At 43.2% G+C, this 144,179-nt stretch overlaps 2 protein-coding genes across 7 annotated transcripts; both read left to right on the top strand.

Annotated features, from left to right (window-relative positions):
* Positions 1 to 15,027: 15,027 nt before the first annotated feature.
* DIO3 (iodothyronine deiodinase 3) lies at positions 15,028 to 16,964 on the top strand. Its single transcript, XM_081907316.1, has one exon. The coding sequence runs from the start codon at positions 15,297 to 15,299 to the stop codon at positions 16,161 to 16,163; it is 867 nt and encodes a 288-aa protein (XP_081763442.1). The 5' UTR covers positions 15,028 to 15,296; the 3' UTR covers positions 16,164 to 16,964.
* Positions 16,965 to 67,332: 50,368 nt separating this feature from the next.
* PPP2R5C (protein phosphatase 2 regulatory subunit B'gamma) lies at positions 67,333 to 143,080 on the top strand. Of its 6 annotated transcripts, XM_081911948.1 has the most exons (16): positions 67,336 to 67,610; positions 69,746 to 69,811; positions 75,805 to 75,967; positions 116,972 to 117,171; positions 120,663 to 120,773; positions 121,568 to 121,660; positions 121,748 to 121,878; positions 124,634 to 124,693; positions 125,113 to 125,221; positions 128,816 to 128,869; positions 129,873 to 130,043; positions 130,685 to 130,812; positions 133,000 to 133,101; positions 134,318 to 134,390; positions 137,227 to 137,343; positions 140,082 to 143,080. In XM_081911948.1, the coding sequence occupies exons 1-16, from the start codon at positions 67,575 to 67,577 to the stop codon at positions 140,211 to 140,213; spliced, it is 1,746 nt and encodes a 581-aa protein (XP_081768074.1). In that variant the 5' UTR covers positions 67,336 to 67,574; the 3' UTR covers positions 140,214 to 143,080. The 6 variants fall into 6 exon arrangements, with proteins under 6 accessions (XP_081768076.1, XP_081768074.1, XP_081768075.1 ...); XM_081911950.1 differs by lacking the exon at positions 137,227 to 137,343 and having other exon boundaries at positions 67,333 to 67,610; XM_081911949.1 differs by lacking the exon at positions 121,568 to 121,660 and having other exon boundaries at positions 67,337 to 67,610.
* The last annotated feature ends 1,099 nt before the right edge of the window (positions 143,081 to 144,179 follow it).

Here is a 144,179-nt window from a genome sequence, read left to right as displayed (position 1 = left end):
CAAGTCCTCTGGGACATCAGGACATTAACCCAGGAATGGGGAACCTCAGGCCCAGATGTGGGCCACCTGGTCTCTCCCCAGCCCATGCCATCCCCCCTCCAGATGACACACCTCACCAGTCCTGTTCCTCACCCTCCTCAAACTCTGTCCTTGAACTGTGATAATCCCTTTTGCTCGCCTAGAGGAAAGGCCAGTTAAAGCCTCTGTCTTTTGTGTGGTGGGTGTTAAGTTGTGGGTGAACACATCAGACGGCACAGCGATTCTTCAGACAGCTCTTGTTTATTCACAGGCCAGAAAAGAACTGAACTGAAGGGTTCAGTCAGCCTGCTTATATAGTACAACGTAACTGTAACAATTTTCTAAAACTATCCAATCACTGAACGTCACTTTCGATCCCTTATTTGCATAACTATCTACAGTATCCCCCTGCTGGCCCAGGGTGAGAACTTCATTACATAACAGTGGGAATGCAGTTTACTGTACTGTACAAAAGCATGGCATGCAGCCCACAGGGTTCTATCCACCAGGGAATGTGGATCTCGGGCTTTAAAAGGTTCCCCAGCCCTGGTTTAACTTAAATGAAAGGAATAATCTTTTCAACAAGTAAAGGAGCGCTGCAAACTGTTGTTCAGCAGAACAGATCTTCTCTGTAAGAGCTCATTTATTATCTGGTGCTAGCAGTCTATTTTTAATTCGGGTCAAACATACCCAGAAACTCTCTCGATTATTGATAAACAAAAAGCTTTCTCTTGCATTGAGTTAAGATTAAGAAACACACCCTTTCATGTTTTTGGTGTTTCTTTAGGCCTCAGCAGAGTGTGACATGCCAGTCTCCGACAGCAGAGGAAGCAGAAATAACTTACCAAGGGTCTGGGAAGAGCAAAGGAGGGAAAGTTCAAGGGAGCGCTTGAAAAAAGAACAATGTACCAATCACCTCCATCTTAAAAGAAACACATTTTAGAATGTTGCATAACATTGTCTAATACAGCTAAAAATAATGCAGTGGCAGAACAAATGCCAAGAATCAGAAGTTACCAGAAAGGAATCTTCTCCAAGTCGATGTTTAAAGCACAGTCATGGAGTGGAAAAGGAAAGATGGAGGTAATATAGGCAATAATGCTAGATAGATATAGATATAGATATAGATGATATAGATATAGATATAATCTACTATATATTTAGGAAAGTTGTTTACATTTGCACACCTCTTAAAGATTTGTTGTTGTTGTTTAGTCGTTTAGTCGTGTCTGACTCTTCGTGACCCCATGGACCAGAGCACGCAAGGCACTCCTGTCTTCCTCTTAAAGATACCATAACCAAATTTTGCATGATGGTTTCAGAGTTCAAGAAGCAGGTTTTTGCCTAACTTTGGATACAATTTGACACAGAAGCACAGCAGCCAAGCACTCTTCTATTAGAATCATAAGTGCTGGAAGAGACCCTGAGAATCATCTAGTCCATAGACTTTCCAAACTTTTCATCTTGGTGACACATTTTTTAGACATGCATCATTTCATGACACAGTGATTCAGTTTTACTAGCAAACCGGAGGTTAAACTAACCCCTTTCCAGCCCCGGGAGGATCGCAGGGAGCACTCGTGTGATACACACACACTGCAGCCGGGACACTGATGTGTCACAACACAGAGTTTGGAAAGCTCTGATCTAGTCCAACCCCCTGCAATGCAGGAAGATGCAACAGGGATCGAACCTGCAACCTTACCATTATCTGCACCATGCTCTAACCAACTGAGCTATCCAGGTGTCTGTGCCTACTACCTACTACAACAGCCTTTACCAAAGGTGTCATGGGCTTTGAAGACACTCGAACTCAGGATGCAAGGGAGAAACATGCTAAGAGGAAGGCACGCTTGGCAAATCCGCACCGTGATCAACGGAAACCTATGTCCCCACTGTGGAAGGACGTGTGGATCCAGAATTGGCCTCCACAGCCACTTACAGACTCATTGTTAAAACCGTGTTTATGGAAGACAATCTTACTCGGCTACGAGTGAAGGAAGAAGAAGAAGAAGAAGAAGAAGAAGAAGAAGAAGAAGAAGAAGAAGAAGACGACGACAAGTGGAGAATATATGGTCTCATCACCCCTGGCCCTGGGCCATGCTGGCAGGGGCTGGTGGGAGCTGGAATTTGACATCAGCTGAGCCACCACTGGTTCACCAACACTGACCCAAAACAAAGAAGCATTCTGCCTCTGAAGATGGCTCACAGATAGTGGCCATGATAAGAGTTATCTCCTCCATGAATTTATAAGATCTTTTTCCAAAGCTATGTAACCCTGTGACCTAGAGAATCCCAAGTGTTTACCAGCATTGTTCAGCTTTTCTTATTGCTTCTGACTTTTGATGGAACCAAAGTGCAATGTTTTGTTACTGGGGAAATAAATGTGCTCTCCCTCCCAGCTGAAACTTCAGTAGCAATGGCTTTTACGTGGTCACCCAAGGGATAGCTGGCAAATCAGGGTCTGGAGTTGGACCTTAGGTCTGTGTTTTAGGCACTGCCAGCTCAACTGCAATGTAATTACTAGTGTTTATTAATGATTCTGAGTCACGAAATATGATTGCCCACCATGGATATAAACACTAACAAGGTTACCACCTCTGTATTCAAAGAGCAGGTGAGGTTTTCAGTGTATATAAAAAAACTGCCCTGTGTGACCTGAAAATATAAAATCAGGCCCCTCACTGAGAGCAGCTTCGTTTGTGCCATTTCCCCTTGCACAGAAATAACCCCTTCTAATCTGCAAAGTGACCCTGAACCACCATCATCCTGAAATTCTTTGTCTATGTATACAGGAGTTGCCAGTTCAGAGTAACAATTCCGAGTCAACATCATCAGGTAGAATTATCTCCCCAGGTGATTGGTGCAGATTAGGCATTGCTTCTGCAAACAGAAGGAGAGGGAGCAAAGCCGTTTCTGGACTGCACCACTTCAGACATACAGCTGGGAGAATTAGAGCAGCTGAGAGGTTTCTCCAGTGGGTCAGTCTGGGCTCCCTGCACATACATCGGGCGGAAGCTAAGCTAAAGAATTTGTCCTACCATCTCTAGTCACCTATGTGCAAATATTTATTTGGAGCAGAATTTGGACATAAGATTGCATTCATTGTAGCGTTCAGGTGAACGTTCCAGGGGGACAAATGTTTTCATCTTCCCCTCCCCACCATGCACCCCCTGAATCTGTTCTGGGGGCTTCTCCCAACCTGCAGAGCAGATCTAGGGACCGTGCAGAAGTTCAGCTACTGCAATTAATTAGTTGAATATTGCCCTTAATTAGCTAGCTGTTACATTCATGTTCCATCTTTCCTCCAAGTAGCATAAGGTTGTGGAATAGAGCCAGTGAAATAAGAGCCAGTGCGGTGTAGTGGTTAGAGCGTTGGACTAGGACCTGGGAGACCATGGTTCAAGTCCCCACTGAGCCATAAAGCTCACTGGCAAAGCTTGGGCCAGTCACAGCCTAACCCACCTCACAGGGTTGTTATGGGGCTAAAATGAGGGGCAGAACCATGTGTGCCACCTTGAGCTGCTTGTTGGACTCCAACTCCCATCAGTCCCAACCAACATAGTCAGTGCTTAGGGAGGATGGGAGTTGGGAGACCAGCGGAATCTGGAGCCCCAGGTGCACCAAGGAGCAGTTCTCCATTCTTAGGCAATGCTTTTGCTTCATAATCACCTATCTGATCTTTTAAGCAGGAAATGCCAAGGGTTGCTCTAGAGATCTTCTGGACTCCACAGCTCCCTGGAAAAGGTTTGGACCAAATCCAAGAATTGGCTTGTGTCATAAATGATTTCTGGAGCTAAACAGATTAAGGCACACTAGTTGGGAAGTGCCTCATTTGCCTAAATGAATCAGCTTCTCCTGCCACTATGTCCCCCACTGTCTTGTCAGCAACCTGAACTGATCGCTTGCAAAACAAAAAAAATTCCTTCCAGTAGCACCTTAAAGACCAACTAAGTTAGTTCTTGGTATGAGCTTTCGTGTGCATGCACACTTCTTCAGATACACTGAAACAGAAGTTTCCAGACCCTTCTATATAGTGAGAAGGTGGGGAGGGGTATTACTCAGAAGGATGGTGGGAATGGGTGATTGGCAGATAGCTGTGATGAGCCTGTTGACGAGTCTGGAAGAAGGGTCTGGAAACTTCTGTTTCAGTGTATCTGAAGAAGTGTGCATGCACACGAAAGCTCATACCAAGAACTAACTTAGTTGGTCTTTAAGGTGCTACTGGAAGGAATTTTTTTTGTTTTGACTATGGCAGACCAGCACGGCTACCTATCTGTAACTGATCGCTTGCAGAGAGCTTTCTATGTTCCAATTGCTCTATCATTTTTTATTTTACTTTTTTATACCTGCCCACGTTCTGCAGAAAATAAAGTCAAGGGTCACAGACTCTGCACACCTGAGGAAAGGCCTTCGTAGTAGAGACATCCAGAAGACCATTGGCCGCAGAAGTGGCTAAGGAACCTATTTGCTTCCTGAAATATCCACTCAAAGGGGATTTTGGTATGCCCAATTCGTTGCTTAAATAGGACAGTCAATGAATAGGGTGAGGGGAATTACAGATCCTACTGACTCCTTCTGCTCTTAAGCTCCACAGTTTGACCTGGCTCCTTACACAGAGTACATGTTGTGATCTTTGGATGAAGGGCAGTATACAAGTTTTAATAATAATAATAATAATAATAATAATAATAATAATAATAATACTTCAACTGTCAGACAGCATGTTCCTCAAAACTAGTTGCTGGAAACCACAGGAGGCGAGAGGGCTCTTGTGCTCAGGTCTGCTTGCAGACTTCCCACGGGCATATCATTGGCCACTGTGAATATATCTGAAGGAGCGTCTCCACCCCCATCGTTCCGCCCGGACACTGAGGTCCAGCACCGAGGGCCTTCTGGCAGTTCCCTCACTGCGAGAAGCCAAGTTACAGGGAACCAGGCAGAGGGCCTTCTTGGTAGTGGCACCCGCCCTGTGGAACGCCTTCCCACCAGATGTCAAAGAGAACAACAGCTAACATACTTTTAGAAGACATCTAAAGGCAGCCCTGTTTAGAGAAGCTTTAATGTTTGATGTATTAGGGTATTTTAATATTTTGTTGGAAGCCGCCCAGAGTGGCTGGGGAAGCCCAGCCAAATGGGAGAGGTATAAATATTATATATTATATATTATATATTATATATTATATATTATATATTATATATTATATATTATATATTATATATTATATATTATATATTATATATTATTATTACAGGTTGCTGGACTATATGGGCCCTTGGCCTGATCCAGAAGGTATCTCACATGTTCTTATGAATGCTGCACAACCTCTGGTCCTTATGAGTTGTGCAGCTGAGCCACCACAGAGGGCCACCGACAAAGACTCTCCAAAGATCTCAGTCACCCAGTAGGGATATACAGGATCTGACCGTCCTTAAGATGTCCTGGACCCCTCTTGTTAAGGGCCTTGTACATTGATGCAAGAACCTTGAACCTGTCTCAGTAGCAGATGGGCAGCCAGTGCAAGCTCTCAAGCGCTAGAATTTCGTGCCAGAGGTAGTAGTGTGCTCATCAACAGTTCAGCACCAGCGGGAGCTTCCAAACCAGCCAGAAGGGTAGCGCCACATAGGGCGCTTGATCACACATCCTCACAAATTACAATGGAAGTGGTAATGTTGTTGCACTTTCTTGCAGGGCGATAGAGCACAGGCTTCCATTGGAACGATGGACCACTGGCCTGATCCAGCGGGTTCTTCTCATTAAGAGAATGGCAGAACGAATTGCTGGCGGGAAGTTAAGGTTCAATTTAGGCCACCCATAGGAATGCGATTGTTCCTTGCAACCGTAAGAGTTGGTAACGTAACTTTAGGCTTTATCGGGACATCAGGATTCATTCCTCCTGGGCAGATCCAGTTCCCAGTTCTGTACTGATTTAGCAGGCGCACACAGACGTAACTGCGAACAATGACTCATTTGATCTAAGAGTCCGTGGCTACAAATGACACAATGGAACAATGGTTGACATGTGCGGTGAGAACCTGCAGAATTATCGGGGGCGCATTGTTAAACATGGTACTTGAAATTAGATCGGAAGAACCTGTAAACTTAACAAGCACCCTGTTTGTACTCAAGAGAGGACTCTTGTACTCTCAAGAGGTAAGTGGCTAAAGAAGGCAAAGACATCTTGAAGTTTCGTATCAGTTTGCAAAGATTCTTCTCAGGTATTACTTTGGACCGCATGGCAGGACATACCCACAGAAATAACTGTGCAGCTCAACCACTGAACTGAAGGGCCACCTTCCCTTGTGTGCAACCTCATGGGGGCCACATTCCAGTGGTGGGTGGGGCAACAGGAAAAATCAAATGGAGCAATGGATGTAACTCAAGCTGTACCACGCAGTGTCAGAAACTCAGATATATAAGCTAATTGCCAAACGGTTACGGTCACCACAACGGAATGTCTAGGCGCCTTTTTTCCAATTAGATTTATTATTATTATTATTATTATTATTATTATTATTATTATTATTATTATATACCACTTTATATTTTACAGAAAAATCTCAAGTGGTTTGCAACACATTAAAACATCCAACAAAACAATCCAGAATAAAACAAATTCAAACCCAAAATATTTCAGATCCTTCTCTAAGTGACATTTTGCTTTCCCCGTATTTATTTACCTCCCTAATATAGACCTGCCTATGGCGTTTGCCCTCCTAGGTGGGTCATAAGGAAAGGGTTAAATGAGTGTGAAGTGATTGGCCAGTGGGAACCCAAGGGGAGGAGTTAAGAGTTAGAGTTGGAGTTGTTGGGAAGTCAGTTGGGAGTTGGAGAAGGAAGTGCGAGGATAAGTCTGTGGGTTGGTCGAGTTGTGTTGTGAGAGAGAAACTAGGAGGAGTCAGATAGACAGTTGGGATAATGTTAGCAGTTATTAGGAAGGTATAGGCCGGTAAAGAAACTAAGATTAAGAAACTGACATGGAAAAATTAACTGAAACCATAAACTTGTTAATGCTTATAAAATAAACTTGCTTATTTGATTTAATGTTAATAACTGTCTGGACTCTGTGTGTACCCGAGAGAAACGGGTTGGTGGCAGCGGGGAAGCAATCACAGTGGTGGCACAGGGATCAATAGACCGTCAAACTTCCAGGGACCCTGTGTGATCGCCACACTGCCCCATAGCAGAAGGACTCTAGGAAGCCAGTGTGGTGTAGTGGTTTGCGTGTCAGACTAGGACCTGGGAGATCAAGGTTCAAATTCCCACTCAGTGACGAAGCTCACTGGGTGATCTTGGACCAGTCATAGCCTCTTAATGTACCTCACAGGGTTGTTGGGGGAGAGGGTGAACCATGTACTCCTCAAAGAAAAAAAATAAGCTCTCCTGTTTACCTGCCCAAGAAAGCTGGAGGAGCCAGCCAGATGGAGATCCCTAGTGCCAGAGATCTCTAGGTGACTGAAATTGGACCCATGCCAGTAGGAAAATGCACCTGGTACCTGGCTAATTTCAAACACTGGTACCAGGATGTAACTGTAATAGATGTCTCCGGACAGTGATTGTTTTCCGGTTTGTACACTTAAAATGGATTAAAACACTGTTGCTCTGCTGCAACAAATCCACTTTTTTAAAAAAAACCAAATCATAAAACTGGCCAAACTTTTTGTGGTTTGTAAAACAAAGAACGCACTAAAGAAGTGTGGGATGAACAGACAATTAACAGGAAGATGTGTAAACACCCTGCAAGCAAATCAGAATGCAGGATGAACGCTCATTGCCATAAACAAGTCAGAGGAAACACTCAATGAAGTCTAACCACCATGTCAAGTTTGGGGCAGGGACATCATCTGAATAAACAAATCATCTGGGGGGAAAACGCCTAGGCTTTTTGCACAGTGACACACAACCCTTTCCATCAAAGCATGGAAGAGGCATTATTGCAGTTCACTGACATATTCCAGCAGGGCAAAAGCAGCCAAGGAAGGTGTGGTAAGGAATGTGACCTGGGGACAGTTGAGGATCAGATAAGGTGACCTGGAAGACAACATCCAGCAATGGCTCTACCCACAATTGGTTGAAAAAACACAATCGGGAGACAGGGGGAGATGTGATTAGAATGGTGAGGTGTGGAAGGAGGCCAAGATACTTGCTTCGAATGCTCCACACATATGGGATTAGTTAGCTGGCAGAATTCTGATTTACTCAGATTTCTTTGGGGCGCCCACATTTACGTCCATGCAGGAGGTTTAACTGAAGCTGGTCTCATAAAAAGGTATCACAGCACTCTTGAAAAGTATTCTCCTCTTTCTCCAATTGCAAGACTCCGTTTCAGCAAAAGACGGCTAATTTATTCTCTACGGGGCATTACAGGATGAACGAGGGCTTATGTAATATTATCGGTGTGTGAGACTATATGTAATATAAATTGTTCAGCGTGCCTTTATTTCAAATTTCTATGACTTTATGAAGTGCCAAGAGCAAAAACAGATGTTCCCCTACTCCACTTGGATATCAAAAACCCTAAACTGGTATGCTAACATGTCCCACAAGGCCTGTGGACTGTCTGGTAAATCTGGGGATAGATTAAGAGGCCCAAAAATGCTTGGCTCCAGAGTTTTCATGCCAAGATTGTCAAAATGGTTGAAATAAATATGAATCAAATCTGGACTCCAATGGGGCAGTCAAGCATTACTCAGAGGTGGGGGGGGGGTCTCAGTGCTTAAATATAAGTCTAAGATGGAAACGTTCATCTGAAATGTCAGTAACTGGTACAGTGTGTTTGAATGGGAGCTTTGCCAGCAAAACCCAAAAGGAAGTTAAAAAGATAAAGGGACCCCTGACCATCAGGTCCAGTTGTGACTGACAACTGGGGTTGTGGCACTCATCTCTCTTTATTGGCTGAGGGAGCCGGCGTACAGCTTCTGGGTCATGTGGCCATCAGGACTAAGCTGCTTCTGGCAAACCAGAGCAGTGCACAGAAACACTGTTTACCTTCCTGCTGGAGCAGTACCTATTTATCTACTTGCACTTCATGCTTTCAAACTGCTAGGTTGGCAAGAGCTGGGACCAAGCAATGCTAAATCCCACTGAAATCAATTTGGTTGAAAAATCTGTATGTTTGTGCCTTAACGACAACTGAATTTCCTACAGAAGTTGAACTGTTATAGGAATGTCCTGTTTTCCCTGCTGCTAAAATTATTATTATTATTATTGATAATAATTTTATTTGTACCCCAATCATCTGACTGGGTTGCCCATGCTACTCTGGGCAGCTTCCAACATATATAAAAACATAAAAAAACATTAAACTGCAAACTACAATATTCTGCATGTCAACTTTCTCCGCATAGATAGGTTATTCAAACTGCTATTATTAGCAGGTAATGACAAAGCTGTTTCAGAACATTTCCTTGTCTTTCTTATGTAAGGCAGAAGAAGCAAGACCAAGACTCCAAGCAATTACCTGACGAAGTGTGTATTACACACGAAAGCTCATACCTTGAAAGCTTATATTTAGTTGATCTTAAAGGTGCCACTGGAATTATTTAAAAAGATTTTTTCATCTTTCATCTTGTTATTTATTATAACTTCAGAAGCTGTTCGCTGAGCTAAACCTCGAACAGGAACACAGGACGAAACAGAAGAAGCTACTACATTATACCAAGTCAGACCATTGCATCATCTAGCTCACCACTCATCTTCAACTGGTGGATCGGGACCTTAAGGATGTGAGTGGTGCTGTGGTCAAAACCACTGAGCATCTTGGGCTTCCCAATTAGAAGGTCGGCGGTTGCTCTGTCCCAGCTTCTGCCAACCTAGCAGTTTGAAAGCACACCAGTGCAAGTAGATAAATAGCTACCGCTGCGGCAGGAAGGTAAACGGCGTTTCCATGTGCTCTGGTTTTCGTCACGGTGTTCTGTGGCGCCAGAAGCGGTTTAGTCATGCTGGCCACATGGCCCGGAAAGCTGTCTGTGGACAAACACCAGCTCCCTTGGCCTGAAAGTAAAATGAGCACCGCCACCCCATAGTCGCCTTTGACTGGACTTAACTGTCCAGGGGTCCTTTACCTTTTTACCTTTATGGTTAGTGGGTTGCAACAGGAGCACTGCCACCATGCAAAGAGTAAGAAATGGGTCCCCAAGTGCATGTATGGGTTAAAATATGGGACTGGGTCTGACAATGTTGAAGAGCTGGACTGGCTTGCAGGGTTTCTGACAAGGGACTGAACCTCAGACCTTCTGCATCCAAAGCATGTGCTCTTCCTGAGTTTTCTTCCTACCTTATTGCGGAATAAGGTGCCATTCTGCACACCCACTGGCAGCACATGTCATTGACCTGCATATGTCAATCCATAAGTCCCCCGGAGTACAACAGAACTTCCTGCCAAGCAAGTGAGTATCACGTTGCAGTCTAATTGCTTTCCAGGTGCTTTCCTAGAAGCCATGGGCAAATCATGTAAATGCATTGCAGCATCTGCCAGCCTAATATATAGTTGTGTGGCTTTAGATTTCAGCAATTCACTTACCTGAACCTTAAAGAATCTCAGGTATCTGCCTCTCCCAATTATCCCTGATACACAACCACCCTCTGCAGCTGTTTTATAATGTGTAGCATTGGGAACATACCATATTTTTCCGTGTATAACAAAACCCCTATTTTTCGGGACTCAAAAATCATGAAAATGGGAGTTGACCCCTGTTTTTTAACATTAGAGTAAAAAAACCCTAGTCTTATACACAGAAAAGTACAGTATAGTGGACGCTCAGGTTGCGAACGTGATCCGTACGGGAGGCACGTTCACAATCTGCAGAGTTCACAACCCGCAGGTTGTGATTCGGCGCTTCTGCACATGCGCAAAGCATGATTTAGTGCTTCTGCGCATGCTCGAGCGCCGAAACCCAGAAGTAACCCATCCTGGTACTTCCGGGTTTCAGCGCGTCCGTAACCCAAAAACGCGCAACCTGAACTGTCTGTAACCCGAGGTATGACTATAGTCTGATTTAGGATAAGGCAGAGTATTTGCCCATCTAGGCCAGATTTTTCTACCCGGGATGACAGTGGTTCTCCAGGCAAAGGTCTTTTTTGCACTGATGCCACCTTCTCCTTTTAACTGAAGATGTCAGAGGCTGGACCTGGGAACTTCTGCATGCGAGCATGTGCTCTACCACTAAGCTATCATCCCTCCACAGTTATTCATGCTCCAGATCAAACTTCCATTCCCCTTTGCAAATAATGGTCACATCTACAATATAGAGAAGGTGTGGGGAATCTTTGGGCCCAAAATAGCTGGAGTAAAACTCACATCAGCCACAGAAAGCACAGCCAGATCAGGAGAGCCGAAGATTGTCCATACCTGCCAGACAGCTTTCTGCAACCTGGTGCCCTCCAAATGTTTTTGGAGGGCAACTCCAGCAAGTCCCACCCAGCATGGCTGGGGAAGGCTACATCTCAGTTTCTGGCCAAGAGTATGCAAGCTCCCAGGGAGAAGAGTTGGTGGAAGAAGATTGGAAAAAAATTAAAGTTTATCTACAGAAACATTGTAAAATTAAGGAATGTTAGAAGGATGTTGGAATGAAGTTATGTGGTTTTAGCAGAAATGTTGTAAAGGATTAAGTAAAAATATACTGTTAATTGGTGAAAGGAGAGAATGTAAAGTTACATTATATTAAGATAAATTATAGGACAAAATCTGGGAAAGATGGAAAGGATTTGCTGAAATAGCTAACCGAACTAGAATACAAAAAAGGGAGGTGTGAGGAGGTCAAGGAAACAAGCAAATGAAAGTTAAGTTATGGGAAGGTTTGATGTGTTTTTTAATTGGTTTTTTCCTTTTTCTTTTTTTCTTATTGTGATGTGTTGTTTTGTTTTTGCTGAATTTGGTGTTTTCTCTTTTCTAATTTTGTAACCTTTAAAACTTTAATAAATATTACTTTAAAAAAAAGAGTATGCAAGCTCCCAGGCCACTGAGTCATAGACCATATTTGCATTATACATTCAAAGCACCATAATACCACTTTGAACAGTCGTGGCTTCCCTCCGAGAATTCTGGGAGCAGCAATTTCTTAGGGGTACTGAGAGTTGTTAGTTCCCCTCAAAGAGCTACAAATTCTCAAGAATGGTTTAATGAACCCTCTGCAATTAAAGAGAACCCCCTGTCTGAAACCCTGGGGAGAGCTGATGCCAACTAGGCAATACTGAACTAACAATAACTCTGTCCATCTGACTGGGTTGCCGCAGCCACTCTGGGCAGCTTCCAGCATATCCAAAAACATAATAAAACATTAAAAGCTTCCCTATACAGGACTGCTCTCGGTTACTTTAGAAAGTAGTCACTTATCTCCTTGATAGCAGATGGGAGGGTGTTCTACAGGGTGGGCACCACTACCGAGAAGGCCCTCTGCCTGGCTCCCTGTAACTAGATGGGCCAATGGTCTGAGGTAGTACAAGCCTATGAAGGGGCGTCTAACCCATAGAGGCTAGTGGCGCAGGGCGCCAAGTTCTGGAGGGCTCCAGGGAAGAGGCGGAGGCTGGATGCGGCGCCTCCCAGCATCAGGCCTCCGCCATGCCGCGCTGAAACAGCGCCATGCCCAGACTCCACCGGCCATGGCCACCACGGCACAAAGCAGCCAGCTGAGCTAGGAGCCGCCACATCCAGACTCCGCCTCTTCCCCTCCAGAGGAGCTGCCCTCCAGCACTGGCAGAGGAATGGGGGGGAGGTACCAGGGTGCAATCACGGATGCCCCCCCTGGGCACCCCGCCCCCGCAGGTGGTGCGCCACACCCCCAGGACACACACCACACCCCTGCAGGTGGCACACCCTGCCCCAGGAACGTGCACCAGCCCCGCCCCGCCTGCTCTCCGCCCCCCCCCCCGTGCCGGAGCATGAAACTCCGCCAATGCCCTCCAGCTGCTGCCCACCTCCTCCAGCCCCACAAAGCTGGGCACATTGCCGGCAGCGCCGTCCTCCCTAAAAAAGGTCGGCAACTCTGGGAAAGGGGGGGCACTGGAGGGATCTTTGCAGCACGGCGCCAGATATGCTTAAAACGGCCCTCAGCCCATGTCCTATGTTCCTGTGACCAGGCAGCAGATGATGGGAAAGGTGTCTGCTTTGAGAACAGGAGTTGCCAGTTGAAGTATTGCAGGTACTGGACCAGTGGTCTTGTGACTATGCGGAAGGTGGCTCTGTGTATTTGTGCAACGTGCCCATCGTGGGTGGCACTGCGGTCTAATCCACTGAGCCTCTTGGGCTTGCCGATCAGAAGGTCGGCGGTTTGAATCCGCGTGACGGGGATGAGCTCCTGTGGCTCTGTCCCAGCTCCTGCCAACCTAGCAGTTCGAAAGCACACCAGGGCAAGTAGATAAATAGGTACAGCTGCGGCAGGAAGGTAAACAGCATTTCCATGCACTCTGACACTCATCACGGTCCTCCGTGTGTCAGTAGCAGTTTAGTCAATCTGGCCACATGACCCGGAAAGCTGTCTGTGGACAGTGGCGGAGAACATGTGGGGGTGGGGCTGGCAGGTGTCCGGGGGCGTGGCATGCTGCCCGCAGGGGCATGGCGTGCATCCTGGGGGTGTGGTACACCGCCTGCAGGGCCTGATGCCCAGCGCAGGCAGGGGGGACAGCCGTGATGGCACCCCAACAGGACCACGCTGCCAGGGGCGGTGCGTTCCCCCACACACACACTCCTCCTCTTCCTCTGCCAGTGTCTGTGGACAAATGCCGGCTCCCTCGACCCAAGAAGCAAGATGAGTGCCACACCCCATAGCCAAATTCGACCGGACTGAACCACCCAGGGGTTCTTTACCTTTTACCCTAACAGATCAACCTGGAGCTAGCCTGAGTTGACTGAACTTTTATATAGTTTTGGGCACAGCGAGCAAATGTCCTAGGCTTCTTGGGTTAAGGGAAAGCTGCCAACCAGGAATACGATTATTTAGACCTGGAGGAAGTGAGGGGGGCCGTAAATACCCACACGCAGCAGCAGCAGCAGCAGCAGGCAGCCTCCTATCTAGTAGCTTCGCCTCCAGCCTTCAGCCAACAGCTACCCCTAGTGGTTGCTCCCCCAAAAAGCCACCCTGCGGTTTTAACTCTTAACTCTTGTGAATTTCGCTCCGGTCAACAGGTTTAATGCTGGAGCGGCACCGAGAGGTCACTAACCAAGCATTAACCCCTTTCCTGCCGGGATCAGGGCTGTCGGCCGCCACCCTGAAGGCTGAGAGCAAGCGGCGCCTGAAGGTGGAGAGAGCACGGGAGAGATCGCTTGCAATAAAAAATTAAAAATGAAGAGAAAAATCGGGAACGACACGGTAAACCCCCACCACCACCACCACCCGCTTTTCTTAAGTAATTGATCTTTTTAGCGTTCTTCGGGCTTGCAATGTTTTCCGGCAAAATAGGGGGGCGAGAGGCAGTTTGCGGCGCTCGAAGGGGCGGGGAACGGGGCTGCGGAAAGTTTGCCGGTTGCTGCTGAGCGGCTGTCGCTTTGGGTCCCGCGCCGAACCGAAAGCGGTCGGCGGGGGGGGGGGGGGGAGCGGTTAAAAGGATGGAGAAAACTCTCGGCGTCGGAACTTGGCTTCCCCGCCTCGCGTGGACGGCACGCCGAGGAGACACAGAGGGAGGCGACAGAGGGGGGCAAACTTGGCCGAGTTTGCTCGCTTCCAGGCGGGGAGCCGCTTCCCGTAACCCAGCCAGCGCCTCTCTCGGGGGGGGGGGGTTGCCCTCGCGCCCTGCCTGGGGCTGATCCGCCTCCCCGGACGCGAGGCGGGGGTCCCTCTCGGGCGCTTCCCTCCCGGCGCGCCCGGCCTGCCCTCTTCCCCCGAGAAGCCCCCGAGCGTCCCTTCCGGCAGGGCGGGCGGGCGGGCGGGCGTCTGGCGGCGTCTGCTCCCTGCGCGCTGGCACGTCCCGCCGGCTTCCTGGCCCAGTCGGATCCGGCTCTTCCTCCTCCTCCTCTTCCTCCTCCCTCCCTCCCTCCCATCCCAGCCCCCTCCCGCGCGCCTTTCCTTTTTCTTTCTCTTCTTCCTCTCTTGGCCACCATATTTTTAGGTCACTGGACTGGAGGGGTAGGTAATCCCCAGGCTCAAGTTCCAAAGGGGGCGGGTTCTGGCCGGAGGTGGAGTCACTTTTTCATTTAAATCCCCGACTATAAAATGGGCTCAAGGAGAAGCGGGATCTCAGCGGCAAAGCCACCCGGAGGAGTGGCGGCACGAGGGAGAGGCGGCGTGGCGGCGAGGGGCTCCGGGCACTTTGCGCGCCCCTGGCCGTAGCCGCGGCTCCGGCGATGCTGCACTCCATGGGCGCCCACACCTTGCAAGCGCTCAGCCAGGTGGCCGCCTGCGTGCTGCTCCTGCCGCGCTTCCTCCTGACCGCCGTGATGCTCTGGCTCCTCGATTTCCTCTGCATTCGCAAGAAGCTCTTGCTGACGACGCCGCCGGCGGTGGCAGGAGAGGCGTCGGCGGCGTCGGAAGAAGAGGAGGAGGAGGAGAGCTCCTCCTCGGGGCCCCCTCCGGACGACCCTCCGCTGTGCGTCTCCGACTCGAACCGCATGTTCACGCTGGAGTCGCTCAAGGCGGTGTGGCACGGCCAGAAGCTGGACTTCTTCAAGGCGGCGCACGTGGGCGCGGCGGCGCCTAACCCGGAGGTGATCCAGCTGGACGGGCGCACGCGGCTGCGCATCCTCGACTACGCGCGGGGCAAGCGGCCGCTGATCCTCAACTTCGGCAGCTGCACCTGACCGCCCTTCATGGCGCGCCTGCGCGCTTTCGAGAGCCTCGCCGCGCGCTTCGTGGACGTCGCCGACTTCCTGCTGGTGTACATCGAGGAGGCGCACCCTTCCGACGGCTGGGTCAGCTCGGACGCCGCCTACGACATCCCCAAGCACCAGTGCCTCCAGGACAGGCTGCGCGCGGCGCAGCTCATGCAGGAAGGCGCGCCGGGCTGCCCGCTCGCCGTCGACACCATGGACAATGCCTCGAGCGCCGCCTACGGGGCGTACTTCGAGCGCCTCTACATCATCCAGGAGCAAAAGGTGATGTACCAAGGGGGCCGAGGGCCCGAGGGCTACAAGATCTCCGAACTCAGGCGCTGGCTCGACCAGTACAAGCGCCGCCTCCAGGGGGGACCCAGCACGGTGGTCGTCCAGGTGTAGGAAGGGGCCGCAGGCGGCGGGATGGGGAGAGGGCGTGGTGGGAGACCCTCCGACCACGAGGAGAGAGGTGTCTCCCATTTTCCTCGAACCCGCGACTCCCCAAAGGCTCCTGCGTGAGTTTTCATGCAAGACGTGCCCCGTGACTCTTTCCACTATTCGAATCATGTTGATTTGCCGAGCATTTGTTATTAACATTCATTTCTACGTGCGGTTTTAATTTTTGTTTTCTTTTTTAAAAAAAACAACACAACAACAAATAAATTGCGTGGGTGGATGAATGGATCTCTCTTTTGTGTGGGGGGAGAAAAGCAGCGTTTACTACTTGTGTGGAATTTTCTGGGTGTCTGTGCAACCTGATGTGTGCATATTTGGTTAAGTGTGCCGATAGGATTGCAACCTGAGTGCGCGCAACACGCGCTGTTTGTTTGTTTGTTTGTTTGTGTGTCTGGGTGTATGTTCCGGCGGGATCCGAGTTCTGCCTCGCACGTGTGTCATGTTGTCTAGGGCAAAGTTTTCTCTGCGCCCGAGTGATCTTCCGCCGTCCTAGCAAAACTCTTCGCTGGGATTTCTAATGTTTCTGTGTGATGACCGGTTTCGAAATGGTGATCCCGATGCCAGGAAATCGCGTCTGATGATCTGAAATATTAGAATGACCAGTTTAAAACAAAAGCAAAAAAAGAAAAGAAAAGAATGTTTATTTATGTGACCTCTCCGTTTGTTGTACTTTTCCTTTTTTTTGTAAAACGTCCATTTTTTATGAACTTTTTATAACATTATTAATAAAGATTATTGAGTAAAAGACATGCCTGATTTGGATCTTTCTAACTGAAATGTAAGAGTGTGCAAAACGCCTCCCCTCTGTTGTTGTTCTTCTGTCTCCTGGGTCACATGGCTTCCTCCCCAAATCCTGGGAACTGTAGTTTGTTACAGAGTGCTGGGAATTGTAGCTCGGTGGGGGAGCAAACTACAATTCCCAAGATTCTTTGGGGGAAGCCATGACTGTGTGGAGGTGACCCTGAACAAAGCAGAGAGCCCTGCTCTAAAGTGCAGTCAGCTCCTTGCGTTTAGCTGGGCGGGGTATGTTTTTTAATGGGTGCTCTGAGAGTTACTCTTTGGATGTCTCAGTGCTGAAAATGTTTGTGCATGGATGGAACAGCCTTTCACTCCAGCCAGCGTGGCTGATGGTGCTATGGGATGAGGGCAGTGGTAGCCCTCCAGCCACATCTAGATGTCCAATGCTTCCTCATTCCTGGTCCCAGAAAATGAGACTATTATTAGTTTTTATCTGACCAAGTCATACTCAAAAGGTGACCCAAAGAAAGTGACCTGAGGACATTCAATTCAGTGGCAGTGCTCTGAGCATGACTTGGCCAGGTACAATGCTTACTGATTTCTCAGGAACCTGATTCCAGATCATGTGTGTGTGATCAACACCAATGCTTAAATTACAGAGGGGGTGTAGACCCCTAAACACTTGCAAGGACTCCCTTATATACTGTTTTTAGAAAGCTATGGGAGATGAGAGAAGATCAGGAGCTTGGGCTGGTGGTTTTCATTAAACCTCCTCCCATCTTCCCATTCAAACACGGGCAAATGTCCACACATCTACAAGGCTATAACCCCCCTACTACACACTTCAGGACCCCTCAACACAGCAGCTTGAGACTGAGCAGTAATTGTATCTGAGGGACATCCCATTGGTGGACAACATAATGTCCTCTCCTCCCCATGCACCCCTAAAATCTGATCTGGGCATTACTCTCCCCTCCCATAAATCTCTCCTTGCCGCCTCCACCCAGCAGATTTGCAAGCAGAGCAAGGGGAGGAGAAGAAATTTGGATGCATCCAGGGTGGTTTATTCCCAAGTAAGTATGCATAACAGTGAAGAATATGGCAGACTAAGTCTGCCTAGACAGCTCAGCATGATGCTGATAATGCCAAGGTTGCAGGTTCGATCAGTGGCGTAGCGTGGGTTGCCAGCACCTGGGGCAAGGCAAGTAATTTGCGCCCCCTAACCCGTGGATTTGCGCCCCCTAACCCTAACCCCCAGATGTTGCGCCCGGTGCGGCCGGCCCCCCTGCACCCCCCATGCTACGCCACTGGGTTTGATCCCTGTATGGGACAACTGCATATTCCTGCATTGCAGGGGGTTGGATGATCTGGATTCTATGCATCAGGGAGTTGCTACACAGAGCTTTTCAGGTCACCCACAAAGACACACATTGCATGGGATGCATCTCATGAGGGGTCATCAGCCTTGAACTGTTCCAATCTCAAGCCTTGTTGGACTCCAAAGCAAAGGGAGCAGTCCTTTTCCAAACCAATGGGCTACAGTGTCTGTATATCAAAAACACAGAAGCGCCCTGTAATAACAACATAAAGACAGCTCTGCTGGATTGGAACAATAGTTCATCTAGTCCAGCATCTGGTTCCTGCTGCAGCCAATCAGATGCCTATGGAAAGCTGTATCCGTGCAATAGCCCTCTCCCTGGCAACTGGTATTCAGAGGCATACCAGCTCTTGAGGTAGCACACAAGTATCACAGCTAATATTTTGAATCAACTGAAATGTCGACGTTCATCAGAAGAGCCCTGCTGAATCTAGTTTAGCTGCATCTGGAGGACCAAAGTTTCCCCTGTTTCAAGTAATGAATGGGATGTACTCAAAAAAGTCGACTAGATGATCCTCAGGGTCCCTTCCATCTCTATAATTCTTTGATTAAATTAATTGTATCCCACAACTCTGTACATGACCTCCACTGAGGTCAATGAGTTGTTGTTTAGTCGTTTAGTCGTGTCCGACTCTCCGTGACCCCATGGACCAGAGCACGCCAGGCACTCCTGTCTTCCACTGTCTCCCGCAGCTTGGTCAAACTCATGGTTGGTAGCTTTGAGAACACTGTGCAGCCATCTCGTCCTTTGTCGTCCCCTTCTCCTTGTGCCCTTCATCTTTCCCAACATCAGGGTCTTTTCCAGGGAGTCTTCTCTTCTCAGGGCTCCTTCCAGTGAGCACTCAGGGCTGATTTCCTTAAGAACTGATAGGTTTGATAATAATTCAAAAGCATCAATTCTTCAGTGATCAGCCTTCTTTATGGTCCAGTTCTCACTTCTATTCATCACTACTGGGAAAACCATAGAGCAGCAACCAGCAAGCTACTCCAGTATCCCTGCCAAGAAAACTCCATGGACAAAGACAGAGGTCAATGAGAGTCACCCTCAAATACATGTACAATTGCAGGAAAAGAGATGGGAGAACTGGAGCCCTCCAGATGTGGCTGGACTCCAACTCCCATAATCTCCAGCCACCATGGTCAATGCCCAGGGTCGATGGGAGTTGGAGTCCTGCAATAACTGGAGGGGGCCACAGGTTAACCCCCCTCCCTGCTCCAATGCTTTTCGGACAGAAGTGCTTACAAACACCTGCCTTCCTTGTTGTAACTTTCCACATCCTCACACGCAAGTCTGCCTTGCGCTAAACATTGTGACCTGCAATAACCCAGAGGGTCAATCACTTGCAGCTGAGCAGAAAACTCTTATCTGTAGCTGTTTCTTCATTATTTGCATGGCTCCTTGATAATTTTATTTGAACAAGGAGGGATTACTCGAGACCAAACAGTTACTCATTTTGTTTACTAATTTATTTCACAAACACACAGTGTACCCCCCCTTTTTGCCATCACTGCAAGTAAATACCTTGCATTTAGTTGTAAGGGGCATGCATTCCCAACAGTGATGGTAGATTACATGGCTGCCCAGGGCCGTAAATCTGGTGGGCCAATCAACATCTGTGTATAGTACCGGGCCAAAAATTGGCCAGGCCACCAACATTCATCAGATTCCAGTTTGGGTTCGATTTTGCTTAGTAGCAACCAAGTGGGTTTAACCACAGAGCCTAGGACTTGCCGATCAGAAGGTCGGCGGTTCGAATCCCCGCAATGGGGTGAGCTCCCATTGCTCGGTCCCTGCTCCTACCAACCTAGCAGTTCGAAAGCACGTCAAAAGTGCAAGTAGATAAATAGGTACCGCTCTGGTGGGAAGGTAAATGGTGTTTCCGTGCACTGCTCTGGTTCACCAGAAGTGGCTTAGTCATGCTGGCCACATGACCCGGAAGCTGTATGTCGGCTCCCTTGGCCAGTAAAGCAAGATGAGCGCCGCAACCCCAGAGTCGGTCACAACTGGACCTAATGGTCAGGGGTCCCTTTACCTTTTAACCAAGTGGAATAGGGAGTAAGGATCACACACACACAAAAACCACAGACTTCTGATTGTAACTGAAACAAGTCATTGGTTTATTGATATACAAAGCTCAACAGAATGAAACTGCATGAAAATGATATGAAATAGAACGATATTGAACTTAGATAGAAACGTGAATTATAAGAACCAAAAAAAAGATAAAACATGATAAGATTTAAAGCAAGTTAAAGCAACTGAATATATTGCTTGTGATCTGATAAGTAGCTTTGACAAAGCAATCTAATCAAAGTAAATAAGATAACTCTTAACTCCCCGCCCCCCATTTAGTTGTGAAACAAAGACTCCCTAGATATCAGATCGACAAAACTGCACAGTTGCCACTATTAGGGCAATAGGCTGGACCTCGGATACAGCAAAGCACACAAAGCAAGGCAGATCACAGGGAGCAAGAAAGAAAATGCCCCCAGCCCCAAAAAAGAAGACCCCCCCCTACAAAATCTGTGTACAGCTTTTATATCATTTTATATCATTCAGCAACAATGAATGGGTTTGGGGTTAATTTTACAGTTCATGTAATTGGCACTTCTTCTGCCGTGCCTTGAATCAAAGTTAGAATCAAGTGCAAAAAAACTGTCATGTGCAGTTACTGACTTGATGATTCTTATTAGGAATGTAAGTCATACCTCAGTGTTGTCAGCACTGACTGGCAGCAGCTCTCCGGCATTTCAGCCCAGGGGTGTTCTTAGCTCTACCTGGAGGTGCCAGGGATTGTTTGATGTTTCATTGTGTTTTCCTATTTTGTTGGGAGCTGCCCAGAGTGGCTGGTCCACTGTCCCTCAGACATTGTGGGGGGCCAGACTATATTTTTGGGGGGGAGAATGAATGAATTCCTATGCCCCACAAATAATCCAGAGATGGTTTTTAAATAAAATGACACATTCTACTCATGTAAAAACACGCTGATTCCCAGACTGTCCGCGGACTGGATTTAGAAGGCAATTGGGCCGGATTCAACCCCTGGGCCTTAGTTTGCCTACCCATGATCTGGAGTACAGTGGTACCTCGGGTTAAGAACTTAATTCGTTCCGGAGGTCCGTTCTTAACCTGAAACTGTTCTTAACCTGAAGCACCACTTTAGCTAATGGGGCCTCCCGCTGCTGCCGTGCTGCTGCTGCACAATTTCTGTTCTCATCCTGAAGCAAAGTTCTTAAGCCGAGGTATTATTTCTGACTTAGTGGAGTCTGTAACCTGAAGCGTCTGTAACCCGAGGTACCACTGTATTCTGCATGCAAAGCATTGGTTAGCTCAGTTGGTTAGAGCATGGTGCTGATAATACTAAGGTTGCAGGTTTGATCCCTGTATGGGACAGCTGTGTATTCCTGCATTGCAGGAGGTTGGACCAGATGATTCTCAAGATCTCTTCCAACTCTACAATTTTATGGTTCTAGCACAAAACTACAGCTCTTCACCTTTCCTTTTAGGTGACTTGTCAGAAGTGGGTGGTGGTTGTTTTTTTTTAATTAAATGCTTCCCATCAGAAAAAAGGAATTTGCCACAAAGGCTGGGGAAATCCCTACAAGTTGTTGCTCTTCCCCTTTGCGTCAATCAAGGCTATCTGCTCCCATCATCTTAGCCTCTTCTCAAAGTGAATCATGGCTCGCCTTCCCACCAGGTATTTATGGACGTTTTTTTCCATCAGATTAGACCACAGGGCTCCTGCTCTGACAAAACCTATGCGTATCGCAAGAACCTTCAGCTGATAAGAGTGCGTTGAGAAATAGCTAATATATATACTTTATTCCATTTTCTTTCTCTTAAAAAAAACACAAACCCTCGGTGTAAAATTAATGGTGATCCAAAGGATTACAAATTTCTGACAGAATATGCACAGCTTGCAGACTTAACATATACGAGAACCATAGCTGTCAATGTTTCCCCTTTTTTAAGGGAAATTCCCTTATTCCGAATAGGATTCCTCGCAAGAAAAGGGAAAGTTGACAGCTATGACGAGAACAAGAACATCATACGTTTAGAGAAGATTGGAACATGTTTTTGAATATATGGGAAATAATTGTGTTCAGCTGAAAACAGTGTAAATAAGCTTTGATGGATGCAATAATGGAATACTGAATGGTAAAATATTTTTGTAAAATATGCAGGGATTTGTGATATGTAAAATGAACCCTGGAAAGAGAAGAAAGTCATTGATATATTAAGGATGTAGAAATGAGTATTTTAAATTGAAAAAGAAAATTTATTTAAAATTATATATGAAAAAAGGATTACAAATTTCCGCACTATATATATACACATGATGATTGTATTGTTTTCATATTTAAACACAGAGACTTATTTTTGACCTTAAACATGTGTAAAATTAGGGTGTCCCCCATGCACACAAAATCTCAGGCAATTTAGGCATTTTTGTGAGTATAGAAAAAGACCAAAAATATTATTTTAATCCCCCAGGTTGGAATAATATGGCTCTCCCCACCCTGATTCTACTTTCACAGCAGCCCTGTGAGGTAGGTTGGGCTGAGAGAGATGGAGGTTGGTCACTGAGTGAGCTTTTATTTATTGTTTGCTTGCTTGCTTGGCTTCTATACGGTACAATGCAATACCCTGCTACTGCATTTTTGGGTTGTTAGGTAACGGCCATTATGTTACAACAACAACAACAACAATTTTCATTAAAAGCCCAGTGGTTAAAATTCTGTTAGTTCCAGTGTGCATTTTCTTTGGAAGGAGCACTGCAGATCTTCCTGCATTGTATTGTATTGTACAGTGGTACCTTGGTTCTCAAACTTAATCCGTTCCGGAAGTCCCTTCCAAAACCAAAGCGTTCCCAAACCAAGGCAAACTTTCCCATAGAAAGTAATGCAAAATGGATTAATCTGTTCCAGACTTTTAAAAACAACTCCTAAAACAGCAATTTAACATGAATTTTACTAACGAGACCATTGATCCATAAAAGCAATAATCAATGTACTGTACTATAAAATAAATAAGACAGTATTGTAGATGACGAAAATTAAAATTAATTTTTTTTCTTACTTGCTCTGATGATAGTCATTGTTTGGAGGGGGGACTTTTATCCATTTCCACAGTCACACAATCACTCAATCAGCTGAACTGGGTTCCACACAATCACAAAAACAAATTAACTGAAAAAGCCTCAAAAATAAAAACGCAAAATAGATAGCAAAACCAAAAGCACCAAATACAGTGGTACCTTGGTTCTCAAACTTAATCCTTTCCAGAAGTCCGTTTGATTTCCGAAATATTCAAAAACCAAGGCACGGCTTCTGATTATAATAATAATATTATAATAATTTATTATTTATACCCCGCCCATCTGGCTGAGTTTCCCCAGCCACTCTGGGCGGCTTCCAATCGAGTGTTAAAAACAATACAGCATTAAATATTTAAAACTTCCCTAAACAGGGCTGCCTTCAGATGTCTTTTAAAGATAAGATAGCTGCTTATTTCCTTCACATCTGAAAGGAGGGCATTCCACAGGGCGGGTGCCACTACCGAGAAGGCCCTCTGCCTGGTTCCCTGTAACCTCACTTCTCGCAATGAGGGAACCGCCAGAAGGCCCTCGGTGCTGGATCTCAGGGTCCGGACTGAACAATGGGGGTGGAGACGCTCCTTCAGATATACTGGGCAGAGGCTGTTTAGGGCTTTAAAGGTCAGCACCAACACTTTGAATTGGTGCAGGCACCCCGGAAACAATAGTCGACAGCCGCATTGGACATTTGGCTTCCGAAAAACGTTTGAAAACCGGAACACTTACTTCCGGATTTTTGGTGTTTGGGAACCAATGTGTTTGAGAACCAAGGTACCACTGGACGACCTTCAGGCTGCAAAGGATTCCTCATTCCTGTTGTAATGTGTCAGGCAAGAAGGAATCAGGCGTTCTGGAGAGTCTAAGAACTGTCTTAGGCTTGTCTCTTCAGCCTGAGCTTAACCCTCTGTGACTGATCACTGGCCTGTTTGGGCCGTACTGTTACCCTCTGACCTCACTGGGCCCTGGTGAAGAAACAATCCTAGAAATGACACCATAAAGAAACGGGTGAGAGAAATACCCAAAAGTTAAAAGCTATTTGATAGCATCCCTTAACATATGCAGTAAGGACCATCAGGAAGCACGGGGCTGCTGTCAACCAGATTAGCAGCACATGGACCTGCGAGAACAAGCTGTACTCAGACACATGCATGCAATTCCAAACCGCAATCAAAATTAGTCCCAAAAGTAAGGAAAGCAGCGGAAGTTCTGCACATTAAAGCTGGTGACAGAGCAATTGGGGAAAACAACAACTGCTCTACATGTCCAGAAAACTGGCTGGATTTATACAGTATCTATATTCCTGTCTCCTTCCTTGTTTCCTCTTTCTCTTCATGCACCCAACCCTATCTTCACTAGCAGCCTTTGACTGAAATAATATGCTCGGTGGGAGGTGAACTTTGTAAAAAGTTGACATTGCAAAGTTGCTAAATTTGTGGAGACTAGAATTCCGCACAGCGATCCGTAATTCTGTTGCAAAGAACAATTTTGCAGTTGTCTTTTTTGGAAAGATATCATTAAATATTTGCAGTATCAGGACCATAAATTTTGTTAATGTTACAGAAGGCTTGACAAAAACCTGCAGCAAACTCAGATTGGCCAGGTAACTAACTAACTATCTATCATCTATCTATCTATCATCTATCTATCTATCATCTATCTATCTATCTATCATCTATCTATCATCTATCTATCTATCATCTATCTATTTATCTATCTATCTATATCTATCATCTATCATCTATCTATCTACAGTCGTACCTCGGGTTAAGTACTTAATTCGTTCCGGAGGTCTGTACTTAACCTGAAACTGTTCTTAACCTGAAGCACCACTTTAGCTAATGGGGCCTCCTGCTGCTGCCGCACCACTGGAGCACAATTTCGGTTCTCATCCTGAAGCAAAGTTCTTAACCTGAAGCACTATTTCTGGGTTAGCAGAGTCTGTAACTTGAACTGTATGTAACCTGAAGCGTATGTAACCCAAGGTACCACTCTATCTATATCTATCATCTATCTATCTATCTATCTATCATCTATCTATCTATCATCTATCTATCTATCATCTATCTATATCTATCTATCTATCATCTATCTATCTATCATCTATCATCTATCATCTATCTATATCTATCTATCTATCTATCTATCTATCTATCTATCTATCTATCATCTATCTATCTATCATCTATCTATCATCTATCTATCTATCTATCTATCTATCTATCTATCTATCATCTATCTATCTATCTATCATCTATCTATCTATCTATCTATCTATCTATCTATCTATCTATCTATCATCTATCTATCTATATCATCTATCTAGCTATATCTATATCTAGCTATCATCTATGTATATCTTTTTAAGTGCCCATGCTCTTCATGTTCTCCTTTGTAAAGTTTTCCAGCACAAGAGGAGGTGAGCACTCCTCCTGCGAGAACTTAGTTCCCTCCGCCTCTCTGCCCTGAGCCTCTGCAGCTCAGGAGAGGTTACTGGACCCAGAAGCAACCTCCTCTTCCCCTGACAGGGCTGGGAGAGGAGCACCTGCAGGCAATGGATCCTCAATCACCTCCGGAGCTGGTGTCTGCTCCTGAGGATCCGGCACAGGTAAGGGCCCTTCAGGTTCAAACCCCTGCCCCGCCTCAGCCGGCCCTGGAGGTGGGGACTCCTGTGCAGGCTGGGATTCCTCAGGTTCAGCCTCTGAATCAGATTCCCAGGCCATCATAGGCTCCTTGACTCCTCGCTTCTTGATCCTCGGACCCCTGACTTCATGACTCCTTGCTTCCTGACCCTCAGACCCTTGGCTTCTTGACTCCCAGCTCTCTGACCCTCGGACTCTTGGCTTCCTGGCTTCTGGACTCCTGTTCTTGCTCCCACCCTGCCGTCTTGCCCCCCTCCCGGTCCCGACATCCCCAGCCAGGGACGCCCGTGAACCGGACCATGACAAAGCCTCTCATCCTGACCTGTTCCTTCATCGTGACAGCTGGCTTTATTTGTGGTTCCCGACATGCCTTCTTCCAATCAGGAAGGTTGAAAAGGAGCCGTGCTTCCAGGTAAACAATGGTGAGGAACAGACTTCTACTTCCACTTCTTTGGGATCATGTCAAGGCCCAGTAGGGTCTGTGGTAGTAGGCCAGTGGGACAGGCTCTGGAGAAAACAGATGGACAAGGATGGATTAGGAGGAGGAGGAGGCCAGGCAGAGTAGGAGTAAGTCAGTGAGAATAGGTCATCTCATCCCTTATATACCCAACCAGTTGCTGAGCTGTGCAGGACAAGGATTACTATTGAAGACTTTCCATTTGCAAAAAGCCTTTGAAGAGGAGGGTTTGCGCGCGTGTGCTTAATCCCAGTCTGTATCTGTGTTACACTTGACTTTTTAAATACAGTGATACCTCGGTTTTCAAACGTCTCCATTGATGAACATTTCTGTTTTCAAACTCCGTAAACCCGGAAGTAAATGCTTCGGTTTTCGAACTCTCCTTGGAAGTAGATCATGCCACGCAGCTACCGTATTGAGTTTTCCGTAATGAGGCTTCCATGCTGAGTTTTCGGTTTTCAAACGTTTCGGAACTGTCTTTCGGATCATATTACATTCGAAAACTGAGGTACCACTGTATATGTATTTTATTGTTTACGTTTTTCATTCATAAATAAAGTTGAACAGATTCGGGAACCAAGCCTGGGGCAAGAGCTATATAGAGCAAGCCAGGCCTCTGTTAGTCCCTTGAGTCACCTAGTCTGGCTGGGTTGATGAGCATCAGTATCCACACCATTGTAGGGACCAGGTTGCAGCTCACCAGAGCTCAGACCAATCTCCCTCTGGTGGAGAGCAGTCTGATGTGCAAAAGGTAAGGCACTTAAGACCTGCTTCCAGAGGCTGTGTATGAACCATACATTTAAAGCACATCCTTCCCTTTCCCCAAATGAATCATGGGAACTGTAGTTCACCCTATCCCAATTCCCAGCACTACAACTCCCAGGATTCTTTGGGTTGGACAGAAATGTTCTTTAAATGTATGGTCCTTAGCTCAGTTTGCCAGCTTTCCCTAACCTGATGCTCCCCACCCCGGACCTTATTGGACTACACCTCCCATCATCTTCAGCCACCATGATCGGTGATCAAGAATAATGGGAGTTGTAGTCCAACATCATCTGAGGACCCTAGGTTGGGGAAGCTTGCCCTGGAGCCTTACACTTGGAGCATCTGGGATTAATCAGCATTGAGCAAATTCAGCCTTTATCATTATCATCATCGTCATTGGCTTCTTGCTTTACTCTTGCAATACAACAATATTTGACTACCTTTCTGCAATACAAAATAAAATGTTCTAGCACACAAATCGATTTTGAATGATCTTGTGATTTGTAATGTTAGAATTTAAGTTTCCATTTCAGGCACATCCAGAATCTCACTTTGCAAATTTTGTCACCAGTTCCTTCAGGGGTCAAGTGCTGGTGCTTGGGCTTATTCAACTGATATAGCTGCCAAACCAGCTAGTCTCTTTTGCAACATTGTCGAGCGTATGTAAGTCCGAGCTTTGAGAAACTGTGTTCAAAATATAAAAGTAAAACAGTCACAAATTTGTAAGAAACGGCGAAAACCAATCTGTATAAAACCGTGTCCCTCAAAGGTCGGAAACTGTGCCCCTCTGAGGTCTGCGCCCTGGGTGGTTGTGTAGTTGTCCTGGTTAAGAGTGAAGCAGAGCTCTTTGATTTCATTTCCTTAAAAAGGTCACTTCAGAACCTTTGCTGAGATGGCATTACCCAGAGAGAGTTCCCATGACTTCATGGGAGATGGAACGCTGGTTCTAAGAACCAAGAAGGGAAAGTATTTCCAAGCCTCAGATAGCCCAGAGTCAGGCTTCTTAATCCATATTTAATTTCCTCAATAATGCCATAATTGGACTGCTTTTCAATGAGAAAATACCCACAAATCCCCTTGAAGTCCATTGGAGCAGGAAGCGCTCAGCTCCACTGAAGAACATGTCAGCGTTACTCAACAAGCTAACTATGGGTTGATGAACTTTAATTTCTTAACACAACTTAGCAGTGCTTAATTTTTTTTGGCCGGTGAGTAAAGTAACAGACGGGAAAGATTTTGAGCTTTGGTGGCCAGGGTGTGTGTTCATTGGCTCCAAAAATAATAATTTGCTATTAACATTGCTTTTCCTCCCTCTTAACAGCTTACTTTAAAAGGTTGCTTAAGCCAAGCGTTAGCTGTCCTTAAATAGGGAATTGTTAAGCAAGGCTTAACTATCTTACATAGCTATGAAAATTATGCCAGTTCGTGCAGCTACAAGACTTTTGATTAGCTTTTTCAAGAGGATACAGAAGTAAAATGGATATAGAAGAAAGCCATGGATCAACGTAATGAATTAAGAGACTACATTCATTGGGGGGAGGGAATATGCACTATCCAGAGAGTCTTCTCTTCTCATGAGGTGGCCAAAGTATTGGAGCCTCAGCTTCAGGACCTGTCCTTCCTGGAAATTCAGTCTGTCCTTAAGGAAATTCAGGGCTGATTTCCTTAAGAATGGATTGTTGTTGTTGTTTAGTTGTTTAGTCGTGTCTGACTCTTTGTGACCCCATGGACCAGAGCACGCCAGGCACTCCTGTCTTCCACTGCCTCCCGCAGTTTGGTCAAACTCATGCTGGTAGCTTCGAGAACACTGTCCAACCATCTCGTCCTCTGTCGTCCCCTTCTCCTTGTGCCCTCCATCTTTCCCAACATCAGGGTCTTTCCCAGAGAGTCTTCTCTTCTCATGAGGTGGCCAAAGTATTGGAGCCTCAGCTTCAGGATCTGTTCTTCCAGTGAGCACTCAGGGCTGATTTCCTTCAGAATGGAGAGGTTTGATCTTCTTGCAGTCCATGGGACTCTCAAGAGTCTCCTCCAGCACCATAATTCAAAAGCATCAATTCTTCAGCAATCAGCTCTCACTTCCATACATCACTGGGAAAGCTGGGATCACTTTAACTATACAGACCTTTGTTGGCAAGGTGATTTCTCTGCTTTTTAAGATGCTGTCTAGGTTTGTCATCACTTTTCTCCCAAGAAGCAGGCGTCTTTTAATTTCGTGACTGCAGTCACCATCTGCAGTGTTTATGGAGCCCAAGAAAGTAAAAACCGCCTCCATTTCTTCCCCTTCTATTTGCCAGGAGGTGATGGGATCAATGGCCATGATCTTAGTTTTTTTGATGTTGAGCTTCAGACCATATTTTTCTCTCTCCTCTCAAAGCTACTAACATGAGTCTGACCAAACTGCGGGAGGCAGTGGAAGACAGGAGTGCCTGGCGTGCTCTGGTCCATGGGGTCACGAAGAGTCGGACATGACTAAAAGAATAAACAAAAAGCTTTGAGGATAAAACTGAGGCAAGGAATGTCCTTGAGGACCTGTGACTCACCAGATATTGTTGGACCATAAGTCTCATCAGTTCTAGCCACCATGACAGTGATTACAATTCATGGACATTGTTTGTTGTCGGCATCCGTCTGTCTCAAGAGACAATGGAGTGTACCTCCAGGAGTGAAGTCAAATTGCTTGAGAATCACAGCGCCTGCTGTGGCTGCAGAGATTGGTAGCTGGTAACTGCTGACTCCTATGTTGTTTTTGCTGCTTCAGCAGCACCAAAGTGACTTCTCCATGGTGCCAGCCTGGGCAGTGAATATGGAGGTCCTGGGCTGCTCAGACGACAAGACCTCCCCTCTTAGCCTCACTGATGTGGTCCAAAGGAAAGCAGAGCAATACATTAGGCACCAGCTTGGTTGCAGGAGTGGCTGGAAGGAGGTGTATAGGGATTTGTGTTGGGTTTGCTCCTTAGTCTTTTCTTCTCCCAAAAAGCTTTGGGGTGGACACCGTAGTCCAACAATATCTGGGGGGCCGCAGGGTCTCCACCCCTGACCGGAACCAATACATAGAGATAAGTAATGGCTTAGTAATAGGACACGTCATTTAAATGCTGAGGATCCCAGGCAGTGGTGGCTGCTGACTTCTGGTACTGGTGGGGCAGAAGACCACAAAGAAGGAAGACCAACAGTAGGTGGAGCCAAAGCCAAGGACCGGTGGAGCCGACTAACTAGTTTTGTCTACCTCCTCCTCTCTGATGAGTTCTGCAAGGGCAACACTGGGAAATTGTTGTACCATCCCCTGGACTGGTAGGAAGTAAGAGGGCAGGCTGATGGTGTGGCAGAGCTCCCTATGCCCTTATGGACCTGTCTCCACTGAACCCACATTTATTCCACAGCATCTTAGTTAAAAGAGGTGTTTCCAGCTACCCCACTTCTTACCTTTAGAAGCCTTATAAGAAGCTGCTGTAGGAGAGGAACTGTGAACAACATCATGGAAGAGGTGTTTTTAGAAGCAATGTAAAACTACCCAAGTCCTTTTTTTATTCTTGGTGCTGCCAGGAGGTGTAATATTGCAATCTTGTTGTAGTAGTGAAATGTTGTGTTTTTGTAAAGGTAAAGGTAAAGGGACCCCTGACCATTAGATCCAGTTGTGGCCGACTCTGGAGTTGCGGCGCTCATCTCGCTTTACTGGCTGAGGGAGCCGGCGTGCAGCTTCCGGGTCATGTGGCCAGCATGACTAAGCCGCTTCTGGCGAACCAGAGCAGCGCACGGAAACGCCGTTTACCTTCCCGCCAGAGCAGTACCTATTTATGTACTTGCACTTTGACGTGCTTTCGAACTGCTAGGTTGGCAGGAGCTGGGACCGAACAATGGGAGCTCACCCCGTCGCGGGGATTTGAACAGCCGACCTTCTGATCAGCAGGCCCTAGGCTCTGTGGTTTAACCCACAGTGCCATCCGCGTCCCTTGTGTTTTTGTACATTGTTGTATATGCTAATATGTTGTCACTCCATTATTTTATTATGAAACAGTTCTCACGATGCTTGATTTCCAGGCGTATCCCTCTTTTCTTTGTTGTAAGCCACTTTGATCATGGTTCCTTTTTTGTGGAAAGGTGGCATACAAATAAAATTACAGCGCTGATGAAAAGGATCGGGTAGCAAGTGATGGAAAAGATGTCTGGAAAAGATGCACCAGTCAAGGAAGTGAAATGAGAACCTTATTGTCTCGCACAAGCAAGGAAGAAGAGCAACAGGAAACACTTGGCTCCGCTCAGACACAACTAAGTCCACTGCCACCTAGTGGTCAAGCTATGTAACAAAACTATCCATACAAGGAGAACCAGCTAAGATCCTCAAAATTAGGGCAGGATAAAAATGTAAAGATTAAAAATTTAGTTTGCTTAATGCAGATTAAAAGGGCCTGTTCAGGCCTGGCACTGCTATCCAATTGAAAACAAGTCGCTTTTCCTGAAGTGGCAGCCTAAAAGCCAGCTGGCAATGCATTGATAAATTCTGGGCCCAAAAGCAATTTTCACTGGCTCTGGTGATCCTCCCACCTTTGAATTAAGGTGTGATAAAGGGTCGGCCTGCCATTTTGTTCATGTGAGAAAATGCCGAACTCGGCCATCTCCCCTTCTCTGTGGCTTAGCAGTCCCCGAAGACCCCAAAGAATGCTTTTCTGGAATGGAATTCCTCATCCTATTGGCTATCCTCCTTAACACTTAAAACCACGTTTCAGTGGCTTCACTTCAGGCTGTTTAAAGGAAGCAGGAATTGCTGTAATTATCAGCAGGACGTTACAAAACAGAAAGCACTTCTCTCCTGATTTAAGGCAGATTGTTTTTCTTGCTTCATGTAAGCAACAGAAATGAAGAGTTGGCTCATAGAGGGCAATGCTCACAGAAGCAGAATGAGAAAAACACAGGGAGGGGAGGGCGTAAAAGAACGTGGAACTGCACTGATGCCAGCTTTCTCAGCCACAAAGAACAAAGCAGGGGTCTGGGAACCTCAGGCCCAGGAGCCAAATGTGGTCCTACTACAGGGTTTCCCAAACTAGGGTCTCCAGTTTTTTTTTTTTAGACTACAGTGCCTATCATTCCTGGCCATTGGTCCTGCTAGCAAGGGGTTATGGAAGTCACAGTCCAAAAACCAGCTGTTTTGAGACCCAAGTTTGGGAAACCCTGTCCTACAGGCCTCTCTTTCTGGTCTTTGGAACTCTCACTAAGCCACACCCCCTCTCACTAAGCCACACCCCCTCTCACTAAGCCACACCCCCTCTCACTAAGCCACACCCCCTCACTGGCCTGGATTTGCACCAGAGTAGTTTTCTGCCTGACTGGAATGTGTTCTTGAACTTTGATAACAACTTTTGCTTGCCTGGATGGAGAACAGAGATTGTGTGTGTGTGTAGAAACTAACCTACTGTTCACTGCTCTGCCAATTTTTGCCTCTGGCCCTGCCCACCACTGGCATGTGACCTTTGAAAGCTTTCCAGAAAGGAATGCAGACCCTAGGGGTGAAAATGGTTCCCCATGCCTGGAATAAAGGCTCCAACTTCCACAAAGTTTTAATAGTGAGTGTCATTTTTTAAAAAAATTATCATGATGAACCTGCAAAGTGGAGTAAGTTAGACATCAGAGTAGGTTCCCCCCCCAAAAAAAATGCCCACATGCCTGCTAATAGCAATTTGTTACATTTTAAATGCCATTAAAGGTAAAGGAATCCCTGACCATTAGGTCCAGTCGTGACCGACTCTGGGGTTGCGGCGCTCATCTCGCTTTATTGGCCGAGGGAGCCGGTGTATAGCTTCCGGGTCATGTGGCCAGCATGACTAAGCCGCTTCTGGTGAAACCAGAGCAGCGCACGGAAACGCTGTTTACCTTCCCACCGGAGCGGTACCTATTTATCTACTTGCACTTTGACGTGCTTTCGAACTGCTAGGTTGGCAGATTTCCACTCCTCCGTAGTTCATTACTTGCAGCCAGAGATCTTGCAACTTCTTACTATGAGCCATGGAATAATTCTCAACTGGGGGAGCAACAGGAGCTCACCCCGTCATGGGGATTTGAACTGCCGACCTTCTGATCAGCAAACCCTAAGCTCTGTGATTTAACCCACAGTACCACCAATGTCCCTTAAATGCCATTACATTGTACTATTTTTTTATTATTAAAAAAAAACAGAAATGTAATAGCAGCATAACTGTTAGTAAAAAAAAATTAATGGCCAGTAAAACCCATTCTTAAAACTGCAGACATAAATGTTCTAGACTGTCATTTTAAAAAATTAGTTGCCTTCAGGGAACACTTTTCTGTTGAGCATGTAACCTATCATCCAAGCAATCCAGGACATATCTATGCTACAGGGAATCCTGGGGAAGTTATGGAAGACACACTCAGTTCACATGAACAAAACCATTGCTCTCCTTACATTTGTACTAGGGTTGCCAGCTTTTATCCCTGCCATGTACAGTGGTACCTCGGGTTACATATGCTTCAGGTTACACACTCCGCTAACCCAGAAATAGTGCTTCAGGTTAAGAAATTTGCTTCAGGATGAGAACAGAAATCATGCTTTGGCGGCGCAGCAGCAGCAGGAGGCCCCATTAGCTAAAGTGTTGCTTCAGGTTAAGAACAGTTTCAGGTTAAGTACGGACCTCCGGAACGAATTAAGTACTTAACCCGAGGTACCACTGTACTCTGAATCACTAAGATAAGCCATATCAGTAAACAGGCTTCTACAAATATATCACTCACACAATAAAAAACTGAAGGTATAAATCAGGTGCACATCCAAACGATATAGTTGGCTACAAATCCAAATGTGGATTCTGTTTATCCACGCTGTATTGCTTTCATTGGGATGTGCATTCTAATGTGCACATTCTGGCAAGATTAATTGTAGAGACTCTGTGGTCCAGACAGGAAACCCTCCTGCTTGGCTGAAGCCAATGGCCCAAAAAATGAGTATGGCCCCTTTAAGATAGAAATTATGACCTGCCTGCCGCCTACCTAAACCTTTGGTTCCAGACCTTCAGTAGAGTAACATCCCTGTTTGCTTGCTTTTCAGTGACTGTATCCAGCCTGATTTTTTGCTCAGTGCCACCTGGAGCTGTCCATGGTCCTGTGCCTGAACTCCCACCCCATTTTCCCAATTCTCCCTGCAGACTCTGCTTAGAGCAGGTCAAATACATTTGGGGGAATGGAACAAAGTAATAATTTAATAGTTTTGTCAAGTAAGGAAACAGCTGTAGGACTGGGGCATCATTATAAATGCATATAACCATGAAGGATCCATGTGCAAATAATCCAATTTAAGATTTGTCTAGCATACCCAGCTACTGAGACACAAAAAGTATAGAAATCTGAGTACCATTATGGATATGACCAGAGCTATAAAAAATAAAAAACAATGCCAACTGACCTCTGGATTTCATCTTTTTAGAAAGTTTATTGGAATCTTTGCAATACCACTGACAAATCCAACTATGGACATTAATTTTATAGTCTGTGATTTGAGAGGTTATATGTCAAGGAAAGAGAAAGCACAATCCTATCACCCAATTTCACAACTGTATTATGACTCTACAAGGCAACTACTATTTTTTTAGAAGCTCAAACAATATTGGTAATTATGTAAATATTAATCAAACTAGTTTTAACTCTAAATGAACTATTGTAAAATACATAATTCAGACTACAACCCTATTAATATTTATCTAATCCTATGCATGTCTACTCAGAGGTATGTCCTGTTGAATCTAATGATACTTAGCTCTGACAAGGTATATATGTGCTAACAGCACATATGTCAAAAAAACAGCTGCTTAAAGCTTCAGGAAGGTGCTGAAAAAGCCTTTGATAAGCTAGAATGGAGGTGTTTGGCAACTTTCTTTTGCTAAAATGTCTTAAATTCTGTAATTTTAGCAGTAGCTTATATTGGTGCTTATGAAAAGAAGACAAGCTGGAAATAGATGATGTAGTCACTGATACACATAATTCAGAGAACCTAAACACATAATGGGCCTGTAATATATAAAAAGATGGGTGGTTATATGGCCTTGGATTCTGAGAATCACACAGAAAAGAAAGCTAAAGGAAGGGGAATTTAATATTTCCTTTTCCTCTCTACAACTCACTGATCCTCCAAACGCCCCCCCCCCCCGGAGGGTCAGGAATCCTCTTGAACAGAATCAAATGGGCCATGCTGGTGGGCTGCTGGCAAAGGGGAGAGAGACCCAAAGTTAGACAGACGTAGCTTATGTATGTGAAAGTCAACTCACACAAGGTGCCTCTACCTGATTTTGAGTGATTGTCTCCTTCCCCAGCAGCTCCACCCATGCCCACAATCCACACTGTTCCAGAGGATTCCTGACTCATGGGAGAGGCTGTTCAGGAGTCAGGGTTGCAGGACTGAAGCGGGTAGTGGAAAACCAGAGATCACACCAATCAACTTACTTGCTTGTCCAGAGGAAGTTGACCACAGGAAATTCAACAACAACAACAACAACAACATTTATACCCTACCCATCTGTCTGGGTTGCCCCAGGCACTCTGGGTAGCTTCCAATACACATAAAAAGATAATAAAACATCAAACACCTTCAGATGTCTTATAAAAGTTGTATAGTTTTTTTTATCTCCTTGATAGAAACCATTTGGACAAGCAGAAGTATGGACGAGCCCTGAGTAACCATGAGCAGCCATGAAGGAGTTGAAGAAAAAGAGTCACTTTTATTTAGTGGGGCAGGAAAATGTTCATTTATTAGAAACTGAAATATTTTCAAGGCAATTCCCCCTCTCGGGGAAGGGGGATCCTTTTAAAGATTGAGTTTCGCTGGCATCTCTTATTTTTAAAAATGTGTTTAATAATACTGCACTACTGATCTGCAAATGGTTGCTCACACGAATCTCACTATGTTTTAATAGAATAGAAAAAGAAAGGAAAGGGCAACAGCCTGGTTTATTTTCCTTTTTGTTTAATTGACTTAAGCCAGAGTTCTCTTGTTTCAACATAACAGGAATCTTGGCTTAATGCAAACCCGGATCTCTGCACCAAAACTGGCATGCAAAAAGAAGAGGGGAGGCATGAGATAAGAGTGCTGGGCCTTCGCACTTATCCCCATCTTCATAAACCATGTGCAGCTGGTTTACGAAGCCTGGAATGACAATGAGAATTGGGATGACTGTATTGGGCAGATTTTTTGATGCAGTGGCTGTGTACGCACCATGCATTTAAAGCATGCCGAAAGCACATTTCTCCCGTAAAGAATCCTGGGAACTGTAGCTTTGGAAGGGTGCTGGCAATTGTCGCTTTGTCAATAATTAAGCTTGCTGGATCAGGCCAATGGGCCGTCTAGCCCAGCATCCTGTTCTCACAGTGGCCAACCAGATGCCTGTGGAAACCACTCTTCCATTCTGTGGCTTCCAGACCCAGACAGAGGGGGGGGCCATATGGGCCACTTGGCCCGGGCCTCCGATTCCAAAGGGGGCCTCGGTCAGCACATTCACAATCGCGATAAGGCGAAGTTGCTTGATTTTTCCTGCGTAATTCAAGAATTCGCAGAAAAGAAAGCTAGGAAAGCATTTTCAAATGTAAATACTTACCGTATTTCTTGCTCTATAAGGCACACTTTTTTCCTCCTAAAAAGTAAGGGGAAATGTATGCGTGTCTTATGGAGCGAATGCAGGCTGCGCAGCTACTGCTGAAGCCAGCAGAGCAAGAGGGAGAGCTGTGCAGCACCTCTTGTTGTGATGCCTTCACAGTGATGCACGATGAGGGAGGGAAGGGAGCCCTTACGGAGCCCCTTCCGTCCCTCATCCTGCTTCGCTGGGAAGCCAGCAGACCAAGAGGCGCTGCACAGCTCTCCCTCTTGTTCTGCTGGCTTCAGCAGAGCAGCGCAGCACCTCTTCAGCTCCATAAGGGCTCCCTTCCTTTCCTCCTCTCACTTCGCTGATGAGTGTCACTTCGTCTCGCCTGCCTCCTCCGATCCCCCCAGCAGATCCAGCTTCCCCAAAGGGGCGGGTGGACCAGAGGCTCCTTAGCCTGATCCTCGCTCCTCCTTCCTCTTCAACAACATTAGATTCAGAATATTTTTTCCCTTGTTTTCCTCCTCTAAAAACTAGGTGCGTCTTATGGTCGGGTGCGTCTTATAGAGCGAAAAATACGGTGAGATAATCCTTTTCCCTATGTATTTTTAAAAAGCACTATTGTATATCTATATTTTCCATTTTGTCTTTATATGCAGATACAGTTCAAGCCTTGAAATAAAATTATTTGTCAGCATAACTTTTGTGAAAATTATTTACCGTATTTTTCACCCTATAGGACGCACTTTTTCCCCTCCAAAAATGAAGGGGAAATGTGTGTGCGTCCTATGGGGCGAATGCAGGCTTTCGCTGAAGCCTGGGGAGTGAGAGGGGTCAGTGCGCACTGACCCCTCTCACTCTCCAGGCTTCAGGAAGCTATCCGCAAGCCTGGGGAGCCCGTAGGAGTTTCCGCAGGGCTCCCTAGGCTTGCAAATAGCAGCCTGCTGCCCAAAGCCCGGGGCGCGCTGAAGCAGAGTGCCCCGGGCTTCAGGCAGATATCCGCAAGCCTGGGGAGACCGGCAGGACTTCCTGCCGGGCTCCCAAGGCTTGCAGATAGCAGCCTGTTTTGGGGGCTGGGGTTGGGGGAAGCTTAGGCTTCCCCCGCCACAGCCCCGCTCCTGGGAGGGAAATTTTAAAAAATTCTTTATTTCCCCCCCCAAAAAAAAAACCCCTAGGTGCACCCTATGGGGCGAAAAATACAGCAGCTCACCCCATCGCGGGGATTCGAATCGCCAACCTTCTGATCGGCAAGTCCTAGGTTCTGTGGTTTAACCCACAGCACCACCCGTATCCCTAATGGATGTCTTAGCTCACCAAATTAGCTCATCCTGCTCCCTGGCTTTTAAACTGCAATAGTGAAAACCCACCAGCAGTAGCAGCAGCAGCACAACAGTCTAAAAGGTCCAATGGGAATCTGGGCTTGGAATATGAGTGCCCCTCATTGGCCAGTGCCCTCTCCACCCCTTAGCGATTATTGTATTTATGCCTCCCTCCCATTACCTTACCCTACCTCTCCTCCTGCATTTCCAGAAGCCTAGAATAGCTTTAGAAATCTAATTGGTCCCCAGTGTGTCCTCTAGCAAATTCAGAGAATCTATAAGAAAACTCCATGCCATTTCCACACTTGGTGCCCAGATTTTCGATTCTGCCTATTTTTAGCTTTAAAAACAAGAATCTTTATTTTTACTGGACTCTTCAAAGTCCAGCTAACTCTTCATGGAAAATGTTGGAAAACATTTTATTTCGAAACAAGCCTGTTTATCCTTCATTCATTCGCTGGAACGCCACACACTCCTCTGCTTTTGCTGATTAGTAATCCCCCTAACTGAGAGCATCGTTCTTTTTTGGAACCCAATCCTGCACCATACTGGGCATCCAATTTATTTATTTTTAACAGTACAATTCTTTTACTATATGCTAGCCAACTAGGATGTCAAAAGCAATGTGGCTTGAACCGGAGACTGACTACCTTCAGGCTCAGTGAAGTTGTAGCTAGTAACAGAATGTCCACTTGCCCTGTTTAATCAACACTGTAATTACAAGGAGCTACAATGAAATATTGGTGTGTGGAGTGCTGCTGCTCAGGATTCCAGAAAGCCCATTTCATCCTCTCCAGTGACCCATTTTAAGCCCCACCCACTCCATCCCCAAAAAACAGCCAGCGCTCCAAGGCCACTAAACACACACTGTCTTCAATGAGCTGTTTGGTAAGATTTTCTCGCCATAGGTTTTTTTAAAAAAAATCCTAAATATTCCCTAATCCCTGTCTCCTGCAGATAACATCTTACCAGGAGGTCATTCTGCCCAGTATAAGAATCAGGCCTTTAGTGTAGTGGCACCTACTTTTTGGAATTCCCTTCCCTTAAATATTAGGTGCTGTTTCTGCTGTCTTTTTTTTGGCACCTACTAAACACCCTCTGTGGACATGGGTGGCGCTGTGGTCTAAACCACTGAGCCTCCTGGGCTTGCCGATCAGAAGGTCGGCAGTTCGAATCTCCGCAACTGGGTGAGCTCCCGTTGCTTGGTCCCAGCTTCTGCTCAGCTAGCAGTTCGAAAGCATGCCAAAAAGTGCAAGTAGATAAATAGGTACTGCTCCGGTGGGAAGGTAAATGGCGTTTCCATGCACTGCTCTGATTTCAGTGTTCCGTTGCACCAGAAGCAGCATAGTCATGCTGGCCACATGACCCAGAAAAACTATCTGTGGACAAACGCCAGCTCCCTCAGCCTGTAAAGCGAGATGAGCGCGGCAACCCCAGAGTCGTTTGTAACTGGACTTAACTGTCAGGGGTCCTTTACCTTTTTTCTTTTAAACACCCTCTGAGTGTCCCGATTTTTTAGGGACAGTCTCGGTATTACGAAAGCCATCCTGGCTTCTGATTTGATCCCGGATATGTCCCAGTTTCCCCTGCCAGCGCCGCCACTCAGGGAGGAGAATGAGCTGGCGATTGTCCCCAGCTGTTAGGTACTGAGTTGAATAGGATCCAAAATGCAGCAGTCTGCTGCATTTTCCCCCACTGGCTACCTAGAACAATAGGATTCGGAATACAGCAGTCTGATTGGTCCTAGAACAATAGGATCCAGAATGCAGCAGTCTGACTGGTCCACAGGAGCCACCCAATTCGGCTCCAGGTGGAAGTGAATCTGCAACCTGATTGGCCTACAGGTGAATCCCAGAATTAGCCAATCACGAGGGGCCCATTGTGTAAATAATGTATATAAAACAGACATTCTGGGGGAACTTCCATTCCTCTTCACCGCTATGGGCTGAATAAAGAGCATGAAATCCACTCTCGACTCTGAGTATATTTCACAAGCGATGACAATGGTGGCAGTGGCACTGAGGGAGCATTGCAATGCCTCTCCATGGCCGTTGCTGCTGGCCTCCTCCCTTGGCAGCTCATAGCAGCTGCTGGAGAGCAGATGAGGAGAAGGGGCTGCCGCTACTGAGGCCCAGCCTCATATGACACATTGGCTCTGAGGGGCAGGCAGAGGGCAGGTCTGCCATGGGCAGGAAGAAAGTGGGAGCAGAGTGCAAGAAATCTTGTTATGATAAAATGCTTTGGGCATCTGCATCTCATCTTGCCTCTTTCTGAAATTTATTTATTGCAATGTTTCTTTTTGTAAATCTACCAAAGAATAAAATTAAATTAAATTTTGGGATCAAGGGGTTTTCTCGAGACGGCGGAGGGCATGTGTGCTGTGTCCCATTGTTGAAGTTGTGGTGGCACTTGCCCTTCTTCTGAAAGGAAATGCTCCGGGGGGGGGGGATGGGAGGGTCAAGAAGGGTCTGTTGTGGGGGAGTGAGAAATGTCCCTATTTTCATCTGAGGTATGTTGGAGGGTATGAGGCCTTCCGCTTCCAACAAGCCTTTTGGGTAGACATATTCCCCAGTTTGCATCTGTACTGGAATTGTTTTTTAGATGTTTTCATTGTTTTCTCGCTTGTGCATTTGCCACCCTGGGCTCTTTTGGGAGGAAGGGTGGGCTATAAATTAAATAAATAGTGCATAATAATGCATAAACAATGACACGGCCTGAAATTAGACACAGGGGGGAACTGTTGCTGTTTTATCGGCACTGTGTATATGCTATTTTGTAGAATAAAAAGGAACAAACAAGTTACTGAATCTTTGCCTGAAGGATCTTACAATTAAAGTTTTGACAATGGGACAACAGTCAAAGCAGATGGCAACTCCATCTGAACCTTACTAACTTTACCCCTGACCTGGACATAAACCCCATTGAATTTAATGCAACTTACTTCTGAGTAGATATGTAATAGGTTTGCCATTGGCAATCTGGAGCTCCCAGCTTTCCTGTAGCTAGTTTCTCATCCTCCTGCAGATGACTGCCTACAGATGAATTCTGGAAGCCACAAACTGTGTTGTTGGTGTCAGCAACAAAATTAAGTGGCAAAACTTTTCATGCATCATGCCACTTCAGGGTGCCAGTGGTGTACGGCATTATCAGTGTAGGCTCCCTGCAAGCAGAAGGTGTGTTCCACATGTTTCTACCTGACAGGCTATTTCCCTATGTGCATGGAGTTCAGGGAAGACTTTCAACAAGCATCTCCTATCCTACAGCACGAAGTGGTAGAGTATAGAAGGCAGGGGTGCCAACTTGAATAAAATATTGGGGGGCCCAGGTAAGCCCCACCCCACATAACTGATCACAAGACATGGTGCACACACACCATTTGAATGGCAATGCCCATCAACTTGTGGGGGGTTGCCCCCCTCAAATATTTTGGGGGGGAGCCAAGAAGACCTGGGTCCCTAGGAGTTGGCTCCCATGATAGAGGGGGGTGTTACATGAACCCTATCACAGACTGACAGCATATGAAGGTGTCGCTCTAGGTCATAGCTGTCAACTTACAGATTTGAAAATAAGGGACCAGCAGCCAAAATAAGGGACCAGCAGCCTCACCTGTTCCAGGCACTCCAGTCTTCCTGTCCTCCTGCAGTCTGATCAAACTCATGCTGGTAGCTTCGAGAACACTGTCCAACCAACTTTGTAACCAGAGGTGCAACTGAATAGAATCTGAATCACATGCACCACAAGGCCTATGCAGCCCCAACTTAAGATGGCTCCCCGGCCTGGCTTTGCACTGCAAAGTTTGTAGCAGCACGTGCAACAAAATGGCTGGCAGGGAGGGAGGGAGAGGAGCTGCTTCCTTTGAAATTTAAGGGACATCATTTAAGGGACATCCATCAATAAGGGACAGCAGTGGGACATGGCGCTGGAATAAGGGACTGTCCCTTCAAATAAGGGACACTTGACAGCTATGCTCTAGGTATCTCTGAGGGCAGGGACTGCCTTGTTTTTACTGATAGGCAAGATGCTCTGAGTTGTTGGTTTTTTAACTGGAGAAGGGTGAAAATTACTTAAATAAATAAGGTAACCCAGAGAGCTTTGTGGCTGAGTGGAGGTTTGAACTCTGGTCTCCCCAGTCCTAGTCCTCCTTCAGCATTCTAATATGTGATGTGACATGACTTCATTTCTAAATGAAATAAATGCCCTCTCATTCAGAACATATGCCTCACATCCAGGGATGTGTCGAGAATAGTACATTTCTTAACAGGGAAACTGTGGCATTCTATAGACCATACATTAAAAGAAGGTTCCCCCGCCCCTGAAAATTTTGGGAACTGTGGTTTGTTAAAGGCTCTGGGAATTGTAGCCCTGTCAGGGTTAAGCCACGGTTCCCAGTATTCTTGTGGGGTGGTGGGGTGTACAGAGCAAAATAAACGTTCTCCCTTAAAAGTGCTGTAGAAGTCATGGGGTTGTTAAAAAAAATCAGCCCAGCCAAGTCAAAAATTCACCAGCTACCACTACTCCAAGTTATCCACTCAGGAGATATTAAGATGGATGAGAAGTTTTTGCTAGGGTGTGTGTTTCTCAGCTGTTTCCATAGAAGTGTCTTTATAAGTGGGCTGGGTGGTAGAAAAAATGGTTCCACATACATCTGGTGCCAAAGGTAGATTTTGGGTTTTTAATGAATGGTTGTGAAAATCAAGTGTCTTTCCCCAAAAAAGCTTTGTTTCAATTAGCTAAGATGTCCACGATTTCTTTTTCAGATAGCCAAAGGATTAGAGACCACCAAACTGCTGGTATTTTAAGAATCTGGCCGTTCACTGCTCTTGACTTTCTCTATCATCTGCGGTTGAAAGGACGTCTTAAGCACTTTAAATTCTTTTGGTTAAGGATCCCTCCCCTCTTTCAGAAGAGACAAATAGAAAAATATGCCAAGTGGACATTTATTACATGCTCTGTGTGTTTTCAAGAAGGGAGGGAAACTCTCCTATCTTCATCTGGAATTTAAGTTCCTGTATTTCAGTGGAAAGGAAGAAAAAACTGTAAACTGGAGTAGAATCCTAGAATTGTAGGGTTGCAACCCCTGCAATGCAGGAATCCTTTTGCCCAATGTGGGGTTCAAATCCACACCCCTGAGATTAAGAGTCTCATAGAGGCACAAATACAAGATGGGTGACACCTGGCTTGAGAGCAGAACATGTGAAAAGGATCTAGGAGTCTTGGTTGACCACAAACTTCACATGAGCCAACAGTGTGACGTGGCAGCTAAAAAAGCCAATGCAATTCTGCGCTGCATCAATAGGAGTATAGCATCTAGATCAAGGGAAGTAATAGTGCCACTGTATTCTGCTCTGGTCAGACCTCACCTGGAGTACTGTGTCCAGTTCTGGGCATCACAGTTCAAGAAGGACACTAACAAACTGGAACGTGTCCAGAGGAGGGCAACCAAAATGGTCAAAGGCCTGGAAACGATGCCTTATGAGGAACGGCTAAGGGAGCTGGGCATGTTTAGCCTGGAGAAGAGGAGGTTAAGGGGTGATATGATAGCCATGTTCAAATATATATAAGGATGTCACATAGAGGAGGGAGAAAGGTTGTTTTCTGCTGCTCCAGAGAAGCGGACACGGAGCAATGGATCCAAACTACAAGAAAGAAGATTCCACCTAAATATTAGGAAGAACTTCCTGACCGTAAGAGCTGTTCAACAGTGGAATTTGCTGCCAAGGAGTGTGGTGGAGTCTCCTTCTTTGGAGGTCTTTAAGCAGAGGCTTGACAACCATATGTCAGGAGTGTTCTGATGGTGTTTCCTGCTTGGCAGGGGGTTGGACTCGATGGCCCTTGTAGTCTCTTCCAAATCTATGATTCTATGATTCTATATTCTACCAACAGAAGTAGCTAACCTTTTCAGCTCGAGGGCCTCAATTCCTCTCAGCAGACCTTTCAAGGGTCACATGTCATTGTGGGTGTGGGCATAGGTGTGCTGCACCTGCAGTAGGGTTGCCAGGCCACCAGTCTGACCTGAAGTCTCTAGGTGGCAGGTAGAGAAGCTGAATCTCCAGGTGGGCAAGAGTGTTTTTATTTCATTTTTTTTCCCATTAAGAAGACTTTTCATGCTTCAGCCCAACAGGAGCTGGCTGCAAATTATAGCCTGGACACTCTGGGGGAACAGCCCTCCACCACTCCCCTCTCCCAATTAACCTCCGTCTCCAGGGCCTCCCCCCATGACATCACCAGGGGCTGGCCCTAGGTCTCAGGTCTGGGCCCTGAAATCTCAGAACCTGGGATGCACCTGACCTGGCAAATTGAGCTCTCACACAGCACACTCTCTCACACAAAGGGTCCTGAGCTCAATTAAGCCCTGTTGATTTGAATAAGGAAAGATTAAGGCACACGCTAAACTCTGCCACTGGGTCTTCCAAGAGCTCACCTTTGGCTCAGCTGTGGCTTACATGTCTTAGTTTGGAAAGTCATAACTTGGACAGGAAGATGGTCTTACATGATCAAGCTGAAGACTCTTTTCATAAAAAGGAGGGTGATTTCCACCAGTTCCTCCTCCTTTCTGCAGCACACCATGCAACATCCTACAATTTTGGAAGGTACTCCAACTCTGAGGAGCAACAGGAAGGGAGTTTGCTCACGGTAGTCAGGCTGCAAACCATCACTGAAGGATTTCCATGCAGCCATGGGACTTGTTAGGGGACGTGGGTGGCACTGTGGGTTAAACCACAGAGCCTAGGGCTTGCCGATCAGAAGGTTGGCGGTTCGAATCCCCGTGACGGGGTGAGCTGCCGTTGCTCGGTCCCTGCTGCTGCCAACCTAGCAGTTCGAAAGCATGTCAAAGTGCAAGTAGATAAATAGGTACCGCTCCGGCGGGAAGGTAAACGGCGTTTCTGTGCACTGCTCTGGTTCACCAGAAGCGGCTTAGTCATGCTGGCCACATGACCCGGAAGCTGTATGCCAGCTCCCTAGGCCAATAAATCAAGATGAGTGCCGCAACCCCAGAGTCGGTCACAACTGGACCTAATGGTCAGGGGTCCCTTTACCCTTTACTATGGGACTTGTTAACAGAAGTCCAGATGATCAAGAATCACAGTAAGCCATTGAAGCAGCATGGTTAGAATGGAGCTAGAACTGGAGAGATCCAAGTTTGAATCCCAACACTCTTGGTGACTTTGGGCCAGTTAATATCACTCAGCATGATCTACCTCGCAGGGGTGTTGTGAGGATGAAAAAGGTGGAGTGGAACTATCCATATCAGATACAGGAAACATTTTCATGCCAAGATTCATGTTACCTTGGTCAGAACTTCCCAGAGCTGAGAAAAGTGGGTGGGGCCAGAGTCCAAAGTTTGTGTGGCTAGAGCAGGGCACACGGGGGGACACACACATTCTACACCAGTGTTTCCCAACTTGGGTCTCCAGTTGTTTTTGAACTACAACTCCTTATCACTAGCTAGCAGGACCAGTGGTCAGGCATGATAGAAATTGTAGTTCAAAAACAGCTGGGCAGTGGCGTAGCATGGGTTGTCAGCACCTGGGGCAAGGCAAGTAATTTGCGCCCCCTAACCCGTGGATTTGCGCCCCCTAACCCTAACCCCCAGATGTTGCGGCCGGTGCGGCCGGCCCCCCCTGTACCCCCCACGCTACGCCACTGCAGGTGGGAACCAAAGTTTGGAAAAACACTGTTCTACACTGTCCTGAGCTCACTGGGCAAAAGGTGGGATAAAAGCTGCAATAACAATAATGTGATTTTTCAGTGTTCCAAGTTCTCAGTATCAGAATTGGCAGTCTTAATGGGACGAAGTGCAATCCTGAAGTTCGATCCCCCAGCTCCCTAAATCAGAGCTCTGCAGGCATTCCTTTTGAATTGATGTTTCAGCAGCCCCTAGAAAGAGTGCTGTGTTTTCCAACCGAACAAAGAAAAGCATCTACCACTTAGAGAGCCTTTGGATCTATTCACAAGCCAATAATAGAAGCAGGACTTTTTCCTTGGAAGGCTGCTCTTGGAAAACATGTCAGATTCTCATAGAAACAAGTCAGGAATTCAAAAGAATGTGTCTGTGGCAGAGACATTAAATCTTTCATCACTGGTCAGGATATTTCTGGTTTGGACCGCCTGCGATTGTGTGCTAAATCATGTGGTATTATTCGGCTGTGTGTTTGCGTTTCATGTTTTATGATTTGCACTAGATTTCATTTCCATGTGCCGTTTGGCTTGTTATGAAATTGGGAGCATTTTCTGACAGGGCGGCTGGAGAGGCGTTTCTGCCATCATTCCGATAACTGGTGTTTTTGAAACTCTTCCCTAAATCCTTCCTATTTCCTCAAGGGAGTGAACTATGCTTGTGGTGCTGTTTGGGGTTTTTTCTCGCCAGCAGATTCTTAACATGCAGATCCTGTGTCAAAAATAGTTTAGTCTCCCATTCAAAAATCGGATAGGGAAAAAGGAGCAAACTGGAATTTGAGCTAAATTTGGGCTGTCATATAATTTACTACTGTGGACACTGGCAATGGGTGGCAAGAGATCGAGTGGGTGGCAGTGTCTGATGTTTCAGACCTCCCTAACTTGGTGCCTTCCAAATATTTTGGTCTATAAATCCTATGTTTTAGCTGTGCTGGCTGGAGCCAATGGGAGTTATAGCCAGACACTCTGAAAACTTTTGTATTTCCTACTTAAACTTTTCCCCTGTACCAAGCTGAGCATATGGGAGCCAATCCACCAATATAGCTCCAGTCTCAGTGTACTGTACAGTGGTACCTCGGGTTAAGTACTTAATTTGTTCTGGAGGACCATTCTTAACCTGAAACTGTTCTTAGCCTGAAGCACCACTTTGGCTAATGGGGCCTCCTGCTGCTGCCGCGCCGCTGGAGCACGATTTCTGTTCTCATCCTGAAACAAAGTTCTTAACCTGAAGCACTATTTCTGGGTTAGCAGAGTCTGTAACCTGAAGCGTATGTAACCTGAGGTACCACTGTATTATGACATATCCTCCAACAGTCCTCAGGTGAAAAGAGGGACATATTCTACATCAGTGTTCACCTGCCATTCCTCCTTGAAGGCTGAGGCAGGGATGCAGACGCAGTGAAGCAAGCCAGAGCCAGGCAACCATAACAGCCCAGCCACGGCCCTGTGGCGCCCCTCGCAGCCATGGCAATGGCCTCATGGAAGGCCCTGTCCCTATCGCTCCCCCACCCACCCCATTCTTTATGGGAGACTGGTTGTCTGAGGAGCAGTGAAAAACTTTTTTTAGGGGCATTTAAGTGACCTGGATCTTGTTTCCACAAAAACAGGAAGTGCCGCCATATTGAATGGGGGGGAGCAAGAGGCGTAAATCTAAGAAATGTGGTAGAGGAACACACAGCTCTGCACTTCCAATAACATGTTGAAATGCTGTACTGAAGGGAAGGTCCCTTGGGAATTCGGGAATTGGGTGAAAAAGGGAGAAGCTGTGATGGCTTAAGGGTTTTTGTGATGATCCTGGTATTTGGGGGGCAGTTGGAGGGTATGTTATGAAGGATTGTGCAGTATATCCATTACATCTATCGTGGGACTCAATTAATTTACTTAACCAAGTGAGAGTCCTGCTAGGTTCCTGGTATTTATACTGCTACCTCTATGGCAAACCAAGACCATTTTTAAAATCAGAATTTGCGTGCACATTGCCTTTGAAAGAGTATCAGAAAATCTACCTTCAAATAAAGTATTGCTGGCTCCACTTAAAAGAAAACATTTTCTGGGCCTGGTTTAACAACTTATACATTGGTAGAATTGTGGAGACAAGCCGAAGTTTTTTGGGGTTTTTTTAATCTCACTCTGTTTAGCCTCAGATGAACTTTCAGTGTCTTTACATTGCCTACAGACTAACATGGCCTGTAATTCATGAAAACGTTGGGATTTTCTTCTTTGAATTGTGTAGACTCTGGCGCGAAGGAAGATATTTGGTAAAAAATTTAGAGTGCTGAGTGACTAATGTGGTTAATGCTTCTTTGCACAAGATTAGAGAGTCACATTCTCAAATCCTATGGGGAATTTGGCTTCGACGCTCACCCTGTTTGATATTTTTGGGAGAAAGAGCTAGAACGTGCTATAAACACACACACACACACACCCATCACACCATTTTGACATGGAGCTGATCAAAGACATGTCCGAAGGAAAACAACATTCCACAACACTTGGGGGATCAGAAAGCGAAGAAATATGCTAGGTGGTAGCAGAAAAAATTGAGAGTTGTTGTTACTGATGGTCTTAAAGGGATTACGTGAGTCACATTGACCAAAAGAAAATGTGGCTGGCAAAAAGGAGGGAAAAAAACCCTACCAAAATAGACATAAACACATTTAATCTTCACTGAAATCTTTGGAAGAGTCGTTAGTCCTTTTCAGATGACAATCCAAGGCAGGAATTTAGGAGAGTTGGCTGGAGATATTTTGCTGCTGGGAGATAGAACAGCAAATAATGCTCCCTTTAACTTACAGTCACAATACCCAAGGTTTGCAAAGTTATTTTGGCCCCGGAGACAGAAAATCCCACGAAGACCTTCCCCTGGGAGCAAGAATGCAATCAACATGAATGAAATTTTGCTCAGAAATTATTGTTCAGATCAACTGCATTTTGGAGAAATCCTTGATATTTGCAGATGGCTGCAAATCAGCTGGAATAATACACAATCCAAGATCCCAACTTCACTAGGCATTTAAAGCACATGGCTTTTCTGAAAGAATCCTGGGAACTGCAGTTTATCCCTCAAAGAGCTACAATTCCCAGTGCCTTGAACAAATTACAGTTCCCAGATTCCCATTTGCTTTAAAGGTATGGTGTAAATGTGACCCAGAACACATTTTAAAACAAAACAAATCTGGGCATAGCAGCTACTTTTGGCAAGTTGAATATAATTGGACACACAATATTTACTCTGTTGCCAAAAAAGTTAAAGTTAATAAAATGTTAATAAAATGGCAATTTGATAGCCCTGTCCCCTGTTGAAATTCTTCCAAGTTCTCTTAATAGAAATTGAATTTCACTGCTTTTCCTGCTTCAAGAAGAATGTACGAAGATTCCCTTAACATAGAAGACTAATCAGTTCAGTAACATCTAACTTAGTGAACTGTGCCCTCTATAGTCTTAAACTGTAACTGATGTGTTTTGTGACCTATGTCAGTTTTTTACTCTTTTCTGCATAAATTGTATGCTGTGGTCCTGTGGATATTGGGAAGTAAACCCTGCTACATACAATGGGACTTACTTCTGAGAAGACATGTAAAAGATTGTACTCTGTGCCTTCCTTTAACTATAGGCTGCACTGCCACAACACAACCCTGTGTTTCTTTTTTAGGAAGTAATGTTCCCTTGAGTTCAGTCAGGTTTAAAAAGGTAAAGGTACCCCTGCCCGTACGGGCCAGTCTTGACAGACTCTGGGGTTGTGCGCCCATCTCACTTAAGAGGCCGGGGGCCAGCGCTGTCCGCAGACACTTCCGGGTCAGGTTTACTCTCAGATAAATGGATGTTAGATGACAGCTTTAACATCAAGCCTTGCTGTTTTTTCCACCATAGAGAAAAGCTTTCAACCTTCGCAGAGAGCAGGTTCTTTTCTCATATAGCAGGCCCTGACAACTTGTATATATATATTTTGAAAATCCCTGAAGGTTAGCCATGTCAGCCTGTCGGAGCAAAAATAGTGAAGACTTTTTATTGTGATCACGGCTGGACTGAACTAGGTCAAAGTTGTTGTTTTTTTGTTTCGTTTTATCACACTACATGTATTCTTTGGGTTACCTACGCTAAGGTGTCTGAGTGGTCAACAGCAACTGTTTCGTAGCAATGGGCCTTAAATTAAATTAAGACTTGCACAACAGAAAATATAAACTATAACAGAGCTTATATTTTCTAAGAATCCTCCGGAAAAACAATCTCTCAAAGGACCTGTTGATGGCATTTTACTATTGTACTGTGGAGAGTGTATTAACTTATGGTCTGTGTGTGTGGTTTGGGAGCTGCACGGCCAGGGAAAAAACAATGCTGTCCAGGGTTGTAAAGACTGCAGAGAGAATAATTGGGTGCACTCTTCCCAGCTTGGATCAAATCTATGCTGCCAGGTGCCATAAGAAAGCTGCAGAGATAGTGCAGGATATTGCGCACCCCGGAAATTATCTCTTTAAACTTCTGGAAGAAGGTACAGGATTATAAAGACTAGGACTAGCCGCCTGAGAAACAGTTTCTACCCAAATGCAATTCTGGTTTTAAATGCAGTATATGGAGTCTCTTTAGGAGTATATTGTATTTTAAAATAGGGTTTCAGAGTTTTTAGGGGGGTTTGAATGTCTTATGTAGATTTTTCCATTTCATTGTTCTGTATGGAACAATGACAATAAATATATTGTATCTTATTGTATCGTATTGTATAATAATTTTTAGAATCTATTGGACTTCTTTGCAGTTGCTCTGTTTTGGAGATGTGGCAAGGACAATGCCTCCCTGAAAAAACATGTTTGTACAGTGCTCTATATGTTCAAAGTTTTGGGAGAAAGTGCTGAACTTCATAACTATGACAGTGCAGAAAAAGTTAATCCCTTCAGCGAAGGGCTTTCTTCCAGCCAGACTTCCTCACTGGAACTCAGTTCCGGCACCTCTCAGGTGGGCGCCATTGCCATTATGAGAGAGCAAGGGAGGCTTTTGTGGTGAGTTCTGGCACCTCTTTTTCTAGAAAAACAGCACTGCTTCACTGCAGAATATTCTTTTGAACTATATACCTATTGTAGGGAAATTAACAACAGGACAACCAAAATGGATTCTACGTGCCCTAATGGTGGCTAAAAGACTGATACTGATGAATTGAAAGAATAAAGATATGATACCCCTTAATCAATGGATCAAAAGTATGGCAATACTCACAACTTAGGAACAGACTGCTTACAGGAGTAGACTTTGTTTGGATAAATATGACAACATTTGGAATGAGTTTATACAGAATGTAAGTAAAGGTAAAGGACCCCTGACCGTTTGGTCCAGTTGTGGACGACTCTGGGATGGCGGTGCTCATCTCGCTCTACTGGCCAAGGGAGCCAGCGTACAGCTTCTGGGTCATGTGGCCAGCATGACGAAGCCACTTCTGGCGAGCCAGAGCAATGCACGGAAACGCCATTTACCTTCCCACCGGAGCAGTACCTATTTATCTACTTGCACTTTGACATGCTTTCGAACTGCTAGGTGGGCAAGAGCTGGGACTGAGCAACGGGAGCTCACCCCGTTGTGGGTGTTCGAACTGCTGACCTTCTGATCAGCAAGCCCTAGGCTCTGTGCTTTAGACCACAGTGCCACCCACATCCCTTATACAGATGGCAGTAAGCTATTAATATCTACATATGTATTAGGATAATAACACTATATCAATTTATATAAGAATATTACATTGCATTTTTTTTTTGTGTATATATATATATATATATATATATTCATATTCTTATATATGTCTTTGTTTTCCCCCCCCCTCACTTCCCCCCTTTCCCCCCTCTGTATCACTTTATTTCTTTATAACTGAAATTCTTCCAATAAAATATTAATAAGAAAAATGACCAGGGTTACATGTTAAATTACCACCATCTCTCTGCACCATCTGAATTTCATTTCCCTCTGACCTCTCTGTTGACAATTCACATTCATGCAGCCAAACCAGGTGTATAAATGAATACCTGTTAACTCTGTGCCTTGATAAATTCATTAGCTCTTAAGATGCCACAAGACTCATTCAGAATCATTTTTGTGTCATAGGTAATGGAGTGATTTATTCTTTTTAATAAGGAAAAGTGAACACCCAGTTATGTTTTGCGGAAATCGTTGACCCAACGGTGGAAAAGAAGGGACGAGGGTGCATCAAGCCCACACACAGCCCATCCAGCTTTGAGTCCTGTGACTTCCTGGTTTTTGCAGGCTTTGGCAAAAGCAGCATAGGCCGCCATGAAAGTCAGAGTTGCATACAAGATTTGGGAAGGGGCAATAGCTCAGTGGTAGGGCATTTGATTTGGATGCAAAAGGTCCGAGATCCCTGGCATGTCTAGGTAAGACTGGGAATGTCCTCAGGCTAAAGCCTTTCTTGGAGTAGCTCTGTCAACCAGTGGTGACATTAACTGAGCTAGATAGACAAATGGTACATAGCTGTCAACGTTTTCCCTTTTTTAAGGGAAATTCGCTTATTCTGAATAGGATTCCTCACAAGAAAAGGGAAAGGTTGACAGCTATGCAATGGTATGACATGATATAAGGCCAATGGACAAATCCTGGCTAATGAACTTCTGTGGAGCTGCCTCAGACTGATTTGAGGTTTGTTTCAATGAAAACAGAATCTCTTTGAATTGCCTCAAATCAAAATGTTGTTGTTGTTTGTTGTTGTTTACTCGTTTAGTCGTGTCCGACTCTTCGTGACCCCATGGACCAGAGCATGCCAGGCACTCCTGTCTTCCGCTGCCTCCCGCAGCTTGGTTAAACTCATGCTGGTAGCTTCGAGAACACTGTCCAACCATCTAGTCCTCTGTTGTTCCCTTCTCCTTGTGCCCTCCATCTTTCCCAACATCAGGGTCTTTTCCAGGGAGTCTTCTCTTCTCATGAGATGGCCAAAGTATTGGAGCCTTAGTTTCAGGATCTCTCCTTCCAGTGAGTACTCAGGGCTGATTTCCTTAAGAATGGATGTTTCATCTTCTTGCAGTCCATGGGACTCTCAAGAGTCTCCTCCAACACCATAATTCAAATCAAAATGGGAGCCTCCAAAATCACCTCACTTTGCCCCATGCAAGGGCCAGCCCTGAAGGCAGCAGATTTGGGTTGTCAGGAAAGGGCCCCAAATCATTAATTCTTCCATTTATTATTATTGTATTTTCACTCCCATGGAGAAGTACAGGAGACCAAGTTTTTCTACTATGTCTTGGGGGCTGAGAGCCTTACAGTCACTGTTGGTTTCAATTCCTTTAGTCTTGGCTAGAGGTGATTTAGTGGGAGTTATCCAAAGGTACAAAATAATATCGAAAACAATCAACAGTCTTGTCCCAATAGCATCACTTGCTCCATCTCAGTGATCCACGCAATCACAGTTCTTTATGCCAACTTTATGCATACATATATATTCATGACAAATGTAGCCTCATTTGTGCTGGAACAAGCATTTCCCGCAAGAGGGCACTGTTTACATGCCTTAGAAGACCTATGCATGCATAGGTTTGAGGAAGAAAGGGGGGGGGAAGACTGGGGAGTTAAAAATGCACCACCTAACACAATAAAGATGTTAACACTCAGTCCTTTCCAAGAGCAGAGTTTGCAGGCACAGCAAACACTGACGCCTTCTTCTCATCTAAATATAGAAATGTCACATTCTGCATAATTGTCCGTGACTAATTTGTTGTTTTATAAGGGTTTTCTGTCATACACAAATGAAATGGGTACAGTTTTTCCAGCAGAGACTGAAATAGTGGCTTGCAGTGAGTAACCAGGGTTGGGCAGGTCACAGGACTAGAGGTTCCCCTTATCTCTTTAAATCTGCTTTTCAGTCAGGAGATAAGGGCAGCAGCATTCTCTCCTTCTCCTTTCTGCATGGCGCCCCAGCCTTTTCATCCATCACTCTGTTTCTTTGGCATGCTGGATATGCATCCAGAGCATAACAGGTGGTGTCATAGATTGGGGGTACCAGAGAGAAAAGGTACCAGAAATTGCATCAGTTCTGGACTAGATTGGGCACTGACCTGACCCAGTGGGCTCTTCTTTTGTTCTCCTGAATCGCATTTGCCATTTTAATGTCCGTTCTCCTTTTTTATTATTAAAATGTCCTCTGGGTGGTTTACAAATTAAAATCAATGAAGAAGAAGAAGAGTTTGGATTTGATATCCCGCTTTATCACTACCCTAAGGCGTCTCAAAGCAGCTAACATTCTCCTTTCCCTTCCTCCCCCACAACAAACATTCTGTGAGGTGAGTGGGGCTGAGAGACTTCAGAGAAGTGTGACTGGCCCAAGGTCACCCAGCAGCTGCATGTGGAGGAGCGGGGAATCGAACCCAGTTCACCAGATTACAAGTCCACCGCTCTTAACCACTACACCACACTGGCTCTCAAATGTACCAGCACAAAAATTAAGTGTAAAAGCAACATAAAGTCATAAAAAGCAGCATAAGATCACAACAACAAAAGAGAAAGAGAAATCAAAGAGAGAAAGCAAGACGTAAACCATAATTATTACAAATCTTGGGAGAACAAGAAGATGCCAAAAAGATCTTCCGCGGGGATTTTTCCATAACCAAGGGGAGAGTGTACCACAGAACAGGATTATATAGTGCAAACATAGCCAACAGTGATACCCTCCGGAAATTGCTGGTTTGGAGAGATCTTTTTGGAGTTCCTCAAAATCCCTTTTTGTTGCTACCACACTGAAGAATTGGGTGTCATCAGCAAACCTGACCACCCTAATTCCAGATCATTGATGCACATGTTAGAAAGTGCAGGTTCTAATACCTGCCCCTTGGGGAAACGCCATTTCCTCCATCTCTCCTTCAAGAGAACTAGCCATTTATTGCTGCTCTCTGCTTCCTGTTCCTTAACAGCTGAACCAGTTACTTACTGATCCACAGGAACACTTCTCCTCTTATCCTGTGACTGCTAGGTTTACTCAGGAGCCTCTTAGTGATGGGAAAAGGTCAGAAGATTCCCCCCCCTCCCCTGAAGTTCAAGTACATCTAATTGCTCCTTTTTGACACTCTCAAAGACTGTTAAAAGTTTGGTGAGACAGGAAAATTACCTTTCCAGAAGCTATGTTGATACTTCGGCAAGACTTGCTCTGTATATGGTGATATTATCTTTAGCCCCAAATCAGGTTATTTGAGTATGCTGTGGCGCTGTGGGTTAAAGCCTCAGCGCCTAGGACTTGCTGATCGAAAGGTCGGCGGTTCGAATCCCTGCTGCGGGGTGCGCTCCCGCTGCTCGGTCCCAGCGCCTGCCAACCTAGCAGTTCGAAAGCACCTCCGGGTGCAAGTAGATAAATAGGGACCGCTTACCAGCGGGAAGGTAAACGGCGTTTCCGTGTGCAGCTCTGGCTCGCCAGAGCAGCGATGTCACACTGGCCATGTGACCCGGAAGTGTCTCCGGACAGCGCTGGCCCCTGGCCTCTTAAGTGAGATGGGCGCACAACCCCAGAGTCTGTCAAGACTGGCCCGTACGGGCAGGGGTACCTTTACCTTTACCTTTTATCTATTTCATCTCCATGCAGATCCCATAATTAATTTAAATGTGACCATATCGTCCCCTGCCCACTGGAGTTTGAGAGCATCTGCTAGCTATGCCTCTTTATACCATGAACGGAAGGAGTTTCTATTGGGACATTATTCCCTCCCAATAAAAACAAAAAACAAAGCCTGCTGTGGTTATCTCTGCAGATAAATTATCACCTTGCAGAAAAACCACTGCTGTGTTTTGCTGCTTTCATTAAATTGCCTTTATTGGGGGGGGGGGAGTCTTTAGTCCAGAACCATTTTATGCCTACTGAAATCAATACTTTTAATACTTTTTTATCTGAAGAAGTGTGCATGCACACGAAAGCTCATACCAAGAACTAACTTAGTTGGTCTTTAAGGTGCTACTGGAAGGAATTTTTTTTTGCAATACTTTTAAGAACATGTTCAATCGTTTTCACCCTCCCAATTATACGCTGAAGCTGAGAATAAAAAATGTTTGCACTGGAGCAAATGGTCAGTTCCTTGACCTTGTGTGTATTTAAAATGTCTAGACTGGATACCGATTTCACCATCTATGGACAGAATGTCTCTTTCCATGCACAGAATGTTTTGGATCCACTGGAGAAATCTTGCTGGGGTGGCTTTTGCTGATTCTCACTACACTTGCATTGTCTCCACTACTTTCCATAGTGTTTTGCTCACCACCCAACCCTTGTGGGTGGTGGCGCTGGGGGTTGTAAGAGTCAACCAATATTGTCCCAGCCACGCCCATCCCCTACCAGGAGAAGTCTAGCTCCAGCTAGTCGTCATTATTATTATTCCTAAAATTGCTATTCTTATGCCATTTGCATACCACCTCATTACATTCCTCTCACAATAAATGAGTAAAAATCAATTGAAATACCAGGTGGAACATAAAACCATTAAAATGTTTGAAACCTACATAAATGCAACTAAAGAACCTGATGCATCTGAAAAAATTAAAAATAGAATTAGAAACCAGAGGGCTGTCACATAGAGGATGGAGGAAGCTTGTTTTCTGCTGATCCAGCTGGTATGTCTTGAACCAATAGAGTCAAACTGCAAGAAAGGCTATCTTGATGTATTAAAAAAATTAAGGTCTTATATATATATAATAAATGTTCATAAATGTACCAAGCAAACACGTACATAAATATACAAACCACATGTCTGAAGCAGCACAAGAAGACAGTCCTGAAACCATTTTGACTCCCAAACTGACCAAATGTTTCTCTGCAAGGAGGGAGGGGGTGAGGGAACCTTCCCATTGTCTCAGGAATTAAGTGATTACTATCTCAAAGGAATGGCCAGACTACCAGAAAAGGCAATCAGATAAGGCAATCAGGTAACTTGCCAGACAGGAGATAGACAACGCACTCAGATTTCTGTTGTAGACCTCCTTTTCTGTGATGTATGTATAATGTATGGAGGGGTGGTCTTGAGCTCTAGGGCAGGGCAATTCAAAATGACTATATAAGGGCAGGCACACCTTTGTTCTGGGTCCTCCGCTCCTCCACTGTGTGTGAGAAGAGCACCCTGTTGCAACAGCTTTAATAACGATCAGGCTTACTAGCTGCTTTGCTTCTCAATTTTCTTAGGTTGGCCTCTGTTATTTTCTCTTACCGATGGAGAACCCACAAAAGACTCTATAAGGGCAGATTTTGTTTACAACACAGACTAAACATTAGGAAGAACGTTCTGGTGCTAAGAGCTGTCCAACAGTGGAGCAGTCTACCTTGGAAGGTGGTGAAATCTCCTTCTTTGGAAGGTTGTAAGCAAAGGTTGCAAGACGGCCGCTTCTTAAAAAGCAGAGACATCACCTTGCCAACAAAGGTCCGTATAGTTAAAGCCATGGTTTTCCCAGTAGTGACGTATGGAAGTGAGAGCTGGACCATAAAGAAGGCTGATCACTGAAGAATTGATGCTTTTGAATTATGATGCTGGAGGAGACTCTTGAGTGTCCCATGGACTGCAAGAAGATCAAACCTATCCATTCTTAAGGAAATCAGCCCATAGTGCTCACTGGAAGGACAGATCCTGAAGCTGAGGCTCCAATACTTTGGCCACCTCATGAGAAGAGAAGACTCCCTGGAAAAGACCCTGATGTTGGGAAAGATGGAGGGCACAAGGAGAAGGGGACGACAGAAGACGAGATGGTTGGACAGTGTTCTCGAAGCTACCAGCATGAGTTTGACACTGGAAGACAGGAGTGCCTGGTGTGCTCTGGTCCATGGGGTCACGAAGAGTCGGACACGACTAAACGACTAAACAACAACAACGAAAGCAAAGGTTGGATGGCCATCTTTCAGGGAGTCTTTAGCTGTGATTCCTTCATGACAGGGGGTTGGATTAGATCACCCTTGGGCTTCGTTCCAGCTATACAGTTCTATGATCCTGTGCTTTTTACAAGGTCAAGTCCTTGTTCCATTGAGCCCAGTACCTGGCAATGGCTCCTTATGGCCCTCAACCTGATACCTTACTTATCTGCCACCTCTCCTATGACGGTATTTTATGCATTGTGTTTTGCTGTTATTTTTATTGATTATAGATTGGTAATTCTTTATTGTGTGAGTGTAAACTGTTTAAGTGTTATTTGCTGACGTTTAATTTTACTGTTCGCTGTTAGATTCTGATGGATTCTTGAATATTGCTTTGTTTGATATAAGTTGTTTATTTTAAAGTTATTGTGACTTTTATATTGGATCAGATTGTTACTATCAGTGTTTGATGTTTTATTGTGTTTTTATATGTGTTGGAAGCCGTGCAGAGTGGCTGGGGCACACTGGGCTGGGGTATAAATAAAAAATATTATTATATATTATACATGACTCCTTTAAAAAAAGAAAAACCTAGCAGCACTAGAGTTTGAATATGGGATTTTATTGTTGCAATGGGTGCCTGCTGCCACTGAGTGTTGGTCCCTGTGACGTTAACATATGAGAGTGCTGGAGGTGAAATAGTTAAACAGGGTGCCCAGTCAGGACCCAGGGGGTGGAGTCAGAGGGACTATAAAACCAGCTCTGGGAGGGGTGAAGGAGGAGTTCGTTGGGAGTTGAGTGGTTGGTTGGAGTGGGAGTGAATCGGGATAGAGTCGGTGGGTAGGTTGAGTTAGTGTAGCGAAGTAAGCTGAGTCAGGAACAGTTAGGGGCTAGGAAGACAAGTAAATATCTGAGAGGTGGTTTAGTGAGTGAGAGCAGGTAGCGGAAGTTATAGGTCTGGATAGGCACCCCATGATTGTAATTGACCGTTGCCTTTTATGAAAACAACACGCTTGTTAATCTGAAATAAATAGACAGAAGTTCATGTTCCAATTTAACCCTGACTGGACTCAGTATTGTACTAGGTAGGGCCTGGGTGGTGGCAGTGAGGAATAAAGTGGTGGTACAGGGATCAATAGACTGTGAAACGTCCAGGGACCCTGTGTGATCACCACAGTCCCTCCCAAAGCTTTATACCAGGTCAGACTATTTGCCCATCTGGCCCAGTTTTGTCTACTCTGGCTTTGCAGCAGCTCTCCTAGTTCACAGCCTAAAAGTTGCAACTCATAATTCTATTTCATATGGAGCATTTATCACACCAGCTTGAGTTGCCCTCACATTAAAATCCTGACTTATTCCTATTAATTGCTTCGGCTGCCTTACGTTCATCATCAGATGTCACGCAGTGAGTATTTTATGTGGGATGATTCAGTAGGAAATTTCCAGCGATCCGAGATTGTGCTTCCCATCAGATAGATTTTCCCTGGTATTTGAAGGCACACATGTGTGGTGTGACTAACAAGTTCCATTCCCTTTATTCTACCGAAGAAGAATTTAAAATGTGGTGCTTATTTTCATAGGAGATCAGTGACTGGAATAAATTTACAACAAGCAGTTCTGCATTTCAGTAAACTCGGCATTTGCTTGTGTGAATATTGAAAATAAGTAAGTATACTGCAAGATTTCAGAATATTTTCCTGGGTTCCCCCCCACACACACTCATAATTTTGGGGTTAAAATTTTGTGGTTGGGGACGCATTAAAAATCTCCCTATAGGAATCAATTGTGTGAGCACTGTTGTGACGTGGGGTTTGTGATTTCAGCTCTCTTGACATAATATGCTGGAGACAGTTCTCTAGTAACACTTCTTTATTAAAGCAAACAAGACTGAGACTGAGGAGGGGAAAGCTACATTTATAGGGACAGGGAACTAACTAGAAAGGATACATTTTGGAGGGAACAATATCAGGCAATCACAGTCCTGCCCTTTGGAGGAAACCAATAAGACAGAGGATCCAAATACAGCAGCTTAAATGAACCAATAGTAGCTGTACCCTCTGGAACCAAAAGGCAGTTACTTTACCCTAATGCAAATACAGACAATAATAATACAGATATAAAATCCTTTGACTCAATACACAACAAGCACTCACCTAACAAATGATTTTCTCAGAATGCATTGTGTTCTGATAGCAAGACCCGCTTGTATCTGTAATCTGAGTGCTCCCATGGCTCAACTTGCCTTGCCTTCTAGCAATATTGACCTTAGACCACTTAGTGTGTGCCCTGTTACCTCAGCAGCTCTGAACATTTTTTAGGATCAGTGTGAAATCTTACAACATCAGAGGAACCGGATTGTGAATGAAACTGTCAGGTAATTAATTTTACATGGGCTACTGTCATAAAGTCATTTTCATAAACTAGTTACTTAGAGACAGAAACCTCTGTATCCATTATCCCGAGTACCCTTGAGATCTAGTTTGCTGATCCGAGGATAAAATGCCATCAATAATTTACTCACAGTTTGTAGTCTCATTTCAGTTTTGACATAAATCCTTTCTCTCTCTCTCTCTCTCTCTCTCTCTCTCTGTGTGTGTGTGTGTGTGTGTGTGTGTGTGTTGGTGTGTGTGTGTGTGTGTGTGTGTGTGTGAAGCAGCTGCTCACACATCTTTCCCCCTCCCGGTCTGAGGCAAATGTCTCCATCATGTTTTGATTGTGGTTAATACAGTGGTACCTCTGGTTACGAACTTAATTCATTCTGAAGCGTATGTAACCTGAAGCGTCTGTAACCCGAGGTAGCACTGTATTTTAAAAGCCTTTTAAAACAGATCCACGGTTAAGGGATATTTTAAGCTGCATTCTGATTGGCCTGAAATATATGCTTTTCTTTTCTTTATTTTTTTAAGGGATGCTTTGCATGGTATCCTAGAAACATGATGCATGGCAATTCATACTGCATTTGATGCCATGAATAGCATGAGCAGTAAGCAAGAATTAAAAAAAGAGATGCGTGTTTTGTGGAAATGAAGACAGTCCTTCAAGTAACACTCAGAGATGGGCCTAGAGGGATTATTTGCCCTATTTCTGCCATCTGCCCACCCAACAACTCAATTCAATCTGAAGACTTTTGTATCTGGAAAAAGACTCCTGTGGCCGCCTCACGATACTCTGTGGCTGCATACATGCCATACATTTAAAATACAGTGGTACCTCAGTTTAAGTACTTAATTCGTTCCGGAGGTCCGTTCTTAACCTGAAACTGTTCTTAACCTGAAGCACCACTTTAGCTAACGGGGCCTCCTGCTGCTGCCGCGCCGCCGGAGCCCGATTTCTGTTCTCATCCTGAAGCAAAGTTCTTAACCTGAAGCACTGTTTCTGGGTTAGCAGAGTCTGTAACCTGAAGCGTATGTAACCTGAAGCATATGTAACCCGAGGTACCTCTGTACATGAGATCTGTAGTTTTCTGCTCATGGGGCTTCAGCTTCCAGCACCCTTAATGAATTACAGCTCCCAGGATTCTTGGGGTGGGTGGGTTCTTTAAATGTATAATGTTTGTGCAGTCTAATCTCCTCAATGACTTGCCCTCTGTGCTGGTTCCAGGTTTAGGGAAGCCCTTGGCTAGCTGTCTGAAGTGTAGGTGGGTTCCCACCAGGCAAGACACGGCGATAACAGCAAGAACCTATATTGAACTACATAACTGGGAAGCAGGGGCAAAGCAACTGCTTATATACATTCCTGAAAGCCTGAGCCACTCCCACTCCCAACATGATTGGCTGTCTAAACCTCCAAGCTGCGAATCACAAACTCAGGGTTCAAGGGTCAATGGCAGAGGCTCAAATGCTGAAATGTTCCGTGATTGGACATCATGTATCGAATCAGAACATAGGAGCTCAGAATCCTTAGTCCAGACTGAAGCTCAGGCAAACACAGACCACTGAATACAGAACATTGTCCGCAATGGGTCCTCTTCTCCTGTTGGCTCCTGAGAGGGGCAGGGGTGGCATCGCTGAGCGTCCCAAGCTCCCTGGGCAAAGGGATTGATTGTTATACCACCCTGAAAATTTTAGCTCTGTGAGGGGGATAAGCATCTCCAAATAACTCTCAGCACCCTTAACAAACCACAGTGTCCCCTAGTATTATTTAGGGGAAACCACAGGGCAGCAACCTCAGGGGACAAAACCCAATTCCACCAGATAAGCAAGCAAAAGGGGGGGTCCCTTTCCCAGAACCTGGAAGCCAGTGCTGCAGCCCTAAAACTCCAGTAAACAGTTGTGCCGCCTTGCCCCCACAATTGAGGGGCCCCGGGGCCGTGTGACATCAGCATGCCCTGTGGCATGTGCGCACGGCTGCCACAGAACTTGGGGGGGATGGGGACCTGGACCCCTTCGTTGATAATTTTCGGGGAGCCTTGGCACCCCCTACTTGGTGCCGGTGCCAGTAAACAAGGATTTGGCAGGCAGGCAGGGGAGAGGGACAGAAGCAGCAGCCATGAAATCATTGCCATCTGTGTGGCTTCCAAGAGTGGCCCCTGAGAAGCCATGACTGTTAAAGTGGTATAAAAGGTAAAGGGACCCCTGACCATTAGGTCCAGTCGTGACCGATTCTGGGGTTGCGGCGCTCATCTTGCTTTATTGGTCGAGGGAGCCGGCGTACAGCTTCCGGGTCATGTGACCAGCATGACTAAGCCACTTCTGGCGAACCAGAGCAGCGCACAGAAACGCCGTTTACCTTCCCACTGGAGTGGTACCTATTTATCTACTTGCACTTTGATGTGCTTTCGAACTGGTATAATAGTGCTTTAAATGTATAGTGTAGATGTGGCCTTGGGAACAGAACCCAGAATGGGATTATGCAGATGAAATGTGTGGGACTATGCAGATAAGAGCAGGCTTAATTTTCAAAGGCTGGAGTGGCCATAGGCAGGAAGCAGGCTTCACCTCCATCCCTAATAGTGTTCTTGTTGGCACTCCTGAATATTCTCCCATCTTAGGGAACAGCTGCTGTTTGCTTTTATGGAAATAAGGGAAGTGGTGCCCTTGGGAAAGTTTTTATGGAGTGTCCCTGACACTGGATGGCTGCCCTTTAGCAACAGGGATCAGGTCTGGAGGCAAAGACTGAGAAAGGTAAAATGTTTATCGGTGTGCTTCCCCCAAGGTGCCCTTGAAAATGTAATCCTCCTCTCCATAAACACATCCCATTATAATGATGGATATTTCGCTAGTAGTTAAATAAATACATAAATGGGTCCTTGTTTATCCCTACCGTAGAGCTGAGACATAAGGAGGTCAAATGATTTACAGCTGTGAAGTTACATGCCTTTGTATTCGGATAAGTTGACATTTTGTCTTTGTGGCACAGATTCAATGGAAATTCAGCCTGTGGGCTAGGCACATCACAATTACATGGTACACGCTCCTGCTTGTGTGGGCCAAATATTTAAAACCCAATGCAAAAATAAAAATAAACAACATTTTTGATTGGTTTAAATTATAATACGATTCTCTGTTGTTAAATTTTTGTTCAGTCTTCACAGATGAGACACAGCTATTGCACAGCATTTGTGGTGAAGAAGTTGTGGTGCTGTGGTGGTTTGTAAAATTCATTTATTCATCAGCTTCATAATTTTTCTTTTCATTTCTATACCAACTCTCCAATTCTATGAAATTTAAAATATACATTCAAAGCAGCATAATTAACAGGAAACTAAAATATTATCTTAAAGATTTCAAAATAAAACATTACCAAAGTCATTCAAATATAAAATGTGCATAACTGGCAAAAGAATGAAATAGTATCATAAGCATGAAACATATCAGCTGCTGTTGCTGCCAGTCCTGCCAATGGTGGTTCGCGTACCCTCCAACATTTCTCCGATGAAAATAGGGACAGCCCATTCCATAATGATAATTTTACTATTTATACCTCAAACATCTTACTATGTTGATCCAGCCACTCTGGGCAGCTTGCAACATATATGAAAACATAATAAAACATTAAACATTTTTAAAAACTTCCCTATGCAGGATTGCCTTCAGATGGCTCGGGGGTCATATAACTCCATACCCTCCAACATTTCTCCAGTGAAAATAGGGACATCCTAAGGAAAAGTGGGACATTCCGAGATCAAATCAGAAACAAGGGTAGCTTCTCTAAATCACGGATGTTCCTGGAAAATAGGCACACTTGAAGGGTCTGGGTCAGGGGTCAGCAAACGTTTTCAGCAGGGGGCCGGTCCACTGTCCCTCAGACCTTGTGGGGGGCTGGACTATTTTTTTGCGGGGGGGGGCGCGAATGAACAAATTCCTATGCTCCACAAATAACCCAGAGATGCATTTGAAATAAAAGTACACATTCCACTCATGTAAAAACACGCTGATTCCCGGATCATCTGCGGGCTGGATATAGAAGGCGATTGGGCCGGATTCGGGCCCGGACCTTAGTTTGCATGACTTGCATGCTCCCTCTTGGGCTTGCTGATTGGAAGGTCAGCAATTCGAATCCATTCAAAGGGGTGAGCTCCCGTTGCCCTGTCCCAGCTCCTGCCAACCTAGCAGTTCGAAAGTATGCCAGTGCAAGTAGATAAATAGGTACCACTGCGGCGGGAAGGTAACCAGCGTTTTGTCCTCCGTGCGCCAGTAGCAGTTTAGTCATGCTGGCCACATGACACATAAAGCTGTCTGTGGACAAACACCGGCTTCCTTGGCCTGAAAGCGAGATAAGCACCATAGTCCCATAGTCACCTTTGACTGGACTTAACCGTCCAGGGGTCCTTTTGTTACAGGAAAAATCCGAGGGCTCCCTTGGACAAAACAAAGACACCAACCAGGATAACTTGGAGCAAAACAGCAGCCTGTAGGCTTGGCCTTTATTGAACTGTTGCAACAGGGTGTTCCCCTCACTTACAGGAGAGAGGAAAGACCCAGAAGAATAGTGTGCAAGGTCTTATAAAAACTTTTGAAATTCCCCTCCTCTAGATCAAGCCCACCCCCAGAAACATCATGCATACATTACAGAAAGGAGGGGTTGAGGGAGGAGTTGTGGTGGTAACATCATGCATACATTACAGAAAGGAGGGGTTGAGGGAGGAGTTGGTGGTAACCTGAGTGTCTTGTCACCTGGCTGGTTCCTCCCTTCCCCCCTCCCCCTGAGTCACTTAAGGAGACAAAGGAGAGTTTGCAGTTTCCTGCCCCCAGAGGGAAGATCTGATCATTGTCCTTTGTTTCAGTCCATGCTGAATCCACTCCCATATGCAAGTTCTTTGTGATCTTGATTGTCTTCTGTCTGGGATCATCAGGGTTGGCATGGGCAGGGCTCCTGTGGATGTGCTGAGACAGTGTAGGGATTATGGCTGACCAGGACTAAGTAACCCCCCTTTGTTAGTTCTTGTCATATGGAGTAAAATAAAAATGGAACAGTGCAAATCCGATGTATGGTTGATTTTCTATGAATTTATAACAGAATTGTGGCGTATGTAGTGTGTGAGTGTGTGTGTGTGTGAAGTTTATACAAACAGAATGATTGGGGTGGGGGGGTTCCTGCTACACTTTATGTTTACCACATGCAGGTGGTGCATTCTGTTAATGGAAGCTTGTTTTATACAGTATTTTGCACTAGAATACTGTTTGAGAAAAGTGAAACTCAGGGCCTAATTACACATTATGCTAATGGCATGATTAGCAATCATATTGAGGGTGTGTGTGTATATATATACTGTAAACACACACACATACACACACACACACACATACACCAGGTGCAGGTGTGTATGTGGCGAATTGTCATTGGTGCTTCAGTGTGACAGGAGGGGAGGTTTAAACCTTCTCTTCCCAGCTGCAGTCTCAGTAAATTAGCATTTGGCACCAATGGGAAGTTTTGCCTAATGCTACTTGCCATGCGGGGGGGGGGGGGACAGCTTTTCCAAGATCGCTCCTCCCTGTGTGCTGTGGTGCCAGTGTCAAGCATGCTCCCCCCCCCCCGCTAGTAATTAATTTTTAAAAACCTGTGATGAGAATTTACTAATCATGTTGTTAACATAATGGGTAGTCAGGTCATAAATCCAAATATATTATTCTACTTGCACAAGAGCAACTTGCAACTGTTGTTTGTGCAATTGGACGCGTGAGATCAGCTATGGAATCTACCTTGAATAATGTTGTGAGTGGATTCTTGCTCAAGCTTTTATGGAGCTGCTGTTTCTCTTTTCCTCATGCCTCTTTGGATCCAACCCATTGCTTGTGCTGCTGTAGCTAAACTGGATCAATAAGATTAGGCTGTAAATTATATGTGCAATATTGTTCGAAAGGGAAGTTGATATTCCAGAGCCAAAGATAAGAAGATCAGAAATCCCAGTATATGCAGAGTTATTTTGTTGCTGCTCCTAGCATGATAATATTCTGTTACTGGACTCGTAATACAGTTCATTTGTTTACATGTTTAACAAACGCTACTGGCAAAGTAAAGAAAGATTGTACAGGTGGTGCTCTTTTCTTTGCGTAGCTTACATCTGCATAAGTTGTCCCACAAGACTACTACAAAGCATTTTTAAAAAAAACACCGGCCAAGTTATGTGACTAAAGCTACTGATCTCCACCTGCTCCTTTATGGACTGCCAGCTCAGTGTGTTTAATTACATGGTTGTCTCATTTTGTTCCTAAAATGTACAGTACAACGGTAACCAGGGAACTTATTCCCAAAAAAAACTCTACCAAAGGTACTCAAACACTGGACTGGATGTTTTCAAAAGAGATTGAATATTTTCGCCAAGTGTAACAAATGAAAAACAATTTCCCAGGGAAGATGTCCTATGTCAAAATAAACAGAGGGGGTAGGACAGATTTTCATTGCCCTACAACATGTTTTAAAGTCGTAAAGCGGCCACATTCCTCTAAGACAGCAGTTCTCAAAGGTTGGTGTGACAAGAGAGGATGGCATGTGTGGAGGAGATTCAAGGACGATCAAATAAACATTTTAACATTTCAGTGTAGTATAGTAGCTATCTTTCTTTTTAATTTGCAGAATATGGATTATTATTTTCCAAAAAGAGCAAGAGCATTAAGATTGATAATGAGGACCATCCTAGTTGTGTTTTCCAGTGGATGTCTTATGAATAATAATAAAAAATTCAGCGTGACACGAGCAAAGTTTTATTCTGAAAGCATGGCCAAGAGGGAAAAAAGTTTTGAGGACCACTGCTTTCGGTCGTCTTTTAGCTGATCCAAGGCTGCCTGAGACAAATGACAAGATGGCACTCCTTAATTTCATGTACACCTGACCAGACCAGCAGCTTCGACGCTGGCAATGGGACACAAAACACACCTGAGGGCTTCACACAGCACGCTGCCTGTCTCTCTCCCACCCACCCCATATCCCGCCCCAGTTTGGGGGCGATAGGGCTGAGGTTTCTCTGTTTCTCCTCCTTCCCTCAGGCAGGCGGGGAAAAGGGCGGGAAACCGACCCTCCCCCCCCGCCGCGGCTTCGTGAGGAGAAGTTTGCCTCTTCCGCCAAAGCGGCGTCGGCGTCAGGGAGGGGGAGGGGACGTGGAAGGTACCGGGGAGGAGGGGGAGGAGGAAGAGCAACGTTGGCGCCACGTGACGCGGCGCAGCCAATGGAGGAGGGGCCCCGCCCCGCCGTGGAGCGAGAGTTGCCGACTGAGGCCGCCGCCTCCTCCCTCCCTCTCCTTTGCCGCCGCCGCCGCTCCTGGGAGTCCGAGAAGGCGGGGTGGTTGGCTGGTTGGGGGGGGGAGGGAAGAGGGGAGAAGCTTCCGCCGGGAGGGAGGCGAGGCAGGCCGGCTGGCCGGCCGGTGAAGTAGCAGCGGCAGCCCCGGGGAAGAAGAGGAGGAAGGGGGAGCCACCGTCCCCGCCGTGGGAGGCTGAGAGTCTCCGGCCTGGCGGGCCCCCAGCCGCCCACCCAGCCGGCCATGCCGAATAAAAACAAGAAGGAGAAAGTGAGCCAGGTCAGGCCTGAGGAGGAGGCGCGGGCTGGAGGAGGTCCTGGGAGAGGAGCAGGCCCCGGGGAGGGTGTCGCTGGCGGGGTGCAGGCAGGCCTGCGGGGGAAGCTGGAGTTTGGGAGGTGGAGGAGGTGGGAAAAGGGGGTCCGGGGGGTCGCTAGTACTGGCTGGGCTTCGGGGAGGGTGATCTGAAAAGACACACAGGGCTTGAAAGATGTACCTCCTGAGAGCAGCTGCTGCTGCTTCTTCCCTGGAGATTTGTTAAAACACACGCGTCCCTGTGTACACACGTATACATAAGACACGCGCCTTCCATTATCCGCGCACGCGCGCCGCGCTTCATTATTTTACGCGCAGGCTCCCACACGGATCTCGAAAAGGGTAAGAAAAGGGCAAGAGGCACGAGTTTGTACTTTGGGAGGATAAAGCGACAAAGAGTCTTGTGGCTTTTTTTAAAAAGGACTAACAGGTTTACTGTGGCGCGGGAGTTAAGTCTTTTAGTCTTCCTCGTTGTTGCAGCAGGCTTAGGGCGGCTCAGCACCCCTTGCTTTGAGGTTGGTTTCTGGAGGTGTCCGGTATTCCTTGCTAAACAGTGGGTGGGTTTCTTTTGGAGGGGAGAGGGGAGTCTATCATGCCAAAGGCTGGCATGGCTAAGGCCAGTGGGAAATACACAACAGAGTTGGTATGGTGGAATCGGTGTTGTTTGTTTATTTATATTTTGATTGGGGCATGTCCTAACAAACTTCCAGATATGCTTGTCAGCTTTCTGGATTTGGCTCTGTCATGTATTTGCAAAAAGAGGCAATTAAAACAAATGTTAAGGTTTAACATGTCATCCTCCTGCTTGGGTAGGGAAACTATTGGCATCTTGACACAGACATGATTGCCTTGAAGTGAGTGATGTTTAGGCATAAATCTTAAGTAATGCTGCAGTCCTATCCACAGGTACTTGGGGGTAAGTGCTGCTGCTTGATGAGATGTATTTTGAATAAGCATACATAGGATCAAGCTGTGTGATTGCCAGATGGAATGGTCCTCCCTATGTGTGTGGTTCTGGAGGTGGGGAAACTATTGCACAAGCAAAAAATCCTTGCACAGGGCTTCCATTGACTGGGCACATTAAGTAAAACCTGTCCTTTGTCTCCTAATTGACAGGGCAACTGAGGCAGAAACCTGGCCTCTTTCAGACATTCCAAGAAGTCTTGTTTTAGTGCTAAAACTGTGATAAAAGGCTCCTCTTCCACTTAACAGGACCCTTTAGTGCTGAATTCCATGCAACATCTGCACATCTGTTCAGAATTTGTGTGCTTATTGCACTCTGTCTGCTATCTTTTGTATCTCACTGTTACCCTAACAGACAAAAAAGGCTGTAGCACAGGCCAAATACATCCCAATAAATTTAGGGGAAGAACAAATAATTTAGGGGAAGAACAAATCCAGGTGCTCTGTGATGGCTGTTAACCTGGGTTCTAATTGTCAGGTGTGTTCTGAAGTGCTGGGGAGGGGAAAGTCTCAGGTCTGGTTTACACTTTAGTCCTGCTGTTATAAACATACAAAGTTATGGGAGTGAGCCTTGAACTTGCATGTCTTCTCTTCTCTGTTGTACATAGTTTTCAGTTTGAACACATGGGGTCAAAGTTTAAAGTAGACCTCAGGATCATAGTATTGAAGGTGATGTCATGGATCACCTGTTGCATCTTTGCAACTGTAGGATATATTCCCTGAGCTTCTTCTGTACTAGCTGTGGCCATCCAGCCTCCTTATAATTCTCCAGGGTTTGAAATTGCTCAGACCCCAGTGTCTCTGTCCAGATTTCTAAGCTGTTCTTAAAAATTAGAAAGCAGTGGTTGATTGCCATAATACTTTCTGCAGCTTTATTGCCCATCCCTGTTCCATCTCCTTTCTGACAGCTTTCCTTGAAATTTCAAAACTATTGCATGTTTCCTTTTACTTGCATTGGGGTAGTTGAGCTTGATTTGAAAACTATGCTGCTTGCTAAGAGAGAGTAAATGGAAACCTAACATCTTCTCTTTTATAGTAAGCATGTGTTGCCATTTATTTTATTTCATGGATTTTGTAACCGAAATTGTACTGTTTCTTTTTCTAAGTAGGGGAAACTTACATGTCTCTGTAAATTTCAGGAACCTCCGAAAGCAGGGAAAAGTGGGAAAAGTAGCAAAGATGTACAAGATAATCTGGACATGGAGGTAAATGTTACAAATTTAAACGTTTTGCTTTCTTTCAAAAATGTTTACACTGATGTTTTATAACTTCCTTTGCTGATATTTGGCAGTGCTTTTCAGTCCCTCTTGTGATCACTAGCAACTTTTCAGTTAAAAACTAAAAAGTGAAGTGCCTTAGTAACCTTGTTTTGTGAGAAGCAGTAATGTGAAGTTCTCAAAGTGTGATTAAAAATTGTTCTCTTTACCATGAACTTCTGGGTAACTAGGCAAACTGCTGTTTGTTAGCTCTCCCTGCCCCCCAATCTGAAATACGGGAATAAGAGAGCTGGTTTACCTTACAGGAATGTTGTAAGAAATCTTGAGATAATACACTTCAGGTGCTTTGAACATTTAGGAAAACTGTGCTACAATGTTTGGGGATCTATATTTTTGCCTTTTAAAAGTATGGTGGTGTACCAGTTTTTAATAGAGTAGACCCATTGAAATTAAGTGGCATGACTAACTTAGGTCCATTAATTCCAGTGGGTCTACCCTGAGTGGAAGTTAGTTGGATGCAATGCATAAAGGTAAAGGTACCCCTGCCCATACGGGTCAGCCGTGTCCGACTCTAGGGTTGTGCGCCCATCTCACTTAAGAGGCCGGGGGCCAGCGCTGTCCGGAGACACTTCCGGGTCACGTGGCCAGTGTGATGAAGCTGCTCTGGCAAGCTAGCACCAGCGCAGCACACGGAAACGCAGTTTACCTTCCCGCTAGAAAGCGGTACCTATTTATCTACTTGCATTTTGGGGGTGCTTTCGAACTGCTAGGTGGGCAGGAGCTGGGACCGCCGCAGGGATTCGAACCGCCGACCATGCGATCGGCAAGTTCTAGGCACTGAGGTTTTACCCACAGCGCCACCCGCGTCCCGGATGCAATGCATAGACTCTTGGAAATGAATGTCTCATGTGACTCATGACAGACTGTACTGTACCTTCTACAGATTTGTTCTTAAGGCTGCAATCATGTACGCATTTGCCTATACAAAAGTTCCATTGGGTCTTATTTTTCATGAAAGTACAGCTTTCTCATTTTATGTTTTAAAACGATTCGGTTTGGCATTTCTGTGTGCTGACAAATGCTGATTTCAGCTCTTGGAATGTGTTACTATTGTGGCATTTTTAGGGTGGGCATCTGTCATGGATGCTTTAGTTGAGATTCCTGCATTGCTAGGGGTTGGACTAGATGATCCTTGGGGTCCCTTCCAACTCTACAATTCTTTGATTCTATAAAAAGGCATAGGGAAGTAATATGTCTGTTACTGTTAACACATTCTTTAATGCTTTTGTCAAATCTTTAGCTGAACTACTTAAGCAATGTTTTTAAGCATGATAGAAATAGAAATAATTTATTGTCACTGTTCCACTTGTTTACAGTGAAATTAAACGAGCCCCCCCCCCATCTCTCTGTCCTTTTAAAAGTTTCCAAAGTGTGTCAAAAGTGTTTACCCTGTTACTGCAGCCGGATAGTACTCAAAGGGTTTTGATGTAATAGTATGCACCTAGCCTCGTTATATTTCCTGTATGCTGGTGGTGCAGCATGGGTGGGGCCCTGTTGCACCTAATTTTCAACATGACTTGCTAGTTCTGCATGCAAGCAGACTTGCTGTTTCCTAGATGAGAATCAAATCAGTGGGACAGGATAGATACTGTGCCTGTGACTTGGGGCTGGAATACTTGGCTGTTTCTGCCCACTTCCTCCAATGCATGGGGAGACTAGCTTCTGCTGTGCATGTTGGAGGAAGAGAGTGATTTCTGTGTCAGCTAGACATGTGTCCCTTGTAGCTCCCAGAGGAAAATATGAGAGGAAAATGTGCTTCCCTCTTTATTTCACCAAAAATTATATGCCAGTTGATAATAAGGAAACCTCTTGGTACAAATATAAAATAAAACATTAAAAACATTAGAAAGATTATTAAAACCATAATGGAAAAAGAGATAAAACACCTGCCATTTCCAGAGATTGAAGCGGTGGAGTGATTCTGCAAGTAAACTGGTGCTAAGCAGCTAATGCTTTATATACTAACACCTTGTGTTTGGCCCAGTAGCAAATGGGCAACCAGTGCAGATCTCTTTAAGCAGAGGTGTTTCTCATCCAGTCAGCTTCTCATTCCTGTCAGCAGCTAGGCTGAAGCACTCTGCACAGTTTCTGGCTCAGGCACAAGGGAAGCCCCACATAGAGTGCATTGCAGTAATCCAATCTTGAGAAGTTACCAATGCCTAAATTACTGCGGCCAAGCTCTTCTGGTATAAGATTTGCGAAGGGAAGGAGCTGTAGAGACAACCTATGCTGCTGGGGAAAGGAGGGTGGAGAGAGAATGGAGAATTGACAGCGATGTGGCTGAACATATGGGCCACATTTGCACAATCAGCCAAGATACGCATGAGCGGTGTGCACCCACACATCCCGCTTTGCTGCTGCTTTAGTCTTCACTTTGTGTGGGTAGTGAAGCAAACCAGGAAATGAAGTTAGCCATGGTTTAAACATGACTTCCGAATCCTGTCTCATTTTTTATTTATTTTATTTTTACCGTTCACACAAAGGGAGAATCAATGTGGTAGAAAAAGAGCTGTCTGCATGTACATACAGCTTGTACATATCCTGACTTAACAAGCCAGGATTTGATCATGCAAACAAAGCCATGGGATGGCTAGCACCCACAGCAGATAATCTTTCGTTGCTAAAACCACAAGGACTGTAACATGCAAGTGTTTCTGCACTTAAATTGTTACTGGCAGAATAATTGTGCATTTTGGAATGTAAGACGATAGTGCAGGTACAATTAAATATTCCATTAAAAATTGTCTGAATACATATTAATCTGTTTTGTGTACATGTATGTAAAATTATTTATCAACATACTGGGAACCATTTTAGTCTCCAGTATGAAATTGTGTCTCGTTATATGAAAATATATAGTGAGTGCATATTCTGAAGCGCCATTAATGGCTAAAGGTGTGATGCAGAAAAAGTGCAAAAATTCCTTGCTAAATGAATGTTCTGTGTGTTATACAATGCAGAGCTCTACCAGACTCTCCTGGCGCCATTTCTGATGGCTAGGGAACAAAGGGATACACAGAAACCATACACTTGGATGCTTCCCAGAAAATAGAATCAGCACTACAATCACATATGCTTACACGACGAAGCACAAGTAAATGGGCCAATGGCTCAGTATGGAAGTTGGCTTCACTTAGCCTTCTTAACAGCAGCTATCCATTAGCTAGGTGGTAAATCTTATATCTGTTCAACTGGTTGTAATGTCTGCAGCGTGCAAAAATCAAAGCTTATTTCAAAAGCAGAAATTGGGTGGTTTGATGCTTTCCCATGGCCCAATATTCCCTGGCTTAACGTCTCCACCTTTCCCTTCCCCTGTATCTGTCTTGAGTACTTTGGGCTAATTTTACGTATAATCTTAAGCCTCTCTTTCTGGAAATGTACTAGCATATGTTGTTTTGTTTCAAGTGCTTGTGAAAAATGCCAGATTGTGAAGACTAGAGAATGTCCTCTATTCAAAGAACAAGGAGAACACAAGTGGCTGCATCCCACAAATATTTTATTTATAGACACCTATATAAATCTTATAATTTTATTTGAATTCATGGTGGTGCTTACTTTTATGTTATCTTCTCTGTAGATCTGAAAGCACTAGTAAAATGGGTAACATATTTCAAACGTCTCATGTAACTTGTCTGAAGTCCAATTAAAAATGAATTCATGGCCAGGGTTGCAGCTGAACTTTTATATTCTGTTAGGCTGGAACTACATAAAGCGGGAGCTGCTTAGCTGATTCCAAAAGTAGAATATATAAAAAAAAGTGTGGTGTCGTTACACTGTTGAGTTTTTCTGACACCACAAGCAGCAACTAAGTAGAGCAGGGTGGGAAACTCAGCAGTCTACTGTTGTTTTGGGGTACTGGACTTTACCATCTAGGAGGAGATGAGGCGATGGAAAGCCGTAGTTTGTTGGTGCAGCAGCTATATCTATTTCTGACCTCATCTTTTTTTAAGTCATCTGCATCTGTCTTGCTTACTTTAGTCCAAATACTGATGGTCACAATTGCATCATATCAGATGTACTGTAATTAGTTTAGAGTTGTCATTAAGTAGCCTTCTGTGCATCCGCAGACCCTGCTCACAACTGCCCAAAGAGCCTTTGTGGTGTGACTAATACGGTACACCTATTTACAATTCATTGAATATCCTTATTAAAAAGACACCAAGTTCCATGGATTCCCCCCCTTCCTTGCCTGAGGGCAAAATATTAACCTGCATATTCCATTGGGTCTACAGTACTGACAATATTAATTATGAGGGGGTGTGACAACAGACCACTGTAGAAGGTAAAGTACACTAGTCATGAGAAAGAAAGTGTTTATTGGAAGAAAATACAAACATAGTTCAGAGAGTGCATCCATAGTCCACTCTCCTGAGGTTAAAGCAACTTTTTCTTCTTTAGGAAATACAGAAGTTCCATACTGTTCCCTTTGGGGTGGGCAGGAGCAGCAGTGGGGGAAGAGTCTACTGATGCAACTCTACTTGCTGTTAAGCCCCAACCCGTAAGCTTTTAGTCAAAGAAAAATGCTAGTAGGCATTGATTTTCAGTTATACACAGGGTACTTTGATGAGCAGTTTTCCCTCTTTAAAATGAAGGTGACAGCAAAGAGTGTTAAAAATAGATGCAAGCTTGTTGTAAACAAAGTACTGCTTTTTGGAATCTGAAATGCTATGTGTACTTTACCTAATATCATAATGCAGGTACAAAGTAAGTTCTCAATTCTAATTTAAAGGTTCAGGAAAGTCAGCGTAGTTCTTTCTTCAAAGTCCATGGATCGTAGACTTGCTGAACCTCATGGGTATTAAAGAGACATATTTAGCCACTTTGCCTCCCTATCCTTTTGGAATGTGTATAGCAGCATACAACATTAAACAAAGTCATTAATCATAGAATTATAGAGTTGGAAGGGACCCCGAGGGTCATTTAGTCCAACGCCCTGCAATGCAGGAATCTCAACTAGATCATACATGACAGATGGCATCCCACCTCTGCTTAAAAACTTCCGAGGAATGAGAGCCACCACCTCTCATGGGAGTCTGTTCTACTGTCAAACAGCTCTTACAGTCAGAAAGTTCTTCCTGATGTTTAATTGGAATCTTTTTACTTGTAACTTGAATCCATTGGTTTGGGTCCTATCCTCGAGAGCAGGAGAAACTCCATGTGAGAGGCATTTAGATATTTGAAGATGACTATCATTTCTCCTCTCAGTTTCCTATTTTCCAGGCTAAACATACCCAATTCCCTCATAAGGCTTGGTTTCCAGACCCTTGATCATCTTGGTTGCCCTACTCTGCACACGTTCCAGCTTGCCAATAGCCGCCTTAAATTGAGGTGCCCTGAACTGGACACAGTACTCCAGATGTTTTCTGACCAAGGCAGAATAGCATGGTACTATTACTTCTCTTGACCTGGACACTATACTTCTGTTGATGCAGCCTAGAATAGTGTTAGCTTTTTTTTGCTGCTGCATCACACTCATGTTAAGCTTGTGGTCCACCAAGACCCCCTAGATCCTTTTCACATGTACTGCTGGCAATCCAGGTGTCCAATCAGATGTGCACTGTGGTTTATTTTTATGCTTTTGTGAAATAGACACACCAAGGGTGAGGCCAAAAATAGAGGCTTCATAAAGCTTGCCCAAAGTAAAGAACATTGGTATTTTCTCAAGGATGCTTCCTTTCTGGATCATGGATTGGGTGTAGCAAATCTTACAGCACTTGTTACCTTTTTGAGACTGTCTCTTGGCATTATGGACTTGTCCCCTTTAAGGTTTTCTAAAATAGGTTTAAATATGTGGTGACAGCCAAAAAAGAAAACCCCTTTGGAGTTAGTGCTAATGGTATTAGAAGTGAAAACTATTGTTGACTGCTTTATATTGTTTGACTGCTTCTGTTTAAGAAGTCTTAATTATTCTTTATATACAGGTTGCAAGCAAAAAATCCAGCAGCACCGTTGTACCTGCAACACAGATAGCTAAAATCAAAACACCTCCTGTACAACCTGTAGTGAAGAAAGAAAAACGGCAGAGTTCCTCAAGATTTAATCTTGCCAATAACAGAGAACTCCAGAAGCTGCTAGCTTTAAAAGGTATTTACTATCTTTCTTTCAGTAATCCTTGCCGTAGAAGCAAGTTGGTAATGTAAGAGTGAGCAAATTTCTGCAACTGCAGACTTCAATTTGGAGGGCTCATTTAGGCATGCACAGCAGAGGTTCTGACCTTTTCCCCTCAAAGATTGAGTCTTCAGTGCACTTCTCGAACTCGCCTGGTTTCCAAAGTGACTTGTCAAGCTGTGCATAAACTGCTGTTGAGAGAAGGTGGGGAGAAAAAGCTAGTGACCTTGTTGCGCATCCAGCTCACCAGATGGCCTATAGGATTGTAGCCGTGGGGTGCGAGCAGCAGATTACATTCCAAAATGCATGCGATAACATTGTGCATTGGTGATGTTGGGGCAAAAATTAGCTAAGAACTTATTGGGCTCTTACTCAGTATGCATCTACTGTAGAGCCAAGACTACACAAGCTTTGGTTTATTGTGGGGCCCTGGGCCATTTCAGAAAGCAAAGCAAATGAGCTTCTACTGCAGATGCTGGCAGTGAACTGGAGAACAGATGAAATTCACACTGTTGGCTATGAGTGCATGCCATTCCATAGGTGATGGCAGCAAATTTCCATCTTTTAAAGAGCCTTGGTATTCATATTTCCCAGTTCATGAGCAGCGTCCAATATGGCTTTTAGCGCTTCAACCTCTGACATACCACTTTTGGCCGACACTATTTACAAAGCTTACAATTATTCTGCCTGGGCATATTGGCACAATAAAAGGTTATCAAATTCACACCAGTTGAACTGCCAAGGTTTTCCCCTATAGGTCTTGATGACACTCGAGGTTCCTTCCAACTCTGCAATTCTATGATTCTGTGATTGTGGTTTTGTGAGATGCTGTATTATAAAAACTTGCCCTGCCAGCACAGAACTGCAGTTTTCAGTTTTCCTTGGGAAGAGGGATTAATCCTTAAGTGAGTTTTGTAGATGATGCAGATTCCAGTTGTGGGTATTTCTAAAGTGTGGGTCACATATGTATTCTTTCTTTGGCATGAATCCATCACCTGTCTTGGTAGCTATTGCTGACCTGGATTTGAAACCACAGTTTGAAGCTGACTTTAAATCCTAATTGAGAGAGAGCACTAGTCATTAGTGAGGGTGGTAAATGCAAATACTGGTGTAACATTAACTACAGTTAGGTTTAGTTAGACTGTTCCTCCGAGAGGAGAGCATGTGATCCTGTGGCCTTGTGTAAAAAGCTTTGCTTCCATTTAGAAACACTGGTCTTTAAATATGGCACTTCATTTGATTTCGTGTTTTTAATATTCTGTTGGGAGCCATCCAGAGTGGCTGGGGCCTAAGTAAATTATTATTATTATTATTATTATTATTATTATTGGACTTGAATTCAAGTATTGGCAAATGTCTGTGTACTGAATATCAAAAAGTATCTCACAAGCGTATAAATAACTAAAGCAAAGTGGCTGGATGTATCTATGCGGTTCTATGCAATTGTGTGCCTTCTCTTTCATCTATGGTAAATGGAGGTACATTTGAAACATGCAAGTAGTATTTGAAGTGTTAGAAAGTTTAAATGTTAGGTGCAAGTTCTTCTTTATCCTGTATGATGACCAGTCAGTAACCTCACATTCCAATAATATTCCTCCTCCTGATGCAATCTCTTGCTATTTGCTTACTGCAACATCCTCTGGCTGTTAATGTGATGTTCCTTATAACTTAAAAAATAGGAAGTTCTGCATAACATCAAGTATTGTATATAACTTTATTCTAAATACATTAAAATTGGAAACTAGTTGTGTAATCTTATGTTTTGTCATTTTGCTAATAGAATTTGGTTCTCTTTAAACGGAGTATAGACAATGGTTTTGAGGAAGTTCTTCAAAACATAATCCAAATACATTTCTGTTGTTAACTAGCGCTGATGCAGAGTAATGGGGTAGGATTCTGTGAATCACAGGTGAAAGGTTGGTTGTGGGAGGGGACTTACCAATTCCCTGCTCCCTACGAAAAAACCTCTGGAGTGTCAGGGGTCCACCCTGAACAACATGGTATGTGACATGGAGGAGAACTTGCCAAAATGATTCAGAGGCATCTTAAGGTTTATTCAGGGCTGGGGAGTCTAGGACCCCCCTCTTTCAGACTCTGCCTAGGTTTCACCCTGACGAGAGAAGCTCTGCACCCTCAAGTGCTTTTGCCTGGCTGGAACTGTCTTTGAACTATGGTAATGCTGCTTGTTCAGCTGAATGGCCAGTGAAGGTGTGTGCGAGAGAGAAAACCTTTAGACTTTTACATGACTGGAATGTAGTGTATTATGCAAAGGTAAGAGTCACTTCCATTGTTTTGCCCATTCTGACCCTGCCCATTTTTGCTTCTGGTTTTATCAAATCGCTGGCATGTGGCTATTAGAAAGTTGCCCATGAGAGAAAACAGACTGAAAACAGTTCCCCACCCCTGGGTTAATCAGCCTTAAACACCTCAGGTGTCTTGAAACAGGCATTTTAATGTTATTACCTAGCTCTGAAATAGCTGGGATTAAATGCAAATTTGGTGAAAATTATCTAAAACATGTGAGTTTTGCTTTGTTTTTGTTTTGTTTTTTATTCTAAGCACTTGTGCTCATTGGATTTCGTCTTGGACATAATCCAGTGAGCTGAAACATGTCTTGTACCACATCAGTACTTAACTACAAATTGCATTATCCCTCCTGCAGATACTACATTGCGTTCCTCTTTATGGTATGACTGGGAAGTCTGAGGGTGAAGTCTGAGCCACACATAAGCTGTTGCTGGTTCCTTACTTGTGTATGACTAGCAGAAAGTATGTGGCGCTGCCCAGGAATTTGCAGAAACCGAAAACTGCTGAGATTTTTAAATGAATAATGCAACTTGCTAGTTTCTAGGGCTGTGTCCACGAGCACTTAGCCCCACCCAGGGAGCACCTGCCCCTGCGCGGAATCAGTGCAGGGGGTTGGGCTAATGTTTAACTGGTTTGTTTAACCCTATACTGTCAGGAAGGTGGGTGGGAAGGAGACATTATGTCTCCTTTCTCGCCCTCCCAGCTGCACTGCAGAGAAACAAGTGTTCTGCTGGAAACATTCTGGCAAAGCAGACCCCATCAGCCAGCAGGACTGCACCCTTGGCAGTCAGCTCCTGCACTGCTGATGTGCTGGGCCTGCTTATCATCTCCCTCCATAAACAAGAGTGAGAGACTGACTCCAGACACTGGCCCAATATGTGAGCATTTCTTCTTTGCTCGTCTAGCAGATTTTACCAAGTGATTTTTAGTTCATTTTAATTAAGCACTTCAGGGTAACCAATTGGTGCCTTGGGTGGCTGCCCTTCCAGTCATTAAAACAATTAAAAGGAGAATCTTTAGTGTCTTGGTGTTGCTTGATTTTAAACTACTACTTGATAGCTGTAAATATTAGAAAATGAGAGTATGTAACATCTCATGGATATAGCATTTGGTCCCAATGTTTAACCTGGCGTCATAGGAAGAGTGGAGCCACTTGCAGTCTCCATCAATGTCAAGGATACTACAAATATCTTCAAAACTTGTATACAGTCCTTCAAAATTGAGAAATAGGCTTGTTCTCTTTCCTGCATAAAAACTAATAATTTCCCAGACCAAGCAAGAATATTTGTGGAGTATTCAAAACTGAATTACTCAGATTATTAGTAATATTTGCATACAAAGAAAGAAAGAAAGAAAGAAAGAAAGAAAGAAAGAAAGAAAGAAAGAAAGAAAGAAAGAAAGAAAGAAAAACTTTGCAGTATTCCTTGTTCTGCTTTTGCAAAAATCCTGGAGTTGGGTCTCTAGTACTTCTATTTTACTTATGAGGGGTCAAGGAAAAGAATTAAATTTACCAAGGCTGCACAATTTCTGGTAGCACTGGGATTTGAATGCTGGTATCTGAAAATTAGGGAGGTTTTTAATGTTGGGGGTATTCGTGTTTTAACATTTTGTTGGAAGCTGCCCCGAGTGGCTGGGGCAATCCAGTTAGATGGGAGGCATAAATAAATAGGATTATAAAAAAAACTTTTTAGAGTCAGGCATTGTTTTATGTACACAGATTGGCAACATTCATCCAGAATTTCAGGCAAATATTTAGTTGTGCTTTATTTATTTTGTAAAAAAAAATGACACTGCTTGATTGTAAAAAAAAACTTCAAAGCAGATTACAAAACATTAAAATAAGGAAATCATGAAAAATTCACAACCATACTTTAAAACATGCATAAGTTAAAATACTAAAATAGATTAAAATTACCGTATTTTTTGCACCATAACACTCACTTTTTTCCTCCTAAAAAGTAAGGGGAAATGTCTGTGCGTGTTATGGAGGGAATGCCTACAGGTGGCATGCCTACGGATTTTCCTCCTCTAAAAACTATGTGCGTGTTATGGTCGGGCACGTGTTATAGATCGAAAAATACGGTACTTCTACTTTCGGATAGGCTTGACTAAACAAAAATGTGGGTTGAACCCAAAACCTTCTGTATACAAAACACTGAGCTATGCCAAACTGTACCAGTCACCCAGTAGCACCATAGAATTTATTGACAACCATAGACCACACCTTTGCACATTAGCACAATTTTGAAATAAGTACTGTATAAAGCTTTATTTCTGTCCACTGTACTCCAGCTGTAGAAAATGGTAGTAATAGAAGTAAATAATATATTAATGACTTAAACTGGGTCTAAGGCCTCTTAACCTATGCCTGCTTGTACGGGAATCAGCCCTATTGAACTCAGTCAGTGTTAACTCAGGCAGTAGACACACATAGGATTGCACTGAAATAGCTTTTCCTAAGTTCTTACCCTGGGAAGCAACCCCACAAAGTACTACACCAAGCCAGGTTGTGAAATAACATACCAGAACTACCATTACTTGTCTGCAATTTTCCAACTTGAATAAAGGTCTTGTGAGTAACTCTTACATTGTCAGAGCTGCTTCTTTAATTTAATTTTAAGGAAATCTGATATTTAGAGGAGCGCTCAACTTTTAGTAGCTATAATCTTATATGTAGTCAAAAGGCTTTACAATGTCTGTCCTGCACTTTTTAAAGTTCAGCTCACTATTATTTTCATAGTTTGTATTGATTGCCCTTTTTGAATTCAGGACTTGGAAAATGGATACATCTTTCATAGAGATCTGTGTCAAGGTAGGCATCCACTAACAAGCTGCCAGTTGTGTCTCATGGGCATAAGAGCTTCTGTTGATAATGGCCTTTATTTTAGCCTTTGCAAGCGTATGCTCAGCATAGAGCAGACTTCTGTGGTGTTTTTTTGAATAGAATAGATGCATGTGACATGCGACTGACTGACTGCTTAACTCCTTTTTGCTAGAGAGTCTGCAGTGCATGCTTATCTGCTGTCTCTTGAGTTCAGTCAAAAGAATTTTTGGAGAGAGGTGACAACAAAATGGATTTGTATTTCCAGAGTGGAGTATATTTATAAAGCTATCAGTGTGCATGAGGTTTTGAGGTTTCTAAAATAACAAATAGAATGCTAATATCTGGGACAAAATCTAAAACTGGAACTATGTTCCATGAAACTTACAATTTGAAACTAAAATTCTTCAGCATTTGGAGTGGGTTTTGTCAGTCCCCCCCCCCTTTAAAATCCAGCTAGCTGTATAATTGCATGACTTTGAAGACTGCTGATATTCTGGCAGTTTCTGCTTAGTTTTTCTTTAATACCTGCAGGCAATGTGCATCTTCCTTAAATGTCAGAAATGGTTTATACACTTCGGAATTCTGGAAGATGTACTGAAATTTAGTTTGAAAGATGGCTTCCTGGAAAGAATCTTCACCTTGCCTTCTCTTTCAAATAAGAACACAGAACAAAGTTTGAGTGAAATTATTGTGCCTTGCTGTCATTCCAGCAAACCTATTTCCTGGTTCTTATGTTACGTTAAACCATAGTTTAAACTATGGTTTAACATGAATGTTCAGTGTGTTGGTGCACACTTGTGAAAAGCTTATGAAAACAAGCCAGAGTCTGACTTGTGCTGACTCCAAGCTCAGCCTCATGGCTTCTTTCTCTCCACTATCCAATGTTTATTAAACAGAGGGAATAAATTAAACTGTATCGGTATTCCAAGACAATTTTTTCAAGGTTTTGTATGTGAGTTCTGATTAAAAGGTTTGTATGCAACACTCTTTGAGTGTACCAGCATGAGCCTTTTTGCATGCATTTGAATATTGTGACCCAGTTTTGTAAGTCGCATCCAGTCCTATGCAACTTTTCAAGCTCGTGCTTGAACTTTTAATGGACTGCAGTTGAGGGAGACAGGACCAATATGGACTATGTCATTCTTCTGGGATGGGCCAGATAAATCCCCAGTGCTTCCCCAGTCAAAATATTTCTAACTCACCTTTCTGCCCCATAGGGACTCCCAAGGCAGCTAACATAACAAAACTTGGAAATAGACTTTTAAAAACGTTTTAATAAGATTTGTATATAAGAAGACCAGGTAAAACACTTCAAGCAAAGGGGGATAGCCATTCTGCTACCTGACAGACCAAAGGCACGCTGAAATAATGCAGTATTTGCTTGACATTTTAAACACTTAGATTAAGAGGGCCAATGAAACCATAACTGATAACACACACTCTGCCAGCTGTACCCATGCTTGAAGCAAAGCCTCCTCATGACTACTTAAGCAGGAAGAATTGTGTATGTGGACACTATCCTTTAAGCGTGTATGCGTTTCTAGTGAGAACGAAGTGTCTGGGCACAGAACCTTTCCACATCTCTCTTTAGAAAGTTCCCTGCATTCCAAGACCTAGTTTTCATGCTTTGCATTCAGTGCAGCTAGCTGTTTGGCTCCAGCGCCCTTAATTTTCAACCGTACTAATCTGACGAATTTTCATGCTTCAAAAAGTGATGCTGCTCATGCATGTTTACTTAGCAGTAAGCCCACTGTGTTCAGTGGGGCTTACTCCCAGGAAAATTTGTGCAGGTCATTAAGAGAACAAAGGAGAGGGGGCTCTGTGCCAGATGCCAAAACGTGGTGCCAGTCCTTCAACTGAGATAGACAAAGGCAGAATTTAGAGCAAAGTTTGCTGTGATGTGAGCTAGAAGCAAAAGCAGCAAGCGGAGGGTCAGCGAGCAATGTTTGATTTCTGTTTGAATCCAAGGCTGTGGCTAGGGGAGAAGCAAGACTCTTTTGAGGTGTTGATGCTGTGAACCCCTCCTCCATTGTACGCTTAAGTTGCATATGTGTGTAAATAAACCATATATCATTAAGATACCACAGTCTGCTGTGCCTCATTCTGAAAGGAAACAAAAACCCTGGATAAGTGCATGGAACCCCTGGAATATTGCATCACTCAGATTGGGCTGGATTGCAACAACATGAATGTGCTGATGTAATAATCATAATAATTTATTTATTTCTGCCCCGCCCATCTGGCTGGGTTTCCCCAGCCACTCCGGGCAGCTCCCAACGGAATACTAAAAACACGCTAAAAGGTCAAACGAGGATGCTTTTAGATGTCTTCTAAAAGTCAGATAGTTATTTATTTCCTTGACATCTGATAGGAGGGTGTTCCACAGGGTGTGCGCCACTACCAAGAAGGCTCTCTGCCTCATTCCCTCTGATGTGGGAATCACTGGTGCAGTCCACTCCTGGCATGGCAGGAAGGAAATAAGCCATAGACTGGCTTGCTATGTGCAAGGCATGTAACAACAAACTAGTCTGGGTAGAAACAAAGTGCCTGCAAATCCAGTACCATACATTCCCCAATGAGCACACTGTGACCACCACCTTCTTGAGCCCTAAGGAGACAGGAAAAAAGTTTGTTTTCCCACAAACACACTAGGCTAGTACACCCAAAGCTAATGCTTTCCCTGAGCGGTCTAGACAGGCTACAGACTGGGATATAATGTGTCAGTGCACTGTCATCTGTTGAAAGAAGAAAGCCATTCCTAAAGTGTATCACAGTTTATTGATTTCTCGGTAAGCTGTGTATAGGATTGCAGCTGCAGTGCAAATGCAATCTCTCTTGAACAGCCATCAAAAGTCATGTAGATGTACGTATATATAACTGAAAAAGCTTACGTACCATAAGTACAAAAAATCTAAGCAGTTGGGATATTTCCTTACCCCTGTCTCTGGTGGCAAAATGGGGGTTTATACTTGGAATTTCTCATTTTTATAAACTGGCAAGATTGTCCTAACAAACCAGGAGAAGCACTTTCCCTCTTTCTAAAGCCTGCAAAGTTCATTTAAAGAAAAAGTCATGGATTTCAACCTGTGTGCTCCCCTGAAGTATTTATTATAACTTGGGTTTCTGTGACCTCTTCCTGAACTTCATCTCTATTCAGTCTTTAACTTGTAAGCAATAATTTGATAATTAGTTGCTTCCTTTCGTTGACCTAATTGAACATCTTTACCAGCACACTTAATTTCTGTTTACATAAGCTGCTCATTATGCAAGGGCTTGCCCCATTGCTAGGCCAAATTTCTGCACATTGACCCAACACTTGAACATTGTCTTAATAGGTCTTCAGGCCAATTGTTAACCATGCTTGTGTCCTTAGGGGGTGTGGAGCTATTTTAATAATCATTCCCTGTCCTAAGAAAACAGTTTTTTAAGAAGATTTTTGTTCAACTCCTATTCTTCTGAGTTTTCTAAGTTTCCTGCGGGAATCAAGAATGTATGTGCTCCACACAAATCAAAGCATGTGGCCCAGGCAGTTAAATTCTGAATCAAGAACCTGTGCAAATTATGCAAATTGAGGAAATGTTCATTGCATTATTGTGACTTTGGTCACAGAGAGAGGCAAGAAGGTCTGCAGAGTAGCACAACCAGCCCATTAGAAATCCTGTTCACCTGTTCATTGCCTTCTGAAATCTTAGCAGGTGGCATGCCCACAATTTCAAGTATACCTTCATTCCCATACGGTCTAGAATCTGTGGCCTTTTAAACATGGTGGGGTTGTTTTTGTTGGTTACTATGTGATGTATTTTTGTGCTTTATATTGTAAATCACCCTGTGATCCTTGGGTGAAGGACAGTATAGAAATCAAATAAATAAAAATAACTTTTTTTTAACAAGAGCTACGATTCTAAATGAGCTAAATTCTGTGCTCTTCTAGAATTGTGCTCCATACGTTGCACTTGCAAAGTTTGTGTGAAGCTTGTACCCTAACATTCAGGTATATATATTGGTTTCATTGAAATTACCAAAATTGCCAAGCAGTTGTAATAACTTCAATAATCCTTCCAAGACAATAATGCCCACTCACAAAGAACTCATAACCCACCTACTCTCAGCAGCCAGAAACATCATAACCAGACACTGGAGAGACCTGTCCAGGAGTAAGCATGGACCAGTGGTAACATGTAGTATGGGAAACAGCCTTACTGTTTAAATTAACCAAAAAGCTGAAACTAACACGGGGACAGATAGAAGAAGATGCCTTCACCCCGGTATGGCTCCCCTTTATCACATACACAGCCCAACAAAACAATGACAAGAATCCACCAGTGGCATACGAATCAATATGGCTAACCTGATCCAAAACATCCACCCACACATGAAAACAAAGTTCACCAGAACCAATCACAAACAAGTAACCACACCCTAGACCAGTGGTGTCCAAACTTTTTTCGAAGAGGGACAGATTTGATGAAGTGAAGGGCCCTAAGGGCCAACCAACCTTTTTTAGGACTGAAGTTGTTGATCTTTTTTTAGGGTTGAAATTGTTGAGGTTTTTTAGGATTTTACCCCAGGAAATAAACTGCCACAGTGGCCAGATTAAACCGACCAGCAGGCCGGATTAGGCCCCCAAAAAGGACTTTGGATATGCCTGCCCTAGACCAACCCCAACCTCTCTCACCAGCTAAGGAACACAAGCAAATAGCAAAGGGAAACTGCACAAACAACGCTGACACAAAACCCCACACATTAAGTAAAATTTAAAACATCACCACCCCACCCCACCCCCATCCACCATGGTCCCCTCCACCTCTCCCCCCTTTTTTTCCTAATGTAACACTAATGTCTGAACAAATGAAACTGACCTGTAGAAAATGTAACTTGAAAAAAGAGACATTGCACATACTTTTGTAAACCAAGAAACCTTTAATAAAAAAATACCAAAGAAAAACTTAAGTAATTTTAAATCAGGAGTGCCAATAAAAATGTTTTGTGTGGATTTGCTGTATTTTATTTTTATCTGCTGCCAAGTTTGTGTGTGTGTGTGTGTGTGTGTGTGTGTGTGTGAGAGAGAGAGAGAGAGAGAGAGAGAGAGAGAGAGAGAGAGAGAGAGAGAGAGAGAGAGAGAAATTGTGAATTTCTTCGGGTGGTTGGCAAATAAGTGTTACATAAATCCAATAAATTAAATAAATAACAACAAATATAAGCAGTATATTTCCACTCTGCTCTTGCAGTCTTTAAAACAGGGTTTCCCAAATTTGGGTCTCCAGCTGTTTTTGGACCACAACTCCCATCCTCCCTAGCTAGCAGGGCTAGTGGTCAGGGGTGATGGGAACCGTAGTCCAAAAGTTTGGGAAACCCTGCTTTAGAGCAAGGATGGTAAAAGGCTAGGCACAAATCTGGTGTGGCCCTTGAAATGTTGATTCAGGAGCTTAGAAATAAGAAATACATTTTCTACCTTATTTCTACCATAGGCCTCTCAGTCTGAAAACAAGCAGCCGTCATCCTTTTCTGTGGGTTCATGTCCTTTCGGATATACATCTAGACTGAAACTCCATATGGTTCAAATGTGGCTTTATTATTGTAACCTGTGGCATTTTATCAGTTTTATTGGACCTTTGTATGTTTCTGGTGTGGTGCAGTACTTGGTTTTTAAAAGGTTTTTATAGAGTGCTACTGATTTCGATTGTTTTGATTAGGTTGCATATATTTATTTGTATTGGGAATAACTATGGATGGCTACCCCTGTGGATTTTTGTAACTGAAATTGCTTGATATTAATATTTAGTCATGTCCTATGAGCTCAAGTGTTGGACCTCAATATTGCAATAAATGGCTCTGCTTTGTGGATTTTTTTAAGATGCTAAATAACTGTCAAATACTCATTCTTACAGATAACCAGATACGGTGTTTTTTATATAAATAAAGTTACATCTGCCACATTCCCCACCCCCAGGCATTTCTGGATTTTTTCAGGCCCTCTCTACTTCTATTTATTTTTTGCAGCCATAACTTTTGCAGTTAATCTCATTATTCTAAAATGCTGCTTTTCTTACTCAGATTGTTTATAACAACCATCCAAACATGTTACAGTTGATACCTGCTCATCTTGTCACATATGCGTCAGTTCCTGTTTCCCACTATACAGTACTCTTATTTAAGAAGATTTTGGAAGTTGTTTTCCAATTGTAAACTTGGAGCACTTGAAAAAAGAACAGGCTTCACAAGGCTGTAAAAAAAACCACAGTATAGTTATTTAAGCTATTTTTAGAATCAGGACTTCTAGATCTGCACATAGAGCTGACTAATTTTCTCATGGGTCTTAATAAAATAAGCGAATCTGGCCATCTTTGAGTTTTTGAACTAGGAAAACATTGTTAGGAATATGAATCTTAAGTATGGGACTAACCTTATATAACTTAGAAGGAAAGAAGAGAAAAAATCCAGCCTCTCCACTCTTCTGACATCAAAGCCCTCGCTTTCTAGAAAATGGCAGTTCAATAAATATGAAGGTAGTTGGTACACAGAGGTCGGAAATGATCTGTTAAACAACAAGTAATATTCAGCTTAAAGAGGCAAAATGCCCCACTTTGAGAACAGTTTTCAGATTTCCTTAGGCCATGGGTGAGGGACCTCTAAACAAAGGACAGTCTTGGCTCACCAAGGGGTCCTGTTTGGCCCTCTACCATTTCCCAAAAACTCTAGCCACCTACCAACCAGCTGATGTCACTTTCATGGACAGGTGACACCAGCTGATGGATGGCACGGGGTTCAATTCTATATTGGCTGCATGTACCAGTTCTCGAAGCTACCAGCATGAGTTTGACCAAACTGCGGGAGGCAGTGAAAGACAGGAGTGCCTGGCATGCTCTGGTCCATGGGGTCACGAAGAGTTGGACACGACTAAATGACTATAAACAACACCAACCAGTTCCCTAGATGAAACTGGCGCGCACACAATCAAAACATCAGGATTTAACCCCTGCTCATCAGCTGCCGAGTGGGAGTTAAATCCTGCTCAGACTCCTGCAGAGAGCAGGATTGAAGCCTGTGCTCATCAGCTGTAAATTTTAAGCAGTGTGCCTCCGATTGCCGCTTACTGGGGGCAGCAGGAAAGCTGTTGCCTTTGTTCCCCATTTGTGGACTTCTCAGAAGCATCTGCTTGGCTCTGGAAAACTGGATGGTGTTTTATTTGGCTATTTATATCCTGCCTTTCAACAAGTTACCAGGGCAGCTTATCAGTATGTTGGACTGGACTGATCCAGCAGGGCACTTCAGTGTTCAAGAAAAGATGTGGGGGAATATCTCTGCACTTTTAACCCACTGCAGCTGAGCTGCTGCATGGGGTCATACATATTTGTACCCTTCCTATCTTTCCATGAACTTCAATGTACATAGCTCAATGGATGTTTGGGGAATGGGACACACTGCTGCTGCCTCCCCCACTCCCCAAAGTATTTCATGGCTTCCTTCTCATGGTCAGTGGAACGCATGCAGAATAGCTGTATGATAATGCAGCATTTCTGCTCTGAGCAAGTTCAGTAATAGTATTCCTTTTTATGGAATTTTGGAGTGGAGGAAACCTCCATGTCTGCATTATAAGTAACACAGGTGAGATTCATATCCACCATCAGAGGAGAGTCCTTTTGATTGTTCCTTCCTTCCATTACCGTATTTTTCGCACCATAGGGCGCACCGGACCATAGGGCGCACCCAGTTTTTAGGGGGGGAAATCAAGAAAAAAATCTTTCCCCCCCCCCAGCCCCAAAGAGCAGCGTACAGGGTGTGCACAACCTCTCCCTGCCGGAGGGGTTGCGCACAGCTATGGAGCAAGCCAAGTTTTGGCTTCCCCTTTAGCCCCGTGCAGTGTCTCCTTGCGGAGGGGTTGCGCGCAGCTATGGAAGAAGGCAAGGCAGCGAGCGGGATGGATCCCGCTCGCTGTTTTGCCTTCCCCTTTAGCCCCGCGCAGCCTCTCCTTGCGGAGGGGTTGCGCGCAGCTATGGAAGAAGGCAAGGCAGCGAGCGGGATGGATCCCGCTCGCTGTTTTGCCTTCCCCTTTAGCCCCGCGCAGCGTCTCCTTGCGGAGGGGTTGCGCGCAGCTATGGAAGAAGGCAAGGCAGCGAGCGGGATGGATCCCGCTCGCTGTTTTGCCTTCCCCTTTAGCCCCGCGCAGCGTCTCCTTGCGGAGGGGTTGCGCGCAGCTATGGAAGAAGGCAAGGCAGCGAGCGGGATGGATCCCGCTCGCTGTTTTGCCTTCCCCTTTAGCCCCGCGCAGCCTCTCCTTGCGGAGGGGTTGCGCGCAGCTATGGAAGAAGGCAAGGCAGCGAGCGGGATGGATCCCGCTCGCTGTTTTGCCTTCCCCTTTAGCCCCGCGCAGCCTCTCCTTGCGGAGGGGTTGCGCGCAGCTATGGAAGAAGGCAAGGCAGCGAGCGGGATGGATCCCGCTCGCTGTTTTGCCTTCCCCTTTAGCCCCGCGCAGCCTCTCCTTGCGGAGGGGTTGCGCGCAGCTATGGAAGAAGGCAAGGCAGCGAGCGGGATGGATCCCGCTCGCTGTTTTGCCTTCCCCTTTAGCCCCGCGCAGCGTCTCCTTGCGGAGGGGTTGCGCGCAGCTATGGAAGAAGGCAAGGCAGCGAGCGGGATGGATCCCGCTCGCTGTTTTGCCTTCCCCTTTAGCCCCGCGCAGCCTCTCCTTGCGGAGGGGTTGCGCGCAGCTATGGAAGAAGGCAAGGCAGCGAGCGGGATGGATCCCGCTCGCTGTTTTGCCTTCCCCTTTAGCCCCGCGCAGCGTCTCCTTGCGGAGGGGTTGCGCGCAGCTATGGAAGAAGGCAAGGCAGCGAGCGGGATGGATCCCGCTCGCTGTTTTGCCTTCCCCTTTAGCCCCGCGCAGCCTCTCCTTGCGGAGGGGTTGCGCGCAGCTATGGAAGAAGGCAAGGCAGCGAGCGGGATGGATCCCGCTCGCTGTTTTGCCTTCCCCTTTAGCCCCGCGCAGCCTCTCCTTGCGGAGGGGTTGCGCGCAGCTATGGAAGAAGGCAAGGCAGCGAGCGGGATGGATCCCGCTCGCTGTTTTGCCTTCCCCTTTAGCCCCGCACAGCCTCTCCTTGCCGGGAGATGCTGCGCAGGACTTTCCTGGCTTTTCTGGGAGGTGGGGGAATTCCCCCACCTCCCGCAAAACCGGGAGAAGCCGTGCGCACTTTAAAAGGGCTGCACGGCTTCTCCTGGCTTTCCTGGGAGGTGGGGGGATTCCCTCACCTCTCGCAAAAGCCCGCATAAGCCGTGAGCTCTTTAAAGGGGCTGCGCGGCTTCTCCTGGCATTTCTGGGAGGTGGGGGAAGGGACTGATGCGGCCAGTCAGTCCCTTCTCCCTCCTGTGGAAAAGCCTGCAAGAGCGCACGGAGCTTGTGTGCGGCTCTTGGGGGCTTTTCCCGCCTGCCTCCCCCCCTGCATTCGCTCCATAGGACGCACACACATTTTCCCTTGCTTTTTAGGAGGGAAAAAGTGCGTCCTATGGTGCGAAAAATACGGTAATTATATTTCTATGCTGCTTTTCACTCTCACAAGTCAGAAAGTGGCTTACGTAAAATAAATAACAACATAATAGAACATCACAGTTACAACATAAATCATATGAAATAATTAACAAATCATCAGTAAAAACAACCACCTTCTATAAAACACTATTAACAGAGCAGCTTAAAAAAATAGGCTAAACACCACAGCCACAAGAAAAGCCATATTGTAAAATTCACAAAGCATTAAACAGCACCCATAATCCACAAAACAATATTAACAACATTAACAAGCTAACAATCAAAAACAAACAAAGTGCTGTTGAATTCACACACACACACACAAAATCACTCAGTCACACAATCCCCACAACCATGGGTTGTAGTCTTCCACTTGGTTCATCAAAAGACACATACACATAATGGCCATGGCAGCAATTCCCTTCTGCAAGCTCCTAGGGCTGGAGGGTGGGGCAAGGCAAGTGGAAAAAGCCCTTGCCTGGTGATCAACAGAGAGTCCCATTCCCCTCACATACCCCTATGTGTCAGTGTAGCTAACCGCGTATTTCTGATTGCAGTATTGCTATTAGAGCAGTAGCATTTGCATTGTCATTATAACAGTTATTCCAACACTGGTGTTTAGGGTTAGTGTGTATTTAACCAGATAAATATGTATTGATCATATATGCAGCCAAAGAATGTCTGTTCATGCTAATGCTATGGGTGTCTGGATGCAATTTCTCAACAACTCCTTGCAACCTTTTTAGGAACATGAGTAAAAATAAAATAAATAAAAATACTTGCCTCTTGACCAAGCCATGAGTGTACCTAATCCAGTAAGTGCTGTGATCCCAGATGTGATCAAATCAGCTGCCCAGGGAACTTCCCAAGCAAAGAAAAATGGTGATAGCCACCCACTTGCATGCCCCATGTATCAGGTATCCAGAGAGATACTGCCTCTGATGATGGGGGATGTCTTTGGCTATAGAGATAATTCTAATTTTCATTAACTTGTCTTGGCCCCTGGATTAGGTGGCTGTAAACAGAACATTACCACAACTTTTAGATAATAAATTATTTTTGTTAATGTGTAGTACTTTATGCCAGTCCGCAACTAACTACTAATTTTATTGAATGGCCCCAAGTTTTAGTGTCAAGGAAAAGAGATTCATATTCCCCTCTCCCCCCCTCTACACATTCAGCTTTAGCAGTGCTTCCTCCCTCCAACTTAAATGGTAATTTAAGTGTAGTATAATGGTTAGAGTGTTAGATTAAGACCTGGGCGACCAGGGTTCAAATCCCCACTCAGCCACAAAGCTCACTTGGGCTAGTCATTCACTCTCAGACTAACCTACCTCTCAGGGTTATTGTGAGGAAAAGATGGGGAGGAAGAGAACTGTATGCCACCTTGAGCTCCTTAGAAGAAAGGTGGGATATAAATGTCATACATAAATAACCTCACAACAATTTAGCCTCTTTTTTTGTAGGGAAGGTGTTTATTTTTGTTGCACTGCACATTTTACAAGTTTAAGTTGATTCCTGCAGAGAAGGATGACAAGGAGGTTTGTATAATATCTGGGGGATGTTTCAAATTACACTATATATTCGTATTAAGTCGCTAGTTGCAGTTTTCACATTTGTAAGTCACTGTAATCAACAATGTAGTCCAAATCTTTCTGAACAGAGCTATTCAAAACATCTCAAAATATAGAATGTCAATGTTATGCTATTTTATGCTGTTGTCACAACAAACAAATGTGCCAACACAGACATGTATATATAGTAGTGGGTATATTTTTTACTATCTTTCCTAAAATGTTAAGAGCAAGTTGCCGACTTCACCTTTTAAAATAAATTTTACATTGCTTGGCTTTTGTTTGTTCAATCTGTCATTCCAGACAAGTGTCAAATTTGTGTTTTAGCTCTAGCTTCATTAAGGGTAAGCAAATTGAAGAGTCTTCTGTTTAGATTCCAGACACTAACAGTCAAATTAAAATACAACATTGTTTTTTGTAACACCTTTTTTTACTTGTATCAAGATCCCTGTTTTCTTATCAGGCATCATTGTTTAGAATATACTCTGGGAATTGACAAATTGTGCCCACTTAATTTGTTGCCCCAGAATACCAACATTGGCAGGGTTCAGATGATATTTCCCTAGCTTCATCAACCATGATTTTTATTATCATTTGGCTTGTATGCCCTTTGCTTATCCAAGCCCTTGCATACAAATATTCTTCATTCTTTGCTTGTCTTAATCTAGAGTTTCCCATTGTATCCAGCTGGAGAACTTAGTTAATGACTGTTAACCATAGTAATAAGCCAGGATCTGTTTTCTGTACAAATGATAGATTCTAAGTTAATCTACTTAGCAGAATTGGAAAAGGGTGGGTTTGTTATATACAGATTGGTCAGACTCTGTTTGCTCAGGAATCTGAAAATTTGTTAATGCTGTCTAAAAAGTTTCTGATCCAACAATTAAGAAATATTTTCCAGGTTCCCTTCCTGAAGCAGAAATGTAATTTCTACTATCAAATGCTGATGGGCCTGGTGAAAGGGGAGCTCTTGTAAGGCTGGAATGCAGTTCCAGTGAGATAAACTTGTGCTGTTTCAGTATAATGATTTTTTGTAGTGAAACCCTGCATTTCATTAATGCTGGCTGTTATTCATGTTGTATCTCCAGAATTATAAGCATAGTAATCAATTTGACTTCCTCAATACCTTTGCTTCCTTCCATATTGGGTATTAATAAACCTACCCATCATCCTGGGGGCCTGGTTTTGCTAGTGGCACTTGATGTATTATATTACCGTATTTTTTGCACCATAGGGCGCACCGGACCATAGGGCGCACCCAGTTTTTTGGGGGGGAAATAAAGGGAAAAAAATTATTTTCCCCCCAGGCGCGGAGCTGGGGCGGGGGAAGCTCGAGCTTCCCCCGACCCCAGCCCCCAAACAGGCAGCTCTCTGCAAGCCGTGGGAGCACTCCCGCTGCTTGCGGAGAGGTCCGCGAAGCCTGGGCGCGCTGAGCTCAGCGTGCACAGGCTTCGGCATGCTGGCAACTCTCCGCAACCAGCGGGAGCGCTCCCGCTGCTTGCGGAGAGGTCCGCTAAGGCTGGGCGCGCTGAGCTCAGCGCGTGCAGGCTTCGGCATGCAGGCAAGTCTCCGCAAGCAGCGGGAGCCCAGCGCTGGGCTCCCGCTGCTTGCGGAGAGGTGTGCGAAGCCTGGAGAACGTGAGGGGTCGGTGCGCACCGACCCCTCTCACTCTCCAGGCTTCAGCGAAAGCCTGCATTCGCACCATAGGACACACACGCATTTCCCCTTCATTTTTGGAGGGGAAAAAGTGCGTCATATGGTGTGAAAAATACGGTAAATTAGAATTATGCTCCAACGACCATTTGCCAAGTTACTTAGATACCGTGGTACCTCGGGTTACATACGCTTCAGGTTACAGACTCCGCTAACCCAGAAATAGTGCTTCAGGTTAAGAACTTTGCTTCAGGATGAGAACAGAAATTGTGCTCTGGTGGCAGCAGGAGGCCCCATTAGCTAAAGTTGTGCTTCAGGTTAACAACAGTTTCAGGTTAAGAACGGACCTCCGGAACGAATTAAGTACTTAACCTGAGGTACCACCATATACAGTAAGCCAAGGTTTGCCATAGTGTACATTCAACAGGGAACTGCAAAATATTGTAGCTCCTGATGAGTGTAATTATATGCTACATGTGCCTTTACAAATGTATTTGTTTGATATTTGTACTTCACATTTTTAGGCATGAAAATGTTTCAAGCCTGTATATGAAATTATCCTTTCCCTAAATTAGCTTAAAATTGATATAGGCTGAACACTCTGAAAGGAGATAATATCTGAATGATCCAGGAACGAAATTGATCTTCTCTCTTTACACAGCTTACTAGTTGAGCCTTCTAAAGTTAATTTCACTGTAATTGGTATACAAACAAGAAACAAATACTGAAGGAAGAGAAGAGCAAGCAGGACACAGCATACTTTCTTCTCGTGTTCAGAGAAGCTCTATTTTACTTATTCTACTAAATAGTGCAAGGATTAGCTTTTGCCCAGTGGGATTTCCCTCCTTCTATGTGTGCCATGTGCTGTCCCTAAATCTGCTCCAGAGGGTAAGGGGACTCCTCCGGAACAGATTTAGGGGGTGCATGGGGGAGAAAAGGGGAAGAATGTTCCATTGCACAAGGATAAATCCTTGCAGCACCTACTGAACATTTTGCATAACACTACACTGAATACAGCCTGTTGGCTCTTGTCAAACAAGCAATTTAATGTATTCGTCAATTACCTATTTGTGTCTTAAGGTGGTTTTACTGGGGTTTGCCTCAAATGACTAGAGTACTGTTCCTTTTCCTCACTTGAAGTAGATACATTTTAAGCTGACCAGTTTAATCAGTTCAGATTGAGGCACATTTGCTCCTACATATGAGTTAGTCTATGGCAATCCTACTAGTACAATATTATATTTTGGAGCTTGTGTGAACTTCTCTATCACCCCCCTTTCCAAGCCACCCTACTTCATACTGGATTTTTTTGTTGTTGAAAAATCTGGCTAGCTCAGTTAGTTTAAGCGTGGTGCTGATAACGCTAATGTTGCAGGTTTGATCCTCGTATGGGACAGCTGCGTGTTCCTGCATTTCAAGGGGTTGGACTAGATGATCCTCAGGGTCCCTTACAACCCTACAATTCGGTGGCATTGAAGTGGGCCTATAATCCCCTTGTATTGTTCCTGATGTACTGTGCTTTGCATCTGGTCCTGGTTTTATAAAGCTGAATCCTTATGAGAATTGAAGCATATCTGACTTTCGCTGTGAATATGGTTCACAAGAATCCACCAACAACCAATGCAAAACATTTCTTGGAGAAATAGGTAGTGTATAAATGCTTGGGAAGGGACAGATGCCAAGAGTGTTATAGACACTAAATTCATTAATGAGCGACTCTCAGCCCTTCAAATAAAGCTCACCAAAAACCAACAGCCTACTATTATAAGCGCTTATGCACCAACACTGGATGCCGATGAAGACATTAAAGAAAAATTTTACTCTCAGCTGGATACCGTCCTATCAGAAACGCCTAAGGAAGATAAAATTATCCTCCTGGGTGATTTTAATGCAAGAGTTGGGTGAGATTTCGATCTATGGCCTGGGACTATTGGGAAAGAAGGAGTTGGCAACAGCAACCAGAACGGAATCTTACTTTTGACGATATGTGCAGCGCACAACCTTGTTATTACCAACACACTCTTTCGACAGAAAAATAAATTTAAAACTTCATGGAGGCATCCTCGGTCAAACCACTGGCACCTCTTAGACTATGTTATTGCTCGTGCTAAAGATCACCGTGATGTGCTCCTTACCAGAGTTATGACGAGCATCGACGACTGCTGGATAGATCACCGACTAATACGCTCCACAATGGCTATCAAGATTATATCTCAACACAGGCTTCAAGGAAGGAAACCAAGGCACAAAGCGAACACTCAGGGCCTTCAAGATGCCATTAAGCGGGATTGCTTCCAAATGACTCTTAAGGATCATCTGCTTTCAGAATGCCCTGAAAACATGGAGGAACACTGGACCAAGCTAAAAACATCCATTATTGCAGCCTGTGAACAAACTATGGGACACCAAACCAAGAAACACCAAGACTGGTTTGATGAGAATGACAGTGAGATTGAATGCATGATTGACAAGAAAAGGAAGGCCTTTCAGATCTGGCAAAGAGATAGAAACTATCCCACTAAGGGGGAAAAACTATGGCAACGCTAAAGCTGAGGTTCAAAGAAGAACCAGAGAACTAAAAAACACCTGGTGGATAAAAAAAGCTCAAAAAGATCCAGCACTTAGCCGACACTCATGATGCACAAAGTTTCTTTAAAGCCACAAAGACCATCTATGGGCCAATAAATCATGGCATATGCCCCCTACGCTCAGCAGACGGTATCACACTTCTAAAAGAGAAAGAAGCGATTGTACTGTGCTGGAAAGAACATTACCAACATCTCCTTAACCGCAACTCCCCTGTAGCTGCTGAGGTCCTCTCTCAAATTCTTCAAAAACAAGTTAGAGACGAGCTTGCAGTATCTCCAAATCTGGGAGAGTTGTGTACAGCTATTAACCAAATGAAAAACAACAAAGCCAGTGACCTGATGGGATACCTGCCGAAATCTTCAAAGTGGGTGGAATTGAACTTACACAACAACTTCACAAGCTCATCGAAAAAATCTGGGAAAGAGAAGAGATCCCAGCAGACTTTAGGGATGCCAAAATCAGCAATCTCTTTTAAAAAAGTGACAGAACTGATTGTGGAAACTATTGAGGCATCTCTCTATTAGCTGCAGACAGCAAAATTATTGCAAGGATCTTAGCAAACCGTCTCTTAACAATAACTGAGCTGATCCTTCCTGAATCCCAAAATGGTTTTCGGCCTTCTAGGGGGACAGTGGACATGATTTTCACCGCTCGACAGTTGCAAGAAAAATGCAGAGAGCAAAACCAACCCCTGTATATGGCGTTTATTGACCTGACTAAGGCTTTTGACACTGTAAATCGCAATGCCCTGTGGACTGTCCTTCTGAAAATTGGCTGCCCAGATAAATTTGTAAACATCATTCGGCTCCTCCATGATAATATGACAGCAACAATTGCAGATAACAATGGCTCTCAAAGTGAACTATTCACAGTGGGATCAGGTGTTAAACAGGGTTGTGTTATTGCCCCAACTCTATTTATTATTTTCATTGCCATGATCCTACACTTTGTCGAAGGGAAACTCCCCACCGGAGTAGAAACCATATATGGAACAGATGGAAATCTCTTCAATCTGAGCAGGCTGAAAGCAAAGAGTAAGGTTACCGTAACTTCTGTCATAGAGCTTCAATATGCTGATGACAATGTAGTGTGTGCACACTCAGAGGATGACCTCCAAAACATCCTAAATATCTTTGCAGAAGTTTACAAAAAGCTTGGCCTATTACTCAACATCTAAAAAACCAAAGTGCTGCACCAGCAAGTACAAAATAACCCCTCTGCAGTGCCACAAATCCAACTCAATGGTGTAACATTGGAAAATGTCAATCACTTCCCCTATCTAGGCAGTTATCTTTCCACAAGGGCCAACATTGATGCCAAAATCCAGCATCACCTGAGCTCTGCAAGCGCAGCTTTCTCCCGATTGAAATGCAGAGTGTTTGAGGACCAGGACATGCACAGGGAAACCAGAATGCTTGTTTACAAAGCTATTGTCCTACCAACTTTACTATATGCTCGTGAAACATGGACCACTTATAAACGCCATCTCCCAACACCTCGAAAGATTCCATCAACGGTGTCTCCGAAAAAATTTACATAGCTCTTGGGAAAACAGGTGAATACTGGAAGAAGCAAAGATCACCAGTGTTGAAGCAATGATTCTTCAGTTTCATTGGACTGGCCATGTTGTGCGGATGCCTGATGGATCGTCTTCCAAAGCAACTATTCTATTCCGAATTTTAAAATGGAAAGCGTAATGCTGGTGGTCAACAAAAGAGGTTTAAAGACTGTCTCAAGGCAAATCTTTAAAAATGTAGTATGAACACTGACAACTGGGAATCACTGGCCTGCGAGCACTCCAGTTGGAGAACAGCCTTTACCAAAGGTGTCATGGGCTTTGAAGACACTCAAACTCAGGACGCGAGGGAGAAACGTGCTAAGAGGAAGGCACACTTGGCAAATCCACACCGTGATCAACTCCCACCCGGAAACCAGTGGAAGGACGTGTGGATCCAGAAGTGGCCTCCACAGTCACACAGTTACGGACCCATTGTTAAAACCGTGTTTATGGAAGACAATCGCCAAAGAAGAAGAAATTCTGGATGATAAAATTTCAGGAGCTATCCAAGTTTGCATTCTGATGAACGGACCTGTCCCACAACTTGCATTTTGGGTGAATCTTGTAATACAGTGATACCTCGGTTTACGAACGTAATCCGTTCTGGAAGCCCGTTCTTAAACAGAAAGCATTCTTAAACCAAGGCGTGCTTTCCCTAATGAGGCCTCCCACCTCCAGTGCCCTTCTACCGTTTGGATTCCATTATTAGACCGAGGTAAAGTTCTCAAACCAAGACACTATTTCCGGTTTTGTGGAGTTTGTAAACCAAATCGTTCTTAAACTGGACTGTTCTTAAACCGAGGTACCACTGTACAATAAGTCTGCAACTTATGCAGGGGTTACATTGCAGGGATCATGCCTAAAGCCATAATCAAGTATAGTCAAAACACAACGAGTTCAACAGCAAGCAGGATTGCCAAAGTCGTCTTTCCCAGATCCTTGCCCGCTTATTATTTTTTATTTTTTGCCAAGCACATAAAGTCGAATACACACATGGTAAATGATTGTAAGTTGGTGTAGCAGTTAGCATGTTGGACTAGGACCTCAAGGAAACCAAGGTTCAAATCCTCACTTGGCCATGAAACTCAATGGGTGATCTTGGCCAGTTAATGCCTCTCAGCCTGACCTACCTCACAGGGTTGTTGTGAGGATAAAATGGAGCGGGGGCACGTATACTTGAGGTCCTTGGAGAAAAAAGTGGGATATAAATGCAATAAATAAATGATAAATAAATAAATAATAGTGGAGCATGGGATTGTGTTGTGGTCCTGTAGCAAACTTCTAGTATGATGCTATGGATGTCTGTATTTTTTTAAAGTGTATGATGAAATTTAATGTAATTGCTGCATGCAAACTTTTAAAAGTTCTGTGTGTGTGTGTGTGCGCGCGCGCATGCACGCACGCACACACACGTACATTGTGTGCCTTTTGGGGGGAAGAGCTAAAATATTTCTATTCGTGCTAAAGCAATCATAAGGCAAATATCACAGAGCCCATGCACACAGTTTGCAGGCTTGTGCAGTTCATTTTGAAGAAGAAAGGGGAAACATTTAATGCATTCATGAAATACTGCTGAAATAGAAAATTGAGACAGTGCATCTATTTGTGGATCTTTGCTGGCTGATAACACAAATAAACTCTGAAAAAATCCTAGCACTCCTTTTGTGAAGTGAAAGTTAACTCCATGATATACTTGTTTGTTCGGAAGGTTTAGTGCTTGTATTTTCAAACAGTAGCCTGGGCATTCATTTACTAATGATGAATGGAAGTACAAGAGAGCTGACAAATGTACAAGCTTAATGCACGGTGACAGCCACACAGAGAGCTCTTTTCATTTGCGGCTTTTCAGAGTCATTTTAAGTTGGTGCATTTAGCCAATCAGCTTTCTCCACTCTGCTGACATCACTAACTAGCCAGTTCCCTCCAGCTGCAGAGAGCTTCAGTTTCTTTTTTTTTAAAAACTAAAATGGAGGCTGGTTTCTTGCCTTAAGGAGTACACCGCTTTCCCTGCTGAAGCCTAGATGTTGACATGTAATAAAGCTGGCAGCAGGATGGTGGTGGACGCAGCCAATTCAAACGGGCCATTTCAGCCCGTGGCCCTTCTGCATATTCGAGGTGAGTTATTTGTGTTTGAACGAATTGTAACCCTCTGTGGCTTGGTAATAAAAGGCTATTGTGATTCTCGGGTAAGGAAAGCAGGAAGTCCTTTGTAGCAGAATCCATTTTTGTTCCGATGCAGATTTATTAAAGTTGAAAAAATATAGGGGAGTTCCATTAAATCTTTAAAAGATTTAAGAATCGGAAGGGCTGCTTGCATCGTTAAACAGGTTTTGCTGCTTTCTGCCCTAGTGCTCCCCTCCCCCCACTTTCAGGCTGATGTCAAAGGATGTGAAGTCACTACCCCAGAAAAGGGGGGGGGGAGTTGGAGGGAAGAGAGGCAGGGCACTTAAGTTACACAGCAGTTCTTTCAGAGAATTGCAGCTCTTTGTAGCATATGTGAGCGATAACGTGCAGTAAAAGGATTTTTGTGTCTACAAGTGAGGGTTCATTTATGGCTTCTGTTTAGGTTTGCAACTAAACAGGAAAGTGTGACTGAGTGATACAGTCCATTGCATTATAGAAGGCAGCCACTATATATTTAGGAAACATCCATCGAAACATGCTTTTTGAAACATACAACGCTGAGATTGTGAATCTTAAAACAATTTTACATTGCCGTGTGGAGCGCTGATTAAAGAGAGCATGAGTGTATTCTGCCATTGGGCGTCTTAGAAATCTGTAGTGTGTTTTTAAGTACAGTACCTTAAACAATTCCTAAATTCTCTCGAATTTGATTCCAGTTTGCTTTGTTTCAAACACTTGTGGGATTCATTGATTCACGGCTTCTGAACAAATCAAACATTAGCCAAGATACTGATTCTGTGTTTCTCTTTGAAACTACAATCCCAAATGCCAGTATTGTTATAGGATTACTGCGTGGCATCTCCTCTAGTTTTACTAACAGCAAACTAACAGCATTATAAACATACACCATTCCCCACTCCCTTATCAGCATTCTTGGCAGAGAAAGATTTCTAAGCTTTACATGATGGAGACTTCCAAAAATAAAAATTTAGCAAGGAGTGATCTTACACATTTCTTGTCTTTGTTATAAAATTATGTACATTTTTTTAAAAAATGCAAAGGAATCTTGTATTTCCTGCATTTATTTCTCTTCTGGCTGTAGTTTGCTCACTTTATTGATAGAAGAGTTTATGTTTGTATTATAATTGATGTGTGCTTTCACTACAAAAGTTATTTCTTAATAACAATAACACTAATGGTCTGTTCAGGGCTTGCAGTTTAAATAGAGGATGCCTTTGTTAAAACCCTTAACTTTGGGGTTCATAGTTATGTCCTTTCCATAGTGACCCCCAAACTCTAGCAGTGACTTTTTAAAAGTTAAGGCAAACCACCTCCAGCACTTTCATTCCTTGATAAATACTGAAACCGTTTTAACTTGCACTAAAGTAGAGTGTGCTGAAAAACCTAAATTGCCAGGCCAGTCCATTCTTCTTTTCTTACACACTACCAACTTTTTTACAAGTTTCTTTGCTCTTGAAATAGCTTCCCAACTCGTATTTGTAATTGGGACCAAACAGTTGTGTATAACAAGTGGCGTCTAATGCCCACTAGACTTGGTGGGAATACAAAGATGTCAGCGGTGTGTTGTCAACGAGAGGTCATGGGAATGTGTCCGAATTCTGATATTCTCCCCATTCTCCTCCCTTGCAAGGTACAGTGGATGCATAGGTTAATGTATCTGCTTTAAAAATAGCACCTAGCTGAACTGGAAAATATCATTCAGGAGAAGCTCCTGCTGTCACACTTGCTTTTCTGCTGGGAGGAAAGTTGTATGGCTTCCACTTTTTCTGTTTCTCTCGCTATTCACCTGCTTTGCAAATAGTGGACACTGCATCATTGCAGTTGTAATAATAATTTGGCACCTAAATATATTATCTTGGATCAGAAGGGGTACCCGCTGTCACAATTTCTAGTGTGGGTTCATGCCATAATAGCCATATTTTTCTCAGAGGTAAACCCCACGGGGAATTCCACTGGGGCTGCCACCTGATAAGCAGGTTCAGGGTTGCAGCTGGAATTGGCCACACAGAACTGTTAAGAAGGGACCCCCTAAATTTCCAAACCTGTAGGAAAAGATTATTCTCCTCCCCCCCACCCCAGCTTTTAAAATTTACCTAAGTGTCTTATGGTCTTTTTATCTCCACAACAACCCTGTAAAGTAGGTCACAGTACAATTTTAGCAAAACAACAGAAAGGATAGTACTATCACCTTAATAACTAAACAAAATATACAATGGCATAGCTTTCTTAAGTTGGACTCCACTTCATCAGATGCATCATTCTTGATAATCCATGAATCAGTTATGCAGTAATACTGTACAATACTTTGGCTGTAGTATTTAAAGTGCTACTGGATTGCCCCCCATTTCTGCTGTAAGCAGTGGAAGTGAATCCCATTTTTGGTATAAGTACAGAGAACAACACCACCAAACAATGAGTCTATGGTAAAGGGGAGGAATTGTAAATTATGGCCACTTTATCCTCTGGTGCAGGGGTCGGCAATTTTTTTTTAGCCATGGGCCGGTCCACTGTCCCTCAGACCTTGCGGCAGGCCAGAGAAGTGGCACCTGGGGGAGCTGGAACAAGAGGTGAGGGCGCAAGTAGTCCTACCCAGCCGCTACGCTTACCTTCCCAGGGGCTGCCACCACCACCGCTGCTGCTGCTTGTGGGTAGGCAGAGGGAGCTCGTCTGCTCTGCTCTCTGGCCCACAGGAGCACCAGGGCGGGGGTGGCGGAGGGAAGATGAGCAGCGGGAAAGGGCTGGCTCCAGAGAGGGGTTGCTTAAAATGGCATTCAGCCAGCTCAGCCTAGCCCCCTTCCTCCTCTAGGCAGGGCGGGGAGAAGCCAGGAGGAGGGAGGGAGGAGGCGCCACGGTGTGGTGTGTGAGGGAGAGGTGGGGAATGGAATGGCTCAGCCCAAACAAACAGAATCCCCATGCCAATCCACAGACAGTTCGCGGGCCGGATCCTGAAGACAATTAGTTTGCCAACCCCTGCTCTGGTGGTTTGAGGGGGGGGGGGGAATGCATAAAGACAAGACTCTTGCCAAGTGCCATCCAGAGAAGGAAAAAGTACAGGCAACAGTATGGTGAAACCCATGGATTTTATACTGTCACCACCAACTACTCACAGTAACCCACAGTATCCTTGCAAAGATTTAAGCAAGGGGGGGCATCCTGTGGCAATGGGTGCCCAATTAATCTGGCGGAGTGAAGGCAGGTCCTGTCACAAACAATTTTCCCTCTCTCACACATAGTTACACTTAATGCAAGCACACACACACCTGACACTAGCACACACTCCTGACACACTCACCTGTAGCTCTATTGCGCGCATGCACACACACACACACGGGAGGAGATACTCTGGACTGGGAACAGGGAAACAATGAATCTGTGGGAGGAGAGCGTTTCTGTGCTTCCCGGTCACTAGGTAGCACAGGAGCAAGCCAGAGGAGATGTTCAGTGAAGAAGAAGTGTGCCTTCCTCCCTGAGAAAATTCACACCCTTTCTTTTGCTCTGTCCACATTTGCTCGCTCTTCTCAGTGTCTCTCTCTCTCTCTCTCTCTCTCTCTCTCTCTCTCTCTCTCTCTCTCTCTCTCTCTGTGTGTGTGTGTGTGTGTGTGTGAACAAATACTAGTTGTAATAAAGAAAACCAAGCTGCTCAAACTAGCAAACTTTCCCTCTTGCCTGCCTGCCTGCCTGCCTAAAAGTGTGCTTCAAGCTGTTTGGAGGTGTGGTCTTGAAGGTAGCAGCCATGAGCATACTCAGAACAGCTCCTGGGTCTACCCAAAAGGTAGATTACATTAACTAGATTGAGATGATGACAACAGGGCCGGGGGCCGGGGAGCAGTTACAATCAGGGCAGATAGCTAGTAGTTCCTCGTAAGATAAACACTGTAAGACATTTTAAGGGGTGTATAATATTTATTACGCATATATGCCACGTGTTACTCCAGGGGGCTCAAGGCGGTGTGCATTGTTGTCCCTTCCCTATTTTATCTTCACAACAACCCTGTGAGGTAGGTTACCAGGCACCGTCTAATTAAAAAAAGATGTTTCCCACAGGGTTACAATCTGCCGCTGACCCACTGTTTTTTCCTTGTGGAGAATACCATATAGATAGTGTTCTACAGCATTGTCTTTTTTGTCTATATATTTTATTGGATGTTAGTTCATAACCAATTTCATTTATCATAGTTTTTCATTAGGAAAATAAGTATAATGTACGAATTAAAAGCGTGCTCAGAGTGAGGAATGTTGAGTAAGATTCATGAGGGATAGTTGGGGGCGGAAGAGAAAGGGGCGAAGTGCCCAGTTCCTGCTAGCTCATTATTCATCTAGAAATCATTGTTCAGTTTGGTTATGAGTGTGCCTATGATAAACTGGATTTGTGGAGTAGTCCTTACAGATCAGCTTGCTGACTCACACACTGGCGTTGAAAGTGGATCTAATGCATGTGATGTAACACTTAACTAGATAATAAAGATGCAACAGCTTCCCTCTGATCTTGATCAGTTAAATGTAAAAGAGTGCATGCAGCAACTGAAAAAGCATTCACATGAACTCAAAAGTGGTGGGATACCATTTAATAAATGCTGGGTGTATCAGATATGGATGCCACTCAGATCAAGCCAGGCTATGATAAAGCAAGTTCGGTGTGGATATGCGATGAAGCGGAAGGCCAACCAGTTTTAAGAGATGTTGCCTTTGTCCAATAAGCTTAGTATTTATTGGTTAGATTTGTATCCTACCCTATCTCCAAGGTCTTCGGAGTTGTAGATTATGCTGAAAGTGACATCTCCAAGCCAGCCAGTGAGGTTCATAGTTTAGTGCAGGCATAGGCAAACTCGCCCTCCAGATGTTTTTGGGACTACACCTCCCATCATTCCTAGCTAACAGGACCAGTGGTCAGGGATGATGGGAATTGTAGTCTCAAAACATCTGGAGGGCCGAGTTTGCCTATGCCTGGTTTAATGTCTGTTGGAGGACCTTCTCCCAAGAGGGCTGCGTACTGGCTTGCAGTGTATATATTTCATTAGAAATTAGTACAGCCATTGGTGAAAATACAGCTTGACAGTGCCACTGCATCACTCTGTATCTGCATTATTGTTCTTTAAAAGGGTGACAAAAATCCCTGTTGGCATTCAGGACCCTGTTAAAACCTGCAATACTACTAATAACGATAAGCATTTATGCAGCCTTAAGCATTCAAAGCACTTCACACCTTATATTACTGTGATTATCCTTACAAGATTTGTAAGGGTGGTCTGTATTATTAACCCATATCACAGATTAAGGGGTGGGGCTGGGACACACTGGCTTGCTTAAAAGCTGTGAAATAAGTGCATCACGGTGGTGAGATGCACACTGACAGCTTTGTGAGTCATAGCTTGAGCCTGTGACTACGCCACCCCAACTTTTGATATATAATTAACCAATGAGTGTTTGCCCACTCCTTTCTCTGCTGTCTTCCTTGTTCCCCTGTTCTCACACTCTCTGCTGTCCATCCTGCCATATTTCCCAGGCTTTTGAGACCTAGGAAGACAGTGCGATAGGTCTTGCACTCCTCTCTCAAGCCAAGAAGCAGTAATGCAGTCCTACGATGTTCAGTTGCTCTCATGGTTTCAAAGGTCCTGTAGCTTTGCACAGGAATGTCAAATCAGGAATAGCTTCCTACTACAGTGGTACCTCGGGTTAAGTACTTAATTCGTTCCGGAGGTCCGTATTTAACCTGAAACTGTTCTTAACCTGAAGCACCACTTTGATTAATGGGGCCTCCTGCTGCCGCCAGAGCACGATTTCTCTTCTCATCCTGAAGCAAAGTTCTTAACCTGAAGCACTATTTCTGGGTTAGTGGAGTCTGTAACCTGAAGCGTATATAACCTGAAGCGTATGTAACCAGAGGTACCACTGTACCAGTATCATTGTTTCTTAGTGCTGTTACCAGCTGGTTATTCCCCACCCCCAATTTTGTATTTAGCTCAAGATCGGCCGTTTTTAGAGTTTGAATTCCACAGAGAACCACCACGTTATTTAGCAAATTTCAACAGTTTCTCTCGTGGTATGAAAACCAGTATTATGCTGATTGTGTCGTGAATGCCAGCCTTTTTTAGACAGCTTTCCAAAACATATCCCACTCCAGCTGGAACAAGCAAGTTGTGACCTGTCATTCTGATGCTGACAGACTTTCAGTCATGGTGTGCTACTTGTTTTTGAAGTTACTAAATATGCGCTGGCTGAAAGGCCTAGCACACCTTTCTATTGCTTAAGGAGATTTCTCTGGGGACAGTTGTTAACTGTGTACGGCATACTTTGGTTTGGGAAGATCACTACAGGCCAGTAGTTCAGTTTGAATCGGGGGGGGGGGGTGACATTTGCCAACCCTGCAAACATCTACCATTTCATTCCTTTATTGATCATTGCTTTTCGTCAAAGGGCAGAAAGACATGCCTGTGCAAAAGCAAGATGCACAAAATAAAGTGGGTGGGGCTGTTGTCTGAAGTGTGTGTTCCTACCTGTTCTAGAGATTAAAATTCTTCTGTCATACTGTGATTGGCTAGTAGGCCAATCCTTTTTGGGTGAGGCCGCTTGGCCTCTTGTTTTCCATTTTTTACTTATTTTAAAATTTGCTGCCTCTATTGTATCACCAAGATGATGTACAGTAAAAAAATCAATGCAAAACAACAATTAAATATAAAATAAAAACTATTCCAATCTTTGGGGAGGCAGACTTTGTTGATTTACACATTGATGTGGCCCGTTAGCAGACAGTATTATTTTGCAAGGGAAAACCACACCCAATTAATTCCCCACTATGTCTGCATGGCTGCTAGCCCAATTAAAAAAGAGGGAAGAAAAGACTTGTTTGGTTCTTTTTCCTTCTTCTAAGCCATTTGGCTTAGAAGTGAAATGGGCGCACAACCTAGAATCGGACACGACTGGCCTGTACGGGCAGGGGTACCTTTACCTTTACCTAAGTCATTTGGACCCCACTGGATACAGGAGTAGTACTATAATGTTACTGATACCAGCCCATCTCCTTTAGTTTCATGTGTCCCCAATGACAATGTTAATTAACTGTTTGGGGGATTCAATAGGAAACCTTGGAGCCTGAAGCAACTCTAGTTTCTGTTCTTTCATACAGAATCTTGGTGATTTCCTCATGACGCTTATATTTTTGGACTCTTGCAGTTTTTGAATTTTTATGATTATGCTGTTACAGCATCCATGAACATAGTGTGCAGAGAATGAAAAGACAAGTCTGTGCCCCAAGAGGTTTACAGTCTAGAAAATGACATAAAGGAGACAACAAGAAAAGATAGAAGCTAGAAGCAGGAATAGAAAGGGGGAGACTATGTGATGTGTACATGTACCGTAATTAGGTACAGTAATTCTTAGATACAGTAGGGAATGGGAACTAGAGGCTTCTCAGAAAAATTGGATTTTGAAGAAGAGTTTAAAAGAAGCAAGAAGTGACACCATAGATTATTTCTGAGATGCAGTTTCAGGCAGAATGAACAAGGGAGAAAAGGAAGAATTTTTTTTTAACCTGGATGAGATCATAATGGTGGGGGTGTGCCATGGAGATTTTTTTGAAGGTAAAGACAATAAGAATGTGCAGAATCTATGAATGGAAAGCTAACCTGTGTAGGGATTTAAAAGAGACTGTGGTATGGTTGGAGGAATGAGAGAAGTGAATTATTTTGACAGCAGAGTGCTGGATAGAGGTGAAGGACCAGATGTAAGACAACAGAAAAGAGAAAATGCAAGGTGAGAGATGGCCGAGATGGACCAGAGTTTTTGTCTCATTTTTTTTTAATGTTGCCTAGGGAGAAGTGATGCGATTTGGTAACAGGCAGCAAAAGAAGGATGAGTTAAACCCATGACTTTTTGCCAGATCAATAGGATAGAGGATATTGTCATTGAGAGAAGAGAGCTGGGAGAAGGTACAGCCCAGCTGGATCACAACAGTGGCCCATCTAGTCCAGCATCCTGATCCTTCATGGAGGACGTCGAACATTTAAAAAAACTTCCAGATACAGAGCTGCCTTCAGATGTTTTCTAAAAGTTGTGTAGTTCTTTATTTCCTTGACATCTGATGGGAGTGTGTTCCACAGAGAGGGTGCCACTGCCGAGAAGGCCCTCTGCCTGGTTCCCTGTAACGTCACTTCTCACAGTGAAGGAACCGCCAGAAGACCCTCACAAGTGGGACCTCAGTGAATGATGGGGGTGGAGACATTCCTTCAGGTATACTGGGCCGAGGCCGTTTAGGGCTTCAAAGGTCAGTACCAACACTTTGAATTGTGCTCGGAAGGGGTTTGAAACGATGACAAAGCACTGAAATATCCGAAAGGCACATGGAGATGCAGAATTGGAGGGAGAAAGTTCTAGGCTAGAGGGTCAAAACCCTTCTGTCAGAACTATTGGTGGTACTGAAAACCATTAGATGTGATGCTGGGTAGAGGGAAAATAGTGAAGAGTCACTCCCTTGTGTCTTGCGCAGCCATTACATAACCCCTAATGAAGACTATACTCAAAAAGACTCAAGATTCTGATCAATGTTCAGATTGTTGCTTACAGATATATCACTTGAAGCTACCAGGCAACTAGGTTTCTGAGTACCTTTGCTGTTGGATCAGCAATTCCTAAACATTCCATTGTGAACCATTATTCTAGTTTCTTCTTCTTCTTCTTCTTCTTCTTCTTCTTCTTCTTCTTGTTTCTTCTTCTTCTTCCTCTTCCTCCTCCTCCTCCTTCTCCTCCTCCTCCTCCTCCTCGCTGCCACTTTTTTTTTATATTGCAGGGGCCATAGCATTCAGCACCCATGATTTCCATGCTATGCAAGCAATCTGTGTGGTGAGAGAGACCCATGTTATGGCTGCTGCTTGGAACAGCTGCCATGTAAAAGTCTTTCAAGCATCAGCCTCCCACGCAGTGACCATGATCTGAGAATCTCAGTAATGAACAGGAAGCACAAATATAACAACACTTATCTACTATCTATCCGAACTCGCGCACCCATTGTTGGAATTTATAAAAACTGGAACTCTTTTGTAACTTCACATAGTAAAATGATGCATCAGACTAGGACTTAGAAATTCAGGCTAGGAGTGCCACAGAATTCTGATTGGGATGTAGTGAAGGCTGAGTCTTCTTTCTTCAGAGTTTAGAAATCTAAAATAATTGTCTTGTTGAATCAACTGTGTGCATTGCAATTGCATTGCTATTTCTATTAATACCCGGTTTTAGTTTAGTTTAATTCCCGTCTTCCATTTTTTTTCTGCTACTGAAAATAAACCAGTGCCTTCTCTAAAAATTTCTATAAGAAATTGTTAGCCTATATGACTGAGCTTTGTGCTTTGTTGTTGTTGTTGTTTAGTCATGTCCGACTCTTCGTGACCCCATGGACCAGAGCACGCCAGGCACTCCTGTCTTCCACTGCCTCCCGCAGTTGGGTCAAATTCATGCTGGTAGCTTCGAGAACACTGTCCAACCATCTCGACCTCTGCCGTCCCCTTCTCCTTGTGCCCTCAATCTTTCCCAACATCAGGGTCTTTTCCAGGGAGTCTTCTCTTCTCATGAGGTGGCCAGAGTATTGGAGCCTCAGCTTCACGATTTGCCCTTCCAGTGAGCACTCAGGGCTGATTTCCTTAAGAATGGATAGGTTTGATCTTCTTGCAGTCCATGGGACACTCAATAGTCTCTGAGCATTGTGCTTAGAGATTGTTAATCTTTTGCCCTCTATAACTTGTCTTTAGACCATCTCAGAGGTCCAGAGAGGCCTGGACTACTTGCAGCATTTGAGGCCCCTAGTTGTAATAAATATTTGAAAAATGAGCAAGTTTGTATATATAATAGCTGGTTTAGGAGGGCATGTTCATCACATGTTCATCATTCTTGTGCTATCGTGTTTATGTACAGTGGTACCTCGGGTTACAGACACTTCAGGTTACGGACTCCGCTAACCCAGAAATAGTACATCGGGTTAAGAACTTTGCTTCAGGATGAGAACAGAAATCGCGCAGCGGCAGTGGGAGGCCCCATTAGCTAAAGTGGCACCTCAGGTTAAGAACAGTTTCAGGTTAAGAACGGACCTCCAGAACGAATTAAGTTCTTAACCCGAGGTACCACTGTACATTTTAAATTATTCAGGATGACAAAATCTATATCAGTTAATGATGACCTATGTTCTTTACCAGATTGCATATTTTATTTGCTTATATTTGCAGCTCTAACCCGAGCGTGTGTATCACATTTTGGTTGAGTGTACATAAAAACATAACCTCCCCCCCCCCAATCCTATACACAAATAGAGAGAAGGAGCTGAGCCTGATTACATATCAAATATTTGAGAGACAAAATTACTTATTTGCAGTAGTTCAGGTGGGGGAGTTGTGGAAGGGGGGTTATGGTTTTAAAAATTAGAATGTCCCATACTTGGGTAACTTTCGGTCAGTTTTGGCCGGTGATGTTCAGATGTTACTGGAGGCATGAAAGTGTCTGCATTAGCCCCGTGCCTGTCCTGATTGTCGGCTGTGGTGATTGTGGTTGATCAGTCCTACTGAAAAAATTATACCTTCCCAACTGGTTAGCAGCATTTGCTTTCTAAGATAGGTGTTTGAGGACTACTTCGCCTGTTACTTTTTCTGACACAATGGTTGCTTAGGGGAAATGTGTGTGCAGTTTTTATTTATTTATAAGATATATATTTTACTATAGAGCTGGTAAAACAAAAATAAAAGAAGTTAGACTGTTTGTTTCCCATTATAAATAGAAGTAAAACTTTCCCAAGCAAAGTCATGAGGTTGAGTGATGGTTCAAGTCTCTGTTCCTCTGCAAATAGATGGGATGTGATACTACCACATTTATTGGCTTCCCAGTTCACATACACATGTTAAGATATTTTCACTGTTCTTGTGCTATAAAATTTGCTGGAACCAGATCTCCACATTAGAGTATCCTATGGGATGATTCTAGTTAGGATCAGGATTGTGTCTGTATTAAGATCTCTACTAGTCTGGATTTGTAGCTGATCACGACAGTCTGACTACATTTATGTGGTTTCTAGTCAAATAAGAAAAAAAGTTTTTTTTATAAGTCCTATTTGAACTTTCTATAGCCCTGGCTAATATTGATCATAAGGTATAAACTGACTGGCAAGAGAGTCTGCTTCTTCATGAGGGCTTCTCAGAAGATGATCTCATTGAGAAATCCAGGTGTAGTGTTCTTTGGGTTTTAATGATGTATATATATGTGATCAAAGTACCCATGGTAACCTGAAGCATAACTGATTACAGGCCATGAAGAATAGAGATAATTTACAAAGAAGAAATTTACATAATTAAAAAAAAATACTCAGGAGACAACAAAGTATTTTGTGGCATTCCTTATTTCATATGAACATATGCTATCAACTTCAGCACAAGATGCTTGGGTTACTTTAAAATATGTATATATAACATAAACCACTGCAACAGTAATATTTTATGAAGAATTGCTTCAGTGCACTTGCCCCAAAAATGTTACACGTTTGAGTGTGCAAGTAGATCCTTTCCAGTCCCGTCCCCCCTTATCTGAGAACCAGATTTACAACTTACCACGGCCCTACCATAGAAAGAAGAGCCTTTTGGATGCTATACATTTTATGGTTTCCATGGTGACACAATGCCGCAGAGACATCTTGAAACAATATTCTCACAAGTTAGCACAAATATAAAAATGTCCTCTTTCTAATAAGGAATCCCATGTTGTACTAATCAGAATCTTTTTTCCATTGTCTTCAATTCTTTTTGCACAATGCTCTGGTAGTAGTAACATATGATTAAGCAGGAAAGCTTTGTCTACCACACTTGCCATTATGCTTTTTTTCAGAAGAATACAGTTTTTCATGATTAATTTTTTTATTTGGAATAAATTATGCATCACTTCCACTTAAGGCTGCACAGCATGATTAGGTGGGGGGTTTTTAACATTATCAGTATTTATGTAGGTGAGGCATTTTGGGTGTAGCCTCATTATCCTTTCACCAACTCAAGTTGTCAAATGCCGTTTCTTACTATCATGGCTAATACTTTCAGACCCTACAGAAGTCCTTGTGCAAATGAGATTACTTCATTGGATGCAGCCTTATGTATTTATGGAAAACTGGCACTAATCATGAAGTGAAAGTTGTCCATTTCAATATCTTAAAATAATCTAGATCTGGGCTCTTTTGGAGGACTGTTCGTCAAACTATTGTGCCTACTACTCATTCAATATCACTCACTTCTACTCACATAAATCCATCAGAAGAGGCACATACAGCCGCCGCCAAATCACTCAAATTGTATACATGCAGGTCCCGCTTTCTGAACGCTCGCCATGCAAAAATGTTAATTTACAACAAAATGAAGCTTTCTTGAAGGCACAGCCCACTAAAACGGAGGTTGCCCACCATTCTGGAGTCATTGGACAGATCTGTAAATTGCTGTGGGCACTACAAATGTAGGCACTGCACCTTAGTCTATTGGCTACAACAGAATGCTTCTTTCTTGCTTAATTTCAACAAGAGCAGGAGACCCTGCGAATGTCCTTTACCAGCGCTCATGCACTAGAATATTAGTGCAATGCCTGTCTGGTCTTGCACTTGAAAACTCTTTTCAGCATGCCATCAGGGCTGTGTGGGAAGAAAAGTAACTTTCTATTTTTGTTTCGAGTTAGTCATTTTGCTGGTGTCTAGAGGACAAACGGCTTAACTGTGTTTTTTGTTGCATTTAAGCTGTAGTTGGGCAAAAGGACACTTGAAAAATTATTTAACTGGTTTTCTACCTGTGTCATGCTGAATGAGTAGGCTGCCTAGAGTCGCTCAGATCACAGGATATTAGGAAAATCATATTAAAGTAATTTACAGTGCTTTACAAAAGGTAATGAGCTTGAGCAGTCCCTTTTTAAAGTAAAGGGCAGTGAAGAAGCCTTCTTGAGGAAGAAATGAGCACACGCTAAAAGTGTAGTAGAACTCAGGAGAAGTGGCAGAGTTGTTTTTCTGTGAAACTCTTTCAGGTGCTAGATAAAATGTCAGGTTTGCTTTAGGGCTAAAATCTAGCTTTGTACATTTTGTTTACTTTCCCTCACTTAGCTAACTTTTCTACACTCTGCCTGTCTGATTATCTGAACTGGCATCTTTTTAAAATTTCCAATGATATTTGTACTTAAAGTCACATTCATTTTTAGTGGTTTCACTTGCAGTTTAGAGTGTTTCTCTGCAGAGTAGCTTTCAAATATTTGTGTGGTTTCTCTGAACGCCATTTCTCAGAATCGTATTTCCACATTATGTCAAACTTCATCTTGATTTTTGACATACTTTACAAAGCAAAACTGGCCACTGTCACATCTTTATTGATAAATAAGAACCGCCACCATTTTTCCTTATATTATTTAGAAGGTTTTTAAGGCAGTAGTTAAATGTGCAATGAATGGAAGGAGCTCCATTTTCTTCTACTATTCCTTCGTTCCTTTGTTCCAGTTTTAACCCAGGACATATCTTGATTGAAACTTGAACTGAAATTAGACTTTCTTACAGTTCTCTTCCCCACTTTTTTCTAACACTAGTAGATACCTTTTTTATTTTTACTAATAAACAAAATGAACAAAAGATGAAGAGCATAATGAAATACTGTTAAGCAGGTGGAAAGCAGCACAAGATTGGACACTGTCATTGAACATTGTTCTAAAACATTTCTTAAAATACGGATTTTTCCATAAACCAGCTGCGTTGCTTAATATGTATTCTTTTGTAATAAGTTAGCTTAATCATGGTTACTATGCACCATATTTTCTCAATCCATTTAGATATAGTAGGAGATATGGGGTAGTCTCGTAATCTGGGGAACCGGGTTCGCGTCTCCGCTCCTCCACATGCAGCTGCTGGGTGACCTTGGGCCAGTCACACTTCTCTGAAGTCTCTCAGCCCCACTCACCTCACAGAGTGTTTGTTGTGGGGGAGGAAGGGAAATGAGAATGTTAGCCGCTTTGAGACTCCTTAAAGGGAGTGAAAGGCGGGGTATCAAATCCAAACTCTTCTTCTTCTTCTTCTTCTCTTCTTCTTTTCCATTTTTTAGCTATTATAATCTTAGTACTTAGGTCAAATATTCTTTCTTGCTCATTTTCCAGAATAACATCTTCTAGATAACCAAGCAACTATAGTTTAGGTCCTAAATGTGTATGACATCCTAACATATCAGAGATATTAGCTTGAACAGATTTCCAAGATATTTCTATTTGAGAACATTCCCAAAGATGTGTATGTAATCTGCTTTATTTAATCCACTTCTCCAGCATTTATCTGATCCTTATATATTAAGTTCAGTTTATTAGGCATTAAATACCATTGATAGAGGGTTTAAAAATAGTTCTCATTTAGGTCTGCAGAAATTAGCAGCATATACATTATTTTATGTTTTTTGTTTCCTTTTCTGGGTAAAAATAGCTTTCTTGTGCGCAGAAAAGTGTCTGCCCATTTATTCAGTTTATTTTTTATCTCCAAACAACCTCTTCATATGTTCATTCATTCATAGACAGACAGAGTAAGTTTAAATAGCTCCAGTTTAAACAACATCCAAATCCTGTGCTTCTGCAGAGGTTATTCAGCCTTCCTATTTCATTGGAGCCCTGGGAGCCATTTAGGTCATTTGTAAAATATTGTATCTCAGCTAGTGTATGCTTATGATCACCTGGCCAGGATTAGCCCCATCCTGTCACACATTTTACCCGTTGTGTTCATACAGTTGATGTGTTTCAAGAGAAGTATGACATGTGGAATGGTGATTGTAATTCATATTAGAACTTAGAATGGTTGTTGCATACACTGTGTGGGATGTTCTGATTGGTTTAGCATCAACAGGAATTATATTCTCCAACCACAGTCCATGACCAACTGGTGAGCCCGTTGGCTATCTCGAATTGCTATTGCAATCTCTAGCCCAGGAGTGAGGAACCTCTGGCCTAAGGCCAATCTTGAGTCCCAAGATGGCTCACAAGACCATTCCCCCTCCTCCCCAAAAAACAATGTGCCCACCTGCCCATCAGCTGACACCCCTTGTGATGTCAGTTGGTGGGCAGAAGGGTGGAGTTAAGTTCTGCTTTGACTGCATGCACCTGTTCTCAGCGGGGAACTGGGGCACCCAGTTAGTGTGGCAAGGTTGAACCACCCTTTCAAGTGATGAATGGGGGAGTTAAATCCTGTCAATTCTACAGGTTGTGCACCTCTTTATCAGAAGCTGCAACTTATAAATATTTTAAATAAATGTGAAGTGACAAAAGGTGCCAAAAGCAGATAATTTAAAGTTAAATTTTTGCAGGAGTGTCAAATGTCTTTAAAATCATTTCTATTTTGTGAGTTTGGTACCCGTGTTACTTTATATTTAGTTGTTTGGGGTCTTAGAATTGGCTAAAGCGAGGCTCTTATCCTGCCAGCCGTCTTAAGAATGGTGTTCTGTTCTTAAATAGCTGTCATCTAGCACCTTCTTTGTGGTTACCAAGCTCTTTGCTATCAATGGTCTCCTAGTAACACTGACGAAAGCTGTAATTGAATTTCACTTTGCAGTGTGTGCTTTCTAGACTGTTCGGTTAAGTTGATGCTTTTATTTATTTTGAAGATGCAGCTCAGAATTGCTAGATACGTGGAATTTTAATAAAAGCTATCTTTCTTTGCCCAGAATAAAACTTTTTAATTGACTTGGCATTTTTGGTTGCTCAATTAATATATTTTGCAAATTGCTTGCACAAGACATTACATGCTGAACTAGAAGGTATGAGTAACTTAAATTTTCAAGGAACTTTGCCTTTGTACACATGTGTAAATTGAAGGTATCAGCACGGGGAGTCTCATTTCCTGTATTTTCAGGAAAGTGCTGACTTCTCAAAGCTTCCCTGTTAAAATGTGCAAAATGTTTCTTTAGCACAGATGAAAGCTAGATGTTTTCTAATTTACGCAAGAAGACATTGCTTGAAATTGCTATATATGTGCTAGTAAACGAGACTTGGGTTTTACAAGCAAGACATTACTGTCTTGTCACTAGAAATCCTACCTCACTCCAGAGACTGAGGCCTGGTCTTGAACCCTGAGATAATAAGAATGGATTGTACAACCTCAATTTTCTGGTGGGCAATGTCATTTTTGAATATCCCTCTGCATTTAAAACAAAAGCTGCAAGAAGCAGGAAACTCAACATATTAAAGATAACATTTTATCACATTTCTGTATTTATAGGGAGATTACTGTATAGGAAAGCATTAAAAACGTGATTTTGCCACCTGAAATGGTACTGTCTTGTTTTACAACCTAAGGACTCCACTGCTCTATTCTGCAGTATGTAGCCAGATTCATAGAATTATAGAAATGTAGAGTTGGAAGGGATCACTAGAGTCATCTAGTCCAACCCCCTGCAATGCAAGAATCTTGGGCCCCACATGGGGTTCAAATGTGTGGAAATGAAGCCAAGCCACCATTCCCATCTATACATAGTTTTATTTGCTCTAAACTATGGAGCTAACTTGTCCTAGGTGAACTTCATGTCCTGTGTTTTACCACTGCATAAGCAAACACCCCGTTTTTCTAGTTACAAATGTGTAACGATTAATAATGAGAAAAGTACACGATACACGTCTATATAAGTAAATAGAGAGGCTGGAAAAATAGGTTATACACCACCTATGGCACAAAACTTTTACAGCTAAATCGTTATCTCTTCGGGAAGTTCATTGCAGTCTTCCACAATACAATATTTTACAGACAATAAAGACTGTACTGCATAAACACAATACGGCAATAACGCAATATTTTCACTCCTTTCAGATGTACCCCCTGGAGAGCAAGAAAAGCTTTTTATTCAGAAGTTGCGACAATGTTGCGTCCTCTTCGACTTCGTTTCTGATCCACTAAGTGACCTGAAGTGGAAGGAAGTAAAAAGAGCAGCTTTGAGTGAAATGGTAGAGTACATCACGCATAACCGCAATGTAATCACTGAGCCCATTTACCCAGAAGTAGTACATATGGTAAGTGATTTAAATGGAATTTATTTATTTATTTATTTAAAACAACCTTTTTGTTTCTGAGTAAACTCCCCATAATTGAAGCTCTCTAGGTTCTAGAACTGTGCTCCTCAAACCGTGGGCCTCAGACTACTTGTCAGGTGGGCTACAGCCTGCCCCTTAATTCATGCAATAGCCTTTTTGGTGGGCTGAATGCTTGCAGGGGCAGCTCCCTACATGTGCACTACATAGGCATGTGGGGCAGTGGGAGTTGGTTGGAGAGCAAAGCAAGAGTGAAGCTGTAGCGCACCATGTCGGAGGACTAGATAGGAAGGAAAGAGGTAATGGCCAAGTGCGACAGAAGAAAGAAAATGGGAAGGAGGGAGGCAAAGGAAACATACTGCATGAAGGAGAAGAGGAGGGAGGAGAAGCACCCAGGGCCACTGCTGAGTCTTCAAGCTCTCCTCCGCTTTTCTCTGACTCTCACATTGCACACTCAACACCCCGGTTCTCTCTTCCTGCTGAGTCTGCAGCAGAGCCAGGAAGACTCTTCTCCATCCTCTGAAGGGAAGAGGCCAGAGGGACTGTTTGAGGAAATGAGAAGTAAAATGAATATATTTAAACGTATTAATATTAAAATATTCTAAAAGTAATAAACTGGAAATAGAGAAGAAGTGTATAAGACAGGGAAGCCGTTAACAGCAAGAAGAAAGGGCCAGAGATTAAAGAAGGGGGAAGTTAAGGGGGGGAGGGAAAAAGGTAGAAGTAAAGCGTGAAGGGAGAAGTAGGGGAACGACAAGAGAGGAGAAGAAATATTTTGCCTGTTTCCACATGCCTCTCAGATTGTACCTAAACTGAAACGTAAGCCACTTTGTGCCCCGAAAGGTGACCTATAATTAAATTTGCATATGATGTATTATAAGATTAAGAATGGGGTGTGTGAGTCACAGTGCTCCAAAATCAGTGCTGTATTTTGCTATGGGACTCCCTGCTACTAGGAAATTGATGTGGCAAAAAGTAATATTGATTTCAGAAGAGGAAATTATGTCATTTTGTAACGGGCATTGCCCTTGCACTGCCATTTCGGATGGGGGTCAGTATTTTTTCACCCTCAAAAGGAGGCTGCAGTTGGAATATTAAGAACCCCTGATTTAAAAGGGTTTTCTTTACACTTCATTTCCTGCATAACACACTGGCTTGGATTTTTAGTTCACTTTGTACTTTCAGACTTGTCTTTTATAACTAAAATGTAACAGCACCATACTTGCAGCAGCATCAAGTGTGTTGTATAAATCTTTCAAAGTTTACTTTTACTGCTAGAATCTCGATGATCCATTTGTATGTTCTAAATTTACAAAAGAGAGAGTTAATAATCCACTAATTTTGGCATTGCTTGCTAGCCAAACCCATTACTTGTGGGCATAACAAAGGTTGTCTTCTCCCCAAATCCTCTGATATATGCAGGAAACTCGGGGGGGGGGGTTGTTTGCAAAATTAACAAAGCAAACAACATCACTATTTCACAGCCCAGAGGCCCTCCATGAAAATACCATCCTAAAATCATTAGTGAGGGGGGAAGCCTATAACCTTGATGTTACTAAAGTGGTACCTCGGTTTAAGAACAGCCCTGTTTACAAACTGTTCGGTATACAAACCCTGCAAAACCGGAAGTAGTGTTCCAGTTTACAAACTTTACCTTGGTCTACAAACAGAAGCCGAAAGGTGGAAGGGCACCAGCAGCGGGAGGCCTCATTAGGGAAAGCGCTCTTCGGTTTAAGAACTGCTTTGGTTTAAGAACGTGTCATGCTTGGGTCTCCTATCCTACATGCCCAGCCCACTTTAGAAAGTGAAGGAGCACACAGAACCATTTCTGAATATGACATAATCGTATGGATTAAGTTCATATGGGAGAAGATGGTCCTTGAGACGTTACTGCCCCAAACCACTTAAGAGACCTAAAAGTTAGAAGCAGTACTTTGAATCAGGCCCGAAAAGCAACTAGAAGCCTTCATCAATGGCATAAAATCAGATTGATTTACCTGAGAAGCAAGCCCCTGTCAGCAGTCTAGCAGCTACATTGTGGTCTAGTTTAAAGTGTCTGAACACTCTTCAGAGGCCACTTCCTGTAAGGCACATTACAGTAAATTTTATCTGAATATCAGCAGACCTTGAGTAACTAGAAAAGATCTCTTCTCTAGGAACGGGCACAGCTGGAGTTCCAACTAATTGGCAGAAAGTGTCACAGGCCACTTCCATCACCTGAACATCTAGAAGCAGTGCTAGTCTGATCCTTAAGTGGGGAGTGGTACTCCATTCAACAAAGGAAATATACCTATACCCAGTCCAGTCATATTTTTGATCGAAAGCATCTCTGATTCATCTGGTTTAAGTTTAATGGTTGTTGCTTCTGATTCCATTACTCATCTCAGACACCACTTTGTGACTCCTGCTGTCTCCCCCAAAATTCATTGGAAAAAGAGCAGGTGGTGTCTCTCTGTTGATGGCACTGTAAACCAAATCACAGTAACTATTACAAACATCCTGTAAAGTATGCCAGTCTTATTCCCCTATTACAGATAAATGTTGGGGCTAAGGGATATTTGTCTACCTTATGCCTACTCAGTGAGTTTATTCCTGAGCTAAGATTTAAACCAGGGTCTTCCCAGGTCATACTTGCAGACTTACCACTGCACTGTTATTTAGGACTGCATGTGGTAGTTAGAACAAAAATACGTCTTAATACTTTGGTTTCAGAAGCATATACAGTCATACCTTGGAAGTCGAACGGAATCCGTTCTGAAAGTCAGTTCGACTTCCAAAACGTTCGGAAACCAAAGCGCGACTTCTGATTGGCTGCAAGAGCTTTCAATCAGAAGCCGTGGAAGTCCCGTTGGTCGTTCATCTTCCAAAAATAGTTCGCAAACCGGAACAGTCACTTCTGGCTTTGCAGCATTCAGGAGCCAAAACGTTCAAGAACTAAGCTGTTCGAAAACCAAGGTACAACTGTATCTCTCTGTATGTGTAAACTAAGATGAATATATTGATATTATGGTATGGCTAATGTGCTGGTTATTTTCTTTCCCCCTTTTAATTTTTTTCTTTAACAAACTTTTAAATAAAGTTAAAAACACTTCTTAACATTTAATAGTCTTGATAGTGAACAGAATACTAGTATACATGGGAATTCTTAAAAAATAATTACAAACCCTTTTGACAGTAATTTACAGAAGAGCTTCCAAGATACAGTGTTCTTTCCCTCTGGTTTACTGGACTTGTCCTAGAGGCAAGATCCTTCTTTATGTAAAGCAAATGAAGTTACATTATTTCTGGGGTAGCGAGAGATAGAAACTTGGAGAAAGAAATGCAGAATAGCAAAACTTGTTTGGTGGTATTTGGAATAAGATTTTTTTTCTGCTGTGTATTTACACTTGTTAGGATGTCCCTGTTTAATTTTTTTTGTTTTGTTTTTAAATGGGATTTTCTTGTAATGCCACTTAGACAAATGTGATTTTTAGTTTGCAGTTAACATGTTTCGCACACTACCACCTTCATCCAATCCAACGGGAGCAGAATTTGACCCAGAGGAGGATGAACCAACCTTAGAAGCCGCCTGGCCTCACTTACAGGTACTATACAAACAAATTTTTTTTTGTTTCTCTGACTAAACAAAGAGGGACTAACTTGCTGTAAAACAAAAGGTTTTAAATCTGAACGCTCAACACACTGGTTTGCTGTTCTAAGTTTCTAATGGATAGCTTACACCTTTTAAGACTGCAGTTTGACATAAATGTTAATGAACTGTAACTTGGTTATGTCAATGTAGGTTTAGTGTAATACTTTAATCATAAAAATATAAATGAATGTATATTACAGTAATTGATTTGGGCCTTTTTGGGCTTGTAGGGTTATAGCTTTGAGACATAAGCTCTTTTTAAAAGTGTAAGGTGCATGGTGCCCACTGTTATATAAACAAAAACCCACAAATAGAGTGTACACACAACACTGAGCTGGTTTAACTAAAGTATTCGAGTGTTGGATTGGGGTGGGTAGCAGAAAGGCCGGGGGTTGCATATGGTCAGCCAAGGTATGCTGTATTCAATTTCCCACCTCTTTTCCTTCCAACAGGGATTTACCAGCAGTTGTGTTTTGTTTCAGCCCAGCTTTGGCAACTATTAGCCTTAATTTGTGTCTTTCTCTAGGTAACTGAGCTCCTATGAGGTGCTTGGGCAGGGAAAGTTCTGGGTGGTTTATGCTCATTAAAAAAAATTGAGGGAATGTATACAGTTAGGAAGTCGAAGCGATTAATGCTGTTTAGTTTTTCTTTAAATGGTGTTTAAAATTGAGTACTATTTTTAACTGCTTTTCAAAATTCAAGTTGCATTTCTGTTGTAAAACTAATTTTTTTGTGGATCTTTTTCAGCTTGTTTATGAATTTTTCTTAAGATTTTTAGAATCTCCAGATTTCCAACCTAATATAGCTAAGAAATATATTGATCAGAAGTTTGTATTGCAGGTGAGGTTAAAAAATGAATATATCTTCAAACTTTAAATCCATATTAATCTGAAATAGATTAAACAAGTAAATGTGCGTCTCTTGCAGCTTTTAGAGCTCTTTGACAGCGAAGATCCTCGAGAAAGAGATTTTCTTAAGACTACTCTGCACAGAATATATGGGAAATTCTTAGGCCTAAGAGCTTACATCAGGAAGCAAATTAACAATATATTTTATAGGTATGTTTTCATTCTGTGCCGATGCAAATTAACTGGGTAAGGTATTTTAGAAATGTTGTAACTTTGATGGTACTGCCCTGCTCCCCTCAAATGTTGGCAGTGTTTCATTAAATCTGCAGGTAAGCCTTTTTTTACGATGACTTTAGCATTATTTTAATTTGCTGCTCCGGTTAAACCGAATTATGGGTGGGAATAACATGTTAAAAGTTCTGAGTACAGAATTAGCTTTCATTAAGAATGTGCTTTTGGTCAGCTTTGGCAATTTCTATGCTTTACCTTTTGAAAGCTCAGGTCAAGCTTCCTTGTTTCCTTAAGGTTGGAGTTCTGTTTCATTTACCTATGGCAACTTATTCCAATCCCCCATGACCACATTCTGTCATGTGAATTAATACAGTTGTTAAATTTATTATCCCCCTGCCCTCCCCGTGCTGTGTACAGTGAGTATACGCACATAGCATTTGTTAAAAGTGGTTTGGAAAGAGGTGTGTACAGTGATACCTCGGGTTACAGACACTTCAGGTTACAGACTCAGCTAACCCATAAATAGTCCCTCGGGTTAAGAACTTTGCTTCAGGATGAGAACAGAAATCGCACAGCAATGGGAGGCCCCATTAGCTAAAGTGGTACCTTAGGTTAAGAGCAGTTTCAGGTTAAGAATGGACCTCCAGAACAAATTAAATTTTTAACTCGAGGTACCACTGTATTGACATATGGCCTTTGAACTTGTTATCTTTCCAGCATATCTGCAGCAGGGCACTATTCTTCCAACATGACCAAAAAAATATTTTTTTTTAACCTATATGATTTCTTTATTCCCACTCCCCTTTCTCCCCAAGGTATATTGAGCTGTAATAACTCTGCCAGCTTTTAGCTCATTTTTCTACAGCTTTTCCCTCTGGGTAGTTTTCCCAAAAGGGAATATATGGTACTGCTCCTTTAAGAGCCTGATGCCAACTGCGCCACAGCTTTTTGCCAGTTCATCCATAAGAGACAATAGCACCAGCTGTAGAGGGAGCTTATCTTCTGTACAAATGGTAACAAATACGCACTTTGGGGTGGGGGCGGACAGAGGCATTGACTAAAAATAGCAAGTAAGCTTCATCTGTCTGCATTCAGCAGGTTTTGGCCATACAGAGCCAACACCAATATTTTAGATGAGTGTTTCCTCCCGCCCCCGCCCCCCCGGATAAGAGTTTCTGTAGAAAGAAGAGGTGCAGGGTATAATACACTTCTGATGGGAAAGCTTTGATTTAGGGATGGAATGCACAATGTATGGCATACGCCGTTGTGAAATCCATGATACTGTGTATTCCACTCTTAAATCAATATATATTTAATTCTGATATTCCATCATGGGCATGTCGCCATAGTTAAGGTGTGAGTTTGGGTTGCCACATAACACTAAAGCACAGTTTATTAACTGGAATTTATTCCTTCATTATCCTACCTTTCCTTCAAGGAGCTCAAAGTGTCGTACATGATCCTCCTCCCCCATTTTACCCTCACATTTTATCCTGTTAGGTAGGTTCAAATGAGAAACTGTGAGTGACCCAAGGTCACCCAATGAGCTTCATGGTTGCATGTGAACCAGGTCCTGGTCCAACACTCTTCTCCACTGCACTAAACCATGGTTTCATGTAATGTGTGAGCCAGGTCTCTGCTCTGTCATTCACTGATACAAGCTGTAGGGTCTTCTTCATAGTGGTGCCCACTTTTTGGAACTCGCTGCCAGGGAACCTCCTAGGCTGTTCTTCTACTTCTTCTTTATCAGCAAGTTAAAACATTCCCTTAACAACATAGTTTTTAAAGAACTTCCCCAGCCACTGAATATACCAGATGGTTGTTTTTTGTGGGTTTCATGAGCTCATTGTTTGGTTCAGTATTATTATTTTAGTTTGTTAGGGTTCGCCTGTCCCCCACATTTTATTAGTGGCACCAGCAAAAAGAAGAAGCTGATAAATGCATATATATATATTTAAAGTTTCAAGAGCTTTATTTCCTTGATGTAAAGTTGTTATGTTAACAAGTCTATAGATATAGTGCAGCTTGCCATATGATAGTAACCAAATGGAGACTGGGCTACATAGTGGGATGTTGTGCATGTCTACTCAGAAGACATTCCCACTGAATTCAGTAGGGATTACTCCCCCATAAATTGGTAAAGTTTGCTGCATTAATTCTCTGCTGATTTCATTCTAACTTTAATTCCATCCCTCTCAGAGTATTTTCGAATTCTAGCTGATCTACAAGGTAGCTATTAGTCTTTTTGTAAATCTAAGATTTTTACAACTAGCACTATTTGTATATTCCTGCCCTGTTTCCCAAATGTTGCTTAATGACATGGAAGAATGTGATACACCTTTGCAGTATTTTAATTGCCTTTAATACACCCTGGGCAATAATTGGTGGTAACACTATAGCAGAAGTAAGCAAAACTCATTTAAACTCTTTTCTATCAGCTTGGAAACCACTATTTTTTGTGTTGCACTACCTTTAGCAAATCAAAACACTTTTAAATGAGTTTATACAGAAAGTATATAAACAGTAGAACAAAGTTAAGGATAGGCACAGAAAAGAGTTGGCCTAAAAACTAGATAGAACCTTTAGTTAGGCAAGAGTATTGAACACAAAATTTTCTGGTATAATTTTAAAATAAATGGCAGCTGTTCCTCAAGTTCTTATCCAACTTGAGCTAGACATATTACCAAACAGATGCTGACTGTCCTCATTGCTGATAACGTATTTGCTTTGTCAGGTTTATTTATGAAACAGAACATCACAATGGCATTGCAGAATTACTGGAAATATTGGGAAGGTAAGCTGCTTAATAGTTACGCATCATAATGTTACTATTTGTGCTCTAAAGCAGAATGACTTTCAAAGAAAGTGAGAGTGGACCTTGGATTGGAAGAAATTGGTACAATTTGTACAGCTTATCTAGGTTTAAAATAATCGCTAGCACTTACGGGGTGAAAACAAAAAATGTGGGAGTACTTCAGGATCAGACAAACCTGTCAAAGAATTCCTGTGTATTGTAATACATAAGTCTCTACAGTTTTGCTCTTGCTTGCAGTGAGCATTGTACTTAGGTACTGCGTAAATTCAGAATGAAATTTGAGTGAAAAACATGTCATGAAACAATAGAATAAAAGTGATTTCAAGAAGATTTTACGATGAAAATGTAACATATTTTTAAAAACTATGGTACACTAAATCTCCTCTCCTCTTTTTTAGTATAATTAATGGATTTGCCTTACCATTAAAAGAAGAGCACAAAATTTTCCTTCTAAAGGTATTATTACCTTTGCACAAAGTGAAATCACTGAGTGTCTACCATCCACAGGTAAATGATTCTGCCTTTGAATTTCGTTTAAGAGTGTTGATTTAATAATTTACAAACTAATTCTGAGTATATATAGGAAAAGGATAAAATTAACCAAATGTTACAGAAATGCCACCCTCATTTACAAAGTCCGTTGTTTAGCAATAGGTATGATTTTGTTGTATATTAGAAGCCTGATACTGACTTAAATGAATGTCTGTGTATTTTGGTTGCTTCTGAAAACTATTAAGGTGGTTGGAATGGCTTTGTTGCATTTTGGGCTCACTTTAATTTCACTGTGCTGTAGCAGACTCTTGATAAAATAAATGAAAGATCTATCATGCTACTAAACTCCCAGGTGTGCTGCAGAATTCCCCCATCCTAGTGTCCACAAGTAGCTGTCCAGAAGAGCTTTTCTTATGAATGGTGAATTGGCCTTTGCCATCTGGCTAGGAGAGTGTTGCTTTGGCATCTTTTGTGTGAATTTTGCAAGACGTTTTAGGGATAAAATCGCTCAACTTCAACCAGAATTGGATTTCACATTTAAAATGATGGTATCAGATGTCCCACTTTAGTTTGGCCTTTGACCGTTAACCTACTTGCAGCTCCTTTGTCTGTTCTTTGATATACAGGTGTTGACCATTTTGTGCAGGGATTCCGTTCCTGGAACCTGCAAGCGCCAGCAGAGCATGCATAAGCCTGCCCCATTATGCCCCTGTTTTACCCTCTTCCAGGTCCAAATGGGGCACAGGCATCCGTGGTCGCACATCAGCTGAATGCGTACAAAATGGTCACTTCCTGTATATTATTCAGTTTTGTTTTGGCGTGGTTTTATTCAATTTTAATATCATATGACTGTATTGTAGTAACCTGCTCTGGAGCCTTACTGTCAAGGCTGGGTAGGATTTAGTAAAAAAATAAAAAGGTTATGGAATAAACTCCCAGGTAACATTCACCAGGCCTTGTCTCTCCTGCCTTTTAAGGAAAAGATAAAGCTAGTATGTTAAAGGTTTTTGATTATAAGGACATACTGAGTGTGGCTTGCTTTCATTCTGGGATATTCTTTTTCATTTTACTTGGGTGTTAATATGCCTCTGCTCTGTTTTTTGCATATGCAAGTTGAGATTTTTGTGGGTTGTATCCAGTTGTGTCTCTTCATTGATGAAAGGCTCTTTGATCCGGTGAAGGCTTTCATTAGGGTAGAGGAAGCTAATCTTTTTTTGTCCCAAGAGCCGTGTCACCCCCTAGCAAACCCTCCACGGGGAGCATGCCACTGTGGGTGTGGTTAAAAAGTGATTGTGGCCACCCCATACACACACACAAACACAGATGCATTCATCCTTAAATAAACCCCAAAATGAGCACTAAAATCACATCATAGTCATTCTGGTACAGCAAGCAGCTTCAGCTTCCTCCCCATCACCCCCTCTCAACTAGAGCAGAGGTGCTCAGTTTTCCTCCTCATCACCCAGCACCACAGTGGGGAGGATAATCTGACAAAGATGGGGTGAAGGGAAAATAAGTGATTGGGGAGAAAGGTGAACAAAATATCTTTCCTCTTTCCACTGCCATTGCTAGCGAAACGGAGTGCTCCAGAAACAGGAAGGAATCATAGAATTGTAGAGTTGGAAGGGACCCTGAGAATAATCTAGTCTGAAAAATTCAGAAATATGCAGCTGTTCTATACAGGGATCAAACCTTCAACCTTGGCATTACCAGCACCATGGTATACTTACCTGCTTCAGTTCTGTGAGTGAGTAGGGCTGTTTATTATGCTTCTGCTGAACTGTTGGTGTAATGCGATTTTGAATCATGCTTCAATCAATTGTTATATGCTTCCATTGTGTGTGTCCACTGCTTTTAGATCCTGAGGAATGAGGGGTGGTTTATAAATGTAAATAATGTCCCCACAGCTGGAAAACATGAGAGCACTCCTTCCTGTTTCTAGAGCACTCTAAACTAGCGGGGGGCGGGGGGGGGGGACCTGCTTTGTTGGTGCTGCAAGGAAATTGGGTCGGGGTTGGCAAGCCAAATGAAAGGCACCACCTTTGCATTAGCAGAAAGGGAGAAGTATTTTCATTGATTCCCCTTCCCTCTGAAGCAGCTCCCTCCACCTCATCCCCCAATTTGCTTCCAAGGGCTCAGGGGCCCCTTTGGAACAATCCTGTAGGTGGCATGGGAGGATGGAGGAATGTACAAAAATTGCTTCTCCTCCTGTGCCCCTCACCACCCAGCTGGTGGAGGCCTCCTCTGGATCAAAGAGCCTTCCCATTGGTGGAGGGACACAATTGCAAACAGCCCTATGTTTTTAACTTTCAAAATACCTCCATCAGCGAGGCGATTTTCAAATGTTTAAAGTGAATAGTTCCAGCATGCACTTTTCAGCTGCGGGTTGAAATACTGCTTTGTAGGTGTGTGCAGTGTTTCTTTGGGTGTCTTCCCCTCCCTCCTTCTACAGTAAACAACAGACATAGTATTTTTCCATCTACCAGGAAGCAAGGTGGTGTGTGTTCTCTCTTGCGCAGACACAAAGAGCCATCTGGAAAAGCTCAACTCTTGTTTGAGCAACATTGTAGACTATTATAGTTACAGTGAAGAATACACAGCTGCCTTTTGCTGGAGAATCAAATTCAAATAAAGAGCACAATAGGCTACAGACCCACTGATTTTAGCCTATAAAGTTTATCAATTGCTTTTTGCCCCTCAGTTTCATTTATCCTTTCTGATAAATGCTCCTAGAATAGTAGAAGAGACAATAGTATTCAGTCCTCACTCCAAGAGCAAGAGTGGAACTTCCAAGAAATTGTGAATTTGTTGTTGTTTTTCTTATAGTGAATTATCAGCTCTCACACATCACCGCCAATGAAGGCCTCTGTAGCTGTAGACCTTTGATGCCTTTCCCTTCAGCTAATTTTATTAATCGTACAAAATGTTGCTTTAGTTTTTAGTCATTGATTGTGTTTCTGGAGGAGGCCTATGTGCAGTTACAGCAAAACCGAAGCTTCATGTCCCAGTGTTGCATACAAAAATTGCTTGTCTGATTTCCATAATCATTCTGGATCTGACAGCTGCCCCAGGTTAAAATTATTTTACAAAGGGATAGAAGTTGTCAAAAATAGTATCTTTTTGTGCGTTTGAATTTAGTAGTGTTGAAGAGGGCAAGTCAACAGTACGGTTTACTTGCTGAATAAAGAAATATGGAATCTGTCAAATATTCCCATAGATCCCTGTTAACCTCAAGATAGCTAGGATGGTGATGGTTGGTTTTCCTCCTTCCCTCCATATTTCCAAAGATTTTGTGTCATTAGAAATAAAGAAAATGTTGCAGTGTGGAGTGTAAATAAACAGGTATAGGAAAACTGCTTGTACAATGGACATTGTTGTATCCTACCTGAATATCACAGCCCAAGTTCTCAAGTTCACAGTTAAACTGTTTTTCTATAACCTACTTTGTGAGCCTTATTTGTAATCTTAAGTGTTGTTGAGGTTTTGCATTTTGCAATATATTTTGGGTTTCATTCACCAAAAATGAACATTCAATAACAACAAAATGTATTTGATTTCTGTATATATATATATTTGGTAGCCTAACAATGTTATTCTTTCCCAATTTAGCTGGCATACTGTGTAGTTCAGTTTTTAGAAAAGGACAGCACGCTTACTGAGCCAGTAAGTTTAATTTCTTTTCTTACTTTTAAACAACATCTTTAAAAGTTTTTACCAAAATAATATAATGGAAATACATTTGATTAATTGCACGGCAACTACCTTGTCCCCTGAAATAAGTTATGAATTGGTACAATGTTCTACTTGCTAATCAGCTGATTGCAGTGACATCAAGCTTCCCTTGTCAATACAATCAGAATGCATTTTAAGACTTACAGTCATGCACTGACAGACCCATCTCTACCTGCCATCGCATATAATGTCAGGTGTGGAACAGGTGGGTGTGGTTTGGAGAAATGACCTCATGGGTCAAATTGAGACTCATTCTGAGTCTAATTTGGCACACTGGCCAGATGTTCCCCACCCATGTCTATTCTATTTGCGTTTTCAGTTGGAAATGAAAATAGTGTGAATAGTTTTTCAATGTGCTTGTAGGAGACACTGAAAAACATCAACAGATGTATTTTGTCATGCACATATTAGCTACGAGTTTAGTGCTTCCTCATCTCTTATTAAGAACATCAATGAGAGTCATAAATAGTAAAATCACCTGCTTAACCAAAAAACATTAAAACCTGTGTTTGTTACTTGGAGGTAACAAACTTTTATCTCTCCAGGATCTCCAATCACTATGAGCACATTCTTCATAATCAGCATGACTATACAGAAAAACATATACAGAAAAACATGTGCATGAGAAATTTCAAACAATACTGGAAAATATGTTGTTATTTTGAGATCATTCCTCTTAAGAATTACTTAGCCTTTCTTCCATCCTGTTTGCAGAGGGTCAAAGTGTTTTTAAAACAAAATCACATTCAACCTTCATTAACAGTTTTTAATTGCAAAGTAAAACTATAATGCCTGCCATTAGTCAAGAGTCTTGAGTGTATATTGTTGTTACAATTATTTCATAATGGTGGCAGTCAATGCAAGCAATCCATGATAAATCACTGGACAGATTTATAATGTCCTGAACATTCCCTCCTCCCTCTTTTCTTTACAGGTGGTGATGGCACTACTCAAGTACTGGCCAAAGACTCACAGTCCAAAAGAAGTTATGTTTTTAAATGAATTAGAAGAAATTTTAGATGTTATTGAACCATCTGAATTTGTAAAGGTTATGGAACCTCTTTTCAGGCAGCTAGCCAAGTGTGTCTCCAGTCCACATTTCCAGGTTGGCAATTCCAATAAATGCAGTACTGTAATTAAGTTTGACATTTTGACATTACACTGCATTAATCACTGCTTAGTGAATATGTTACATGCCTTTTAAATGGACCACCTTTCAGTATGTTGTTAGGCACAATATTTTAAGACCGGCTGAGGGCAGGAGAGGAATAAACTCAGCTACTGCAGCTGTGAAGTCTCCTCTCTATTATCAGTAAACAAAAGTTCCAGTTACAGATAGGTAGCCGTGTTGGTCTGCCATAGTCAAAACAAAAAAAATTCCTTCCAGTAGCACCTTAAAGACCAACTAAGTTAGTTCTTGGTATGAGCATGCACACGAAAGCTCATACCGAGAACTAACTTAGTTGGTCTTTAAGGTGCTACTGGAAGGATTTTTTTTTTGTTTTGACTATCAGTAAACAAAAGTACAGCTAGTCTTTCTGTTGCTTTTGACAGTCCGAGTTTGGGTTTCTAGTGGATGCTCACACAGAAAGCATAAAAGTGCACCTAAGGAAGCAGCAGGCAGGGGAACAGAAGAGCTCAAGTTGAGGTGAAAAAACAATTCTCTGCTTCCCAAAATGAGAGAACTGTATAAAGTGTACAGTATGTTAGAGGTGTTGAATGGTAAAATGCTCCCATGTCTCTTAGGTGGCAGAACGAGCACTATACTACTGGAATAATGAGTATATTATGAGCTTAATCAGTGACAACGCAGCAAAGATTTTGCCCATCATGTTTCCATCCTTGTACCGAAATTCAAAGACACACTGGAACAAGTAAGTAGCCATTGAAATATATTTCTTGATGCCCTAAAGTCTGAGTGTTCATGTCACAGCATTTTTATAGAAATATAAATCTCAATAAAGTTTGTGTGCTGCGGCCAGCATGACTAAGCTGCTTCTGGCGAATCAGAACAGCGCACAGAAGCGCCGTTTAGCTTCCTGCCAGAGCGGTACCTATTTATCTACTTGCAGTTTGACGTGCTTTCGAACTGCTAGGTTGGCAGGGATTCGAACTGCCGACCTTCTGATTGGCAAGCCTTAGTCTCTGTGGTTTAGACCACAGTGCCACCCGCGTCGCCTGGGGGAGCTATCACCTGTTAATCCCTCACTATTAATTGTAACCCATGATCACCAATTGACTCCCAGTACATTTCCAAGCACAATTGAAAGTGTTGGTGCTGACCTTTAATGCCCTAAGCGGCCTTGGCCCAGTATACCTGAAGGAGTGTCTCCACCCCCATTGTTCAGCCCAGACACTGAGATCCAGCTCCAAGGGCCTTCTGGTGCTTTTCTCACTGCGAGAAGTGAGATTACAGGGAACCAGGCAGAGGGCCTTCTCGGTAGTGACGCCTGCCCTGTGGCACGCCCTCCCATCAGATGTCAAGGAAATAAACAACTATCTGACTTTTGGAAGACATCTGAAGGCAGCCCTGTTTAGGGAAGTTTTTAAATGTTTCATGATTTATTGTGTTTTTAATATTTTGTTGGGAGCTGCCCAGAGTGGCTGGGGAAACCCAGACAGATGGGCAGGGTATAAATAATAAATTATCATCATTATAAGTTTATATTATTTCCCCTTTTTTTCCTCTTTTCCTTCTTTCTGCATTTCTGTCCCAGTTGGTTGTATTTTCATATAGCATGTCTCTCCTTTGTCAGTTTTCATCCACACAGTAGTTTAGAATTCTAGCATGAGCCTGTTACTAGCCACCTTGATTTTGCAACTGCTATTTGCCTAAAGGACCTTTTAACTGAGCTACCGTGCGAATGCTGGATGTCCCATAGCCTGGTGCTGGTGGCAGACTAATGACTACTGGTAGAGTAGCCAACAATGCATGTTAAATCTGCACAGTGAAAGAAAATGCTGAGTAGACAGAATTAAAAGTTGATTTACACTAACTGGATGTCAGTAATCCATTGATACATTGGTTTTAAAGTAACATGGATTACGTCATTGAAGATTTGGCAGTCTGTATTTTTTTCGCTTCACCACTTGTGGCTGTCCAGTCATTCTGTCCTAAGCATGAGTAATATCACTCTGCGCAGTCACATACACAGAGTATATGGCACACCTTTGTACGTGTTTAACTTGCATGATGCAAGGAGCCATAAAACTGGTTTGTCTTTTGTATCTGATGGCCTAACATGTGAGAGATTATTTTTGCAGAATAACTTAACTTCTCTGGCAGGGAGTGCTGCCTAATTCAGGTGACGAGCTTTTACTTTCTCTCCCCACCCCCAATACCATTTTCTAATCTGCTAATTTTAGTTTAAGAAATGAACTGATAGAGTAACCAAAATTCTCCCACCACTGCCAGTGGCTGTAATCTATCAGGAAAATACCTTGTAGAGACAATACAGCTGTGCTCAGGAAACATTTTAGCCCAGTATGTCTGCATAATGTTGCATAATTTTCGCATCAGTTGCTAGAAACATGTTAGATGGCAATGTGAGATTGTATTGTGAGATCAAGTATTGGCAATGTTCTTACTTCTCTTACTGAGGCTTCTGTTACTGCGTGGAATTTTTTAATATGGACGATTAATGTTAAAATTGCTGGAATTATAGCATTGATATTCAAGAGGAGAGCAATACAACATCTAAAGAGTGCTTGTTTTTTTGGTGTTGAGAAGTTATAATGCATACTTTAGCTAATGGAAGCATCCAGTGACTAATTTCTGGTTTTTATGGTGTGTGTGTATTTTGAAATAATCAAACTTCCAGAAGAGATATTATGTAATATTACTTTTAGAAGACATCTGAAGGCAGCCCTGTTTAGGGAAGCTTTTAATGTTTAATAGACTATTGTATTTTTATATTCTGTTGGAAGCCGCCCAGAGTGGCTGGGGAAACCCAGCCAGATGGGCAGAGTATATATTATTATTATTATTATTATTATTATTATTATTATTATTATTATTATTATTATTATTGTCATTCTGAAGCCAAAATTTTACTTTATAGGACAATACATGGCTTGATTTACAATGCTCTGAAACTATTCATGGAGATGAACCAAAAACTGTTTGATGACTGCACACAGCAATTTAAAGCAGAAAAAGTTAAGTAAGTTTCCTCTTGAACATCTTTTTCCCCCTTTCATTTTGTTTTCCACTGATTTATTAGAATAAGCACTATCACATATATATATATATATATATACACATACACAATAACAACTGTTTAGCTCCTTGAAAATGTTCTCTTCCTGCTACTATCATCATGATTGGTTTATATTGCATGCCCGTATATTGTTTCACAGTGCTTACTGGAGCTGTGTGAAACCCATTAATCTCAATCAAAAATGGGCCGATTCACAATTCACCGTCTTTGAAATGGGAGAGGGGGCCATATTACTTGTGGCTGGTGCATAAAGAAGAATGGGAAAATTGCATAAGCAACCCTCAGTTTTACCCATAGCTGCTATATTCTCTCCCTCCCAAGTCTAGCCCTATGATGAGGCAAGGTGAACCCCACTGCCCACGAAGCTGCTTGTCACTGCCTATTATGCCTTTATATTTGTTGGAAGCTGCCCAGAGTGGCTGGGTACAAATAATAAAATTATTATTGTTCCTGCCCACTATCACAACCAGCCTCCCACTACTGCTGGTCACCATGGACCACCACCACCACAAGGCATTGAGTGGCGGTGCTCTTAACAGCAGGCCTGTCCAGAGCATGGGTCTCACCACTCCTCATCCTGAGGCTTTGTGGGTGAAGTAGCCACAGAAATTTGGCCACCAGAGTGCCATTGTTTTGCCGTAACAGCAGCCAACACTACACAGAACCAGTCTGTTTAAACAGCATTTACCACCGTTGCAGCAAAGTGGTGGCACAGGCAATCTCTGGGGTCACTTCAAACCTAATGCCTCATTCTGAGGAAAAACTACCTCAGGCAGGGCAAAGTGTTTCACCAGCCCTACACAAATACACACCCCTTCAAAATTTGGTTAATTGGGGTGGGAAAAGATACTTCCAGCCATGGCAAGGTTTGGAGTGGGGTTGAGCTTATCTTGTAATGACTAAGGGTTTTCTGGTATGTGGAGGAGTGGGGAGAGGATCATTTCTGAAATTATTTTCTAACCCCAATATATACTATTCATGATATCTTACGGCTGTTTAACCCTCTGTTATATTTAAATATATGTCCGACGTTAAACAAGTAAATACAAAAAAAAAAAACCCTGTCCTTTTCTGTAGTGTCAAAAGCAATTTGGTAATTTGATTTATTTGAAAAGTTCATTGAGCTTTTTCTGTGACGTGTGTGGGTTTTTTCCCCTAGGGAGAAGCTAAAAATGAAGGAACGGGAAGAAGCTTGGGTTAAAATAGAAAATCTAGCCAAATCAAATCCCCAGGTATTTCAAAAACGTTCAGAGGCTGAACATTTCAACTGTACATTAGATACTGCTGGAACAATAAGGGCCACCATGAATGTAACATTTCCTTACTCACATTTTTTAAAGTAATTAAAGAAGATGACTCGGTGTGGCTGAAGTGTGCATCTTTGGGTGGTTTCCAATTGTCCGTGTGGCAATAACAAATACCACACAATAGCCTGGTTGTTAAAAGCGCTTCATCACATGGTCAGTCTTTAATAAATACTTCTTCTAAGAGCTGTAGCTGCCACAGGTGAGCCAGAGAACAGTATTCATGTATGAACCAATTACTGACAAGCCAACAGAATCCACTGTTTGTATGTAATGTTGGAAAAGTCCACGCAGAAAACAACATACATAATTTCTGGGAGAGGTCCCAGGAACCTTGCAAGATGCTGCTCTCATACTTGTGACTCATCAGACACCACAAGTGCGGGTTTAGGTGTTTTCCACATACTTCTTAACCCTCGCCAAAAAAATCATGACTAGCAAAATATTTAATTAGAACTAGCCCTAATATTCCTTGCCTATTGAGATCAAGCAGGTACCTTCACTACTCTTTTTTGGCACCTGTTTGGACAGCCCGACCCAGATGCTTAGGAATTCGAGCTCATTTTAATCTGTTTTAGTATTTTAACTTTTGTATGTTTTAAAGTAGGGTTGTGATTTTTTTATACTCCTTTTTATTGTTTTATCATTTTGTAAACTGCTTTGAGTATATTTTTTTTTAAATCAAGTGGTGTACACATTTTATGAAATAAAGAAATAGTTCAAGTGATACGTTAAATCTGTAAGAGTGCTTTAAAATGTCATTGTGCTGGTGGCCTGTTGGCAGCCTATGGTTCGTATCCAGAGTAGCCCTTCTGTTCACCAAAGGGTGGGAGATCCAGTAGAAGGAAGGAGGCTGATTTCTCCAATTCTCCCTGCAGCCTCTTACACCACTTCCCACGCTGTTCTGTGGGGTCCTCCATCCCTCCTCCTGTTCAGATTTTCAGTAGGCACAGAGCTGAATTTGGAATTGGCAGGAATTACCGTATTTTTCGCCCCATAGGACGCACTGCCCCATAGGACACACCTAGATTTTTTTGTGGGGGGGGGGGGGAATTATTATTTTTTTTCCCCAGACGCGGGGCTGGCACGGGGGAAGCCCAGGCTTTCCCAGCCCCCAGAACAGGCTGCCGCCCGCAAGCCTTGCACGCCTGGTGGGACCTCCCGCTGGGCGCGCGAGGCTTGCGGACATCTGCCCGAAGCACGGGGCGTGCTCCGCAGCATGCCCCGTGCTTCGGGCTGCAGGCTGCCGCCCCAAGACTCATGCGCCCGGCGGGACCTTCCACTGGGTGCGCAAGGCTTGCGGACATCTGCCCGAAGCAGCAGATTATTATTATTATTATTATTATTATTATTATTATTATTATTATTATTATTATTATTTTATCTTGCCTGCTTTGTTGCTTCTGGATAGCACTTAAGAGAAACAAACCATGATCCTTGGCTTACATTTGCATCCAAACTGGATAGTTTGTCTGGGTGAAACAAACCACAGTCTCTGTTTTGAATATAATGCTATCAACTATGTTTTACTGAGGTGCAAACGAGACCTTATAGTCTCTTGATTCAGGTAGGTAGCCATGTTGGTCTGATGCAGTCAAAATAAATAAATAAACAAATAAAAAATTGCCCAGTAGCACCTTAGAGACCAACCAAGTTTGTTCTGGGTATAAGCTGTCATGTGCATGCACACTTGGTATCTGAAGAAGTGTGCACGCACATGAAAGCTGATACCCAGAACAAGCTTAGTTGGTCTCTAAGGTGCTACTGGGCAATTTTTTTATTTATTTCATATAGCCTCTTATTATTGGGAAGTGCTGATACCAATAATTGGGCCAATGCAAATATTTTAGCATCGTGTCTTCTTTTCCTAGCATACCTTTAGTCACCATTTTGTGCAGTGATTGGTCTTAAATTCTTCTACTAAATTTTAAAATGGTAGGTCATCAACCAGTAAAAAGATGTTTACTCTAAGGTTACTTTTGATTGTATCTTGGGTCCTAGGAGCTAGTTTAGGATTTGACTGAACGTAGCTGTTTCCCATCACACCAATTTAGCGTGTCTAGTTTGGAAATCCTTCAAAGTCTCAAAGGTGGTGCAGGATAAGGGGGCTGGGTGCATAAAGCCAAACTGGGAGAACCATATTGTTTCATATTTCCATTGCAGAAACGTAATAGCCCTTCTGGATCAGAGCAATAGTGCATTATTCAGCATCTTGTTTCCCACAACAACCAGTCAGATGTTCTGGGAAGCCTCACAAGTAAGGCATTCCCCTTTAAAACCATTTAAGCTAGTGGTCATAACCTCCTTCTCTGGCAGCAGATTCCATAAATTAAGCACTGTGTGAAGTTATTTTCTGTTTTGTTTTTAATCTCCTGCAAATGGGTTTTGTTGGATAGAACAACACATTTTCTCCACCATACACAGTTTCAAAAAAAACCTCAGTCGTGTCTCACCCTTAAGTAACGGGTTTCAACACTGACAAAATGAACCTTAGATTATTATTTTTATGCTCATTTCATCATTTCCATTGGACATACGGCTTTATTAGATTTCAACAAGCAGTTTGGACTATCGAATCTCCTGTTTTTTTAAGATAGAAGCTATAACAGTTCATGGTTTAATCCAAAACTCGATTTGTGCAACAAAATGTGTAAATTACTCTTAATCAAGTGTGAGGGTAACATTTCTGTCAGTAAAATTGCTGTTGCTAATCTTAAGCTTTGCCATCAAAAATTCTGACGTAAAACATTTTGCATTTGGTTAGTACTCAGTATTTAGTGACACCTGTCTGGTGAGCAGTCCTGTTGCAATGGAAACAGATGGGCCTTTAATTGAAGACTTGCAGGTGCTGAAAAAGACAGTGAAAGAAGAAGCTTGTCCGGTAAGCACATAGGAAGAAAAATTAGCCTACTCGTTCCAAACTTGATTTAGAAATTACTCATTTTGGTTAGTAGTTATGCTTTTCCTCTCTAAATGACAAATTTGAAACGAGCAGAATAATTTTAGTAATTTCTAAGTAGTTTCCTGTTGTCAGTAAAATAGTTATTGTAGCCTGTTGACCGTGTCCCGTTGGATATGTGAGCAGTGAGAATTTTTTGTCCTGTGTTTATTAAGTGGCTTCAGAACCATTAAAGTGAAGTGGGTATTTCAACGCATATACAGTGAAGAGATTGCTTAACAGAACTCGCTTATTGAAATTCCATGTTTTTTTAATCCCTCGTCCCGTGTCTGCTCAGCACAAGACTGCTCAGCCCTGGCTTCCCTGGCATCAGAGGATTGCCAGTGAGTCTTGATGCCCTCTCTGCTAAAGCCACACTGAGAAATCAACGCACATCTAGTTATCGGGTTGCATGAATGTGATGCCTGTGGTTGCAATGGCACCCTTGGGTATCTCCTGGCACCCACAAAGCTTCTAAGCTCACTCCCCAACTGCCCCTTTTTTCAGAAGGTGGTGAGGGTTTTCCTTGAAAAATGCAGAGAGCTAAAGGAGAGAATTGGAAGACTCCTTTCTGCTTCCTCTTTCAGCTCTGTGTGCTTTTCAAGACAAAGTGAAGTGACCAAGAGGATAGAGGAAGAGTGAAAGGGGTGCGGGTGGCATGCCACAGGCATCAGGAGCAAAAGAACGGAGAAAAAGCTGTGTCTACACGTACATGCACACACACATAATGAATCCAATAAAATGGATCCAATTGACATTGCAGAATTTTAATAGGTTTGCCCTACCACTACCACCATCGAATCAAAGATCACATGTGCCTCCATAGGCTGAACCATAACCATCACACATCTGGTGGTTTCCAGTTCTGCCAGTACGAAAAACATGGTTCTGCGTCCCAGGTCCTCATACTTTTTTTTGCAAGGGAACATCTCAAAATTACCATCACATTATAGGCCACATATTTGTGCATAGATGTGTTATGTGATTTGTTGGTGGTTTTGTTCTCATAGGATCTATGCCTTGGGTAAATGTGTTTGTGGCGCTGGCCAAAAGGACAAGATTTGTGATCTTTACTGTGCAGTCTACCAGTGTGGTCTTTCATTTGCTGGTGGGGAGGCAAATTTAAGAGGATAAGTTTTAATTCTACTGGATGTGATTTTTACCCTTGGAAAAACAAAAGGGTGTGTGGGTGTGGGTGCATGCATACACGTGTGTATGCGTTAGTGCATGCACATGCACAATTGTGCATGAAGACCAAAGAAGGAAGGGAAGCAATCAGAGGTGGTAGTATCCAGTGCACTCTCAAAATTCCAGATGTGCTCAGGCTCAAAAAAGTTGGTGACTCCTGGTTTAAACATAGAGATACTGCATATTTAAATATGGTGCAAAAGTTAATAACAATTGGTTTCATTAGAATGCTTCCTTGTCAAGTAGAAACTGGTCTAGTGAGGACTTCAATATTTCTAGCAACATATGTATACTTCAGGGAGGTAGAAAATGATCATTGGTTGTTATTCCTGCTCCCTCTACCCCACCCCTCAGCATCTTGGATTTTCTAGTCCTGACCTAATTCAGATCCTGCCCATGACCACTTACTGCACTGGTTTTTGAGGCTAAAACTACATAAGGACCAAATAAGGATATAAATTCATTCATTCATTCATTCAGCCTTTATTGGCATAATTTAGACAATAAAATCATAAAAGAGAAGGAAAAAACCATCCATAAAACATTGGCAATCCAAACATATTAAATACGTAAAACATTTACTTCCTGGAATATAGCTGGATGGAAGAACAAAACTACTGACCCCAACCTCATTGGTTATCTCAAAAGTTTTGACAGTATCTTACTCCAAGAAACTTGGTTATATAAATCATAAATCATTATAAGGGGGTGAGCAGGTGCTCACCCCCAAACCTATGTCACCTGTGTTTCTCCTTCCTCCATTTCTGTCCCTGCAACCTGCTATTTTTTCCATCTTCAGTGTTGTTGTAGGAGCATTTGAAAGCCTGGCTCACAGCTGCCATAGCACTGCTATGCATCTCTCCAACTGGCAAAACAGCAGAGTGCAAGGCCATGGTCTTTCTCGCTTTGGGCCAAATAACAGTAGGAGGCAGACAGGCATAGTATAGATGTATCTTCCCCAATAAAGAAAACCATAGTTCTATGTATGGCAGCTGCATATGCATCCATGTACACTACTTCTGGACACTAACCTACTTGGGTGAGTAATCAAAACATGCCATTCAATCCATTGTAGTGATACACTGTGCTTCCGTGGACCTATGGCTGACTCCTAGGATGGTGGTAGCCGCACAATTGGAATGGGCACCTGTAGCCGAAAGGGAGTGGGTAGGACAGTTTGCTACACGACTGCTCACCAGGGGGCATGGCTATTAGCCTAAACAACTTAAAAATGGTATGCCTATAATGATAGTATGTACTGACTGTTAAATTTATGGACTTGGTAGCTTCCCAAAGAACCAGGAGAATCCAAAAATGTATTCAGAGGGGTGCCGTGTATGGATAAGCATTGCATCAACCAAGTCATTCCAGCAGTAGCCAGGTTGTATTGCCAACTTGCTGTCGTAAGCTTGCTAATAATACTTTTCTTCACCCAAAAAACCAACCGATTGTGGATTAAACCATTGCATTAAAAAAATGCATTTTGATTTTAGGCACAGAAGGAACAGAAAAAGGATCGTGTTATTGTGCGCCGCAAGTCCGAACTGCCTCAGGATATCTATACCATGAAAGCCTTGGAGTCCCATTGCCGAGCTGATGATCTAATAACGCATGATGGGCATTAGACTATTCAAGTGAAATCTTATTTGGAGGAAAACCCTTTTTTCTGGACTCTGTTCCACAGTAGAGAACTTACTTTTTTTGTGCCATACTGATCAGTTACACACAAGTCAAAGCTTTTTCCCCAGTCCCATTTCTTTAGGCAATAACTTTGATACAGTATGCGCAGCTCAAGATTAGTTGTTCAAACAATGGTAAATTATCTGATTCTATATGCAGAACCTTGGGTTGACAAGTATTAAACGAAGACACTTCCTTGAGGATGCTGGCATAGTACTAGCCAGTCGGAAGCATGCACTTTTCCCCCTCCATATTATTACTGAGAGAAGAACAGCCTTGGCACAAATCATCAAACACTGTTGCCACACAACCTCCCTAAACCAATTTGGCTGCTCCACCTTCCCTCTTTTCTGCGGGGCATGGAAAGCAGTTCTGTATATGGAAAAGCATGAAACCATAACGTTGATCATATTGTTTGCAGTATGTACACCTGTTATACTACTGTCGGCTGCAGCTTGTGGCTCATGTACATCATATATGTGCGGGCACACAAGAAAACGTGTGTGTGACTGCACATTCCTTTTCCCCCCCTTTATATGGAACTGCTTTCTGTGTGTGCAAAGTGGCCTTGCATAGGTTTTCCTAATTGGAAGCTGCAGTACAGGAGTGCCTGGTAGGCTGAGGCCATTTTCTTTCTATTCTTCCTGTCCCCAAAGTTGGTACTGTGGCAATAGCTGAGTTTTTAAATTCACTGAAAACCTATTAGGCATTTTTATAACACTGAAAAAACTTCCGGGGGGGGGGGGGACAAACCTGCATTACTGCCTTGACAAATTCCTGGCAGCTTGGAAACACACACACAGTTAAATTGTTCTCTCAGTTCAGCTTACAGAATGGCAATTTTTATGACAATCTTCGATCACGGCTAATTTCTGGGAGCTCTGAAAATTATTTCAGAGAGAGGCACCCTCAAAGTACTTTATATGGATTGAAGCCATATTTTCCAATATTTTAGCATGTAATAGAAGCTGAGTATTTTGGAACTGACCTGCTAGAAAAAGAATTTGTGTTCCTAAAACTGAAATCCTGTCTGCCTTGATTAGAAATAAATTGCATTTAAAAAAAAGTCATTGCATAACTCTTATTTTGGTTTCCCCCAAAAAAACTATTATTTCATTTACCAGAATGACTTCAGTGTTTTTCTCCCTTACCTGAGTTTTTACTGCATGGCACATTTTGAGCTCTAAGAGTTCTTTTTGTAGACATCATGAGACCAGCTAGCTGGATACATTTCTCTGGGTGATATAATTTGATAAGAGTGCAGCATTAGTACCTTTTCAGATTATATTTAATAAGGCAACAGATCCTCATTGCATTATGCATTTTTCAGATGCCTGTCTTAAAAGCTGAGAAATGAGTTACAGAAGTTCTGCTGTCATATTGTTTTCTGTGGTGAAAAGCACATGTAAAACATACACACCTCACAAGGAAAAAAAACTCATCCGAGTTACTGTTGATCTTCAAATGCTGCTATATATTCCACAAGATTACGTGCATGTTGTGAGCTCTTTTTTATTGTTGTGGATGGGAAAGCACGAAGAAATTTTCTATATATATATATAGTGCTTTGTCTTCGATATTTGATTTCTCTCAGGGTGGCCAGTATTTTTAGACTTTTGTATCCTGCTTAAGAGCTGGGTTTCAGTTGTGTTTTATTTAGAACAAGCAACTAATTTCTTTTGTCTCTGGCAGTAGCAAACAGTGTTTTAATGTCTTGATGCAGAAAAAGTTAAAACATGTGGCTTCTTTAAAATAAGTTTTTAAGGAAATGAGGTATCGTGAATCCATTAAAATTATTGTGCGAAACAGGCAGTTATAGTAACCTTGTGCAGATGTAGTGCCTGCTGTCTGGTCTCACTTAAAACAAAATGTCCAATATTTATTGCAAAAGCTATGGGGAGAAATCATATGTGGTGTGAGGGGAATTAGTGGTAAGGCAGAACTAAATTAATATAAAGACCACTCCAAGCTTCAAATAAAATACCCATTCTGTGTAAAAACAATTCCTGTTAAACTTGAAAATAAATATGGTTTACCATGAAAAAACAAGTAATTTAAAGCAGATTAAAGATGTCTTCCCTTTTTGAGGTGGTGGGAAAGGGTGCTTTTTTAATTGCAAACGGCAACGTCTATATGTATTTTGATATACCATTGTTTGAACTTCCATCTTTAGCTGGTAACCTGTCAAATACCTTTTTATAATTAGGCTGTTCAGTAGGTTCATGAAAGAGGTTTCTGGAAAGAAGCATTCAAACTAATGTTATCCTCTGGGGGGAGTGGGAAAATATTGTATATCAATGTTTGGTTGACTGTGTAACGCTCAACGTATAAGATCTTTCACTGTCTAGATTTTATTTTTTCTCTTTACTGAAGATAAACATTCACCAAAAAGCTAACGTTCTGGGATAGGTAGGAAAATTATGCCATGAAAACTTGCTCTTGAGATTTTAGGCCAGTTGACAAACTTGCCTAAGCAATATTCTAAAATTTAGCAGCACTAATTGTTTGGCTTGTTTGTTATCACCATTTTTATGCTCTGTATAAGTTCTGTATTAAATTATTCTAAAAACTAATACATCCAAAATAAAAACGTGCAAATAAAATATAGTTTTGGTGACTGTTGTTCTTCATAAAGTTCAGTGTTAGCCATCTTCCCATGTTCTCCAAAATTTTATGCCTGTACATCAGGAATGTCAAAAAGAATATTACCAAGTGTCTTTTTTTGTGTGTGGCTTTAGTATGGCTTCATTTTAATATTGTACATACATTGTACTTTGTTTTATTGTAATGAGTAATAAAAATGTAGACTTCATATTTTGTACAGAATGGTCCTATGTACAGAATAAAAAGTTCCTAGAAACAGCAAAAAAAAAATTATAGGTAAGTGGCACAATTTTTCTTTATACTATATCTGTATCTTTATGCTTTAGTTGAATGCTATGTTCAAATGTACCAACCTATTTTTTAATATTTTATAATTCAGGTTTTTTTGTTCAGACATTGTTTTATGAAGAAAAACTTCATACACCTGCCATTTAATATGCTATTTTATCTAGTTTTTAAATTCTAAAACTGGTGTATTATATGGATTAAATAAAGAAGAAATGGAATTTTACCTGCTCATCATAAAACTACGTTTAACTTAAGGAAAGGATCTTCCAGCAAGAGTGCAGATTATGTAGGTATCCAATAAAAAAACCCATACAAAACAAAGTTTCAACGAGGCCTTTTAAGGGGGGGCTACATCATCTACAGAAGACTCAAACCATCCAATTGACCATACGTAGAATGATGAAGCAGCCTATATATGGGTAGTGGCCAGGAGAAATCGTTGATTCCATTTCTGTCCCCTTGACAAGTCAGACCTGTGTGTTCACTCTGCCCGTAATTACAAAAGTTGCATAAACTGTTGTGTGAAAAATATGGTTTTTGACAATTGGGTTTTCTTAGTGCAAAACATGGAGGTTTTAGCACTCTAGTGTCTTGTTGCTCCATGCAAAAAAATGACTGCTACTCTTAAAGTTAAAACCATAGATAATAATCTCATTACCTAAAATTGAGAAGGATTTTAGGATTTTGTCTCAATCTGTGCTTACTGAAAGACAAATCCATTTTCCTGCAGTTGTTAAAACTACTAAATGTTGCATACAAGCCAGATGAGATCCCTCACCTTTTGATGGTGGCAGACATTCTACAGTACTTGGTCGTGTGCCCCCCCCCCAAAAAAAATCTTCCAAGTTTACCCTCAAAGTAGAGAACTTTCTTTATAGGAATTTCACAGCCATGAACAGAGTGGCCAATTTGACATTACCGTATAGTGTCAAATTGACCCATTTAATATCTTAAATAACCCAAAGTTTGTCCACTAATATGTGACTCTTGACACAACTGTTCCGCAAGGGACAATGACA

This window comes from Podarcis melisellensis, assembly GCF_964234715.1.
Source record: "Podarcis melisellensis genome assembly, chromosome: 1".
NCBI classification, from domain to species: domain Eukaryota; kingdom Metazoa; phylum Chordata; class Lepidosauria; order Squamata; family Lacertidae; genus Podarcis; species Podarcis melisellensis.
The sequence above is the reverse complement of the archived record's forward strand: the minus strand, read 5'-3'. Positions and strand labels throughout refer to the sequence as shown.

What these genes read in the sequence shown, in the direction of transcription:
- PPP2R5C (XM_081911948.1), top strand. Translation starts at nt 67,575, where the DNA reads ATGCCGAATAAAAACAAGAAGGAGAAAGTGAGCCAG. An exon ending in AGAAGGAGAAAGTGAGCCAG is followed by an intron (nt 67,611 to 69,745) that starts GTCAGGCCTGAG and finishes TGTAAATTTCAG; the next exon opens with GAACCTCCGAAAGCAGGGAA. An exon ending in TTTAAAGCAGAAAAAGTTAA is followed by an intron (nt 133,102 to 134,317) that starts GTAAGTTTCCTC and finishes TTTTTCCCCTAG; the next exon opens with GGAGAAGCTAAAAATGAAGG.